Here is a 142,771-nt window from a genome sequence, read left to right as displayed (position 1 = left end):
AATGTTTTGCCACATACTGAACAAAGAAATGTAGACACTGTTAATTCAGCATTTGCAGCTCTGGCTTTGCGGAGTGCTCGCTTTTCCTGTGCCAAAATTGTCCTTCTGTGTTCATATGTCTGGCAACCCTGGTACACCAAGGTGCGCCATGTCAGTCGATCATGGGCCAGAAGTTCCCAAGAGATGGTGTTAATATCCAGGGACTTAAGAGAAGCTTTTAACATGTCTTTGTATCGCTTCTTTTGTCCCCCGTGCGATCGCTTTCCTTGAGACAGCTCACCATAGAAGAGCTGTTTAGGGATGCGATGATCTAGCATCCTTACAACATGGCCTGCCCAGCGCATCTGGGCTTTCATCAACAGAGTGTAAACTGATGGTAGGCCTGCTCTGGAGAGGACATCTGTGTCTGGTATCTTATCCTGCCACCGGATCCTCAGAATTCTATGAAGGCAAGTCATGTGGAAGTAGTTCAGTTGCCTAACATGCCTCCTGTACACTGTCCAGGTCTCACTAGCATACAATAGGGTAGTTAGCACTGCTGCCTGGTAAACTTTAAGCTTGGTAGCAAGACTTATTCCACGGCGGTCCCACACGTTAGTCCGCAATCTGCCAAATGCAGAACTTGCCTTGGCAATTCTACAGTTGACCTCGATGTCAATTGTCACTGCACGGGAGAGGGTACTACCAAGATACGTAAATTGGTCCACTGCTTGCAGCTTTTGTCCTTTTACTGTGATGGTAGGCTCTTGATATTGGGATTTGGGAGCTGGCTGGTACATCACTTCAGTTTTCTTCGTGTTGATGAAGAGGCCAAAGTTGTCACAAGCGGCTGCGAATTTGTCCATGCTGGCTTGCATTTCCTGCTCCAATCCCGCATTAAGGGCTTCTACAACTCTACACAAGGCTTGTTTTGATCCAGGGAAAGCTACTTGGGGCCTGTCCCCAGGCTAAAAATAACCAGTTACCCTGGGACAAGATGGACAGCCAATAAATTTGATAAATAACAATAAATAACTCCTGAAGGTCTGTAGTGACAGCAAGGTTGTCTTCCCTTTTAGAGGAAACCACCAATGCTCAGATGAGATTTGGCCAACGCAGGAGATGGGCAGAAACAGGAAAAGGAAAAGAGAAGTAAAGCATCAGGTAGCTCCTTAAAGACTAACCACTTATTCTGGCATTTCTCAAAAGGGGCTGTTTTAAAAGGAATTGTGAGAGTGTAAATCTTTCTGCTGCTTCCTGGATTTTGGCAGCAGCTCAACAGGTAGTGGCACCTGGCTGTAATTCAACTGGAGTGGAAGGTTGCTGATAGCTCAGCAAGGCAGCCAGTGCCCTCTTGTGGAGTTGTGGCTAATGTCACAAGATTCCAGCTTGTGTGTCCTACAAGACGTGTTTCTCAAACTTGGCCATTTGAAGGTGGGTGGACTTCAACTCCCAGAATCCCTCCAGCCACCATGGGGGCTGGCTGGGAAATTCTGGGAGTTGAAGTCCGTCCATTTTAAAGCATGCTGGCTGGGGAATTCTGGGAGTTGATGTCCACCTCGTTTAAAGCATGCTGACTGGGGGAATTCTGGGAGCTGAAATCCATCCATCTTAAAGCGTGCTGGCTGGGGAATTCTGGGAGTTGAACTCCACCCATCTTCAAGTGGCCCAGCTTGAAAGACAATGGCCTTAAGGTGACTAGGATTCTATGATTCAATGAGATGACAAAGAGTCCCCCAACAGCTGAATTCACACAACCTACTTAGTCAAGTCAGGGAAGACATAGCCACAGCCACCATGCAATAGGCTCAAATAAATAGCTTTCTCTTTAACCTTCTTCATGTATGTTATCTTTTTCTTTTACTTTTTATTCTATGGTAATCCACCCAGAGTCACTGTATCAATGAGATGGATGTCATTAAATTTTAATTAATAAATTAATAAAACAGGTTTGTGGTAAGCTGTTTGGGGGGCTTCTAATGTGGTGCAAACACATTTTTATGGCAGTTTGAGGTCCAGTCAGGAACAAAAGCAAGGTAGATGAACATATGATAGATCAGAAATGTGATTAAGAAATTACAAGTAGTAATCAGTTAATAAATTGGTCATTAATTAACAAAGAAACTATGACAGGTCAGTAATATATCAATGAAGAAACTACAACTGGTCATTAATTAAGACACTGTGAGTGGTCACTAATTAATGAAGAAATTATGAGTTGTCATTAATTAATTGGCCCGGATGTCATATCCAGAAAAAGACGGGGACCTGTCATGTGGCTACCAGTCTGAGGTCTTCATCCCGGCCCAGCCCAAGTTTGGATCCAGCCCTCATGGAGCACGAATTGGAGCACTTCCTGAGCGAGGTACGCAATCAGCAGGGCATCCTGGGTGTTCCAGAACCTGAACTAAGATGCTTTATCATTCAAGTCCAGGCAAAGTCAACTCAACGAAAATGGTTGTAAAACAAATATTTATTCCAGGAATTCTTAGCAGAACTTACGATTCTGAAGATGTGTCCAGATGTGTACATTTGTCAATTTACGTAGGTAAAAACAGTAATTCCTTCATATCTGCTTTAGCGTGGTTGCAGACAATATCGCTGCTTGCTTCCCATTGCTGATTTAGACAAAGACATTCCTTTACAAGCTAGCACATAGCCAGGATATGCTGTGATGAACTTAGCGGCTCCTCCCACTGACTTGATGAATATAGGATTCACTGAACAGCTAAACTACATTACTCATAAGCCATTTCTTAAGAAGACAGCGCTTAACCCTATAAATGCTAAACGTTCCATCATACAGTTCTCTTAATGATACAACATTAACCCTGTAAATGCTAAACACAATAACACAGTTCTCAAGTATATACTCTGGCCAGATGGTTACATAACTGGTCCAGCACACTCCCCGCTTGGAAATATAAATTTCCATCACTAACTAACTAAAATAAGCAAAAAACATAGCATCAAGCATGCAATTTTCATTGCTGACTATTAACTAAAATAGGCAAAACATGGTATCAAACATGCATAACTATAAAGTAAATACAAAACATACACAACTACAACAGAGATAAACAAGGGTTACATCAAACAATGCAATTATGAGATGAACACAAATACATCATTAGAGGATCAATCTTCCAATTCGGTCTACTTCAGCAACAGGACCAGGTCGGTGATTGGTCTGGTGTAAAGCCTTTTCATGAGAGTCTTTGAGTCACAATCTGAGTCATGTGGCTTCACGATCTGGACCTCAACTTGGCGAACTAGTCCATCAGAACTGGGTGGGGCCCGATGCACAAGTCCCATGAGCCAAGAGCAAGACAAGGTTTCTTTCTTGTAGGTTGGGCTCTTTGGTCTTCCACTTGCGTCAATCCTGAGGGTAGACAAGTATTCTTGCTTCCAGTGCTTTTTTTTCCTTCACATTTTGACTTTTCATGCTTAATTGGATTATTGCCAACAAATGCGAGATACACCCTGGCCTAACTCCTGTGGAAGAGTTCGGATCCGGAAAATAAATGGTGTGGTGTGTGTTTGTGGAATTTTATACAGCACACCCAGCTTTTTGACTTTGGGACGATAACCAGGAGATGGCATTTGTGAAATTTTATGCAGCACAAGCTAGGTTCGTGACCGTTTTTTTTGGGAGGGTCCCTGCGTTGCATGAAAAGGGATGAGGTGGCTGATCAACACATGCAAAAGTAATAAAAATAGCTTTTTTTCTTCATTTGGGGTTTAAAAATATCTCAGTAAAATTAGCTTGCCACCAGGGATAGAAGATCACCGACTTGAGCAACACTCATACAAATGTGAATCGTTTTTTTGCACTTTGGACAGAGGCTGCGCTCTCACCCGCGGCCAGCAGAGGGCAGACCGAGACCAGCCTTTCCTCGCGGTCCCCCTTCCTCCGCTGCGTTTTCTCCCCCTCCCCCCGCCGTCTCTCTGCACGGGTTCTGTCCCCGCCTTTCTGACGTGCTCTGCAAGCCGGAGACGCGGGGACGGGATGGATCCCCCGTAGTTGCGTCTTTTGCAGGTGAGGAATTGAAGAGGGGGCTTCGGGGGCGGGCGCTGGAGAGGCGGAAGCCAAGAGGGAAGGGGAGGGCAGGGTTGAAACGGGAGGGGGCTCCCGGGGAGATCACTGGAGGATTCTTTGGGGGGGGGAGGGGTGCAAAAAAGAATGGGGAGGGGGATCTTCCCGATGCAACTGCTCTTTCCGTGCAAAGCAGCAAGACACGCGTCGAGGGAGACGCATCCGGACCCAGATGCGGGTCGCACAGAAGCTCCTGCTTGATGGGGGGGGGGGTAGGAGCGGAGAGCTGGGGAGGGGTCTTCCTCCCCATCCCAGTTTGGATGGCCTTTCTTTGCTTTCTTTCCTGATTTCCATCCAGCTTTCCAAAGGAAAGGAATCTCTGCGCGGGTAGCCGCAAAGAGAGCTCCTCTGTGCATGGGCAGAGTGCATCCCCTCCTTGTTTGATTACTGTTGGAAGCAGAAGGAAGAGCGATCCCACCTGAGCCCCTTAAATTGACGCCCCAAAGCCCACTCAAGCCCCCCCACACACAACACGCACAACTGAGTCACACCAAGTGGGTTGTGTGAATGCAGCCACTGGGGTCTTCCAGCCACCCAGCTGAGTACAGGCAGTTTTCGACTTAGGATCACAATTGAGCCCAAAATGTCTGTTGCTAAGTAGGACAGTTAAGTAAATGTTTGCCCCACTTTATGACTGTTCTTGTTAAGGGAATCACTGCAGTTGTTAAGTAAGTCACATGGTTGTTAAGTGAATCTGGCTTTCCCACTGACTTGGCTTTGTCAGAAGGCCGCAAAAGGGGATTTCGTGACCCCGGGACTTCGCGACCATCATAAATATGAGTCAGTAGCCCAGCATCTGAATTTTGATGGCGTGACCACGATGCTGCTGCAATGGTCATAAGTGTGAAACATGGTCATAAGTCGCTTTTTTCAGTGCCGTTGTAACTTTGACCAGTCACTAAATGAACTGTTTCAAGTCAAGGACCTATCTTTACTTGGTGTGCAACAAATATGCTCCTTTTAAGGATTGGGGGGGGAACCCCATGCCAAAACTACCACTTGTATTCACCTCCAGAATAAACTGGGTTTGTTTCTCTTTGCTTTGGTTTTGCTTGTCTTGGGTAAACCTTGAACACGGGTGCATTCAGCTACTAGGTCTGCCTGTTGCCCCCATGCAGGGGGGGGGGAATTGAACACGGGGGTGTGTGGGGGGGAGCAGCTGGCAGGAGGCCCTACTTTGGTTGTTGAGTTGCACACCAGCAACTGCCCTGCAAAAAAAAAAAAAAATCCAAAGAGGAAAAAAGGATTTTGATTTTATGACTCTGCATCTGTTCCAGTTCTGTAAAATTAGAAGTTAGAAGGTGAATCTGATCCTCTTTCTCTTCCTTCTTGAGGGGGAATTTTGCCTTTAAATACTAATTATTTCCATTTTAGGGCTGGGTGACAGCCGGCATATAAAACATTTTACTCCAAGAGTCCAAAGAAGCATCAAAGAGCCAATCTCAGTTGGGTCTTGAGCAAATCTAGAATTTGGTATATCTAGTTTAATGAAGAGAAGGACGAGGGGAGACATGATAGCAGTATTCCAATATCTCAGGGGCTGCCCCAAAAAAGAGGGAGTCAAGCTATTCTCCAAAGCACCTGAAGGCAGGACAAGAAGCAACGGGTGGAAACTAACCAAGGAGAGAAGCAACCTAGAACTAAGGAGAAACTTCCTGACAGTGAGAACAATTAACCAGTGGAACGACCTGCCTCCAGAAGTGGTGAATGCTCCAACACTGGAAGTTTTTAAGAAGAGACTGGACAGCCATTTGTCCGAAATGATGTAGGGTTTCCTGCCTGAGCAGGGGGTTGGACTAGATGACCTCCAAGGTCCCTTCCAACTTTACTACTATTACTAATTACAGGAGGTCATGACCAATTGAGCCCCAATCTTCCACCGTTAAGTGAGACATTTGTTAAATGAGTTTTGCCCCATTTTACTTTTCTTGCCACAGTTGTTAAGCGAGTCACGGCAGTTGATAAGTTGTTAAGTGAATCTGGCTTCCCCAAAAAGTCATAAAAGGGGGGGAGGGTTTCGCATGACCTTGGGACACAGTGACGGTCATAAGTACGAACCAATTTCCAAGCCTCTGAATTTTGATCACGTGACCATGGGGGGAGATGCTGCAAACGTCGTAACTATGAAAAACTGTCATAAGTCACATTTGTCAGTGCTGTTGTAACTTTGAACGGTCACTAGACGAACAGTTGTAAGTCAAGGACTGCCTGATCTTAATTTTTTTTTTTTTATTATCCATTTTCACAACTTCTTAAAAACAAGGAAGCAAAGTGGCTGAATAGTTGCAGGAAATAACCCTGGCTTCCAGGGCCAGGGTTTGAGGACTGCCTGCCCCTTTAAGCCCGTTCGGAGCCCTTTCAGGTCATTTGAAACAAACACAGTCAGACTGCCAACCTCTCTATTCAGTGGAATTCCGGCTCCTCCTGTTGCCATTGTTCCATTAATCATTTCTCGAGTAATTGCGTTCCTGGCTGGGCCAGGACAGGAAACAGACCATTCAAATACCACGAAGTGAAAAAAAAATCTGGAGTCTGGCAGTGCCTTTTGCAAAATAACACAGGGAGATCCTTTCCTTAAATTATGTTTTAAAAAGTTCATGAGTTCTGCAAATTTTGTCAGAGTGGAAAAATCTGCCTCTGGACTTCTGATTTTTATTTTTATTTTTTTGCTTCATCTTTCCCTTTACAATCTTGAAATGCAATTTTTTTTTGACGTTCCTGAGTTCAGACTTATCAGATAAAATGAAGCTTTGAAAAAATGTTTCTGGGCCTGTTTTGCCGTGATTAAAAACTACTTTAGAGACAAGGTTAGAGCAGAAGGCAGCCATGGGGAGTGAAGCATCTGTTTCCCTTCTTTCCTTCCTTTTTCCCTTCTTCCCATTCCTTTTTCTCTGCATGCTCATCTTGGAGATCCTATACATTTAGTCCTCGACTTACAACATTTCCATTGCTAAGCAAGACAGTTGTTAAGTGAGTTTTGTCCCATTTTACAACTTTTCGTGCCAGAAAAGTTGCACGACTGCAGTTGTTTAGTAACAGGGTCTTTAATCTGGCTTCCCCATTGACTTTGTTTGTCACAAAAGTCACAAAAGTTGATCACATGACCCCGGGACACTGTGACCGTCATAAATATGAACCAGTTGTCCGAATTTGGATCATGTGACCGTGGGGATGCTACAACAGTCATAGGTATGAAAAACGGTCATAAATCGCTGTTGTCACTTCGAAAAGTTAGTAAACAAATTGTTGTAAGTTGAGGACTACCTTTGCCACCACTCTTTCTCAGATGGCTAATGCCCTGTTCCCCCCAAAATGGGACCTAACCCTAGCATGATTTTTCAGGATGCTCGTAATATAAACCCTACCTCAGAAATAAGCCCCAGTTAAGATGGCCAGCCAGCCAGAGGCATTTAGTACTGTATTTCCCCCAAAATAAGACATTACGGAAAAATAAGCCCTAATGCATTTTTGGGAGCAAAAATTCATATAATTCCCTGAGTTATTTGGGGGAAAATATAGGTAGTATTACTTAATTTATGGGCCTTTGTAGTGAAAGCATGGATTTTTTTAAAAAAAAAAACAACAACAATGCTATAAACCAGTGTTTCTCAGCCTTGACCATTTTAAGGCATGTGGACTTCAACTCCCAGAATTCCACAGCCAGCATTGCTGGCTGTGGAATTCTGGGAGTTGAAGTCCACATGCCTTAAAATGGTCAAGGTTGAGAAACACTGCTATAAATAATTAAGCAAACAGATTATAAATGTTTTGATATCTTTGCGCCTTGTTTGGGTTTCCCTGTTTAGACAAGCCTGGTGGAATCCGAACTTGGAGCCATTGCAACCACGAGAGTCCTCCGGCCTGGGATCCGGTGATCTGTCCTTCGGAGCCCTCATGGAATGGATTCCAGCCTCCTCTGGATCTCTCCTTCAGCCAACGGAGGCTGAGGGGTGGGAGGCGGCAGAGCCCCCCTCTGACCCAGCAAGGACCACCGAGGCAACGGCGGGAGGGGCCCAGTTGTGCCGTGGGGCCTTTTCCAGCAATGGCTTGCAAACATGCCAGGGGCCTCCGCCCTGCCTGCTGGGCCAGATGACCTCTGGGGAGCCCCCAGGGCCATCTCCCTCCTGCGTAAGCCAAGCCCCCGGGCTGCCTTTCGACCGGTCCGTCTCAGGCTCGTCCACCTGCTCATCCCTGGCCAGCTCCTCCCAAGAGTCAGATGACGTCTTCAGCGACGCCGAAGGAAAGTCGGTCACGGCAAAGAAACGGGTGCTGAGAAAGGTGAGATGGGGGCCGGAGGGCCAGAACAGGGGTCCCTAACCTTGGCATCTGTAAGGACCCACCCCACTTTGCATCTTAAGAAGACAGAACTCTTGGAATCTTTCTTCCAACAGGCATCCTTTATTAAGAGAAGATGGTTGCAGGCGTTCTAGATAGGACCTGGGGCCCAAGCCCTACGGTTCAAGGTTTTAAGGCAGTGGTTCTCAACCTTTCTAATGCCGCGACCCCATAATACAGTTCCCCATGTTGTGGTGACCCCCAACCACTTATACATCACTGGGTGCCAGGGGCATGGCCAAAGAAAAGGGGGAAAAAATGGCGGACAGCCTTGTTTGGCGACCCCCGTGAAATGGTCGTTCGACCCCAAATGGGGTCCCGACCCACAGGTTGAGAACCACTGTTTTAAGGGGTCCTCAGCAGCCCCACCCCACCCCACCATCTTTCCAGCGACAATCCCAGGCATTACATTTCCAACCCCCTTTTCCTCACGGCCGGCAGAAGGGAGACTTCAGAGAGGAGTAGATGAAAGGCAATGGCCATATTGTTATGGTCAGTCCTCTTGGTGAGATCCACATTCAGTCCCTTTGAAATTTTAACGAAGGAAGTGAGGGCCATAAAGCCCCTTTGCTCACCCCCCTTCCCCTTCATCGTATGACAGAATCCAGAGAGGGCAGAAATGGGGTTTTTCCATAGTCGATAACTAGAGATGAAATATAATTGGTTTCTGACAGCATCTTTAAGACTTGTGGACTTCAACTCCCAGAATTGTTACCAAGTCACAACAAAGTTTTAAATCAAAACTTTCCAGAAAAGTTTTAGTTATTGTAGGAAATTTTTTGGGGAAGCACAACTTGAATGGGTGGTGAAAAGTTTTGCTTAAAATAGGAAGGAAAGTGCAACGCCAGGATTCAAAGCTGTTGTTTGCAAAATAGAGATTTTTGCAAGATTAGCAAAAAATATTTTTTTTTACATTATCAGTTGTGCAAAAGTGAATAATGGAACTGAGCAACGGACTGTCAGTCCAATGGGGGAGTCTGGAAGGCTTAAAATAGGGGATTTGGGACCCCCTCCCCAAGAATGTGAGGAGGGCCCCTCATCCCCAATCATCCAGGATGGGGATTATGGCAGTTAAATTCCATACCCGTCGTAGAAGCTGAGCTAGACTTTTGCTTCTGCACAACAGCAAATCAGAAAATTTGATATTTTGGGTGGGTTTTTAAGGCTCTGGATAACAACCTGGTTATTCTTTAAAACCTTACTTTTTTAGGCAGGCTGATAAATATCCTTCTGCATATATAGGAAGTCCTCAACCTACGACCACAATTGAGCCCCAAATTTCTGTCGTTAAGTGAGACATTTGTTGAGGGAGTTTTGCCCCATTTTACGACCACAGTTGTTATGTGAATCACTGCAGTTGTTAAGTTAGTCACATGGTTCTTAAGTGGATCCGCCTTCCCCCATTGACTTTACTTGTGTGAAGGTTGCAAAAAGGGATCACGTGATTTTGGGACATAGCAACGGTCATAAGTATGAACCAGTTACCAAGCATCCGAATTTTGATCACGTGACCATGGGGGGGGGGATGCTGCAATGGTCGTAACTGTGAAAAATGGTCATAAGTCACTTTTTTCAGTGCCATTGCAACTTTGAACAGTCACTAAATGAACGTAAGTCAAGGACTGTCTGTATCCTTCCGCACATACAGGTAGTTCTCAATATATGACCAAAACTGAGCCCAGAATTTCTGTTGCTGAGCAAGACTGTTGTTCAGTGAGTTTTGCCCCATTTTATGACCTTTCCCACCCCAGATGTTAAGTGAATCACCCAGTTGTTAAGTGAATCTGGCTTCCTCGTTGACTTTGCTTGTTGGAAGTTCGCAAAAGGGGATCACGTGACTCGGGACACTGCGACCGTCATAAATATGAGTCAGTTGCCAAGCGTCTGAATTTTGATCACATGACCAAAAGGGGGATGCTGCAGTGGTTGTAAGAACCGTTCACAAGTCACTTTTTTCAGGGATGTTGTAACTTCGGTCACTAAACAAATAGTTGTAAGTCGGGACTACTTGTATTAATTGGGGGAATCAAACATTTGAGTGTCCAGCTCAAAAGATTAAATCTCTCATTGCATTTTTTAAAAATTTCTGAGCATCTGATTAGACCAGTGGTTCTCAACCTTTTTAATGCTGCGACCCCCAACCGGTCGTAAGTCGAGGACTACTCAACCGGTCATAAGTCGAGGATTACTCAACTGGTGCAGCACCGTTTGCAGAATGGGACTTTTGGCGGGCTCAGCAGGGAAGAGACAACCTGGACAATTCCTATTGGCTTTTGAAAGCCAATAGAATTAGACTCTATTCAAGAGAGTCTATTCTATTGGCTTTCAAAAGCCAATAGAATAAAAGGGAGGAGCACAGCTAAGGAAAAGGGGGGAAAAAATGGCGGACTGCGTTGTTTGGTGACCCCCAGTGAAATGGTCGTTCGACCCCAAATGGGGTCCCGACCCACAGGTGGAGAACCACTGGATTAGAAGTTGAGAAGTCTATTTCCTGATTAAACTTTACTAATTTTAGTAAAGGGCAAAACCTTCTCAAACTCCCTTTTTTTAAAAAAAAGCTTTGTGTTTTGTTTTCATTAAAATAATCTTCTGCCTCTTAATAACATTTCTTGATTAGAAACGGGGCTACCCGACTGCTGGTTTGTTTTGTTTTTTTGTTTGTTTGTTTTTTTGCCAAAGTCAGCTACACAACATTTTGATGCCAAAACTTTTTATTTATTTTGCTAAGCACTGTGTTGTTATGAATCAGATGGAGTTGAACCCTGCAAAACCTCCCAATGGGTGGTTTTAAGAGGACTGTGCAGAAAACTCTGCAATAAATAAAGTGCCTTTCATCGCTGCTGCCTTTGATCTCCGTGGTTTGTGGACTGGAACCCAGACAAGTGTAAATTTTTGACTCTGGACCCATCAGAGTGGCGTACATCCTTTGGAATGCCGCTCGGTTGGTTCTGGGTGCGAGGAACCATTAACCCCCTCCAATGTGCTGCTCCCAGAAGATGCTCAGCAAAGTCTCCAGGCTGTGTTGCAAAGCTGCCGCGTTGCCACAACAGAGAGAAGAGTCAACCCCGTGGCGCCTGGACCACGTGACCCAAAGCCCCACGCCCAGCTGGCGTGCAAAAGGGTGGGTGCAAAAGGACTCTGCATGCTTGCAGGCGAGCCTTTGCACAGACTGCAGGGGGTTTCCTGGCCCGTTGCAGAGCTGGTGTCACTCCCGGGGCCCTCGTGACTTGTGCATTCCAGGTGTGGCTGTGCTAGCTGGCTAGTTTTCGGGTGGTGAACGTGGCGGAGCTGCTCAAGGGCCTCCCAGCTCAGCTGTGTGGGAGGAAGTGGTCTCTGGGCCAAGCCAGGCTGAGATTTCCTGCCCACAGTGATGCACGTTGGTTCCTGCTTCCTCTTCTGTTGGGGAAGCCTGGAGGGCCCCAGCGATTGTGCCTGGCGTTGCGTGGACAAAGATCAGTTGGCTGTTTTGCACATCCTTTGCACATCCTTGCAAGAGGCGGCTGTAATGCAGGGCCCAGCTTGCAGGTTTTTTTTAGGAATTTCCCTCTTTGTAGAAGCAGGTTTCCAAAAAGAGACTGGACTAATCTAGTGAAAATAAGGACAGGGGTGCTATGATAGCAGCCTTCCAGTATTTGAGGGGCTCCCACAAAGAAGAGGGAGGGGGGTCAACCTATTTTCCAAATCATCAGAAGGCAGGACAACAAACCACAGATGGAAACTAATCAAGGAGAGAAGCAACCAGAAATTAAGGAGAAACTTCCTGACAGTTAGAACAATTAACCAGTGGAACAGCTTGCCACCAGAAGTTATGGGTGCTTCATTGTTGGAGGTTTTTAAGAAGAGACTGGACAGCCACTTGTCAGAAATGGTGTACGGTCTCCTTCTTGGTCAAGGGGTGGATTAGATGATCCGCAAGTTCTCTTCGAACTCTGCTATTCTATTCTATTCTATTCTATTCTATTCTATTCTATTCTATTCTATTCTATTCTATTCTATTCTTCATTCCATTATTCTATTCTATTTCTATTCTATTCTTCATTCCATTATTCTATTCTATTCTATATTCCATTATTCTATTCTATTCTATTCTATTCTATTCTATTGTGTTCTGTTCTATTCTGTTCTATTCCATTCTATTCCATTCCATTCCATTCCATATTTTCTATTCTATTCTATTCTATTCTATTCTATTCTATTCTATTCTATTCTATTCTATTCTATTCTATTCTATTCTATTCTATTCTATTCTATTCTATTCTAGTTCCTGGGGTTTTTTGTGTGTTTAGAACAATAGGGTTTTTTTCTGCTTATTTACTTATTTAGGTGTATCCCGCCTTTATTATTTTGACAAATAAGTCAAGGTGAAAAATATGTCCAATAGAATAGAATAGAGCTGGAAGGGACCTTGAAGGTCTTCTAGTCCAGCCCCCTGCTCAAGCAGGAAAACCTATACCATCTCAGACAGGTGACTGTCCAGTCTCTTCTTAAAAACCTCCAGTGATGGAGCACCCACAATTTCTGTTGGCAAGTTGTTCCACTGATTAATTGTCCTCACTGTCAGGAAGTTTCTCCTTAGTTCCAGGTTGCTTCTCTCTTTGTTCAGTTTCCAACCATTGTTTCTTGTCCTGCCCTCTGGTGCTTTGGTGGATAATGTGACCCTCCCCTTCTTTGTGGTAGCCCCTCAAATACTATCATGTCTCCCTTGTTTCTTCTTTTTTCTAGACTGGCCATCCCCAAATCCAACAGTCGTTCTTCGTATGTTTTAGTCTCCAGGCTTTGGATCATCTTAGTTGCTCTTCTCTGAACTTTTTCCGAAGCCTCAACATCCTTTTTGTAGTATGGTGACCAAAATTGGTTGCAGTATTCCAGGTGGGGTCTCATATGCATAGGGATTTATATGCACAATCTTTCTCCCGTAACAACAACCCTGTGAGGCGGGATGGGCCGAGAGAGAGGGACTGGCCCATAGGATCTTAGAATCATAGGGTTGGAAGAGAGCAAACCCCTGCCCAAGATATGCCATTCCAAGGTCACCCATCTGGCTTTCATGCCTAAGGCGGGACTAGAACTCACCGTCTCCTGGTGATTGGCCCAAAGTCACCCAGCCTGCTTTCATGCTTAAGGTAGGACTTGAACTTACAACCTCCTGCTTTTTAGCCTGGTTCCTTAACCGCTTGACGATGAGGAAGGTCCCATGTTGCTGCTATTGGGATTAAGGTGTCTTGTCAGCATCCTAATATTGATAGTCCTCAACTTACAACAGGTCACTTAGCAAATGTTCAAAGTTATGACAGACCTCCCCAGAGCTACTTACATCTCAGTTTGAGGTTCTGACAACCACACAAACACACGTACACACAATCACATGATTGCATTTTGGGCAGCTGGCAGCCAGTCTGCACTGATGACTGTTTGCAGCATCCCATACTTACCAGTCAATTATCAATCAGAGTAGAGCTGGAAGGGACCTTGGAGGTCTTCTAGTCCAGCCCCCTGCTCAAGCAGGAGACCCTATGCTAGGAGTTAAAGTCCACAAGTATTCAAATTGCCAAGTTTGAAGAGCCCTGCCCTATGCCATTCCAGACAAATGGCCATCCAATCTTTTCTTAAAAGCCACTAGGGATGGAGTATCCTCAGTTTCTGGTGGCAAGCTGTTCCACTGGTTAATTGTCTTCCCTGTTAGGAAGTTTCTCCTTAATTCCAGGTTGCTTCTCTCCTTGATTAGTTTCCATCCGTTGTTTCTTGTCCTGCCCTCTGGCGCTCTGGAAAAATAAATTGACCCCCTCCTCTTCTTTGGGGCAGCCCCTCCAATACTAGAATAGTGCAATTATTACATGTAATTAGTTATGTGCAATTTTGCTTAATGACCGCCACAAAAAAAATCATAAAATCGGCTTCAGTCATATGGGTGATCCGGCTGGACTTACAACCAGAATTATGGCCTAGATTATGGTCATAAGTCAAAGACTTCCTGTATTGGGTTAAATGCAGCTTGAAAAAAAAGTGAGCTGTCAAAGAAACAATGTCTTGTGTTCTTTTGATGTGTCAAGCTCAAATATTTGTTGTTGAGCCCGGCCAGTCAGGTTGTGTGAACACCATCCATGGATATATCCTTGCTGCAGGCCACCCCACCAGGGTTTCTGGTTTCACCCTACGCATATACACGGAGTTTCCACGTTTTCAACCACTTATTTTTTGGCTTTCTTCTCTAGACAAAATCCTGGAAGACGTTTTTCACCATGGTCCACTGGTCCTTGCGAAGACGCAGCTCCTGGGTGCAGCTGGCTGGACACGAAGGTATGAGTCCCACAAGGATCTGTGGGGTGCCCAGCAGAAGGTGTGGGGAGGGGGGTCAGGAGCCAAGGCCAAATTGGAGACCAAACAGGCAAGAGGGGTTAGTGTTTCTCGACCATGGCAACTTTAAGGTAGGTGGATTTCAACTCCCAGAATTCCCCAGCTAGCATGCTTTAAGAGGGGTGGACTACAGCTCCCAGAATTCCCCAGCCAGTATGCATTAAGATATGTGGACTTCAACTCCCAGAATCCCCTAGCCAGCATGCTTTGAGGGGGTGGACTTCAACTCCCAGAATTCTCTAGCCAGCATGCTTTAAGAGGGGTGGATTACAGCTCCCAGAATTCCCCAGCCAGCATGCTTTAAGAGGGGTAGACTTCAATTCCCAGAATTCCCCAGCCAGTATGTTTCAAGGTGAATAACAGAGTTGGAAGAGACCATGGAGGTTTTCTAGTCCAATTCTCTAGCCAGCAAGCTTTAAGATGGATGGACTAACTCCCAGAATTCCCCAGCCAGCATCCTTTAAGATGGGTAGACTTCAATTCTCAGAATTCTCTAGCCATTCATGCAGAAAAAGCCATTTTTTAAGGCAGAGCTAAGTTTTGCTCTTGGCTTCCAGGTGTTCCCCTCCCTTCTCCTTTCAGGGAACTTCAAACCCAGCGAAGGGGGCCTGATCCTGAAGAAGTTCAGCGCTGTGGAGGCGGCGTGTCTGTCTGAGCTGATGACGGACGTCCTGCGCCCTTTCGTGCCTGCCTACCACGGGGTGGCTGAGGTGGGCGAACAGCGCTACATCCAGATGGACGACCTTCTGCTCGGACTCCAGAATCCCAGCATCATGGACTGCAAGATGGGCACCAGGTCAGAGCGGCCTTCCTCACAGGGTGGGTGGGAAGAAGGGGATTGGGCCCATCTTTAATTTACAAATTCCTCTTCCAAATCTTCCTGGATCCAAACGCATCTGTGTGGGAATGATCTTGTAATAATGATCCCTAGCGAACGACCGGATAAGAGAGTGGGAGGCCCTCAGCTGCCTAATGCAGGGCTTTTCGACCAGTGGTACGGGTACCACCTGTGGTACATTGGCACCTGGCAGGGGGTACGCGACCATCCTAGAAAAGTGGTAGCAGGGGAGGGGAATGAGCTGAACCGGTGGCAGCACCGCACAAGCCTGAGCGAGAGACGGCTGGAGCTGCAGGGCTGTCGGGGCTCAGCGGAAGCGCCAGGATCAGTACCGCTTTCCAGCTGATCGGCGCTTCTTCGGGGCTGTCAGGGCTCAGTGGAAGCGCCAGGATCAGCACCAGACTTCAGCTGGAGCTCGGTGCTGATCCTGGTACTTCTGCTGAGCCCAGAAGAAGCACCAATCCGCTGGAATGTTGCAGCATCTCCAGGGTCTTCTGATTTACATTCAGATACTTGGCAACTGATTCCTATTTATGACACTCACAGTGTCCCAGGGTCATGTGAAGTGACCAAAACCTGCTGCAACCACCCAGCAGATGGGGGGGAATAAAAACCAAACAACCCCCCCCAGCCCACTTCCGCTGCCAATCCTCAACAGAAATACTCACAATAATGAAAACCTCGGACAGGAGGAAGAGCGCGGCCAGGCGGGCAGGCAGGTGTCTCGCTCAGCTGTGGCTTGGGACGCACTTTTTTCAGTGCCATTGTAACTTCAAGCAGTCACTAAGCAAAATGTTGTAAGTCGAGGACTACCTGTACTTTATCACTTTTTTCCTCTTTTTTGGGGGGGTGTCATCAAGTTTTGAACACCTTGCTAGGCGACTGGAAGTACTCGGATATTGCCATATCCTAAAAGTGGTACAATGGGTGAAAAAGTTGAAAAGCCCTGGCCTAATGGACAGAGAAAGAAAACATAACTTATCTGGCCATAAAAAGAGATGGAGGTTTGTCCTTTCCTACCTGCCTTACGACCTCAATTGAGCCCAATTTTTTTTCTTGCTGAGCAAGACGGTTGTTAAGTAAGTTTTTGCCCCATTTTATTTGCCACCGTTGTTAAGTGACTCACTTCCGTTAAGTGAGTTACTTGGCTAAGTGAATCTGACTTCCCCAGGTCGCAAAAGGGGATCACATGACCCCCCCCGCGGGATACTGCAACCATCATAAATCTGAGTCAGTGGCCAAGTGCCTGAATTTTGATTATGGGGATGCTGCAACGGTCCTAAGTGTGAAAATGGTCATAAATCATAAGTCACTAAACGAATGATTGTAAATCGAGGACAACTGTAATGTAGCATTACAATAAAGTAAAATTAGCCCATTTAGTCTGTTTCCTGCCCGGTTCTCCTGGGAAAACTGACCCCTCCCTGGTTGCTGGACAAGACAACCATGCAAAGTGCCACCACCATTCCCCCCTCCGCTAGTAAATGGGGTATTTTTGAGTTAATTGGAGGGAGAATCAAACTCTCCAAGTAACTGTGCTTCCCTTTCACCGCGGTTGTCCAGAACGTACTTGGAGGACGAAGTGGGCAAGAGTCATCCCCGGTCATCCCCCCGGCGAGACCTCTACCAAAAGATGGTGAAGATTGACCCCTGGGCCCCCACGCCAGAGGAGCACAGCCAAGGGGCTATCACCAAGCCCCGTTACATGCAGTGGAGGGAAAATACCAGTTCCAGCACGTCTCTGGGGTTCCGGATTGAGGGGGTGACGGTGAGCAGCTGAAGTAGAGAGAGAGCGTGTGTATGTGTGTATGTGTTTGCACATGTGTCTGTGTGCCTGTGCTGGAGAAGCAAGTCTTCCATCAACAGGTCAGAATACCCACTTTCCAAACTGTCACTGAGCTGTGGTGATTAGAATGAAGTATTGCAGGCTAAACTCTGCCCACTGCCAGGAGTTTGATCTTGACCAGCTCAAGGTTGACTCCGCCTTCCGTCCTTCCGAGGTCGGTAAAATGAGGACTCAGATTGTTGGGAGGGGGCAAGAGGCTGATTCTGTAAACCTCTTAGAGAGGGCTCGAAGCACAGCGAAGCGGTATATACATCTAGGTCAGTGGTTCTCAACCTGTGGGTCAAGACCCCATTTTGGGGTCGAACGACCATTTCACGGGGGTCGCCAAACAAGGCTGTCCGCCATTTTTTTCCCCTTTTCTTTGGCCACGCCCCTGGCACCCGATGATGTATAAGTGGTTGGGGGTCACCACAATATGGGGAACTGTATTATGGGGTCGCGGCATTAGGAAGGTTGAGAACCACTGGTCTAGGTGCTATTGCTCTCTCTTTTTCCCTCTCTACAGATCGAGGGAGGAGCTGTGCAACGGGATTTCAAGCAGATGCGGAGCCAGGATCAAATTATAGAGATCTTCTTGCAATTTGTGAAGAATCGTGTGGATGTGCTCGTGAGTTCTTGACCGAGGAGGGGGGGGGGAGGCAGAATTGCTTGCTGAAAAGTGGGACCACGCTTTTGATCAGTGGCAGAGCTGAGGTCCATCCTTCCGAGGTCAGTAAAATGAGGACACAGATTGTTGGGGGCAAGAGGCGTAAACCGCTTAGAAAGGGCTATAAAGCACCATGAAGTAGGATATACAGTAAGTCTAAATGCTATTCTATTCTATTCTATTCTATTCTATTCTATTCTATTCTATTCTATTCTATTCTATTCTATTCTATTCTATTCTATATTCCATTATTCTATTCTATTCCATTCTATTCTATTCTATTCTATTCTTCATTCCACTATTCTATTTCTATTCTATTCTATTCTATTCTATTCTATTCTATTCTATTCTATTCCATTCCATTCTATTCTTCATTCCACTATTCTATTTCTATTTCTATTCTATTCTATTCTATTCTTCATTCCATTATTCTATTCTGTTCTGTTCTGTTCTGTTCTATTCTATTCTATTCTATTCTTCATTCCACTATTCTATTTCTATTTCTATTCTATTCTATTCTATTCTTCATTCCACCATTCCTGTCAGAATCCAATTATATTTCATCTTTAAATTATCAAATATAGAAACTCCCAATTCTGCCTTCTCTGGATTCTGCCATAAGAGGGAGAGAAGGGGGAGAGCAAAGGGGCTTTATGGCCCTCACTTCCTTCTTTACACTTCAAAGAGCTGAATGTGTGTTTATTGTAACCTCTAAGCGTTAACATATCAAAGAAGGGTAATTGCCTTTCATGTAGTATCTGAAGTCTCCATCCAGACGGAAGAAAGAAGAAAGGAGGTGGAATTGTGATACTTGAAACTATCACTGGAAGGGGGGTTGATTGGGTGGGACTACTGGGGAACCCCTTAAAACCTTGAATGGGAGAGCTTGGACCCCAAGTCCTGTCTAGCATGCCTGCAACCATTTTCTCTTAATAAAGGATTCCTGTTGGAAGAACTATTCCAAGAGTTCTGTCTTCTTAAGATGCAAAGTGGGGTGGGTCCTTACATTAGACAGGACTTGCAAAATTAATCCACCTGGAAGGTAGACCCTTGCCGGGGGATTTTGCAAAAATTTACCATGTCAGACAACGAAGCAAGAGAGGGAGAAAACTCCCTGGAAAGAGAGCCGCTGACCCAGTTGGAACCTTGCCAGATGTTGGGATCCGAGAGGCCAGATTTCTCAGAAGAAGAAGTGGTGGAGACACAGGACCACAAGCCTCGCTGGTCGATGGGCGTTGGAAAGAAAAGCGAGTGGGGAAAGGAATCAAGAAAAGTGACCCTGAGACGGGGGACCAAGCAACCAGAATGGAAGCAGGAGATGGAGAAATCCCTGCACGCAAGTGAAGAGGGAGGAAGCTGTATGCCGTACTCAGACTGGATCCTAGAGAGAGCTATTGACCTGATGAAGAGAACTCTCAGCTCCCTAGGAGAGGAGATTCCTGAGCCCTACGCCCGCCCCAGTTCCTGGAGCCACAAAGGGAGAGACACCGAGGGGGACGTGGAACCTGCAACCCCAGGGACATTTACTGATCCAGGAGCTCCCACCCCCTACCGGACCACAGATGGAAATCTGGACGGAAGACACTACCACCCACAATGGAGGCACCGATCCATTCCAAGACGTCCACCGTTGGAGGTGAAATTCAAAGGGGAGCCAACACGCTTGGGGTTTTTCCTAACCCAAGTCCTCAGCTACATGGAGGAATATGGGCAGGACATCCCCAGCGACAAAGCCCGCATCCGGATCGTGCAATCTGCCCTGGATGGACCAGCTGCAGATTGGGTGGTGAACCTGCATGACTCCAATGCCCCAGAACTCAGTAACTTCAACCGTTTCATGTCCTCGTTGAGAAGACGATTTGAAGACCCCCTGGCTGATCGCAAAGCCCGTGAAAGAATAACAACGATGAGGCAGGGCAAACGCCCAGTGGCTGAGTATACACAAGAATTCCGAGCCATTGCCAGCAAACTGAATTGGCCAGAAGACATCCTCCTTGGCCGTTTCAAAGACGGACTAAACTATGATCTATATGATGCTTGCCTGCCCCGAGGAGACCCACATCGACTTGAGGAATGGTACGTCTTGGCAGAGGAAGCAGAGATCGACATATTGAAGAGGCATCGCCGAGGAAAACAATGGAGCCGCCCCCCGCCTGAGCTGACACACCAACCGGTGAAATCATCGGATACAGCCAAGAAGCAGATGGGGTGTTTCAAGTGCGGAAGAGAAGGGCATCGAGCTGTAGAATGCCGCTCAAAGGCCCCCCAGCACAACCCAGACAGATCCCCAATCAACAAACCCAGAGGGTATTCAGCTAAGCCAAAAGAAACAGCCATGAAAATGATGGAAATTGCAGAAAACCCCACCTCTGCTCACCAAGGGGAAAGAACTCCAGCCTACACCACAGGGACGGTGGATGCCTCAGATGACAGCTCGGAAGGCGAACCCCTGGTAAGTGGACGCATCACACCCATCTTCAAAACAGTGACTATATTAATCCCCCCCATGCCCGAAGCTGTGAAGGTGAAAGCCTTAATAGACTCTGGCTGCACCCGCTGCCTCATTAGCCCAACACTAGTGGGGAATCTGGGCATCCCATCCAGGAGACTGGAACAACCAATCTCATTTGGCCAGCTAGATGGATCCATAGCAGGGGGGGTGCCAGCTACCCTAGCCACTCTGCCAATACACCTCTCCCTGGGCAACCATGAAGAGGACTTAACGTTTGTGGTGACCCCAGGTATGGAATGCCCAATGATTCTAGGGATGGAATGGTTGAAAAAATGGAACCCCTGGGTAAATTGGAGGACGACAGAAATCAAATTCCCGAAGGGGGACCCTATGGACTTAAAACCCCAAGAGAGGCTACCAGAATCAAGAATAGAAAAAGCATCCATAGGAGAGGAAAAAAGATTAACAGAAATACCAGAGGAATATAGGGACCTTGCTGAAGTCTTCAGTGAGGAGAGGGCGAATGAGCTTCCCCCCCACCGACCCACAGACTGTACCATTGAATTCAAGCCTGGGGCAAAACTCCCGAAGCCCAGATTATACTCCATGAGCCCAAAGGAGAAGGAGGAAATGGAAAGATTTATAAAAAAAAACCTGGAGAGAGGTTTCATTGAGCCAGCCAAGCCTAAAGTGGCTGCCCCGGTCCTTTTTAGAGAGAAGAAGGATGGCTCTTTACGTTTATGCGTGGATTATAGGGCCCTGAATACAATCAGTGAAAGCAACCTATACCCGCTGCCCCTCATGAAAGACATGCTGTCACACCTATCGAAAGGGAAAATTTTTTCTAAACTAGACTTAAGGGAAGCTTACTATCGAGTGAGAATCAAGGAAGGGGACGAATGGAAGACTGCATTTAACTGCCCCATGGGGTGCTATCAATTCAAAGTCTTGCCATTTGGATTACAAGGGGGCCCTGCAGTCTTTATGCAATTAATCAATGACGTTCTAAGGGAGCACCTGTTTAAGGGGGTCCTTGTTTACTTGGACGACATTCTTATCTTTACCGAAACAAAAGAGGAACACGTCAACCTTGTCAGAGCGGTTTTAAAGAAGCTGCGAGCCGCCCACCTATATGCCAAACTCTCAAAATGCGAATTCCACCAGGAAAGGATAGACTACCTAGGTTATCGCATATCCCCCCAGGGCATTGAAATGGACCCAGAGAAGGTCAGAGCAGTATTAGAATGGGCACCACCCCGCACAAGAAAGCAACTACAAAGTTTCCTGGGCTTTGCAAACTTTTACCGCCAATTCATCCCCTCATTTGCACAGATAGCCTTGCCCCTCACTAACTTACTAAAAACGAAGGGAACATCCTCAGTAAAACCTAGCCAGCCACTAACATGGACAATGGAGTGCCAAGCAGCGTTTGAGAGACTAAAGAGACTTTTTTCTGCCGAACCAGTACTAAGGCACCCAGACATGGACAAACCCTTCATAATACAGGCAGATGCAAGTGATGTGGCAGTGGGGGCTGTGCTATTACAAGAAAATGATGATGCAGTATTGCAACCCTGTGCATATACATCCAAGAAACTCACGGAAACAGAACAGCGCTGGCCCGTATGGGAGAAGGAGGCTTATGGGATACGTTGGGCATTACTCACATGGCGACAGTTCCTGGAAGGCAACAAAATCCCCTTCCAGGTGTGGACTGATCACAAAAATTTAGAAGCCCTGAAAACTTCCAGGAAACTCAATCCCAAACAAGCCCGCTGGTCCCAGCATTTTCACCAATTCCAATTTAAGCTCAAACATTTACCAGGAAGAAAGAACTTCCTGGCAGATGCACTATCTCGCATGCCCCAATATAACAGCGCACGAACCACAGACTCTAGACCAATAATGGCAGAGTCACAACTGGCAGCACCAGTAACCACAAGAACCCAAGCCAAATTAAAACCACAACTGGACAGCCAAACTGGAATTGAATTCAGAAAAAGTTTGGAAACAGATGATTGGTTCCAGAAAAACAAAAATGTGTGCACAATGAAAGACGGGTTGCCTTGGATAGGGGAAAAGTTATATATACCAACAACTCAAAGAGTAACTTTCATGCACCTTTGCCATGACACAAAATCAGCAGGGCATTTTGGATTTGTAAAAACTTTACATTTAATTAAACGGCAATTTTGGTGGCCATCCATGAAAAAGGACATTGAAAGTTATATAGCCAGTTGTCCAAAATGTGCCACGGCAAAGAGGTTGCAAGGGAAAGTGCCAGGACTATTGCAAACAGTGGCAAGTCCCTCAGCCCCCTGGAGAGAAATAGCCATGGATTTTATAGTGGAATTGCCAGAAAGCAATGGGAATACTGTGGTCTGGACGGTCACGGACTTGTTTTCCAAACAGGTGCACTTTATCCCTTGCCAAAAGATTCCCACTGCAAAAGCCTTAGCAAAACTTTTCATCCAACACATTTACAGATTGCATGGGGCACCCCAACGCATCATCTCTGACAGGGGGGTGCAATTTACGTCTGCATTTTGGAAGGAATTTTTATCCCTCTTAGGAACCACTCAGGGACTGACATCTAGCCACCACCCTCAAGGAAATGGGGGGGCTGAAAAAATGAACTCAGTACTTAAGCAATATTTAAGATGTTTTCTTAGTTTCCAGCAGACCGAGTGGGCGGACTTACTCCCCTTTGCAGAAGTTGCCTACAATAATGCAGTCCACTCCAGCACAGGTTACACTCCTTTTCAAATAGCCACCGGTCAAAGTTTCAACCCCATGCCAGAATTAACCCCAAACGAACCAACGATCCCCTCGCTGAAAGAATGGATGGAAAAATTACAAAACACCTGGCCAATAGTCAGAAAAGCACTAGATGAAGCTAGGCAGGCTTACAAAACACAAGCCGATAAAAAAAGGGTTGAGCCTACACCATTCATTATAGGAGAGATGGTGTACTTATCTACAAAATACCTAAAGTCCCTACAGCCCTGTAAAAAACTTGGACCAAAATACATAGGACCTTTTCCAATTAAAAGAATCATAAATCCAGTAACAGTAGAATTAGAGTTACCCAAAAATCTCAGGCAAATACACCCAATTTTTCATTGCAGCTTGCTGAAAAGAGAGCATCAGTCACCTCTACGGCCAAAAATCCCCCCCCCCCACCTCCAATCATGGTGGAGGGTGAACAACACTTCGAAATAAAGGAAGTCCTTGACTCTAGGAGATATCATGGAGCAACTCAGTACCTAGTTGCCTGGAAACACCTCCCTCCCTCACAAAATGAGTGGGTCCATAAACGTCATGTCAGAGCCCCGAAGCTATTGAAGAAGTTTCACACAGAGTATCCTAACAAGCCTAACTAAAATTTTTACTTGCGTTTTCTTTCAGGTGGATCTCTCTTATTGTTAAGAGGGGCCGGATGTCAGAATCCAATTATATTTCATCTTTAAATTATCAAATATAGAAACTCCCAATTCTGCCTTCTCTGGATTCTGCCATAAGAGGGAGAGAAGGGGGAGAGCAAAGGGGCTTTATGGCCCTCACTTCCTTCTTTACACTTCAAAGAGCTGAATGTGTGTTTATTGTAACCTCTAAGCGTTAACATATCAAAGAAGGGTAATTGCCTTTCATGTAGTATCTGAAGTCTCCATCCAGACGGAAGAAAGAAGAAAGGAGGTGGAATTGTGATACTTGAAACTATCACTGGAAGGGGGGTTGATTGGGTGGGACTACTGGGGAACCCCTTAAAACCTTGAATGGGAGAGCTTGGACCCCAAGTCCTGTCTAGCATGCCTGCAACCATTTTCTCTTAATAAAGGATTCCTGTTGGAAGAACTATTCCAAGAGTTCTGTCTTCTTAAGATGCAAAGTGGGGTGGGTCCTTACAATTCCATTCTATTCTATTCTATTCTATTCTATTCTATTCTATTCTATTCCATTCCATTCCATTCTATTCTTCATTCCACTATTCTATTTCTATTCTATTCTATTCTATTCTATTCTATTCTTCATTCCATTATTCTATTCTGTTCTGTTCTGTTCTATTCTATATTATTGTATTGTATTGTATTGTATTGTATTCTATTCTATTCTATTCTATTCTGTTCTGTTCTGTTCTGTTCTTCATTCTATTATTCTATTCTATTCCATTCCGTTCCATTCCACCCCACCCCACCCCACCCCTTCATTCCTGACCGGCTCTAGGAAGACTCGGCCTTCCCAGGACCCAGATGGTTGGGGCCAAGATGCTGACTCTGTAAACTACTTAGAGAGAGCTGTAAAGCACTGAGAAGCGGTATATAAGTCTAAGTGCTATTGCTAAATCATCCTCACTGTATTAAAGTCGCTCTTATATTTGATTTTTTTTTTCTTGGCAAAGAATGCTTCTAAGAAGAGACAGGTGTAAGGGTGGGGGGAACACTGGCCCCCAACTCTTCCTGTTTTAATATTAATATAATATTTAATATTAATGTTGCAGAAGACCTACTTGGCACGCCTGGAGAATTTGCGCCAAGCCTTGGACAAGTCCAACTTCTTCAAGAGGCACGAGGTAATTGGCTGGGGAACCCCCCCAACTCCCTCCCCCCAAAAGGTGGAAATGCGAGTGTTTTTGAGCTCTCAAAAGGGCCGTGAGACAAAATTGTCCTGTCTCACCACCCCATCTATGAAAAATAATCTGGGGACGTGCTTCCCCCAACCCTAATTGTAAGAATTGACCCACCCAGGTTGGACTGGAGGGTATTGGGAAACACAAGGAAATTAGCTCTGGGTTTGGATTCCTCCCTGCTTAAATGACTGGGAGCTGAAAGCATCTGGAGCCATTTAAGGGGATGAGTTTTATCCAGATGAGTTTTCAACTCCCATAATTCCAAGCGGTTTGCTGAGGGGATTGTGGGACTTGCAGTTCCGTTAGGAAGAGGGCCTGGGTTGGAGATGGTCAGGGGGGGGGGTGTTTGGTATTTTACTCGCCAGGAAATCTCCTGCAACCCAAGGGCTGCGTTCACACAAAACACTGGGTCTGTTTGAGATCTCGCAGGTGCGTTCGCACAGCCCCCAAGCTTGTTTAATTTGGGTCCTGGGTGGCTTTTAATAGCTTTGTTTCCATGCTTGATGACTCGGTTTACAGTTGAGCACATAATCCAGGCAAAAGGTTATATTCAATATAAAAAGAGCCGAGGTGGCGCAGCAGTTAGAGTGCAGTACTGCAGGCCACTTTAGCTGACTGTGTTGAGCAGGTCAGCGGTTCAAATCTCACCGGCTCAAGGTTGACTCAGCCTTCCATCCTTCCGAGGTAGGTAAAATGAGGACCCAGATTGTTTTGGGGTGCAATGTAAATTATATATATATATATATATATATTATATATTATATATATATTATATATATATATACAACACATATTACATTGCCTTACTGTGTAACACCGCGTTAGAGAGTGCTTGCAACTTAAAGCGGTTTATATAAGTCCATAAATAATAATAATAATATTTAAGATAATTAATATAATAATGTTATGTTTTATTTTAATAATAAGTTATAATTATGTTATGTTGGCAAATAGACAAGCACTTGCAACATAACACCCCGGACTTAACAATTGTCCATAAGAAAGACAAAAAAGTCTGGAGAGTGGACGTGGCAGTGCCTGGAGACAGCAGAATAGACGAGAAAGAACTGGAGAAGATAACAAACTACAAAGACCTACAAATAGAAATAGAAAGACTGTGGCAAAAGCCAGCAAGGGTAGTACCAATAGTCATAGGCGCCTTGGGTGCAATCCCAAAACAACTGGAGCACCACTTGAACACCATTGGCATTGACAAATTTGCTATTAGTCAATTGCAAAAGGCAGCCTTATTAGGAACTGCTTCCATCCTGCGACGATATCTGTAATACCATCAAACATCCACATCTGCCTATCCCAGGTCCTGGGTAAGGACTCGATAGGTAGACAAAATGCCAAATCCAGTCTGAACATCTGGCTGACTGTGCGATGATCGATAATAATAATAATAATAATAATTATTATTATTATTATTATTAATCAGATTAAGCGGGTTGTGGGAATGCAGCCAGTAGAACTTATTTCTTAACTGGGCACATATAAGCTTAATTTGCAAAACAACAGAAGGAGTCCAATTCCTTTGTGGCAGTTCTTCTTAAATTTAGGTTGTCTGGAGTTCAACTCCCAGAATTCCCCAGCTAGCAGTATTTGAAAAATACTGGGTTAGAGCGGGTGGGCAACTATGGGCAACTTTACAACCTGTAGACTTCTATTCCTGGCTCAGGAATTCTGGGAGTTGAAGTCCACAGGTCTTAAAGTTGCCATAGTTGTTGACCCTTGGGTTAGAGGAATGCTGGAAAGCAGCAGATTTTTGCATCCAGCAGTTCTGGCTGATGAAAGAACTTTGTGCATGCTCAGGGCAGCTCCTCCCTGTTTAAAGCACATCCATATAGAAGTGGATTTACAAACAAGTGTTTACAAACAAGAGCATTTAAAACAAAAACAAAAATTGCAGGGCAGACCACCCTTTTCTATTTATATCGTTTGCAGTAGGGTGTGTGTGTGTGTGTCCCTGCTTTATTTGCCGTACTATGTCAAGTATTTACATTTGGCTTCCCCAAAATATTTGCTCAGCTTGTTCCAGGGTGGATGGCATTTCAGGAGCTTGATCCAAGTCCTAGAACAGCGGTTCTCCACCTGTGGGTCGGGACCCCATTTGGGGTCGAACGACCATTTCACGGGGGTCGCCAAACAATGCAGTCCGCCATTTTTTTCCCCCTTTTCCTTAGCTGTGCTCCTCCCTTTTATTCTATTGGCTTTTGAAAGCCAATAGAATAGTCTCTCTTGGATAGAGTCTAATTCTATTGGCTTTCAAAAGCCAATAGGAATTGTCCAGGCTGTCTCTGCCCTGCTGAGCCCGCCAAAAGTCCCATTCTGCAAACGGTGCTGCACCAGTTGAGTAGTCCTCGACTTACGACCGGTTGAGTAGTCCTCGACTTACGACCGGTTGGGGGTCGCGGTATTAAAAAGGTTGAGAACCACTGGCCTAGAACATTATTCTGAGGCCTGCAAAGTTAGCCATACAAATTCTTCTAACTTGGGGAACTGTTTTTGACCTTCTTTCCTTTCCCTTCGTCCTCTCTCTCCTTCTTTCCTTCCCTCTTTCTCTCCTTCCTCCATCCCGCCTTTTTTCCAATCCTTCCATTCCCTTCCATCCTCCCTTTTTTCCAACCTTTCTTTCCTCCCTCCCTCCCATCCATTGACCTCCTTTCCATCTTCCTTCCTTCCTGTTTTGCAACCTGTCTCTCCTTTCCGTCTCCCTTCCACCCATCCATCCATCTTCTTCCCATCCTTCCTCCTTCCTTTTCCCCAACTTTCCCTCCTTCCCTTTTCCCCAACCTTCCTTCCTTCCTTTTCCTTCCTTCCTTCCTTCCTTCCTTCCTTCCCTTTTCCCCAACCTTCCTTCCTTGCTTCCTTCCTTCCTTTTCCTTCCTTCCTTCCTTCCTTCCTTCCTTCCTTCCTTCCTTCCTTCCTTCCCTTTTCCCCAACCTTCCTTCCTTCCTTCCTTCCTTTTCCTTCCTTCCTTCCTTCCTTCCTTCCTTCCTTCCTTCCTTCCTTCCTTCCTTCCTTCCCCTTTTACCCACCCTGCTCGCTCCCAGGTGATTGGAAGCTCTCTGCTCTTCCTCCACGGCCAGAAAGGCCAGGCCAGCATCTGGATGATTGACTTTGGCAAGACTCTCCCCGCCCCAGCCCACATCCACCTTCGCCACAACGTGGCCTGGACTCCCGGAAGCCACGAGGACGGCTACCTGATCGGCCTGCAGCACCTGGCCCACACCATCCAGGTGACCCTGGCCAGAGCTGAGCAGAGTCAGGAGCCCGTCCTGGGGCTCTCCTGAGCCCGCAGCCCCCAGGACACAGCCGAGAGCAGCGGAAAAGGACGACATCCCCGGGCAAGGCAGCCCCGCTCTTTGGGGAGGGGGCAGCTGGGAGCCTCCTGGATGCACCCCTTTGCCAAACCGTGGAGGGAGCCAGGACCTCTTGCAAAATCCCAGGTCTTGCCGAAAAACAAGCAGTGACTCTCCAACTGTTTGGAGGAGAAACACACCAGAAACACAACGCAAGGAGTTTGCAGCCATGGCTAATGAATGTAATGGCGTTTCCTCTCTACCTTTCGAATTCCTTTTCCTGACCCCCCCCCCACCTCCTCATTGCTCTCCAAAGGAGCCTCTCTTTTCCCGTGGCCGTTTTCAGGCCCCTCCGTGGTGGGGCTGCCCCCACCCCGCCTCCCCCTTGCTGCTGCCGCCAGGAGATGAATAGAATCAAAACTAAAACAAGTCTGCAAGAGATTGTGCGGAGTAGCTCAAACGTGACTTTCAGAAGGGGAAATTCAGACTGGGATTGCCTAAGTTTATCTGCGGCGAACCAAACCGTGGTTTACTCTGTCAGCCTGACTTTCCAGTTTTGAGCAACGTGCTGGAGCGTAAGCTGATTGCAAGGGCCGGGCTTTCGCAGGACACGATGGTTTGCGAGTTAGTGTTCAAGCCAATGCAGGCTGCAGAGTCTGCGCAACTGCACGGCCCCGTTCCAGTGGGAAACTTAACGTTTGCAAAGCTGTGTGACCTCCTCTTGGGATGTTGGATTTAGATAAATTAAAACCCAGGCAGGGGTGCCTTTTTCAGTGCTTATTTGGAAGAAATCCCACTATTTTTTTTTTTTTTGGTCTGTCTCTTTCAAAGGACATTAACTTAGGCCCAGGATCTCCAAACCTAGCTACTTTTAAGACTAGTGGACTTCATCTCCCAGAATTCCCTAGCCAGCATGCTGAAGTCCATAAGTCTTGAAGTAGCCCAGTTGGAGACCCCTGACTTAGACAATCGATTCCGTTTTTTTCCTCCCCTCCAAGCTCAGCTCACAATTCTGGCTTCAAATCCCACGGCATAATGCTGGCTTTGTTCTCTGCAACACAACCCCGGCCTGCCCCTCCGAAGACCCACACAAATGGGGCAGCTTTTGCAGAAACTCTCTGGCCACAGGCAAATCCCTGTCCCACCCAAAAACACTCGTGCAGGCCCAGTCTCCAAGTTCAGGCCTTATGGAGGATGTCCTGTTGCCAAAAGCCAAGTTTCTAGTCCTCATGAAAAAAAAATTATCGGGGGGGAGGGAAAGGTTTGGCAATACCATGGCTGCAGTGGGGCACGGAAGGATCCTTATTCTGCCAGGATTCCTGCCTCCCTTTGCAAGGGGGCTGGCAGGGACAGGGTGGGCCCCCCCTCCCCATTGCGCAATCTGGGGCCAGTTGGCTGAAGGAACTGGGTTTTTCTCTCCGTTCTGCAGCTTGGCCAGCCTTGAATGTGCGGGGCCTTTCTCTTAAGGAGAGCCAGGGTGTGGGGAAGGCTGGCAGCCAGGGAGAGAGAGAGAGAGAGAGAGAAAGGGAGGCAGAATAAGCAGTCTTGGGAGAGAGGATTCGTTGGAGGAACCCAGGGCTACATTCACAAGGCCAGGCAATACTGGCCATCTGCAAACCCAGATTGCAAACCGCCCGTTGCAATCTGAGATGGGGGTCTCGGAGGCTTCGTGGGCTGGGCAGCAGAGATGGGCCAGGGAAGCTGCTCAATGCAGACCTGGCCAGGTGGCAGAGGGCTCGGATGGGCTCAAGGTGCAGGGGTGCAAGGTCTGCATGCAAACCTAGACTAGGAGGGCGTGAGCTTTGAAAGCAGCAGGGTCAGAATAACAGTAAAAAGGGAACTTGGAGGTCATCTAGTCCAGTGGTTCTTAACCTGGGTGATATTGCCCCCCAGGGGGCGATTTCATTTTTCAGGGGGGCGACGGAACGAAAAGGGGGCGATGAAGCGAAAAGTTTTGGGGACACTTGAGACTTTTTCGTACAGTGAATCGCTGTATATCTTGTTGTACAAAAACATCAGATGATCGCTATTAGTGGATTGAATTGTGTTTTCAAATGTTCCTCCAGCTAGCTTCAGTACAGAACGCCGTACATATGTGAAGACGCACCGCTGATCTTCGTGCGCGTTGCGCAGCAGCCTCTACCCATACAGGGGCGCGCCATTGGCCAGAATATGGGAGATATGGGGAAAAGACTGGAAATAAACTATTTGCATCGATATGTCCTGATGACAATTTTAAAGAAAACAAAAAAAGCGTTTGCATAAATTGAAGAATTTTTTCCTTATGTTGTGATTGAGAGGTTGTGTTGGGGAAGAGGGGGGGCGATGACAGCTTCCTCATTGGCTCAAGGGGGAGATTCGTTCAAAAAGGTTAAGAACCACTGTTCTAGTCCACCCCACCCCCGTAGAATCATAGAATTGTAGGGATGAAAAGAACCTTGGGGGGACTTCTGGTGGCAAGCTGTTCCACTGGTTAATTGTCCTCGCTGTCAGGAAAGTCTTCCTTAATTCCAGGTTGCGTCTCTCCTTGATCAGTTTCCAACCATTGTTTCTTGTCCTTCTTGGTGCTTGACCCCTCTTCTCTGTGGCAGCCCCTGAAATATTGGAAGAGGCTGTCCTATCACACCTGGTCCTTCTTTTCACCAGACCAGACATAGCCAGTTCCTGCAAGGGTTGCCCAGGCAGGCAAGAAAAGTGCAAAACTACAGCATGGATGGCTTGTGCTGGCTGAGCAGGGAGGGGAGCAGCAAGGAGGAACAGCCTTCTGGGTTTCTACTGTTAACAGGAAAGGGGCTGAGCGACTGCATGGAGGAGGGGTGGGGGGGGTGGGAGGGAATCTCCAAAAACCAGAAGCTTCTTTCTCAGATGCCTTTAGGATGGCGCCAGGCTGCCCTCTGCCGGCCAGTCTCAGCGCTCACGTTGCGTAGAGTAGAACAGCAGCTGGAAGGGACTTGGAGGTCTTCTAGTCCAGCCCCCTGCTCCAGAAGCAGAACCTTTACCATCATACAGGTAGTCCTCCAGTTACGACCACAATGGAGCCCGTTTCTGCTCCTAAGTGAGGCACGCGTTGAGTTTTCTCCCAGTTTACAACCTTTCTTGCCAGAGTCGTTAAGTGAATCGTTAACAGCTGTTACCACTGGGTTGTGAAGTAAAATCTGGCTTCCCCGTTGACTTTTCTAGGCGGGTCGCAAAAGGGGATCCCGTGACTCTGGGACACTGCGACCGTCATAAATACGAGTCAGCGGCCAAACACCTGCATTTTGTTCACGTGACCACGGAGATGCGGCAACGGTCGTGTGACAAATGGTCATTTTTTTTCATTGTCGTCGTTACTTCCGACGCTCACTAAATGAACTATTGTAAGTCAGACCATCTGTAGAAACTTTGAATAAGTTTGCAAAGAGTCCTCAAATTATGTTCACAACTGGGACTGGGACATCCCTCGGTAAGCCATGTTAAGTAAGCCATCCTGTGACCTGACTTCTTTTTTTTTTTTTTGCAGTTGTTAAGAAAACCACTGCAGTCATTAAGTGAATCACATGGTCGCTAAGTGAATCTGGCTTCCCCGACTTTGCTTGTTGGAAGCTGGCTGGGAAGATGGCAAATGGCGACCCCAGGATGCTGCAACCGGTGCAAATACACGCCGGTTGCCAAGAGCCCAAATTCGGATCACGTGACTGGGGATAAAACGGTGGTTATAAGTGTGAGGACTGGTTGCAAGTACTGTAATTTCAAACTGACGTTAAACAAACAGTTGTAAGTTGAGGACTATTTGTACCACCCCCTCCCTTCACTAACCCTTTCCTACATCTGACTCAAGTCCGGTTACGTCTGTGCAACAGCTTAACAAGGTCAGATGCAAGGTCTGGCTACAGGGATAGGCAACCTTGGCTCTTTTATGACTCTGTGGACTTCAACTCTCAGAATTCCTGAGCTGGCTCAGGAATTCTGGGAGTTAAAGTCCACGAGTCATAAAAGAGCCAAGGTTGCCAATCCTGGGCTAGCAGCTGCCTCTGCAAAGCTGGCCAAGTCTGGTTAGCTTGGGTTTAGCTTTGCCTGCTGAATGACCAGGGCCTTCTGTTGGCCTCGGGGTCCATTCAGGAAGTGGGTTTGGGACATTGTGTAAACACCATCGTTGTCAGAATCCAATTATATTTCATCTCTAGTTACCGACTATTTGTTGTTGTTGTTGTTAATTGCGAAGTTGTGTCCGACCCATCGCGACCCCATGGACAACGTTCCTCCAGGTCTTCCTGTCCTCTACCATCTTCTGGAGTCCATTTAAGTTCACACCTACTGCTTCAGTGACTCCAGCCAGCCATCTCATTCTCTGTCATTCCATTCTTCTCTTGCCCTCCACCTTTCCCAGCATTAGGTTCTTCTCCAGTGAGTCCTTTTTTCTCGTTGTTGTTAATTGCGAAGTCGTGTCCCACCCATCGCGACCCCATGGACAACGTTCCTCCAGGTCTTCCTGTCCTCTACCATCTTCTGGAGTCCATTTAAGTTCACACCTCCTGCTTCAGTGACTCCATCCAGCCATCTCATTCTCTGTCATTCCATTCTTCTCTTGCCCTCCACCTTTCCCAGCATTAGGTTCTTCTCCAGTGAGTCCTTTTTTCTCGTTGTTGTTAATTGCGAAGTCGTGTCCCACCCATCGCGACCCCATGGACAATGTTCCTCCAGGTCTTCCTGTCCTCTACCATCTTCTGGAGTCCATTTAAATTCACACCTACTGCTTCAGTGACTCCATCCAGCCATCTCATTCTCTGTCGTCCCCTTCTTCTATTGCCCTCCATCTTTCCCAGCATCAGGCCCTTCTCCAGGGAGTCCTTCCTTCTCATTAGGTGGCCAAAGTCCTTGAGTTTCAACTTCAGGATCTGGCCTTCTAAAGAGCAGTCAGGGCTGATCTCCTCTAGGACTGACCGGTTTGAACGCCTTGCAGTCCAAGGGACTCGCAGGAGTCTTCTCCAGCACCAGAGTTCAAAGGCCTCCATTCTTTGGCGCTCAGCCTTTCTTAGGGTCCAACTTTCACAGCCATACATTGCAACTGGGAAAACCATGGCCTGGACTACACGCACTTTTGTTGGCAGGGTGATGTCTCTGCTTTATCGACTATGGAAAACCCCATTTCTGCCCCCTCTGGATTCTGTCGTACGATGAAGGGGAAGGGGGGTGAACAAAGGGGCTTTGTAGCCCTCACTTCCTTCATTACAACTTCAAAGGGACTGAATGTGGATCTCACCAAGAGGACTGACCATAACAATATGGCCATCAGCTTTCATCTACTACTCTCTGAAGTCTCCCGCCGGCCGTGAGGAAAAAGGGGTGGAAATGTGTAACGCCTGGGATTGTCACTGGAAGGATGGTGGGGTGGGGGCTGCTTGGGAACTCTTAAAACCTTGAACTGTAGGGCTTGGCCCCTCAGGTCCTGTCTAGAACGCCTGCAACCATCTTCTCTTAATAAAGATGCCTGTTGGAAGAAATATTCCAAGAGTTCTGCCTTCTTAAGATGCAAAGTGGGGTGGGTCCTTACAATCGTCAAGCAAACCACATTTTCACCTGACCTAGCCTGTAAATCAGTGGTTCTCAACCTTTTTAATGCCGCGACCTCCAACTGGTCGTAAGTCGAGGACTACTCAACCGGTCGTAAGTCGAGGACTACTCAACTGGTGCAGCACCGTTTGCAGACTGGGACTTTTGGCGGGCTCCGCAGGGCAGAGACAGCCTGGACAATTCCTATTGGCTTTTGAAAGCCAATAGAATTAGACTCTATTCAAGAGAGTCTATTCTATTGGCTTTCAAAGGCCAATAGAATAAAAGGGAGGAGCACAGCTAAGGAAAAGGGGAAAAAAATGGCGGACAGCCTTGTTTGGCGACCCCCGTGAAATGGTCGTTCGACCCCAAATGGGGTCCCGACCCACAGGTTGAGAACCACTGCTGTAAATGATCTAGCGGAGAGAAAGGGAAACCATCCAATTTGCAGACAAGCTGCAACTTTGCTAACACTTTGGAAGTTGGGATGAAGATCCAAGAAAGATCTTGACAGATTTGAGCACCGGGTCCTGTCCAAAAATGTGCAGTTCATTGGTGAGAAAAGTGAGATTCTGCACCTAGGTAGGAAAAACCAAATTCATAGGTACAGAACGGGGGGGGGACGACGACTTTTCTTGCCCCGGTGGTTAAGTGAATCATTGCATTTGTTAAATTAGTAACACGGTCGCCAAGTGAATCTGGCTTTCCCATTGACAAAAGGGGTGACCCCCGGTAAATGCAACCATCATAAATATGAATCAGTTGCTAAGCATCTGGATTTTGATCATCTGACCATGGAGATACTGCAGCGGTTGTGAGTGTGGGAAACGATTGTTAAGTCACATTTTCCAGTGCTGTCATAACTTTGAACGGTCAGTAAATGAACTGTGTTGTAAGTCGAGGACTACCTGTACTGCTTTACACCGCACTAGTGAGACGTGGAATAAAGTGTCCACTTCAGGTCAGCACCATACAAATCGAAAGATCCTCAAAATCCAGGAAATTTGGCTAAGCTAACCATGTCAAAATTAACTCACCATGGATTGGATTTTAAGCAAAGCTAGGGTTAAAGAAACTCAGTTTTAAAAAAAACAACCTTAATTGGATACGTCACACATTTGCCCTCCAACAATAAACCATCTTTTGCCTTGATTTTGTGAGCTGGATCTCAGGATATGCTAAGCGGGTGCGAATACCTGGAAGGTCCCAAAAGTCAGATGGTATTTAGGCAACTGCAGGATTGTCGGCTCAACTCTTTCGAACTCAAGTCCTTTGCGAAAAGAACGGCCACAACACTTGTTACCCAAGAGCAATGGCGCGCAGGGTGCTGGCCTGACCTACCCAGCTGTTCCTCTTCCTTTCACACAGATCCCAAAAGATCAGGGGTGAGTGCAAACGCTGGGCTGGCCCTAATCCAGAGAACCCTTAAACCAGGATCTGGCATCCTGGCCGGCCCATCCAAGCAAGCGAGAGGTGAAAACAAGTCACATTCTTTAATCTCAGTTATTTTTCTCTGCCCTCCTGCTCCTCTCCCCCCAGTGTTTTTGGGGAGAGAGAACGCAGCTGCAGACCATGCAACAAACGGGGGACAGCGGAAGACCCCCAAAAGTACAGAAACAAGGGCGAGGCGGGAGGAGTTGGCTGCAGACCCCTCACGGACGGCGGGATCCGGTGGGTGGGTAGGTGGGCTCATGTCCCCAATCTTTAGGCCCTACTGAAGCCCCCTTTTCTCACAGTTGTGGCCATCTCCTCTGTGGCTGTGCAAATGAAGCGGGCCTGGCTACGCGGTTTGGATCCGGGGCGAGCAAAGCAGCACCCCGCTAATCCTGGCTCTCTTCCAAGCGCCACTTGAGGGATTCTTCTTTCAGCGCATCGGGTTTGATCTGGTTGCGCATCCCGCCCAGGAGGTTGGAGGTGGCCTCGGACGCCACGATCAGCGGCTTGACCACGGTGGGAGGGATCTGCCGCAGGACGCCGCCCACGGCCCCCGTGATGCCCTTCTGCTCGTGCCCACGGGCAGCCACATCGCAGATGGCCTGGGCCGTGTCTATGACGCCCTGGGGGGAGACAGGAAAGAGGAATTGGAGGCAGCGATGGACAGGAGGGTCCCTCCGTTTGACCTCTGGGTTGGGGGTAGAGCAGTGGTGGTGAACCTATGGCACGGGTGCCAGAGGCGGCACGCAGAGCCCGCTCTGTGGGCACGCGCGCCGTCGCCCCAGTCCTAGGCCTTTAGCTGAGTTTTATAAAACTTTTTCGCTTTAGGGCTCCGCCATGTGCCCCCCAAAAAAAAGGTTAAATAAGTGGTTCTCAACCTTTTTAATGCCGCAACCCCCAACCGGTCATAAGTTGAGGACTACTCAACCGGTCATAAGTCGAGGACTACTCAACCGGTGCAGCACCGTTTGCAGAGTGGGACCTTTGGCGGGCTCAGCAGGGCAGAGACAGCCTGGACAATTCCTATTCAAGAGAGTCTATTCTATTGGCTTTCAAAAGCCAATAGAATAAAAGGGAGGAGCACAGCTAAGGAAAAGGGGGGGAAAATGGCAGACTGCGTTGTTTGGCGACCCCCGTGAAATGGTCGTTTGACCCCAAATGGGGTCCCGACCCACAGGTGGAGAACCACTGGGTTAAATCAATCAATTTCAACCCCTCGCGGGAAAAAAAAAAAGATCTTGCAAAGTTGGAATTGATTGAACTTTTTTAGTCCCACCCAGTCTGCCGTTACCACCGCAGCCACGCCCACCCAGTGGACCACACCCACCCAATGGGCCACGCCCACTCAGCACCCGACGATGCATAAGTGGGTTTTGGGTTGCAGTTTGGACCCTCGGTCCCTAAAAGGTTTGCCATCACTGGGATAGAGGGCACAGGTTTTCCCTCGACCACAATCAAGCTGAAAATTTCTGTTGCGAAGGAATCTGTTCAGTGAATTTTGCAATTGTATGACCCTTTCTTGCCCCAGTTGTTAAGTGAATCACTGCAGTCGTTAAGTTAGTAACCCGGTTGTTAAATGAATCTAGCTTCCCCATTGACTTTGCTTATCAGAAGTCCCAAAAGGGGACAGTGTGACCCCGGGACGCTGCGACCGTCATAACTATGAGTCAGTTGCCAAGCGTCCGATTTTTGATCAGGAGACCACGGAGATGCTGCAACGGTCTTAAGTAGGAAAAATGGTCCTAAGGTACGTTTTTCAGTGCTTGTTGTAACTTTGAACGGTCACTAAACAGATGGTTTAAGTTGAAGACAACCTGTATTAGGTCTCCTGCTTGGGCAGGGGGTTGGAGTAAGAGACCCCCAAAGTCCTTTCCAACCAGTTCTATGTTCTATGATTGAGAGCAAAGTATTATCCTAGAGCAGTGGTTCTCAACCTTTTTAATACCGCGACCCCCAACCGGTTGTAAGTTGAGGACTACTCAACCAGTCGTAAGTCGAGGACTACTCAACTGGTGCAGCACCGTTTGCAGAATGGGACTTTTGGCGGGCTCGGCAGAGCAGAGACAGCCTGGACAATTCCTACTGGCTTTTGAAAGCCAACAGAATTAGACTCTATTCAAGAGAGTCTATTCTATTGGCTTTCAAAAGCCAATAGAATAAAAGGGAGGAGCACAGCTAAGGAAAAGGGGGGGGGGGGGAAATGGCGGACTGCGTTGTTTGGCGACCCCCGTGAAATGGTCGTTCGACCCCAGATGGGGTCCCGATCCACAGGCTGAGAACCACTGTCCTAGAGACTAAAACTGGAGAATATGCAGCAGTGGAAAACATGAAACATAATGACAGTCCCCAACTTATGACCAGCCACTTAGAGACTGTTTGAATGACCCCCGGAAGGTTCTTATTTACTTGGTTCCAAAGTTCTGCAGTGACATGACTGCATTTCGGGAGCTTATCAACTGGCCAGTGTGTACACCAGTTGTAGCAGTGGGCAGTCCCGTGACTGCAAATCACAATATTTTTTGCGAAAAACTCTCATCTCCCGCCGATTTTGTTAAGGGAACAACAGGCTCGCTCGACGATGGCAGACTGACTTATTGGTTGTGTGGATTCGCTTAAAATGATGAGAACCAGTCAGATATTGTTGGTAAGGCACCCAACTAAAAACCTGGGAGTTCTAGTCCAGCTGAGCTGGGTGACCTTGGACCGCTCACTGTCTCTGAGACAATGGCAAACCATTTCTGAAAAACCTTGCTCCAAAACCAGCAGGGATTTGTCCAGGGGGTCTCCGAAAACCAAACATAATTGAATACAAGGGGAGGGGGAATGGAAAGAGGATGTCAAACCCCCCATAGCCCAAAATGGAGCTAAGTCTCTCCTCCCCACCCCAAGGAGCATCACCTCGCGCACGGTGTCGTAGGCCTTGGCCACCCCTTCACGTAGATCTGCCGGCTGATGGCTCCGTCGTAGTTTGCGGGCGTACTTCCTATCTGGTAGAGCGCGTGACGGGGGAGCCGTGGGGGACAGGATGTCGTAGACGGTCTCGGCGGTGGCCTGGGGGGGGGGAAAAGAGAGAGAGAGGGGAAGCTCGGCCATCTATAGGGAGGGGAGGGCTAAGTTTCCCACTGAGAAGGGGCAGACTGTGGGTTTAGGTCAAGGGTGGGCAACTATGGCGACTATATAACCTGTGGACTTCAACTCCCAGAATTCCCGAGCTAAGGAGCTATGGCTCCTTTATGATTTGTGGACTTCAACTCCCAGAATTCCCGAGCCAAAAAGCTACGGCTCCTTTATGATTTGTGGACTTCAACTCCCAGAATTCCCGAGCTAAGGAGCTATGGTTCCTTTATGATTTGTGGACTTCAACTCCCAGAATTCCCGAGCTAAGGAGCTATGGCTCCTTTATGATTTGTGGACTTCAACTCCCAGAATTCCCGAGCTAAGGAGCTATGGTTCCTTTATGATTTGTGGACTTCAACTCCCAGAATTCCCGAGCCAAAAAGCTACAGCTCCTTTATGATTTGTGGACTTCAACTCCCAGAATTCCCGAGCCAAAAAGCTATGGCTCCTTTATGATTTGTGGACTTCAACTCCCAGAATTCTCCAGCCAAAAAGCTATGGCTCCTTTATGATTTGTAGATTTCCAACTCCCAGAATTCCCGAGCTAAGGAGCTATGGCTCCTTTATGATTCGTGGACTTCAACTCCCAGAATTCCCGAGCCAAAAAGCTATGGCTCCTTTATGATTTGTAGACTTCAACTTGCAGAATTCTGGGAGTTGAAGTCTACAGGTAGTACAGCTACCGTAGTTGCCCACTCTGGGTCTAGATTCAGCCACCCCCACCATTTTGGGCTGGGCTTTGGCAGACCCCTCCCTCCCCTCGCAGACCCCTCCCCAGAAACCTGAATAGCCTGCACTAGGCGGTTGCTGAGTTCCAGGGCCGCCGAGGCGGTGGAGGTGCCAAAGGAGGCGGCGCCACGTTGCAGACCACGGATGATGCGCCCGTCCTTGCGGTACTGCTCGATGGGCAGCCAGAAGAGGTCCCGCAGGCCGTGGACTTGGGGGGGGAGGAGGAGAGAAAAGAGAGGGGGATGAGAAGAAAGCCGTACCACCCACCCACCCACCCCTCCACTCCCTGCCAAACAGCTGGACAGAGGGGTCACTTACACAACTGCACGAAGGAGTGCATGGGTCCCACCCCGCCCAGGATGCCCGGCAGCTGGTTTTTGCGAATGTCGGTCAGCCACTCGGTCAGGGCGTAGTGGACCACCTTCTCCACCCCCAGCAGCCTGGAAAGAGAGACGTGGGGGAATGTGCAGGTGGTACAGGTGGTTCTTGACTTACGACCCCAATGGGGCCTGGAATTTCTGTTGCTAAGTGAAACAGTTGTGAACTTGAGTTTTGCCTCATTTTACGACTTTTCTTGCCACCGTTGATAAGTGAATCACTGCAGCTCTTCACTTAGTCCAGTGGTTCTCCACCTGTGGGTCGGGACCCCATTTGGGGTCGAACGATCATTTCACGGGGGTCGCCAAACAACGCAGTCCGCCATTTTTTTCCCCCTTTTCCTTAGCTGTGCTACTCCCTTTTATTCTATGGGCTTTTGAAAGCCAATAGAATAGACTCTCTGGAATAGAGTCTAATTCCATTGGCTTTCAAAAGCCAATAGGAATTGTCCAGGCTGTCTCTGCCCTGCTGAGCCCGCCAAAAGTCCCATTCTGCAAACGGTGCTGCACCAGTTGAGTAGTCCTTGACTTACGACCGGTTGAGTAGTCCTCGACTTACGACCGGTTCAGTAGTCCTCGACTTACGACCGGTTGGGGGTCGCGGCATTAAAAAGGTTGAGAACCACTGACTTAGTCACTCGGTTGTTAAGTGAATCTGCTTCCCCATTGACTTTGCTTGTCAGAAAGTCGCCAAAGGGGATCGCGTGAGCCCGGGACAATGCGACCGTCATAAAAGTGAGTCAATTGCCAAGCATCTGAATTTTGATCACATGACCTGGGGAAGGTGCAAGAATCGTAAGTGTGAAAAACAGTTATAAGTCACTTTTTTTAGTGACGTAACTTTGAATGGTCACTAAACGAATTGTTGTAAGTTGAGGACTACCTGTACTCAAGTTACAGCTACTTGTTTAGTGACCGTTCAAAGTTACAACGGCACTAGAGTTTTCACCCTTATGAACGTTACAGCCTCCCCATGGCCACAGCGTCAAAATTTGGGTGCAACTGACCCATATTTATGATGGTTGCCGTATCCCAAGGTCACGTGATCCCCTTTGGCGAACGTTCCCAGCCAGCTTCCAACCAGCAAAGTCAATGGGGGAAGCCAGCTTTGCTTAACGACTGCAGGAGTCACTTAACAACAGCTGCGATTTGCTTAACAATGGTGGCTAAATGTTGTCAAATGGGGCGCAGCTCACTTAACAACCGCCTTACTTAGCAACAGAAAATTTGGGCTCAATTGTGACTGTAAATCAGCGGTCTGATTTTAATCTCGCCTTCCTGGTGGACTCGGATTGGCCTCCCGGATCGGTTAAAATGGGGCATTTGGGGTGGGCTGGCCCCAAACTGGCTAAGGGCCAGCAACATAGCATGGCAAGAAGCCTTGTCTGAACTGCAGCCGAGCCAAGCAACTCTATTCACACAACATGTTTATTGTGATTATAGAACAAAAAATGGTTTTCTGGGCTTAACAAAAAAGCTGAAATTATTTCTATTTCTGCTTTTTGTCATGCCCAGAAAACCATTCTGTTCCACAATGAGAATAATCATATAATTGTATGAGTTTAGTATATGCATAATTCTGTATTATTTATTTTTGTCATATTTATGTAGTATATGTCGGAGGTGGTGATCCTTTGAGAGCTGTATGCAGCAACATTTCATTTTAATGTATGCCAAAGTGACAAAAAGATTATTCTATTCTATTCTGTTCTGTTCTATTCTATTCTTTGTAATTTGTTCTGTTCTATTCTATTCTATTATTCTGTTCTGTTCTGTTCTATTCTATTCTTTGTAATTCTGTTCTGTTCTATTCTATTCTATGTAATCTGTTCTGTTCTATTCTATTCTATTCTATTCTATTCTATTATTCTATTCTATTCTATTCTATTCTTTGTAATTTGTTCTGTTCTATTCTATTCTATTCCATTCCATTCCTAGTTTATTCTACTGTTATTCTATTCTATTCTATTCTATTCTTTGTAATTTGTTCTATTCTCTTCTATTCTCTTCTCTTCTATTCTATTCTATTCTACTGTAAACATGTTGTGAATAGAGCTGCTAAAGTGTGGTTGTATGTTCCTCCAACACTCTGAGGTCTTCAAAGAACTCAATTAATACGCATGACACTGTTTGTGTGTATGTGTGCTTAACCCAGTGGTGGCGAACCTATGGCACGGGTGCCAGAGGCGGCACTCAGAGCCCTCTCTGTGGGCACGTGCGCCATGCCCCAGAGATGGCTACTGTCCCTCTTCAGCCAGCCGCCTGCTAACTCGCCGAGGTCCCACGTGGCCTGATAATCCCAGCACCCATGCGCTCGCTGGCCTCTGTGTGCGGGGGCTGATGGTGCCCCTGCCTCGCCTTGCCCTGTGACAATGGCACCCCTGCCCTGCCTCGCCTCATCCCACAGGACGAGCCTCCTGCCCACCGCCCCACCTGCCAAAGACCCCCTGGATCTCCCCCAACCTTGCCCGGCCCCCACAGGTGTCCCTCCCCACGAGCAACATCAAGGTGATCACACCCACCTTGGCCACACCCACCCAGTCTGCCATGACTACCACAGCCACGCCCACATAGTGGGCCACGTCCACCTGGTCTCCCAGAGATAAATAAGTGGGTTTTGGGTTGCAGTTTGGGCACTCGGTCTCTAAAAGGTTCGCCATCACTGGTTTAACCTATCCTGGTTAAACAAGTTTATTTATTTATTTATTTATGAGACTTATATACTGCTTTAAGGGCAAGCACTCTCTAAGCGGTGTACACCAGTAAGCAATGTATATATATATATATATATTTACGTTGCCCCCAACCATCTGGGTCCTCATTTTACCTACCCCGGAAGGATGGAAGGCTGAGTCAACCTTGAGCCGGTGAGATTTGAACCGCTGACCTGCTGAACACAGTCAGCTAAAGTGGCCTGCAGGACTGCACTCTAACTGCTGCGCCACCTCGCAGTTGTGTGTATGTGTGTGTGTGTGTTTTAGAGAAATAAATCAAGCAAGAAAAAAAAACACCTTAAAAAACAAGAAGGAATAATCTGATAAGAATGTATATACTGGAATGTCACGTCAAATCCAATGTTTGTTTGTTTTTAACTGTATTATAAATAAAATTTGTAAAAAAAAACAAGAGGGTCAGACAGCCTGCTGCCTTTGCAACCCACCCTCTTCCCTGGCCATGTCTTGTGGAAGCCAGCCCCACATATCCCTGACCCCTAAGGAATGGAGGAGGGTCCCTACCCGTGGCGACAGCAGAGTCTCTTCAGTTTCAGCTCGGAGCAGTTGAGTTGAGCCAATCCGATCAGGATGCCGGCAAAGGTGCCCTGGCGGGAACAAGAAGCCACCAGAAGGTAAAATTTGGTTATCAAATTTAAAACGTTTAATTCCCAGCCTTTTTATTTTTATATCCTCTTTTCAGAGTTTGATGTTTTCTTGTCTATCGTCCAGAGTCCCTGTTTTGAGAGAGACTGGAGCAATGTGAAATATAAATGAATAAAATAAATCTGAGATGGTATAGGTTCTCCTGCTTGAGCAGGGGGCTGGACTAGAGGATCTCCAAGGTCCCTTCCAGCTTCTATTCTCTTCTTATTCTAAATAAGTTAAACGTTTGCATGTGATACGTAACTCATATGAATAACCTTTTTAATGCCGCGACTCCCAACCGGTCGTTAAGTCGAGGACTACTCAACCGGTCGTAAGTCGAGGACTACTCAACTGGTGCAGCACCGTTTGCAGAATGGGACTTTTGGCGGGCTCAGCAGGGCAGAGACAGCCTGGACAATTCCTATTGGTTTTTGAAAGCCAATAGAATTAGACTCTATTCAAGAGAGTCTATTCTATTGGCTTTCAAAAGCCAATAGAATAAAAGGGAGTAGCACAGCTAAGGAAAAGGGGGAAAAAATGGCGGACTGCGTTGTTTGGCGACCCCCGTGAAATGGTCGTTCGACCCCAAATGGGGTCCTGACCCACAGGTGGAGACCCACTGGACTAGTTTAATTAAAAGAAGGACTGGGGTGACCTGAGGGGCTGTCAACTTATTTTCTAAAGCCCCTGAAGGCAGAACAAGAAACAACGGATGGAAACTAACCAAGGAGAGAAGCAACCTGAAATTAAGAAGAAACTTCCTAACAGGGAGGACAATTAACCAGTGGAACAGCTTGCCACCGGACGTTGTGGGTGCTCCATCCCTGGAGGTTTTTAAGAAGAGATTGGACAGCCATTTGTCTGGGATGGCATGGGGTCTCCTGCTTGAGCAGAGGGTTGGACTAGATGACCTCCAAGGCCTCTGCCAATTCTCTTATTCTGTCATTTATTTATTTTTTTGTTAATTTGGGGGCAAGGGGCTTGGCGTGCTTAGCTACCCACCACCTGGTCCACGGTGACGTGTTTCCGTGGTAATCCAGCCAAATGGGACCTCGGAGGTGAACCGGAACTCTCTGGGGAAAAAGAGAGAAAAATAGCTGATTTGATAGTGTTTCCCATCTTTGGGAGTCCGGGAAAGAAGGGGACACTTTGTGCATCAAAGTTTTCAACTCCCAACTTCCATGGAAAATCCGCTTTAATTCCGGGAGTTGACGTCCACATTGAGAAGGCGTTAGATCTGAACTCTGGAGGAGTGTCGTTGGTTCCAGCGTGGGGGTCCCATCCACTTTCTCACCCCTACAATCCCCTTCCCATCCACTCCCCCCTCCCCATCCCTGCTGGCATCCATACCGGAAATAAATGGGCTGCTCGGAAGAAGAGGAGGCACTGGAGCTGTTTTCGCTGGTCGTGGTCTCCACCGAAGTCGCCATCATCCTCTCGGCTGAGTCCTTCCCGGGGGATTCAGCAGGACCTGGAGGGGGTGATCTGTTTTTGAAAGCCCGTCTTGTCCCACAAAAGTCCTCCCAACCCTCCTCTGTGCACCCAGGAGTGGAGACAAGCACCCAGACAAAGACAAATGCGGAGAACAGGCTGGGAGGTGGGGAAACCAGCACATGCCAGGGCCAAACTACATTCCCAGTATCCCTTTCTACCAACCGGGTGGCCTAGCTAAGAGGTCCCCAATCTGTGCGTTGCGGCCCATTACCAGGACGTGAGCTGTTGGTCACTGGGCCACGTGAGTGGCTGGACAGTGCCCACCCGTATGCACACTCACACCCCCCCCCCTCTGCTAGCATTGCAGCATCACGCAGGCACTAGCATCGCCATGAGCACACACCCCACTCGCACTAGCGGTGCAGCAAGTGCACTCTCCCCCCCCCACTCTTGCTAGCCTCACACGGCATCGCGCAAGGGCTAGCTGAGCCCTGTGCACGTGCTTGTTACCCTGTTTGCGCATGCGCGCAATCGTAGCCCGTTTGTGTGTGGGCGTAAAGGCACCTCCACCACCAGGAACGGTTGCTAGAATTGGGTATGTCTAGTTTAACAAAGAGAAGGACCAGGGGGGACATGATAGCAGTCTTCCAGTATCCCAGGGGCTGCCCCAAAGAAGAGGGAGTCAAGCTATTCTCCAAAGTATCTGAAGGCAGGACAAGAAGCAATGGGTGGAAACTAATCAAGGAGAGAAGCAACCTAGAACTAAGGAGAAACTTCCTGACAGTGAGAACAATTAACCAGTGGAACCACCTGCCTCTAGAAGCAGTAAATGCTCCAACACTGGAAGTTTTTAAGAAGAGACTGGACAGCCATTTGTCCGAAATGGTGTAGGGTTTCCTGCCTGAGCAGGGGGTTGGACTAGATGACCTCCAAGGTCCCTTCCAACTTTACTACTATTACTATTGCCCCCACCTCCGGGCCGCCAACCCAGAAAGGTTGGGGGCCCCCGGCCTAGCTCACCCAGAAGGCCACGTAATGAAGGCCACGTACCTTCAGATCCAGCCTCAATGGGCACGACAGGATTGATGCTGGCCACTACGCTGGTGAAAAAGTCTTTGAGGAAAAACAAGGCGTCCTGGAAGGAGAAGCAGAGCAGAGAAGAGAGGAAGGAGCTCAGATACCTTCTGAGGTAGACCAGAAAGGAAACGCAACCAAATGAGCTAACTCTACGGGTAGTCCTCAAGTTACAACCGTTCATTTAGTGACCGTTCGAAGTGACAGTGGCACTGAAAAGAAGTGACTTATCACCATTTTTTCACACTTATGACTCTTGCAGCATCCCCATGGGCACGTGATCAAAATTCAGATGGTTGACAACTAGTTCACAGTGTCCGTGTGTGTGTGTGTCACGTGATCCCCTTTTGTGACCTTCTGACAAGCAAAGTCAATGGGGGAAGCCAGATTCGCTTCACAACCGTGTGACTAATTGAACAACTGCAGCGATTCACTTCACAAATGTGGCAAGGAAAGCGATCAAATGGGGGAAAACTCACTGAACGACTTTTTCACTTAGCAAGATAAATTCTGGACTCAATTGTGGTCGTAGGTAGAGGACTCCCTGTACTTACATTAATAGCATCTTTCAAGTCTGAAAGTACAATTCTCCCACCGTCTCTTTTACAGCCTGCGAAACTAGGGAGGGTCCCCTTCTGAGAGCTCTTTTCTCCTCCCTTTATGCAGCTGAGGACTAAGCAGACTCTTATCCAACTCTTCCCTAAAGCTACCTTAATAGAATCTTGTAGGTCTGAAAATACAAATCTCCCCCATCTCTTTTACAGACTGGGAAACTAGGGAGGGTTTCTTCTAAGAGCCTTTTTCTCCTCCCATTATGCAGCTGAGGACTAAGCAGACTCTTATCCAACTCTTCCCTACTGCTACTGTCAACACTGCTAATATTGGATATTCTTGCTTTGACAAAATATGCAGAACTGTCTGGTATTTCTAGAGTTAATGCAGAGAAGAAGGAGGGAGGAGGGAAAAGCCAGGGAAGGGAAAGGAAGGGAACCTTTGCCCTTCACACTAATTGGGGAACGGAAATCATGACAACAAAATAGGGAGTGGAAATGCTAGCAAAAATAACTGCTCGGTGGATGGGGATTTCGGATCCTAGCATTCCTTTTATCATGCCTGGGCCGACATTCTGTCACATAAATAAAAAGACTTTTTTGGGATAAAATGCCTGGAAGTTCTTTGAAGTGTTTCATTAGTCAGAACCATGACAGCTACCTTAATAGAATCTCGTAGGTCTAAAAATACAAATCTCCCCCCATCTCTTTTACAGCCTGAGAAACTAGGGTTTCTTCTGAGAGCCCTTTTCTCCTCCCATTATGCAGCTGAGGACTAAGCAGACTCTTATCCAACTCTTCCCTAAAGCTACCTTAATAGAATCTCGTTAAGCCTGAAAATACAAATCTCCCACCGTCTCTTTTACAGCCTGAGAAACTAGGGTTTCTTCTGAGAGCCCTTTTCTCCTCCCATTATGCAGCTGAGGACTAAGCAGACTCTTATCCAACTCTTCCCTAAAGCTACCTTAATAGAATCTCGTTAAGCCTGAAAATACAAATCTCCCACCGTCTCTTTTACAGCCTGAGAAACTAGGGCGAGTTTCTCCTAAGTCTTTTTCTTCACCCGTTATACAGTTATCGGCTAAGCTGCCCCTTATCTAGTTGTTCCCTAGACAGGCTTTCTCGACCCATTTTCCCAAGACCTTTTCCATATACCCTTATCCTTCCCAAGGAAGGCTGGAAATGTCTCTCAGAGCTGCAAAGTGGAAGGATCCAGACACCTTTCCTTTGCCCACGTTAGTTTTGCCCAGTTCAGGTAAGGAGAGGTAATCCACCGCCTCACAACACACCTGCCTGAGGTTGTGAAGCCATAAAAACATTTACCTGGTCTATGTTGAGTCGGAGAGGCATCAGGGAGACCCTCAAGCAGCACTCGGGACCCCCCCCACCAGCTTCAGGGCAGACGTGAAGCGCTTTGATGGTAAGCTGGAAAAAAAAGAGGGAAGAGAATTGGAATTGCTGACTGGGGAATTCTGGGAGTTGAAGTCCACCTACTTTTAAATGGCTAAGAGTGGGAACACTGGCTGGGAATTTTTGGGAGTTGGCGTTCTCTTGTTTTTTTTTATTGAAAAAGTTTTATTGACAATTAACAACAAAAAAATTTAACCCACAAACCCCCCCTTCCCCCCCCCCACTTCCCAGAGCTGAGTACAGGGTTATTACAAACATATTAAACAAAATCTAATTAAATTTAACAAACTATACAATAACTAAATTCATACTTAACCCTTAACTCCCTTTAAACCTTAATATCATAATATTATAAACAAATCCATTTCAAAACAATTATTATAAAGAACCATAATAACAGTAAATAAACTAAATAATTTCCATTATAAAATGGAATTACTAATAATTACTAATTACTAATAATTATTATTTAAATTATTTAAATAATATTTAAATTATTATTTAAAATTTAATCATAGAATAAATGGAACTTTTTAGTTCCATATTTAATCTGAATATAATCTATCCATCTTCTCCATACCATAATATATCTTTCTTGTGTATGATCCTTTAAATAAGCAGAAATTTTTGCCATTTCTGCTAAATTAGAAACCTTAAGTGTCCATTCTTCTATAGCAGGCAACGAATCTTTCTTCCAATATTGACCTATCAATAGCCTTGCTGCTGTTACTAGATTCAACATTAAAATAGTTTCTTTAACATCAACATCCTTAAAAATCCCTAATAAGAATAGTTGAGGAGTAAACTTTATCTTCCTTTTAAAAATCTTTTGAATGTTCCACCAAATCATAATCCAAAAAGCCTTAATATTTTTACAAGTCCACCAAACATGAAAATAAGTTGCATCAGAACTATCACATCTCCAACATTTAGGCTGTAAATTAGGATACATACAAGACAACTTTTTAGGATCCAAATGCCACCTGTAAAACATTTTGTAAAAATTTTTCCCTTAAATATGGCGTTCTCTTGTTTTAAAGCAGTGGTTCTCAACCTGTGGGTCGGGACCCCATTTGGGGTCGAACGACCATTTCATGGGAGTCGCCAAACTATGCTGTCCACCATTTTGTTCCCTTTTCCCTAGCTGTCCTACTCCCTCTTATTGGTGGCCACACCCACTTGGGGGTCACCACAACATGGGGAACTGTATTATGGGGTCACGGCATTAGAAAGGTTGAGAACCACTGTTTTAAAGGGTGGACTTCAATTCCCAGAATTCCCCAGCCAGTCAGTGTTTCTCATTCTTAGCAACTTGAAGGGTTAGGGTTCTTGGGAGTTGAAGTCCACCCATCTGAAAGTTGCCGAGGTTGAGAAGCCCTGCCCTACAGATTCTCTGGATTTGAATCTTTTGCAGAAGCGCTACCCTCCCAGCCTAGCCCACCTCACAGAGTTGTTGGGGGGGGGGAATTAGGGGCAAGAAGGGGTATTGGGTATCTTCACTGCCTTGAGTTATTTATAAACAATAATAAAGGTGGGATAAAAATCAAATACATAAAAAAGAATAGATATGCCTTGAGGCAAGCCGTTTTGTGATTTATCCACCTGCCCCAGCCAACGTGTTTTGACAGTGGCCAGCAGAGTCTTTCCCCACTGCATCCAGTTTTGGTTGCCATAATATAAAAAAGATGTTGAGACTCCAGAAAAAGTGCAGAGAAGAGCAACAAAGATGATTAAAGGCCTGGGGACTAAAACATACGAAGAACAGTTGGAAGGACCGGGCATGGATAATCTAATGAAGAGAAGAATTAGAGGTGATATGATAGCCTTCTTCCAATATCTGAGGGGCTGCCCCAAAGAAGAGGAGGGGGTCAACCTATCCTCCAAAGCACCTGAAAGCAGGACAAGAAGCAACGGATGGAAACTAATCAAGGAGAGAAGCAACCTGGAATTAAGGAGAAACTTCCTAACAATGAGAACAATTAACCAGTGGAATGGCTTCTCTCCAGAAGTCGTGGATGCTCCATCACTGGAGGTTTTTAAGAGATTGGATAGCCATCCTGTAAGGACCCACCCCACTTTGCATCTTAAGAAGACAGAACTCTTGGAATCTCTCTTCCAACAGGCATCCTTTATTAAGAGAAAATGGTTGCAGGCGTGCTAGACAGGACTTGGGGGCCAAGCCCTACGGTTCAAGGTTTTAAGGGGTCCCCAGCAGCCCCACCCCACCCCACCATCTTTCCAGCGACAATCCCAGGCATTACATTTCCACCGCCTTTTTCCTCACTGCCAGTGGGAGACTTCAGAGAGGAGTAGATGAAAGGCGATGGCCATATTGTTATGATTAGTCCTTTTGGTGGCATCCACATTCAGTCTCTTTTGAAGTTTTAATGAAGGAAGTGAGGGCCATAAAGCCCCTTTGCTCACCCCCCTTCCCCTTCATCGTATCACAGAATCCAGAGAGGGCAGAAATGGGGTTTTCCATAGTCGATAACTAGAGATGAAATATAATTGGATTCTGACACATCCGTTTGAAATGACACATCCGTCTCTTGCTTGAGCATGGAGTTATTCTGCAGTTATTCCGTTCTTCTGCGCCAGGCCCACCAACCCCAACAGGGCTGCTTCGCTCTGACCAAAGGTGCAGGGCAGCAGCTTCACCACTCCTTGGTTACCATGGGCAGATCCCTGATCCAAAGGGAGATCCGGTCCTTACCATGTTAGAATGGGCACGTCGGGGCAGGAGTTCGCTGCTGTACAGGTAGAGGAACTTGTTGATCTGCGAGGAGGCCAGTCGGTCTCGGATCTCCAGCTCCTGGACAATGAACACCTGCCTGGCTAATGGCTGCTCCTCCGATTCCGCGGACAGCTTCTCGGATGAATCCCCCGAGTAGGATTCGTGCTGGAAGCTCACCTGAGATCAAAGAGGAAGAGGGCAGAGTCATTGACCCAATACGAGCTATGTATGCCGGCTTACTTTGCGCATCTTCACGACATCGACTCCTAAATTTACGACCGTTTGTTTATAGACTGTTCCAAGTTACAACAGCACGGAAAAACATATCTTAAGAGGTCCTGTCCTCACGCATATGACCACGGCAGCATCCACACGTGGTCACGTGATAAAATCCAGACTCTTGGCAACTGGCACTGCAGGTAGTCCTCGACTTATGACGACAAAAAGGGACCAGAACATTCATTACTAAGCAGAGCAGTTGTTAAGTGGGGTACCATGTGTCACCCCCAATCAGAAACACACAACCATGGGGATGCTGTGGCAGTTGTAAGTGTGGGGACCATCACAAGTAGCTTTTTCCAATGGTCGCTAAATGAATGGTTGTGAGGACTGCCTATACTTCTTGTTTGCCACCATTGTCTAATATTGCCCCTCTGCATATATCTGTTTCCAGGGATTCTCCCTCCTTTCCTCTCCCCTCCTCTCCCCTCCCCTCCGACTCTATTCTATTCTATTCTATTCTATTCTATTTTAATTCTAATTCTATTCTATTCCTTATTTCTATTCTAATTCCATATATTCTATTCTATTCTTTATTTCTATTCTAATTCCATATAATCTATTTATTCTATTCTATTCTATTCTATATTCTACTCTACTCTATATTCTATTCTATTCTATTCTATTCTATTCTATTCTATATTCTATTCTATATTCTATTCTATTCTATATTCTATTCTATTCCATTCCATTCCATTCTATATTCTATTCTATTCTATATTCTATTCCATTCCATAGTCTATTCTATTCTATTCTATTCTATATTCTACTCTACTCTATATTCTATTATTCTATTCTATTCTATTCTATTCTATTCTATTCTATTCTATATTCTATTCTATTCTATTCTATTCTATTCTATTCTATTCTATATTCTATTCTATATTCTATTCTATTCTATTCTATTCTATTCTCCTCTATTCTATATTCTATTCCATTCCATTCCATTCTATATTCTATTCTATTCTATATTCTATTCCATTCCATTCCATTCCATTCCATATAGTCTATTCTATTCTATTCTATTCTATATTCTACTCTACTCTATATTCTATTCTATTATTTTATTCTATTCTATTCCATTCCATTCTATTCTATATTCTATTCCATTCCATTCTATATTCTATTCTATTCTATATTCTACTCTACTCTATATTCTATTCTATTATTCTATTCTATTCTATTCTATTCTATTCTATTCTATTCCATTCCATATATTCAATTCAATTAAATTCTTTTCCATTCCATTCCATTCTCTCCTCTCGTCTTCTCTTCTTTCTTTTCTTCTCTCATTTTTCTTCTTCTCATCTCTTTTCTGTCCTTCCCTTCCTTTCTCTTCCCTATTCTCTTCTCTTTCTCTTTTTTCTTCTCTTCTCTCTCCCTTTTCTCTTCTTTCTTTTTTCTCTCCTCTCGCTTCTTTTCTCCTCTCTTTTCTCTGTCTTGTCTCTCCTTTTCTCCTCCTCTGTTTCTCTCTTCCCTTTCCCATTTGCTTCCTTTCCCTCTTCCCTGCTGGCACGTGGGTAGGCTCCTGCCTGTCTCTTCTGGCCGCCCCCAAAACTGCTTGGGAACCAGACACCCCGCCCCGCCCCTTCACAGCGGCCCCTACCCATCTCACCTTTGTAAGCTGGATCTCCATCAGCAGGTCATGGATACGGCCAGGGCCTCCTTGCGCCCGCCCGGAGCTCTGCGGTCGGCCGGGCACGGAAGACCGAGAGGGGGAGGAACGGGTGCCGGGAAGGGTTGATTTCGTCCTGAAATTGGGAAGAAGTGGTGATCAGGTATCGGATGTTATTAATATTCTCCCCAAAGAGCTGACCAATCTCTTGCCAGCATTAGGGAATTTCACCTACATCAGCCTTTTCAAAGTTGGCCGCGGTAAGGACGGGTGGACTTCAACTCCCAAAATTCTCCAGCTTTGCTGACTGTGGAATTGAAGCCCACCCATCTTATACAGGCAGTCCTCGATGTATGACCACAACGGACCCCAAAATGTATGTGGCTAAGGGAGACGTTTATTAAGTAAATGTTATCCCATTGTACAATTTTTTCTTGTCACGGTCGCTAAGCGAATCACTGCAGTTCTTAAGCTAGTAACACGGTCGTTAAGTGAATCTGGCTTCCCCATTGACTTAGCTTGTCGGAAGGTTGCCAAACGGGATTGCGGGACTCAGGGACACTGTAACTGTCATAAACAACGAGTCAGTTGCCAAGTGGCTAAATTTTAATTATGTCGCCACGGGGATACTGCAAAAGTCGTAAGTGTGAAAAACAGTCATAAGTCTGTTATGGTTCCGGCTAATGAAACACTTCAAAGAACTTAATAATAGTAGTAGTAAAGTGGGAAGGGACCTTGGAGGTCATCTAGTCCAACCCCCTGCTCAGGCAGGAAACCCTACACCATTTCGGACAAATGGCTGTCCAGTCTCTTCTTAAAAACTTCCATTGTTGGAGCATTTACTGCTTCTGGAGGCAGGCTGTTCCACTGATTAATTGTTCTCACTGTCAGGAAGTTTCTCCTTAGTTCTAGGTTGCTTCTCTCCTTGATTAGTTTCCACCCATTGCTTCTTGTCCAGCCTTCAGGTGCTTTGGAAAATAGCTTGATTCCCTCTTCTTTATAGCAGCCCCTGAGATATTGGAATACTGCTATCATGTCCCCCCTTGTCCTTCTCTTCCAGGCATTGATTTCCCTAAAAGTCTTTTATTGCTTCAAAATGTCGGCACAGGCATAACGAAGTTTTATGCTAAGATCTGAGTTCTCTTCCTCTGAGCAGTTAAATTATCATCATGTTCCCTCCCTAAATTAGCTGTCATAAACCACATTATCCAATTAGTGTGAAGGTCAAAGGTTTCCTTCCTCTTTCTTTCCCGGGCTGTACCCCCATCCCCCTTCTGCTCTGTATTAATCCCAAAAATACCATGTCAAAGCAAGAATATACAATATTGGCAGCGTTGACAAAGTCACTTTTTTTCAGTGCTATTGTAACTTTGAACTGTCGTTAAGTCGAGGAGGACTGCCTGTACCCGAGAAACACTGATCCACATGAAAGAGAGATCTTTGTCTCAAACAATTTATCTTCAAAACAGGAAAGCGAGCCCAGGTTAGAAAGTTGAATGAAAACTGAATGCAGATCACAGAAGGGAAGCGTTACCTGGGTGAATGCATGTGGCCAGAGGCCGAGCGCCCTGGCCCAAAATCTCTGCCCCCATAGAGATGCCAGACCACTGAAATTTCCCGCATCACGACTCGGCTCTCCGGCATCGGGAAGTGCGAGGGGGCCTTCAATAAATCCGTGCTGCCCAGGGGCCGAGAGAAGTGGCCCTCCTGGATGTGAACCGGGCCGTCCAAGAGCTTTGTCACCACCGGTTCCCCATCCCGCGGCTGCAGAGAGAGAGAGAGAGAGAGAGAGAGAGAGAAGGCCGATAGGCAAAATTTGGAAGAGGGTCTAGAGCAGTGGTTCTCCACCTGTGGGTCGGGACCCCATTTGGGGTCGAACGACCATTTCACGGGGGTCGCCAAACAACGCAGTCTGCCATTTTTTTCCCCCTCTTCCTTAGCTGTGCTCCTCCCTTTTATTCTATTGGCTTTTGAAAGCCAATAGAATAGACTCTCTTGAATAGAGTCTAATTCTATTGGCTTTCCAAAGCCAATAGGAATTGTCCAGGCTGTTTCTGCCCTGCTGAGCCCGCCAAAAGTCCCATTCTGCAAACAGTGCTGCACCAGTTGAATAGTCCTCGACTTACGACCGGTTGAGTAGTCCTCGATTTACGACCGGTTGGGGGTTGCAACATTAAAAAGGTTGAGAACCACTGCTCTACTCCTCTCTGAAGTCTCCCTTCCACCGGCAGTGAGGAAAAAGGGGGTGGAAATGTAACGCCTGGGATTGTCGCTGGAAAGATGGTGGGGTGGGGCTGCTGGGGACCCCTTAAAACCTTTAAAAAGGTTGAGAACCACTGGTCTAGAGTACATGAAAATTTATTTATTTATTTATTTTAATGGAGATGGCACTACCTCAACTCCCTGCAGAATCTAGTCCATTTTGCGTGGGGAAAAATCAGTTTTTACATCAGGGATGGCGAACCTTTTTAGAGACCGAGTGCCCAAACTGCAACCCCAAACCCACTTATTTATCGCAAAGTGCCAGGGCTGCATCAGCATTGGGGTGCCCTCGGGGAGGCGGGGGGGGGCATGGCGCACTGGGTGGGCGTGGCTGCAATGGTCATGGCAGACTGGGTGAGCGTGGCCCGAGGCCAGTCTGTCGCCATCTCCGGGGCATCCCCGGGGGGGGGCAAACGCCACTTGCTCGCTCACTTCCTGTCCTGTCGCTTCCAAACGCCACGTGCTTGCTACTCTGGCGAACTCTACTGGGGCAACGGCTCGCGTGCCCACAGAGAGGGCTCTGAGTGCCGCCTCCGGCACGCGTGCCATAGGTTCGCCACCACTGGTTTAGATCAGTGGTTCTTAATCTTTTTGAACGAATCGCCCCCTTGAGCCAATGAGGGAGTTGTCATCGCCCCCCCCTCCCCCAACATCACCTCTCAATCACAACATAGGAAAGAATTCTTCAATTTATGCAAACCCTTTTTTTGTTTTCTTTAAAATTGTCATCAGCACATATCGATGCAAATAATTTATTTCCAGTCTTTTCCCCATATCTCCCATATTCTGGCCAATGGCGCGCCACTGTATGGGTAGAGGCTGCTGCACAATGCGCATGAAGACAAGCGATGCATATTCACATATGTACGGCATTCTGTACTGAAGCTAGCTGGAGGAACATTTGAAAACACAATTCAATCCACTAAGAGCGAGCGATCTGATGTTTTTGTACGACAGATATGCAGCGATTCACTGTACGAAAAAGTCTCAAAAGTGTCCCCAAAACTTCTCGCTTCATCGCCCCCATATCGCCCCCTTTTCATTCCTTTGCCCCCGCTTCGCCCCGTTTTGTTCCATCGCCCCCCTGAAAAATGAAATCGTCCCCTGGGGGGCAATATCGCCCAGGTTAAGAACCACTGAGATGAATGGGACCGCTTAATACCCAAACTGAGAAATCCCAGCATCTCAAAGGAAGGATAGGATAGGATAAGATAGGATAGGATAGGGTAGGGTAGGGTAGGGTAGGGTAGGGTAGGGTAGGGTAGGGTTGGATAGGATAGGATTAGAAATAGTAACAATAGAAATAATAGCAATAGAAATAATGAGATGGGATGGGATGGGATAGATTAAACTAGACTAGACTAGACTAGAATATGGAATGGAACAGAATAGAACAGAACACTTTATTGGCCAGGTGTGATTTGACACACAAGCAATTTTTCTCTGGTGCAGAAGCTCTCTGTGTACATGCAAAGCAACAGAGTAATAATCATCCTAATAATGATACCAATAAAAGGGGGGAATAAAAAAGATGGGAAGGATAATAATATTACTACAGCCCTACTACGTGGGTAAATATCCTTGGACCTAAGATAGTGCTGTGGGAATTAGGTGTTCAGCACAGTGATGGCATGGCGGGGAGAGGGGGAACGTCTTTGTGTCTAGTTGTTTTGCCATGTAATGCCTTATAGCAGCACTCTGAGGGGAGCAGCTGAAACAGTTTGTGTCCAAGCTGTGAGGGGGCTGTAGATATTTTCTCAGGCCTCTTTCTGACCCGTGCAGGCTGGTTGTAATTGTTCTTCCTGCAGTCCTAACTATCCGTTGACGTCTATGTCTGCCTGTTTGGTTGCGGTGCCAAATCAGACCATTATTGAGGTACAAAAGACAGACTCAATAATGCCTCTGTAGAACTGGATCAGCAGTTCCTTGGGGCAATTGAAGCTTTCTGAGTTGACGCAGGGAGAACGTTCTTTGTGAAAAACTTATTAGGTTGTTGTCTAAAAGATGGAACGTCAAATTAATTAAGATACGTATAGACTGAAGATTATTGATGAATATTAGAAAGGTATTTTTTGTTTGATTGACAGATCAAGAACTGTATTGATCTGAATACGATAGTACAGTGGTTCTCAACCTTTTTAATGCCATGACCCTAACCGGACGTAAGTCGAGGACTACTCAACCGGTCGTAAGTCGAGGACTACTCAACTGGTGCAGCACCGTTTGAAGAATGGGACTTTTGGCGGGCTCAGCAGGGCAGAGACAGCCTGGACAATTCCTATTGGCTTTTGAAAGCCAATAGAATTAGACTCTATTCAAGAGAGTCTAATTCTATTGGCTTTCAAAAACCAAGAGAATAAAAGGGAGGAGCACAGCTAAGGAAAAGGGGGAAAAAATGGCGGACTGCATTGTTTGGCGACCCCCGTGAAATGGTCGTTCGACCCCAAATGGGATCCCGACCCACAGGTTGAGAACCACTGTTATGGGGGAAAGAGAGGGAATTTGTTGTTGTAATACTTTTGAGATTTGTACTGATGATATTTAAATGTAACGGAATTACGATGCCCAACCGCCACGCTACTTTTCAAATATGTAAATGCAATACTGGAAAATTAAATAAAAAACTTGGACATTAAAAAAAAAGAACATTCTTTGTGGTGCTTACTCTGTAGTAACTTTTCTCAGAACATTCCCATTGCAACCCTCGAAGGAGACCCAAAGATGGCCAGATCCTTACCGGAATGCCCGTTCCTGGCGCATCCAAAATGCAGAAACCATCCGTGGCTTCGCTCTCGCCTTCACTGTCCTCCGAAGGGGTGAAGTCAAGCCCCTCACCCACCGGGATCACTGGGGGCAGGGGGGCTTTGCCCTGGCCTGCCACTCCTTTCTCACCGGGGAAGAGATACACCGAGACTGGTGAAGGCTGCCGCCTCATCCCGGAGTCCCCTGGGAAAGAGCATTTAAAAGAGGATTGAGTAGCTGCTTTCACACAACGTTTGCAGTGAGCTGCAAGGCTACATCCCTTATGTCAGTTTGTCTGTTAGACCAGGGCTTTTCAACCAGTGGTACGGGTACCACCTGTGGTACATTGGCACCTGGCAGGTGGTATGCGACCATCTTAGAAAAGTGGTAGCAGGGGAGGGGAATGAGCTGAACCGGGGGCAGCACCACACAAGCCTGAGCGAGAGACGGCTGGAGCTGCAGGGCTGTCAGGGCTCAGCGGAAGCACCAGGATCAGTCCCATTTTCCAGCTGATTGGCGCTTCTTCGGGGCTGTCAGGGCTCAGCAGAAGCGCCAGGAGCAGCGCCAGGCTCCAGCTGGAGCTCGGCGCTGATCCTGGTGCTTCTGCTGAGCCCTGAAGAAGCACCAATCAGCTGGAAAGAAGCACTGATCCTGGCACTTCTGCTGAGCCCAGAAGAAGCACCAATCAGCTAGAATGTTGCAGCATCTCCAGCGTCTTGTGATTTACATTCAGATGCTTGGCAACCGATTCGTATTTATGACGGTCACAGTGTCCCAGGGTCATGTGAAGTGACCAAAACCTGCTGCAACCACCCAGCAGACAGGGGGAGTAAAAACCAAACACCCCCCCACCCTACCCCCTCTGCCAATCCTCCACAGAAATGCTCACAACAATGAAAACCTCGGACAGGAGGAAGAGTGCAGCCGGGTGGGCAGGCAGGTGTCTTGCTCGGCTGTGGCTTGGGGGGCACTTTTTTCAGTGCCATTGTAACTTCGAACAGTCACTAAGTGAACTGTTGTAAGTTGAGGACTACCGGGACTTTATCACTTTTTTCCTTTTGGGGGGGGTGTCATCAAGTTTTTGACACCTTGCTAGGCGACTGGTGGTACTCGGATGTTGCCATATCCTAAAAGTGGTACAATGGGTGAAAAGGTTGAAAAGCCCTGTATTAAACAATAATCCCTGTCATCTGAAAATTGACTCTCTCCACGTAGCTGCGCATCTGATGCAAGCAGCCTCTTGGATTTGTTCTATTAGATCCAGAAAAGAAAAGCTAAGCCTGGCTAACTTGTAGCACCATACCTATTCAAAAAACCTCAGTGTCATTTGGACAGAAGACACCCAAAAATCTCAGAGTGGGGAACTAAGGCTGGGAAATTAAAAACTTGCAAATCTTTAAATTTGTCTAGGGCAGTGGTTCTCCACCTGTGGGTCGGGACCCCATTTGGGGTCGAACGACCATTTCACGGGGGTCGCCAAACAACGCAGTCTGCCATTTTTTCCCCCTTTTCCTTAGCTGTGCTCCTCCCTTTTATTCTATTGGCTTTTGAAAGCCAATAGAATAGACTCTCTTGACTAGAGTCTAATTCTATTGGCTTTCAAAAGCCAATAGGAATTGTCCAGGCTGTCTCTGCCCTGCTGAGCCCGCCAAAAGTCCCATTCTGCAAACGGTGCTGCACCAGTTGAGTAGTCCTCGACTTACGACTGGTTGAGTAGTCCTCGACTTACGACCGGTTGGGGATCGCAGCATTAAAAAGGTTGAGAACCACTGGTCTAGGGAGATTCATAGTCATCCAGGTCAGGGTTGTCCCAAAGGTGTTTTTTTTTTTTTTTTCAGAAGGCAACTGGACTTTCCTGTTTTTCTTTGAATATATTTCGCTTCTCATCCAAGAAGCTTCTTCAGCTCTGACTGGATGGTGGGGAATGGAAGGATTTATACTCCTGGCAGACAGCTGGTCCTTTGCCTTCTTTTAGAACAGTGGTTCTCAACCTTTTTAATGGCGCGACCCCCAACCGGTTGTAAGTCGAGGACTACTCAACCGGTCGTAAGTCGAGAACTACTCAACGGGTGCGGCCCCGTTTGCAGACTGGGACTTTTGGTGGGCTCAGCAGGGCAGAGACAGCCTGGACAATTCCTATTGGCTTTGGAAAGCCAATAGAATTAGACTCTATTCAAGAGAGTCTCTTCTATTGGCTTTCAAAAGCCAATAGAATAAAAGGGAGGAGCACAGCTAAGGAAAAGGGGGAAAAGAAAATGGCGGACTGCGTTGTTTGGCGACCCCCGTGAAATGGTCGTTCGACCACAAATGGGGTCCCGACCCACAGGCTGAGAACCACTGTTTTAGAAAGTGGTTGAGGATCCTGAGGACACAGATAAATCTCCAAGTGACCTCAACGACCCTCTAAAAGGAGGCAAAGGACCAGCTGTCTGCCAGGAGTATAAATCCTTCCATTCCCCACCATCCAGTCGGAACTGAAGAAGCTTCTTGGACAAGGAGCGAAACGTCTTCAAAGAGAACAAAGGAAGCCCAGTTGCCCCCTGAAAAAGCACCCTTGGGACCAATTTCTGAATTGTTAAACCCATGGCAGTTGGAAATGCCACTGGTGTTGTGAGGTGTTGTGCGTAGGCAAGCTAGAACTGCCCTGCCCTGCTCCCCACCCATCTCACCGGTCATCTCTAGGTATCCACGTTCGGTATCCATTAGGGCGTCTGTGAGGTCCCGCTGGTTGATGGCCGCCGTCTCAGCCGGGGGACAGGTGGGCAGAGAAGCTGGGCTCTCGGGCAACTAGCAGAGCACAAGAGCCACACACTGAGAGTGCGCAAAGGGATGTGGCACGGAACGAGGAAGATACTTTGGGATGGGTTTCCTTCAACCCAACAGGAATTCCCTTCAGCCCTGGACATACACAGGTAATCCTCAACATATGACCACAAGGGTGCCCAAAATTGCTATTGCTAAGTGAGAGACAGTTGTTAAGTGAGTTTTGCCCCCATTTTGCGATCTTTATTACCATCGTTGTTAAGCGAATCACTGCCGTTAAAGTTAGCAACATGGTTGTTAAGTGAATCTATCTTCCCCACTGGTTTTGCTTGTTAGAAGGTCACAAAACGGGATCGTGTGACCCGTTGTAAGTGTGAGTCAGTTGCCAAGAGTCTGAACTTTGATCGGAGATGCTGCAAGAGACTGTAAGCGTGGAAAATGGTCCTAAATCACTTTTTTTCAGTGCTGTTGTAACTGTTGTTAAGTCGAGGACTACCTGTACAGGTAGTTCTTGACTTACATCGTTTAGTGACCGTTTGAAGTTATAACGGCAGTGAAAAAAGTGACTTGGGAGCCTCACGTTTATGACCACTGCAGCATCCGCATGGTTAGGCGCCTGGCAACTGGCTATGTGATTATGACGGCGGCAGCATCCAAGGTCACGTGATCACCATTTGCAACCGTCCCAGCCAACGTCGGACAAGGAAAATCAATGAAAGAAGCCAGGTTCACTTAATGACTAAACGATTCACTTAACAACTGCCGTGATTTGCTGAACCATCATGGCAAAAAAGATCGTAAGATCGGCCGCAACTTACTTAACAACCGTCGTGGCTTAGCAAGAAAAATTCTGGCCCCAATTGCGGTCGTATGTTGAGGACTACGTCTACCACCAAGAGAGGGAAGGGTCAGGGTCAGAGTCCCCCCTGCCCCCCCCCTTGACTTACCTGCACCTTCTGCCCCGCACTCTCAGTGGGGCTGTCGTGCTGAGGTGGCGGGTGCAGGTCCCCGTTGTTGACCACGTACTGGATGAGGTTGGCAAGGGCTGCACAAGAGTCAGCGCACGTGTGGATGTGGACCACGTTGTTGGAGCAGCGTAACTCAAAGAGGGGCCGGGTCTGCACCATGGGGAGGAGAGAGAGAGAGACACACACACACAGAGCAAGTCAAGAAAACCTCCAACATTTACTGCAGGGACCACCAGATTTCCATCATACACTAAGACAGTGTTGCTCGTCCCTGGAAACTTGAAGATTGGACTTCAATTCCCAGGCACCCTAAAGTATGCTGGTTGGGGAATTCTGGGAGTTGAAGTTCACTCATTTCAAAGCATGCTTGGCTGGGGAATTCTGGGTGTCGAAGTTCACACACTTAAAGCATGCTGGCTGTGGAATTCTGGGAGTTGAAGTCCACTCCTCTTGCTGCTTGAGGAATTCTGGGAGTCAAAGTCCACTCTCTTGAATAGAGTCTAATTCTATTGGCTTTCAAAAGCCAATAGGAATTGTCCAGGCTGTCTCTGCCCTGCTGAGCCTGCCAAAAGCCCCATTCTGCAAACGGTGCTGCACCAGTTGAGTAGTCCTCGACTTACGACCGGTTGAGTAGTCCTCGACTTACGACCGGTTGGGGGTTGCAGCATTAAAAAGGTTGAGAACCACTGCTTTGGAGAATAAATCAATAAAGCTTGACTTAATAATAAGCCTGAAGCCAATGCTTTGCCTGGCTATCTGCAAGTTTCCCGTTTTTTTTTTTAATTAAAGAACTGAAGAAGGAAAAACATCAGGGAGACAGAGTCAAGGGGAGCCCTGGAGCCCAGCCTTGGAAATACAGCCCCGAGGAACCCACCAGTTTGCCAGTTATGTCTCCTTTCCACGTGGTGATGACCAGTTCCAGGAGATCCATTTCCACCACGCAAACATAATCTAGGCCGAGAGAAAAGATGAAAGTGGAACTTATTAAGTAAGAAACATGATGGAAGAAGACCTGTAAGACCTGGAATTTCCAGTTTACAGGCAGTCCTTGGCTTATGACAGTTAAAGTGAGCCCAGCATTACGATCGTTAAGTGGCAGTCGATAAAAGGTCACCATGATTGCGCCCAATTTTATGACCCTTTTTGCCGTGGTTTTTAAGCAAACTTTGTAGATCGGTGGTGGTCTAACCTTCGCAACTTTTAAGACCTGGGGACTTCAACTCCCAGAATTCTACAGCAGGCCATGCCGGCTGGGGAATTCTGGGAGTCGAAGTCCACAAATCTTAAAAGTTGCCAAGGTTGAACATTCCCTGCTGTAGAATTTAAGCAAATTCCTTGTCTGCGATGGGCATTTTTTTGCTGGAAACTGGGAAAATCGTAATTCCAAGACTTTGGGGACTGTAATAAAAACGTTAACAAGAGTAAAAATAATATTCAAAATGCAAAGTCGCCTGGGCTGAGCCATCTCCCCTGTCTTAAGGCTGACTGCAACCAACCTTTTTTCACGAGATGCCCGTTTGCCCAAGAAAATGCCCATCGCAGGCATGGGGCAGGGGGAGATAAGGGGGGGGGTTACCTTTATTCAGGTCACCAGTCTCTGCTTCACATTTGTTGGAGAGGAACAGAGTGGAGTTATCCAAAATGAACCTAGGTGGAGAACAAGCAGGCTGGTTAGAATCCACTCTTCCGACAGACACAAGGATTGCCTTCTCCACACATCGCTCAACGTGGGAAGGAATCTGTTCTGGGGAGGAGAGAGAAGGGGTGGGTCCACTACCTGGCTGGTGTGGAGACAACGGGAAAGGGAGACTCAGAATCACAGAATCAGAGTTGGAAGGGATCTTGGAGGTCCCCCCTTCTAGTCCAATGCCTGCTCAAACAAGAGACCCTGTGCAAAATGGTTGTCCAGTCTCTTCTTGAAAACCTCCAGTAATGGAGCACCCACAACATCTGAAGGCAAGCCATTCCACTGATTAATTGTTCTAACTGTCAGGATATTTCTCCTTAGTTCTAGGTTGCTTCTCTCCTTGATTAGTTTCCATCCGTTGCTTGTTGTCCTGCCTTCAGGGGCTTTGGAGAATAGCTTGACTCCCTCTTCTTTGGGGCAGCCTCTGAGATACTGGAACACTGCTATCCTGTCCCCCCTCTCCCTTCTCTTCATTAAACTAGACATACCCAATTCCAGCAACTGTTCCTTATATGTTTTAGCCTCCAGTCCCCTAATCATGTTTGTTGCTCTTCTCTGCACTCTTTTTTATGGCCTCAGCATCTTGCGTGGAAGCTCCCACTATGCTTGTCCAGCACCCGCCGTGCTGGATGGAGCTGATGGAAATGGCACCAATAAATCAGGGGAGGAGGAAAGCTGGAAACAGATATCCACGGCGTGAATCCATGAATTGGACTGACCGAATCTCTCAGCCTCTATACAGGTTGTCCTCGACTTATAACAGTTCATTTAGTGACCGTTCAAAATTACGACACTGAAAAAAGCGACTTATGACCATTTTGCACACTTGTAACTGTTGCAGCATCCCCAAGATCATATGATCGAAATTTAGGCACTTGGCAACTGACTCATATTTATGACCGTTACAGAGTCCCTGGGTCACGTGATCCCCTTTTATGACTTTCTGACCAGCATGTTACTAAATTAGCAACTGGAGCAATTCGCTTAACAATTGTGGCAAGAGAAGTTTCTAAAACGGGGCAAAGCTCATTGAACAAATGTCTAACCTAACAATATATTGGACTCCATTGTGGTCATAAGTTGAGGACTACCTGTAATGGCATGGGGTGGGGGGGAATGAAGGAAAGAGAAGCTGCCTAGAAAATGAACTGATAAGCAGAAGCCCTGGATGACTTAATGCCAGAGGAAGGATTTAGGTTAAAAGTGACAGTTTGAATTGGTTAGAAACTTTTGTAATCAAAGTTTGAGGTTTGAGAATCGAAAAGTTTTAATACGGGAATTAACTTGGCATAGAAAGAAAGCTAGAGTCGGGTTTAAATGTGAGATAAAACGCTACTTGATGGGTTAAAAAGGCTTTAGAGATTTTGTCTGATTTAATAACGAAGGAAGGATAAGAATTGACTGTTATTATAGTTGATAATTATTAGGGAGTAAACTTGTTTAGCGGTTAAAAAGATTTTATAGACGTAAAGGGATGAAATGATAGAACATGTTTTTAAAAATAGATATGTATTTTTGGGAATTACATTATTTTAAATATGATAATTATTTTGAAATAGAGAGAGAATTTCTGTCTGATTTAATAATGAATGAAGGCTGGGAATTTCTTGACATTATACTTGATAACTATTTGAAGGTGTAAACTTCATAAAAGGGCTTAAAAGATTTTTTATAGATGTAGATTGATGAAATTATAGAATATATTTTTAAAAATAGAACTGTATTTGTTGGATTTATATTGTTATTTTAAATATGAAAAATATGTTGTAAGAGCTACTTGTGATAGGGAAAAAATTAGTCTTAATGAGTGATCTAATATTAAGGATACCTGAAATCCCAATTATATGTCTATTGAAATGTAACTGGAATATGACAATTGTAATTAGTAAAGTTTAAAACAAGATATAGATTATCATAATTGCAAGGTGATTGAGGATTTTTGTTTGATGGAACTTTACCTAAAATTGTATTAATTTTAATAAGTAATATTATTCCTTGTAGAGAGGAAATTGTTTATAATTAATTTGAGCTATATGTATATGATTTTGTTCTTGAATGATTTGACACTCTGACCATCACGTTGTGTCCTAAGCTTTTGTAAAAAATGGAAAAAAACCAATAAAACCTTTTATATAAAAAAAAGTGACAGTGGGAAGTTTATATATTCAGATCTGTAAGATTCTCTTAGTTTACCCTTACAATAAAATAGGTTTACTTTGACTTACAACCACAATTGAGCCCAAAACTTCTGGTTTTTTTTGTTAAGCGAGACAAGTTGTTCAGTGAGTTTTGCCCCATTTTACGACCTTCCTTGCCACAGTTGTTAAGCGAATCACTGCAGTTGTTAAGTTAGCAACACAATTGTAAAGTGAATCTGGCTTTCCTCTTGACTTGCTTGTCAGGTCGTAAAAGGGGATCGCCTGACCCCGGGACACTGTGACCGTCATAAATATGAACCAGCTACCAAGCGTCTGAATTTTGATCACATGACCCTGGGAGTGCTGCAACAGTCATAAGTATGAAAAACAGCCATAAGTCCCTTTTTTCAGTGTCATTGTTAACTTTGAATGCTCAATGCTCTTATACGTTGAGGACTGGCTGTAGGTTATTAAGAATCTGGCTTAGAAAGTGTCATTTCTTTCTCAAGGAGATCAAAACACATTTTTGCTAAAAGGAAATGGTCGCTAAATGAACCGTTGTTAAGCTGAGCACCGCCTGTCTTTTTATTTATCCGTTAAATCTGTTCGACACCCATCTCTTGCAGGGCGAGTGTTGAGAATCCAACAAGGGAAGTTAAGATAAATCTCTCAAGTCTCGGGGGAAAGGAAATAACTGCAGAATCCAACAGGTGCAGCACGCCGACAGGTACAACAGGCGCACCCATTCTGGATCCAATGCACCTTTCCTGGCATGGAAGCAGAGGTTGAACTTCTCCACAAAGGGGGCGGAAAGGTGCAAATGGCTCCCTGGATAAAAATCTCCCTCTCTGCAGGAGTTTTTCCAGGCATGGCTTCCTGGAGGCCCATATGTTCCCCTCTCCCCCAGAGATTTGGAGGGCTCCAGCCCCAGAACCCACCGGAGGAGGAAGACCGAGGTGTCCACAATGATGTTGCTGGAAAGGGTGAAGGTCTCTGCCATGATGAGAACCCGGAGGGGTAAATAGAGAGGCCTGTGAAGGAGAAGATGGAGGTCAACCTTGCTGCAACGTGTCTCAATCTTTGGAATTTGAAGAGGTGTGGACTTCAACTCCCAGAATTCTGAGCTAGGAGTTGAAGTCCACACCTCTTCAAGTTCCAAAGATTGAGAAACTGCGGAGATGGGGAGGTCACGGCCCAGCACCCCCCTCACTATCGGTCACCCCAAAACTCCAGTGGTGGGTGGAAAGAGGCTGGAATGAAACCATAATACAGGTAGTCCCTCAACTTACAGTCAAAAAATGCCCATTTGGGATAGACTGCCCACCATGAGATCCGCTTAACGGCTGGTTGAAAAATCAGATCCATTTAAGTGGCATCTTAACTTACGACCGCAATGACCAGAATTCTGGTCCCTACTGCGGGGAAGTCGAGGGCTATCTATATAAACCAGGACATCTCTCCTTAGCCTGGTTGGGTTCTCCTCATTCTGAGTCAGCTGACAGAATAGAATAGAGCTGGAAGGGACCTTGGAGGTCTTCTAGTCCAGCCCCCAGCTCAAGCAGGGGGACCTCCTAGACCAGTGGTGGCGAACCTATGGCACGGGTGCCAGAGGTGGCACTCAGAGCCATCTCTGTGGGCACGCGCGCCGTCGCCCCAGTCCTAAGCCTTCAGCTGGGCTTTATAAAACCTTTTCGCTTTAGGCCTCTGCCGCCATGTGCAAAAAACAAAAAAGGTTCAATCAGTCAATTTCAACTTCTTGCGGGAAAAAAAAAAGATCTTGCAAAGTTGGAATTGATTGATTGAACTTTTTAGTCCCACCCAGTCTGCCGTTACCACCACAGCCATGCCCACCCAATGGGCCACACCCACCTGGCACTCGACGATGCATAAGTGGGTTTTGGGTTGCAGTTTGGGCACTCGGTCTCTAAAAGGTTCGCCATCACTGTCCTAGACCATCTCAGACAATCCCATATGATCCTATAGCGCAGTGGTTCTCAACCTGTGGGTCGGGACCCCATTTGGGGTCGAATGACCATTTCACGGGGGTCACCAAACCATGCTGTCCGCCATTTTTTTCCCTTTTCCCTAGCTGTCCTACTCCCTCTTATTGGTGGCCACACCCACTTGGGGGTCACCACAACATGGGGAACTGTATTATGGGGTCACGGCATTAGAAAGGTTGAGAATCACTGCTGTAGCGCCACCCGTGCATCTATCCATAATAGCTGGATCCTCACAACACCACCGTCTGAACTGACATCTGAATCACTGGGGACCCATTTTCCACTGGGAAAAGCCCAGTCTTTTTCTCTTGGCACTTGATAGGAGCCAGACCAATACAGGTAGTCCTCGATTTACGACAATTGTGCCCAACATTTCCGTTGTGAAGCAAGACAACTGCTAAGTGAGTTTTGACCCATTTTATGACCTTCCCTGCTAAGTGAATCGTTGCAGTTATTAAGTGAACAACATGGTTGTTAAGTGAATCTAGCTTCCCCCACTGACATTGCTTGTCAAAAAGTCACAAAAGGGGGATCACGTGACCCCAGGAGACACTGCGACCGTCGTAAGTATGAATCAATTGCCAAGTGCCCAAATTTTGATCAGGTGACCCCTGAGGATGCTGCAACGGTCGTAAATGTGGGAAAGGGTCATAGGTCACTTCTTTCAGGGCCGTTGTAACCTCAGTCATTAAATGAATGGTTGTAAGTCAAGGACTAGCTATAGTTAGTTTCTCCAGTGGAGAACAGGATGTTTGATTTATTTTATTTCTGTGGCCGTCCATCTCAGCAAAGGACTCAGGGCGGCTCACAATTCAAAAACAGATATCACAGTGAAAACCCTAAAAACACTTTCAAACAGTAAAAACATTAAAAACAATTGAAAAAAAAACCACTTTAAAATCACCCATTTTGCATCTAATTGGAGGACATGGAAAGCAAGCCATCTGGGCTGTTAACCATACATAGCCAGGAGGGTGGGGCCTTTGGTGTAGGTTCTCTGCTCTTTGTTTAACCGGGGTTTAAAACAGTGGTTCTCAACCTTTTTAATGCCCCGACCCCCAACCAGTCGTTAAGTCGAGGACTACTCAACCGGTCGTAAGTCAAGGACTACTCAACTGGTGCAGCACCGTTTGCAGATTGGGACTTTTGGCGGGCTCAGCAGGGCAGAGACAGCCTGGACAATTCCTATTGGCTTTGGAAAGCCAATAGAACTAGACTCTATTCAAGAGAGTCTATTCTATTGGCTTTCAAAAGCCAATAGAATAAAAGGGAGTAGCACAGCTAAGGAAAAGGGGAAAAAATGGCGGACTGCGTTGTTTGGCGACCCCCGTGAAATGGTCGTTCGACCCCAAACGGGGTCCCGACCCACGGGTTGAAAACCACTGGTTTAAAGTGTTGTGGGAACACAACCAGACAGCTCCAGCCTCTTTCCCCAGGTGGGACTGAATGAAACAGCCGATGGCCAGCTCAAACAAACCCAACTTCCAATATCGGCACCTGTAATCCATGGCACAGTTGAAGAGGTGGGTGTGCAAAACGGTGATGATGGCGGGGGGCACGAAGCCCAGGATGGGGTCGTCCAGGACATCCAGGAAGTCGATCAACTGGCAGAAGGAGACACGGCCGTGAGACGTGAACCCAGAACCCCGGAGCCCTGCTGGCTCTCCAGTGCCCGGGAATTAAGCTCAGGCCAGTCTAAGAGAGGACAGAGAAAGGGGCTGCTCCCAGGGGCTGCTCGGACCCCCCGCTCTTCCCCAGCTGCACCTCTAACCTGAAAGCAGCCAACCTTCTCTGGGGGATCCGGCCTCACCTGCGAGTACCAGCTCTGGTGGGCCAGCGCCATGCGGTGCCGTATGGTGGCGCCCTCAAGGCGCAGCGTCACCAGGAACTCCTGCAATTCGGAAGGAAAATGCAGGTCACCGTCTGAATGCTTTTTCTCACCGGGCGCTGGGCCTTCCCTGGCCCAGGACTCGAGAGAGATCTTGCTCAGGGATCACCTCTTCCCAAGGTAGGATTCAGGAGATCTTGCTGGGTCTACGGAAGCCGGTTTCAGTCTTCTGGGACTGAGAAGTGTTAAAATGGGCCTGGGCCTTGCATAAATAAGAGCCAAGGTGGCGCAGCAGTTCGAGTGCAGTACTGCAGGCCACTTTAGCTGACTATGTTCAGCAGGTCAGCGGTTCAAATCTCACCGGCTCAAGGTTGACTCAGCCTTCCATCCTTCCGGGGTAGGTAAAATGAGGACCCAGATTGTTGGGGGCAATGTAAATATATATATATATATATATATACACATTGCTTACTGGTGTACACCGCTTAGAGAGTGCTTGCACTTAAAGCGGTATATAAGTCTCATAAACAAATAAATAAATAAATAAATAAATGGTTTGTGGGAGAGCCAGTTTGCTCTAAGTGGGGAAGGCACCGAGCTAGAAAAGCAGGAGGTGGTGAGTTCTAGTCCTGCGTTAGGCCCAAAAGCCAACGGTGTGACTTTGAGCCAGTCACAAGGAGGTGGTGAGTTCTAGCCCTGACTTACGTATAAAAGCCAGCCGGGTGACTTTAGGCCAGGGGTGTGAAACTGCTGGGCCACGGGCCAGATGCGTCACGCCAAAACCACGCCCACCCCATTGCCGGCAATGGGAAAAAAGTCCCGATACGTCACGACACGTGACGTTGTGAGTTTGACGCCCGTGCTTTAGGCCAATCACCAGAAGATGGACAGTTCTAGTCCCATCTTAGCCACGAAAGCCAGCTAGGTGACTTTGGGCGAATCACCAGGAGACTGTGAGTTCTAATTCTGATTTACATATGAAAGCCAGTTGGGTGACTCTGGGCGAATCACCAGGAGACAGAGAATTCTAGTCCCACCTTAGCCATGAAAGCTGGCTGGATGACTGTGGGCCAATCACCAGGAGATGCTGAGTTCTAGGTACGAAAGCGGCTGGCTGACTTTGGGCCAATCACTGCCTTTCAGCCCAGCCCACCTCACAGGATTGTTGTTGCGGGGACAATTGGAGGAGGAAGGTGTGTTGGATATGCTCACTGCCTTGAATTATTTGTAAAAATAAGTTGGGATTTAAATAATAAATAAATATTGCTCTAAGGACGATTTTAAGAAATAAGCCCGTGAAAAGAAATAAAAAAATGGAAATGCAGATAGTCTGCAACCTATGATTGTAACTGAGGCTGGCAATTGCAGTTGTAAACCAGGACAGTCATAAAATGAGTCACCCACATAACCATGCCTGATTTTATGACATTTTTGCAACGGTCATTAACCAAACCCATGCTATGGGCAGTTTTTGAAGGAAACTGGAAGTGGAAACTGGTCTCTGACAAAAACATTTTAAATCATAGTCACATGACCATGAGATAGTCCAAACAGCCATAAAGGCAGACCATTGGCCAAGTGCTCAAAATACAGTTGTATCACCATGGAGGGGGGAAGCAGCCTTGCTGGCTGGGGAATTCTGGGCAACTCATCCATCTTCAGGAAGGTTGAGAACCACAGCAGTCAGCAACAACCCCCATTAGCTAAGTCACCTTTATGTTCTTCTCCAAATCCAGGTTGATCTTGATGGCCACAGACAACATCTTGACAACATCCTTCTTGGCCCCCAGAGGCCAGTTGATGGAGCCCTCTTGGGAGGCGTAGATGGTGGGGTGTAGCCCTTCGGGGGGCAGGAAATTGGGAATCTCCAGGTGCTCAGCTGTAAGGTAGTCCTCCACAACAGCTGGGGGGGCAGGGGGGAGAAGAGAGAAAGCATCGTGGATTAACACGCTGAGAGTCCGTAACCGGCTGTGGTCTTCATCCCTTCCCAATCCGATTTTCTGTCCCCACCCCCCACCCCAAAAATCAGCAGAAGAGGAAGCAACAAGGGTACAGTCGGACAAAAATGTCAGATGCGTTTCCCCACACAGGAAATGCACAGTCCTCAATGCACAACAGAAACTGGGATCAGAATTTCCATCCATAAGCAATGTGTTCACAAAGCAGGACTGCATCGCTTAACGATGGCAATCGTGGCAATCATAGTTGCTGTCATTAACCAGTTCCCACGGTAATTAGGCGAGGCAACCTTTTGCTGGTTTTGGCAGCCAAAATCAATGGGGAAGCCAGCAGGAAATCGCATGCTGGCTGGGGATTACTGGGAATTGAAGGCCTGCCCCTCTTAAATAGTTGTTCTACAGGACAGTTCAACCGAACCTGTTGCCTCCACATACACACATGCTGGCACCGCAGCTGGATCCCGACCTTTGTGATAAAGTGCCACCTTCTCGGCTTCGATGCAGAAGTAGCCAATGTCCTCACAGCCTTTGTAGTGAGAAACACTGAAGAGGCTTCCATTCTCCACATCCAGGACGAGTTCCCCGTGAGCGGCTTCCAGCTTGTTGCCTCCTTCGTCCTGCAGAGACGAAGGGAAGAACTGAATCTTGGATTAAGTGAAGGCAGCTGAGAACCAGGAAAGATCTAAGCCAGACATGTCAAACTCACGACGTCACGTGACGTTGCGCAACGTTATCGGGGCGGTTTTGCCATTGCCAGCAATGGGGTGGGTGCGGTAAGCTAGTAAGAATCTGGCTTAGAAAGTGTTATAATTCTCACCTCTTTCTCAAGGGGATCCAGTCACATTTTTGCTAAAAGGGAACAATTTCTACTCTTTTTTAAAAGCTCCTTTCCCAACAGACATGCCAGGCTGAAAGGGCTTAAAATGTGGTCTTCTGGATGCCACGGCCATGCTGCAAAAACTTATTTTTGCAGGCTGTGGAATTCTGGGAGTTGAAGTCCACATGCCTTAAAATTGTCAAGGTTGAGAAACACTGCTTCTAGCATGATTTTTCAGAACTCTCCTCGTAATATCAGCCTTACCCCCCAAATAAGACCCTGTTAATATCATCAGCCACAGACGCATTTAGTATTTTCTTGAAAATAAGGCCCAACCGGAAAAACAAATCCTAACGTGCCTTTTGGAGCAAAAATTCATACAAGACCTAATCTTATTTTCGGGGAAACGCGGACTTAAATTTAAAATATCGACCCTCCTTTCTCTTTGAGTTGGGAGCAACTAGTTCCTGCAAGAAAGCCTGCTAGAGTTTCTTGGTACAAGTTAATACGATTAAAAAAAAAAAAAAAGTGGCTAATTTTAAACAGCTACTCCTCGACTTATTTATGGGTGCCTGCGCATTATATTACCTTTTTTGGAGCAGTCATTAAGTGAACAACTTGGTCACTAAGCGAACCCATTGTTTCCTCTGGGCCAGTTTTGCTGAGAACCAGAAGTAAATATCAGCAATTTACTTACTGGGGAAAAAAACATTGTAAAATGTGATCATGTGACTGCAAACTGGGCCGGTTGCCAAGTGTCTGCCTGTAATAGGGTCACATGGCCATGGGGGGGGGCACAGCCAACAGAACTTCAGAACTTGGTTGTAAGTAACCCTGTGGGGGTCTGTTGTAACTCTGAACGGTCACTAAATTCTAGTCGTAAGTCAAGGACTACCTCCACTTACGACAGTCCATTTAGTGACCGTTCAAAGTTACAACGGCATTGGAAAAAGTGACTTCTGACCCTTATTTATACTTACTACCATTAGAGGCAGTCCTTAATTTACAACAGTTCGTTTAGTGACCGTTCAAAGTTACAAAGGCTCTGAAAAAAGAGACTCGTGACTGTTTTTCTCACGACCGTTGCAGCATCCCCAGGGTCCACATGAGTAAAACTGAGAAACTTGGCAACTGGTTCATATTTATGACGGTTGCAGTGTCCTGGGTCACATGATCCCCTTTTACAATCTTCTGCCAAACAAAGTCAATGGGGAACCAGATTCATCTAACAACCGTGTGACTAGCTTAACAACTGCAGTGATTCACTTCACAACTGTGTCAAGAAAGATCATAAAATGGGGCAAAACTCACTTAACAAATGTCTTGCTTAGCAACAGAATTTGGGGGTTCGATTATGGGAGCGAGGCGAGGACCCCGTTTCATTATGTCATTTCAACAATGCGTACGGCCATCTAACACAGTGGTTCTCAACCTGTGGGTTGGGACCCCATTTGGGGTCGAACGATCATTTCACGGGGGTCGCCAAACAACGCAGTCCACCATTTTTTCCCCCTTTTCCTTAGCTGGGCTCCTCCCTTTTATTCTATTGCCTTTTGAAAGCCAATAGAATAGACTCTCTTGAATAGAGTCTAATTCTATTGGCTTTCCAAAGCCAATAGGAATTGTCCAGGCTGTCTCTGCCCTGCTGAGCCCGCCAAAGGTCCCATTCTGGAAACGGTGCTGCAAGTTGTCTGCAGCGAAGGCAAGCTGTCTGGAAGTTTCCACCCCTCCCTGCTGAGCAACTACTAAAAATGTAAGGAAAAGAGGGCCAGGGGTGGGAGGTGGGAGGCCGGCGGGCGCAGGGAGAGTTGCTGGCGCGCGTGGGGCCTGGCGGGTGCCTTACCTCCCTTGGGCTGGCCAGCTGGTGGCCCAGCCGGTGGTCGGCCTGCGCCATCTCTGCTGCTTGCCAGCTACGCCTCGGCCGGCACAGTGGGCAGCACCACGCATGCGCGGCGTTCCCGGGCAGGGAAAGTCCTCGACTTACAACCGGTTGGGTAGTCCTCGACTTACGACCGGTTGGGTAGACCTCGACTTACGACCAGTTGGGGGTCGCAGCATTAAAAAGGTTGAGAACCACTGATCTAACACACAAACCCAGGGTGCTCATATGAATTGCCTCAGAACAATGTGCCAGACTGGGAGGGCGGAATGACATACAGTGAGGTCTGGTTGCACAAGCACGTGCAAAGAGGGTGCAGAACAGAGACTATTTGGGGGAGAAGTGACTTGACTTCTTTGCAAAGGATCCCCACAACTTTTTACAAAAGTTGAAGAAGCCACTGCGGTGTCTCACTTTGGCATTGCAGAGCGCCGTAATGCGTCCCTGGCCCACCCGGAGCACGACCGAGATGCAGCTGAGCGGGAAGGGGTTCCTCTGCTCCCCTCTTTTCTGCTGCGCACCCATCTGGTCCGCCGAGTAGAAGTGGGAATCGTCGTCCTCGGAGTCCGAATCTGCAAGAACAAGCAACTGAGAATGACCTTCTTCTATCCCAGGGGAGCTATGACCCCTTATTGACCTGTGGACTTCAGCTCCCAGAATTCCTGGGCCAGCATGGTCCACAAGGCATAAAGGGGCCAATAGTTCCTTGGCTCTGGAATTCTGGGAGTTGAAGTCCACAAGTCATAAAGCGGCCATAGCTCCCTGGCTCAGGAATTTTGGGAGCTGAAGTCCCCAAATCATTAAGGGACTACAGCTCTCCACCCCGGTTCTGTCTAGTGACGGCCAACCCTCCATATCCAGCTCCCCTCCAGACCACAGCCAATCAGATAGCAAGGGGGTTGCAAGCAGCCCTCCCTCCTCCTCTAGAACAGGGCTTTTCAACCAGTGGTACGGGTACCACCTGTGGTACATTGGCACCTGGCAGGTGGTACACGAGCATCCTAGAAAAGTGGTAGCGGGAGAGGGGAATGAGCTGAACCGGTGGCAGCACCACACAAGCCTAAGCGAGAGACGGCTGGAGCTGCAGGGCTGTCAGGGCTCAGCGGAAGCACCAGGATCAGCGCCAGGGTCCAGCTGGAGCTTGGCACTGATCCTGGTGCTTCCGCTGAGCCCAGAAGAAGCGCCGATCAGCTGGAATGTTGCAGCATCTCCAGGGTCTTGTGATTTACATTCAGATGCTTAACAACTGATTCATATTTATGACGGTCACAGTGTCCCAGGGTCATGTGAAGTGACCAAAACCTGCTGCAACCAGCCAGCAGACGGGGGGAATAAAAACCAAACACCCCCCACCCCACCCCCACTGCCAATCCTCAACAGAAATACTCACAACAATGAAAACCTCGGACAGGAGGAAGAGCACCGCCAGGCGGGCAGGCAGGTGTCTCGCTCGGCTGTGGCTTGGGGGCACTTTTTTCAGTGCCATTGTAACTTCGAACAGTCACTAAGCCAACTGTTGTAAGTCGAGGACTACCTGTACTTTATCACTTTTTTCCTTTTTTTTTTATCATCAAGTTTTTGACACCTTGCTAGGCAACTGGTGGTCCTCGGATGTTGCCATATCCTAAAACTGGTACAATGGGTGAAAAGGTTGAAAAGCCCTGCTCTAGAAGGCTCCCCTAAGTCATCAGCTCTCCTTCTCCCCCTGCCCCAAATGACGTCTCTCACCCAGCTTAAAGGCTGACTTGCACATCTGGAAGTTCTCCCAGTGGGCGGGTGGGAGCCCATCAGAGGCAAAGGGGGAGGCTGATCCAGCCCCTCCTGGAGGATCCGTGGGGCTCGGGGGCGGGCTGAAGGGCTCCCACATCAGGAGGTCATTATTGATCCTGGGGGGTGAAAGAAAGAGAGAGTGAATGCAAAGGCTCTAAATCAGCGGTTCTCAACCTGTGGGTCGGGACCCCATTTGGGGTCGAACGACCATTTCACGGGGGTCGCCAAACAACGCAGTCCGCCATTTTTTCCCCCCTTTTCCTTAGCTGTGCTACTCCCTTTTATTCTCTTGGCTTTTGAAAGCCAATAGAATAGACTCTCTTGAATAGAGTCTAATTCTATTGGCTTTCAAAAGCCCATAGGAATTGTCCAGGCTGTCTCTGCCCTGCTGAGCCCGCCAAAAGTCCCATTCTGCAAACGGTGCTGCACTAGTTGAGTAGTCCTCGACTTACGACCGGTTGAGTAGTCCTCAACTTACGACCGGTTGGGGGTCGCGGCATTAAAAAGGTTGAGAACCACTGTTATATATGAATGTAAAAAGAATGTATGTTAACATCTGATAAATATCACGGTATATGCATGGGGGAGAGTTTGGAAAAATAAAAAATTATTTTTTTTTTTAAAAAAAAGAAGAGATGTGTCCTCCACACCCATCCCAAGTTCTCCAAGCCTTCTGACCTGTTGTATATGCTTTCGTAGAACTTCTTGCTCGGCAAGTAGATGTGAACAGTAGGGAAGGTCAGCTCTAGAGTGTAGTGGGAGGCGGCCAGCGTCTGGCTCTGGAACTCGGCCATCTCCTCGCGGTCTCCGGGGATGACCATCTGAAGAGAAAAGGGTGATTACCAACAGAATATTTGTAGCTTAGGGCTGAAGCGTGAGGTCTTTGGTGCTCTCTGAGGTTGATTGTTTTCTTGCAGACGTTTCATGACCCAACTAAGCAACATCATCAGTGCCAGAAACGGGTAGGAATTGATCTTTATTTATCTAGAATGGCTTCTCCTGACAGTGTTGGCATGTGTTGTTAAACAGCCCCTTCTTGCACTGATGACGTTGCTTTGTTGGGTAATAAAATGTCTGCAAGAAAACAACCAAGCTCAGAGAGCACCCAGGACACCACAGAAGATAAGAAATAACCACATTTGGTGGACAGGTGGCAAGGCAAAGGCCTATTGGAGAAAGATACATACGCGGTTAGAAAAAATATTGGGTGAACACGTGGATTTTAAACCTGAACTTTTTTTAACTAGATATTATGCCTGAAAAGACTAGTAAGCAGAAATTACATCTAATCTTACACATCGCTACAGCAGCGAGAATAATTTTTGCACAATACTGGAAGAATGAAGGATTGACATCAGAAGAAGAAATAATCAGGAAAATATTGGAATGTGCAGAGATGGACAGATTAACTATGAGGTTGAAAGATAAAGAAGATACAGACTACTATCAAATTGGGAACCTATTTTATTCTTAGTTAGAGGAAAGAATGAAGGATTAGGAATTGAACCTGTATTAGCATAGCAAACTCCAGACAACTTGTTGATTGGAAAAATGAACATATGTTGATGGGAAAAAAACCAATAAAATCTTTATAAAAAAAAAAAAGAAATAAAGAGGAAAGGTACTCGAAGCAGCTTGGGAAAAGGGCTAAATCAAAGGGGCACAACCTTTGGGAGGGGGAGGGGGGTTTGAAGGTGGGACTATTCTCCAAGAAGTAAGTAGGGCCCAAGCAAGAATTCACTTGGATTTCCTTTCCAATAAAATTTAATTAAAACCATTCTTACTAGAGCCCAACCTTTGTTACAGTATTTCTCAACTGTGCTAACTTTGAGATGTATGAACTTCAACGCCCAGAATTCTCCAGCCAGCATCCTAGGAACTGAAGTCGTCACACTTAAAAGGATGCTGGCTGAGGAATTCTGGGAGTTGAAGTCCACCCATCTTAAAGCCACCAATGTTGACAAACCGGTCTGTATTGAATACTTTTTGCCAGAGCTCTCTCTCAAGCTTTCAGATCTGGTAGCCACCAATTTTGGCGCCTCTGGGCCAAAGCCATCTTGTCCAGCATGCTGCTTCCTGCCCCCCAATGTATGGGGCAGCCAGAAAGCTCACCTCCTCCGTCTCATACATCGTCCTCTTGGAGGAGAAGGGTGAAGGCTCAGGCTGCTTCAGCTCACAGGGGCTTTCAACTGTTGACAGCTCCACCTCTTCGGTGGCTGCCAGTGCCAAATCCCAAGGGGCATCCGTAGGCGTTGGGCAGAAGGTCAAGATGAGCCTGTCAAGGAGAGGAGAGGAGAGGAGAGAACTGGATCCCCACCACCATCCCTCCCTGTATTGCAGTTTCCGTTGTGGTGCTACAAAAAGCCCCCTTCTCTTTGTAGCAGGAAAGCGCTCTCTTCTCCGCTCACGAGAAACTTACTTAGGGAGGAGATACTTCTTCCCTATGCCTCTGGCCAGTAAGTCAGGGGCTTTGCCCACCCGAAAACAAGGCACTGACAGCGTCCCACCATCTTCATAAATGCCTGTGTAGAAGAAGAGCAGGAAGAGCCGGGGGGGCGGAATTAAGCAAGTCATCAGCCTAGAATCAATACATTCTCGCAAAGGCTCCAAGTCCCACCCCTCTTGGATTCTGTTGGCTTTTATCTAGCGCAGTGGTTCTCAACCTGTGGGTCGAACGACCATTTCACGGGGGTCGCCAAACAACGCAGTCCGCCATTTCCCCCCCCCCTTTTCCTTAGCTGTGCTCCTCCCTTTTCTTCTATTGGCTTTCGAAAGCCAATAGAATAGACTCTCTTGAATAGAGTCTAATTCTATTGGCTTTCAAAAGTCAACAGGAATTGTCCAGGCTGTCTCTGCCCTGCTGAGCCCGCCCAAAGTCCCATTCTGCAAACGGTGCTGCACCAGTTGAGTAGTCCTCGACTTACGACCGGTTGAGTAGTCCCTGACTTACGACCGGTTGGGGGTCACGGCATTAAAAAGGTTGAGAACCACTGATCTAGTGCCAATTTAGCACCGAAGATTACTTGACTAACAGGCTTGAGCAACATAGGTAGTCCTCAATTTACAACTGAGACTTGAGCCCCAAATTTATGTTGCTAAGGGAGGCAGTTGTTAAGTGAGTTTTGCCCCATTTTACACCTTTTCTCGCCCCCGTTCGTTAAGTGAATCACTGCAGTTGTTAAATTAGTCACACGGTTGTTAAGTGAATCTCGCTTTGCCCGTTGACTTGGCTTGTCAGAACGTCGCCAAAGGGGTTCGCGTGATCCTGCGACACCGCAACCATCAAAAAGACAGGCCAGTTGCCAAGCATCTGAATTTTGATTGCATGACCATGGGGTTGCTGAAACGGTCATAAGTATGAAAAACGGTCACAGGTCACTCTTTTCAATGCTGTTGTAACTTCGAACAGTCACTAAATGAATGATTGTAAGTCGAGGACTACCTGTAGGGGGCTTGTAGTCCCAGATGTCCTGGCAGTTGTACTAACTGTCCTTTGTCAACTTCTTCTAGGGCAGTGGTTCTCAACCTGTGGGTCGGGACCCCATTTGGGCTCGAACGACCATTTCACGGGGGTCGCCAAACAACGCAGTCCGCCATTTTTCCCCCCTTTTCCTTAGCTGTGCTCCTCCCTTTTATTCTATTGGCTTTTGAAAGCCAATAGAATAGACTCTCTTGAATAGAGTCTAATTCTATTGGCTTTCAAAAGCCAATAGGAATTGTCCAGGCTGTCTCTGCCTGCTGAGCCCGCCAAAAGTCCCATTCTGCAAACGGTGCTGCACCAGTTGAGTAGTCCTCAACTTACGACCGGTTGAGTTGTCCTCGACTTACGACCAGTTGGGGGTCGCGGCATTAAAAAGGTTGAGAACCACTGTTCCAGGGGAAGGAGAGCGTTTGGGAAGCCACCAAATCCATCTCTTCACTTACCGTGCAAGTCGGTCAGCGTGACCTCTAACTGAACGGGACCCGTCGGTTCCAGATCCGTGTGCAGCTCAACACCGGCCAGGTCCAGCCGCAAGCGCTCCCTGCGCACCGCCTTCTCGGCCCAGGCGCGCCTCTCCGCCCAGACCCGGAGGTCCGGGACAGGGAACGGGAGAAGGAGGGAACCTTTGGGGGCCACCAGCTGGACGTTGGCCTGCCATTGGGCAGCCGGGGGGAAACCTGGCTGGCACCAGCAAGGGAAAGAGAAGGAGAAGACAACCTCAGTGGGGACGGAGAAGGAGCCACCTGCTGGAGCCGGCCGGCCACCTCCCCTCCGCCTTACCACGGGTTCCTCGGGAGGGTAGCCACCTGGCCGGGGTGGCACCATGGCGGGGTGCAACAGGGAGCAGAGGCGGTCCAGCGTACCCAGGTCCACTTCACAGAGGAAATTAGCCAGCTCCACCATCAGTTCCACCGTGAGCTTGGACGAGGCTCCTCTGGTTAGGCCCCTCTGGAAGGACGGCACAAAAGGTCAGCCCACAGCAGATCTCTCAACCTTGGGAACTTGAAGGTGGATGGACGTCCACTCCCAGAATTCCCCAGCCATAGCAGGTGAAGAACCGCTAGTCTAAACGTCCAACGGATGGGCAACTTAGAGCAGCGGTTCTCCACCTGTGGGTCGGGACCCCATTTGGGCTCGAACGACCATTTCACGGGGGTCGCCAAACAACGCAGTCCGCCATTTTTTTCCCCCTTTTCCTTAGCTGTGCTCCTCCCTTTTATTCTATTGGCTTTTGAAAGCCAATAGAAGAGACTCTCTTGAATAGAGTCTAATTCTATTGGCTTTCAAAAGCCAATAGGAATTGTCCAGGCTGTCTCTGCCCTGCTGAGCCCGCCAAAAGTCCCATTCTGCAAACGGTGCTGCACCAGTTGAGTAGTCCTCGACTTACGACCAGTAGAGTAGTCCTCGACTTATGACCGGTTGGGGGGGGGGGCGCGGCATTAAAAAGGTTGAGAACCACTGACTTAGAGGGTCTGCGTGTTCTGTGAACCAAGCCAGGCCATTCAGCCCGATTATGGCTTTTTCCTTTACACATTGGGCCTTCTCTGCAATTGCAAACGGAATGCAAAATCCTGCATTCAGTTTTGCTCACCACCTTAGAAAAAAGATGTTTGAGCCTTTGGAAAAGTGCAAAGAAGAGCAACTAAGACGATTAAAGGCCTGGAGACAAAAGCATCAGAAGAATGGTTGCAGGAATTGGGGATGACTAGTCTAGACAAAAGAAGGACGAGGGGCGACATGATGGCAGCATGGCAGTATTTGAGGGGCTGCCCCAAAGAAGAGGGGGTCAACCTGTTCTCCAAAGCCCCTGAAGGCAGGACAAGAAACAATGGATGGAAACTAATCAAGGAGAGAAGCAACCTGGAACTAAGGAGAAACTTCCTAACAGGGAGGACAATTAACCAGTGGAACAGAAGTTGCCTCCAGAAATCGTGGGTGCTCCATCGCTGGAGGTTTTTAAGAAAAGACTGGAGAGCCACATGTCTGGAATAGTATAGGTTCTCCTGCTTGAGCAGGGGGCTGGACTAGAAGACCTCCAAGGTCCCTTCCAGCTCTATTCTGACTTTGATTCTGGTCTGCATGATGCAGACCTTCTGAGGAGCTTTACTTCAGACAGGCCCAGCAAGACCCCCACTCCATGATTCCCCCAACCCAACCGGCCTGCAAACCTTGGAGGACGGCAGCTTCTCCAAGTGCTTGGACCGGATCCGTGCGCAGGGCTGAGGCGCCTGGCTGTAAGGAACGGGGCCCAGGCTGGGAAAGACCAGCAGCTGGAATAGAACAAACAGAAAATCAGTTTTTTGTCATGGTTGACTCGCTACACAGCCTGCTGGCAACTGGACAACAATAATGGGAGAGGGGAGGGATGGCGTGGGAATGGCGAGGGTGTGGTCCGGGAGGGAAACGTGGAACACGAGTGCAACGCCTGGAAGCCCGAGACAGATCCAAAACCCAAGGTCATCGACTCTGAGAATGTATTATTTCTCTCGCGTTCCTAAACGGGCTCTTGCTATGATTTCCTTCTTTCTTTTTTTTAAATATGCCATTGATTCGTTGATATTTGAAGGTAATACATCCGGGAGGTTAAAAAGTTTGAGCAAACTATCAAACGGCCAAGCCTTCGCCTATTTCAGCGGTTCTCCACCTGTGGGTCGGGACCCCATTTGGGGTCGAACGACCGTTTCACGGGGGTCGCCAAACAACGCAGTCCGCCATTTTTTCCCCCCTTTTCCTTAGCTGTGCTCCTCCCTTTTATTCTATTGGATTTCGAAAGCCAATAGAATAGGCTCTCTTGAATAGAGTCTAATTCTATTGGCTTTCCAAAGCCAATAGGAATTGTCCAGGCTGTCTCTGCCCTGCTGAGCCCGCCAAAAGTCCCATTCTGCAAAGGGTGCTGCAGCAGTTGAGTAGTCCTTGACTTACGACCGGTTGAGTAATCCTTGACTTACGATCGGTTGAGTAGTCCTCGACTTACGACCGGTTGGGGGTTGCGGCATTAAAAAGGTTGAGAACCACTGGCCTATTTAATGAGGGGTTGAAAAACGCGGACACCCGACCCTCCGGGGTTTTTTCCTCGCCAGCTGCTTGAGCAGAAAAGCAGCTGAATCTCTCTGGTGGGTCTTTCCCTTCTTCCTAGGACCCCTCCCCAATCAGCTCTACCCTCCCCCGGCTCAGAAAAGCTGAAGAAGTGCAGAAAGATCCCCCCCCCCTGGGAAGGACTTTTTTTTTTTTTTAAATGCCCCAGCAACGACTCTTGGCTTGAAGATCCCCCGGCTGCTATTTTTAAAAAGCCGAGAAGAGGGAAAGAAAAGGAAAAAAAAAGAGACTAGGACTTTTTTTTTTTTTTTTGCACTAAAAAAAAAAGGGAGAGGGAAGGGGGGGGGAAGGGAAATTCTCCCCAGCAGCTGGCTGGTCTGGCGGCGGTGCTGGTGATGGAGCAAAGGGGAACCGGGACCCTGCGCAAAGCTCTCCAGCCTTCCCGGGCTTCAGTCTGGGGGTCCTTTTCCTTTGCAAGTTCCTATTCTGTTCTGTTCTATTCTATTCTATTCCATTCCATTCCATTCTCTATTCCAGTGGTTCTCAACCTTTCTAATGCCGCGACCCCATAATACAGTTCCCCATGTTGTGGTGACCCCCAACCACTTATACATCACTGGGTGCCAGGGGCATGGCCAAAGAACAGGGGGGAAAAATGGCGGACAGCCTTGTTTGGCGACCCCCGTGAAATGGTCGTTTGACCCCAAATGGGGTCCCGACCCACAGGTGGAGAACCACTGTCCTAACCTCTCCAGCCTTGGTGAGGCTGCCCTCTCCCCAAAGACACTCCCCCCCCACACACACACACCTGAGTATATTCGGGTTTTCCTGTCCCTCTGCTGGCGGGCCACAGGCACTCCAAAATCTCCAGAAGACCGAAGGAGGCATCCCAGTTGAGCCTACACAGCTGCTTAGAAGCCCTGCGTTCGCAGGTGAGTTGAACCGCAGCCCCGGTCAGCCTGGAAGAGGGAAAGACACCCCAAAGGCACCTCAAAAAAGGAGCAATGGCTAGGTGGGCAAATTTAAGAGCAGGAGAAATCCCTGCCCATTCGCCTTAGGGCAGGGTTTTTCAACCTAGACAAAGATGGGTGGACTTCAACTCCCAGAATTCTGGGAATTTATTTATTTATTTATGAGACTTATATACCGCTTTAAGTGCAAGCACTCTCTAAGCGGTGTACACCAGTAAGCAATGTATATATATATATTTTACATTGCCCCCAACAATCTGGGTCCTCATTTTACCTACCCCGGAAGGATGGAAGGCTGAATTGATTGACGTCCACCCATCTTAAAGTTACTAAGACTGAGACACATGGACTGGCTGGGGAATCCTGGGGATTGAAATTCAGCCTTTAAAACAAGAAAAGTTCAACTCCCAGAATTCCCCAGCCGGCCAGTGTTTCCCACTCTTAGCCATTCTAAAATACGTGGACTTCGACTCCCAGATTTCCCCATCAACCAGTGTTTCTTAAAGTTGCTAAGGATGGGAAATACTGAGTGGGTGGGGATTTCTGGGAATTGGAAGTCTACCCAACTTAAAAGTTGCTTAGGAAACACTGGCTGGCTGGGGAATTCTGGGAGTTGAAGTCCACCTATTTTAAAGTGGCTAAGATTGGGAAACCCTGACTGGCAAAATCTGGGAATTAAGTCCACCTATCGTAAAGTTGCTAAGAGCAGGAAACACTGGTTGAATGGGGAATTCTGGGAGTTGAAGTCCACAGCTTTTAAAGTGGCTAAGAGTGGGAAACGGTGGCTGGCTGGCTGGGGAATTCTGGGCGTTCAACTCCACCCATCTTAAAGTCTCTTAAGAATGGGAAACCCTGGCCTGGACTCACCTGACATGGCTGCGTGGCATGGCCTCCTCAAAGCAGTGGCGCAGGGGATGGAAATCCCGGCCCCCGAAGGCGGTGTCCTTCAGACCCCCCAGCTGGGAGAAGAAACGCTGAGCTAATCCGAGCGAGAGGACATCCGATGGGAAAAGTCCAGGTGGCTGATGGAGCAGGGTCAAGGTCAGCCCCCCGACGGTCACCCGCAGCAGCATCTCGGGACGCTGGCTGTCCAAGGAGAGGGGCGGCAGGGGGCCTGCCTTGCCTGGAAGGAAAGAAGGGAAACGAGAATTGGAATGCTGAGACTTGAAGCCCACACCTGTGGGGACTGAGAAACGCTGAGCTGGGATTCCATGATCCAATGGGGGAGTCTGGGAGCTGAAGTCCACGTCTCTTAAAGATGCTGAGGTTGAAAAACTCTTTAATCCAGGGCTTTTCAACTGGGGGTACGCGTACCACCAGAGGTATTTTGGCACCTGGCAGGTGATATGCGACCATCCTAGAAATGGTAGCGGAAGGGGAGAGGATTGAGCTGAGCATCGCACAAGCCTGAGGGAGACAGCTGGAGCTGCAGGGGTGCCAGGATGAGTGCTGGGCTCCAGTTGATCAGCGCTTCTGAGAGCTGGAGGTGAACTTGGCTGGAAATGCCCCAGTTCGAGGGAGGGCTGTTGCGACTGAGCCAAGCCCTCGCTGCAAGCAGCTACAGCTGATCAGTGCTTCTCCGGGGCTATGGGGATTGAGCAAAGCCCAGGATCTCAGCAAGCAGCTACAGCTGATCAGCGGCAGGGCTAGGGGGGCTGGGCAGAAGCCCAGGATCAGCGCATTTCTGCAGGGGTGAGACAGAAGCTGAGGATCGGCACTTGCCACGAAAAGGAGGGGGGGAGAGGAGAGGCTATAAAAGGAGGTTTTGGCAGGAGAGGGAGAGAAAAAAAAGACCACGGGGAGGAGAAAGAGAAGGAAACTGCAAACAAGAGACTGAGAATCAACTGGAGGTGCATGGAGGAGAAAAGGGGGGAAGAGAGGAGAGACTATAAAAGAAGGGGGGAGAAGAGGATATAAGAAGGGGGAAGAAGAGGATATAAAAGAAGCAGGGGAGAGAAAAGATATAAAAGAACGGGGAAAGAGGATATAAAAGGGAGGAGAGAAGAGGAGATAAAAGAAGGGAAGAGAAGAGAGGATATAAAAGAAGAAGGGGAGAGAAAGGATATAAAAGAGGGAGGAAAGAAGAGAGGAGATAAAAGAAGGGGAGAGAAGAGAGGAGATAAAAGAAGAAGGGGAGAGAAAGGATATAAAAGAGGGAGGAAAGAAGAGGAGAAAAGAAGGGGAGAGAAGAGAGGAGATAAAAGAAGGGGGAAGATATAAGATGGGGGGAGAGAAGAGAGGATATAAAAAAGGGGAGAGAAGAGAGGATATAAAAGAAGGGGGGAGAAAAGAGAGGATATAAAAGAGGGATGAGAAAAGAGATGATATAAAAGGAGGAGTGAATCTTGTTTCTCCGCCGACTTTGTTTGTCAGAAGGGGATCACATGATCCTGGGACACTGTGACCATCATAAATACGGATCAGTTGCCAAGCATCCAAATGTAGATTGACCCTGGGGATGCTGCAACCGTTATAAGTGTGAAAAATGGTCATGTCACTTTTTTCAGTGCCGTTGTAACTTTGAACAGTCACTAAGCAAACTGTTGTAAGTCGAGGACTACTTGTATTTTATCACTTTTTTCCTTTTTTGGGGGGGTCATCAAGTTTTTGACACCTTGCTAGGCTACGGGTGGTACTCGAATATTGCCATATCCTAAAAGTGGTACAATCTGTGGAAAGGTTGAAAAGCCCTGCTTTAATCTATAGTACACGTAGTCCTTGACTTACAACGTTCGTTTAGTGACCGTTTGAAATTAAAATGGCCCTGAAAGAAATGACTTATGGACGTTTTCACACTTACGACCGTTGCGGCATTCCCTACGGTCACGCGATCAAAATTCAGACGCTTGGCAACTGACTCAGACTTATGACGGTCGCAGTATCCCGGGGGTCAAGTGATCATCCCCTTTTGCGACCTTCTGACAAGTAAAGTCAATGGGGAAGCCTGAATCACTTAACAGCTGTGTTACTCGCTTAACAACTGCAACGATTCACTTAACAACTGTGACAAGACAGGCCGTAAAGTGGGGCAAAACTCATTTAATAGCTGTCTTGCTTAGGAATGCAAATTTTAGGCTCAACTCTAGATAGAAATTGAGGACTCCCTATGTCATCTTTTTAAAAAAGGAAAGGATATTTAACTGTATTTCATGCAGCGTTCAGGTGCTCAGACTGGTTGCAAGAAGGAAACAACGAAGAATCATCGCCCGACCCCTCTACGTTCTCCCCATCTTTTCCCAACCTCCCTGTAAAACTGCAGGAAAACCAACTGACCTGGTACCGTATTGAGACCTGGCAAGGTTGAGGCAAAAGGCAGTCGTCTATAACGCCGGGGGCTTCCTAGCATCAGCTGTGAAGGAAGATTCATATGAATGTGTTTTTTAAAATGTTCATTTTCATGCGGTAAGTGTTAAGCTTTTGATCTGAAAGTCTGTTTTAATGTTTTTAATTTTCTAAGGGTCCATATTGTCATTTGTGACACTGTGTAAGAGTCCCAGAGGCACTTGATAAGTGAGATCGGTGGCATATAAATCCAATAAATAAATGGAGGAAAGATCACTTCCAGGACTTCGAGCATAGAGTAGAGTTAGAAGGGACCTTGGAGGTCATCTAGTCCAACCCGCTGCTCAGGCAGGAAACCCTATACCATTTTGGACAAGTGGCTGTCCAGTTTCTTCTTGAAAACTTCCAGTGTTGGAGCATTCACAGCTTCTGGAGGCAGGTTGTTCCACTGGTTAATTGTTCTCACTGTCAGGAAGTTTCTCCTTAGTTCTTGGTTGCTTCTCTCCTTGATTAGTTTTCAACTATTGCTTCTTGCCTTGCCCTCAGGTGCTCTGGAGAATAAGCTGACCCCCCCTCTTCTTTATGGCAGCCCCTCAAATATTGAAACACTGATAACATGTCACTCCTTCTTTTCATTCAACCAGACATACCCAATTCCTGCAACCTTCATATGTTTTAGCCTCCCGTCCCCTATTCATCTTTATGGCTCTTCTCTGCAGCCTTTCCAGGGTTATTTATTCCACTTCTAGGAGTGTTAATTACTATTCTGGTATAGAACTCTTTCATTGTACTATAGTAGTAAACTGGGAAAAAGGGCTTGCTTTGAGTGTCTTCATTCTCGGCCTGCAAATTCTGGTCCCCACAGATGTGCCTAAAGAAAGCATCACTGAGACTCACAAAGCAGTTAGGAACAATGGAGAGAAATTCAGGATGGCCACAGGGAAGAAAAGAGTCAAACAAGGCACTCACCCCTGGGACAAAAGTTGGGGGCTGCAAGGGAGTGGTGCTAATGTCACTGTGGACCGACGAATCCAGATCCGAGAGGTCGCTGACTGAGCGCAGAGACGTTACACTGCTCGTCATGGGTGCCATGGAGAAGAACATCTCTGAGAAGAGAGAGGGAAAATGGGTGGAAAGTTTAACATTTACTAGTGGGGGGGTGGGGGGGAGATGCTTGGTGCTCTAGGACAGTGGTCCTCAACCTGTGGGTCGCGACCCCTTTGGGAGTCGAACAACCGTTTCACAGGGGTCACCTAAGACCAGGGCTTTTTGCAAAAGGCGATCACGTGACCCTGGAACAATGTGACCCTCATAAATATGAATCAGTTGCCAAGCATCGAAATGTAAATCACATTTTAAGGCATGTGGACTTCAACTCCCAGAATTCCACAGTGGAATTCTGGGAGTTGAAGTCCACATGCCTTAAAATGGTCAAGGTTGAGAAACACTGGTCTAGACTAATCTACCATATAATAAAAACCCATAAAAAAAGTCTAGCAGCAGAGGGAGACCCAAGAAATGACAGCTGCATCAAAGAGATCTATTGACTCTGTCGTTCTTCTGGAGAGGAAAGGAGCAATGGGTCTCCTTCAAGGGCTCTCTTGCTAAGAATCACCTCCGTTCTCCACTCCAGCAGCCATTCCCTCCAGATGTGCAGGCGCCGATGCCAACCCTGAATGCAGCTGCTGGCTGAGGTCTTGCTCAATCAGCTTCAGATCTTCCGCATCCAGAGGGCGGTTTTTGCTCATCTGTTCCTGCAGAATGCCGGATTCTTTGTCAGGGGAAGAGGGGAGAAGAAAAGGTTAGGCAAGTTTATTTATTTGTTTAAAGAGCCGAGGTGGCGCAGCAGTTAGAGTGCAGTACTGCAGGCCACTTTAGCTGACTATGTTCAGCAGGTCAGCGGTTCAAATCTCACCGGCTCAGGGTTGACTTAGCCTTCCATCCTTCTGGGGTAGGTAAAATGAGGACCCAGATTGTTGGGGGCAATGTAAATATATATATATATATATATATACACACATTGCTTACTGGTGTACACTGCTTAGAGAGTGCTTGCACTTAAAGCGGTATATAAGTCTCATAAATAAATAAATTTATTTTTAAAATTTATAAGCCGCCCCATTCCCGCAGGACTCTGGGTGGCTAACAATAAAAAGCACCATATAACATGACAAAACCAACAATATACAATGACAGTCATCCAGGGGTCAGATTTTATAAACCCCAGGCCTGCCAGAAAAGCCAGGTCTTAAGCAGCTTACGGAAAACCAAAGAGGGGGAAAAAAAAAAAATCACACAATCAGTAATTTGGTATTTGCAGAGACAGAAAAGAAGCTGGACGAGACCACAAAACTCTACGTTTAATTTTGTTTTTTTTTTATTTATATCCCGCCTTTTTTTTTTTTTTTACAAATAACTCAGGGCAGATCCCTCAGACTTTCCATCAGACAGATGCATCAGACTTTCCTCCTCCTGTTCTCCCCACAGCAACAACCCTGTGAGGTGGGCTGGGCTGACAAAGAGCAACTGGCCCAAAGCCTCCCACCTGTCTTTCAGGCCTAAGGCAGCACTAGAACTCGCAAGTGTCCTGGTGATTGGCCCACAGCCATCTAGCTGGCTTTCATGGCTAAGGCGGCGCTAGAACTCACCGTCTCCTGGTTTCCAGCCTGGCACTTTTGCTACTAGACCAAACTGGCTCTTACCCAGCCTGCAAGGTGTCCCGTTCAGTCCCCAGAAGCACAATTCTCACTTTTTCCAGATTCACACAACCCCTGGAGTCCCAAGTTAACCAAAGATATTGGATTCACCAGCAAACTAAGGGCAAATGTATACACTGCCTCTTTGGGCGATTTCGTGAGTTGTGTGTGTGCAGGATGAACCACCCAAGAGTTACTTTTTTCCATGGAAAAGGGCCTAGGGCAACGGTTCTCAACCTGTTGGTCGGGACCCCATTTGGGGTCGAACGACCATTTCATGGGGGTCGCCAAACAACGCAGTCCGCCATTTTTCCCCCCTTTTCCTTAGCTGTGCTACTCCCTTTTATTCTATTGGCTTTTGAAAGCCAATAGAATAGACTCTCTTGAATAGAGTCTTTGGCTTTCAAAAGCCAATAGGAATTGTCCAGGCTGTCTCTGCCCTGCTGAGCCCGCCAAAAGTCTCATTCTGCAAACGGTGCTGCAAGTTGTCTGCAGCGAAGTCGAGCTGTCTGGAAGCTTCCACCCCTCCCTGCTGAGCAACTACTGGCGCACGTGGGGCCCGGCGGGTGCCTTACCTCCCTTGGGCTGGGCCAGCTGGTGGCCCAGCCGGTGGTCAGCCTGCGCCGTCTCTGCCGCTTGCCAGCTACGCCTCGGCCAGCGCAGGGGGCGGCACCACGCATGTGCGGCGCTCCCGGGCAGGGAAAGTCCTCGACTTACGACCGGTTGGGTAGTCCTCGACTTACAACCGGTTGGGGGGCCGTGGTATTAAAAAGGTTGAGAACCACTGGCCTAGGGCAGTGCTGCTCAACCTTGGCGTGCTGGCTGGGGAATTCTGGGAGTTGAAGTCCACGCATCTTCAAGTTGAGGTGGGCGGGCATATATGCACACCTGCGCGCTCAACTTGCACAAGTCGAGCTGCGTGCACGAATGCGTGTGCCCATCCACCATTTGCACGGTCCGGTTCCCCTCTCCCTAACCCCAGCTGGGTCGCTAAGCTGCAAAGGCTGGGGACCGCTGATCTGGATCATCACTTCTCCAGCCCTCCCGCTGGACCCCCACCCCTCACCAGACAGGTTCAGGGATGAGAGAAGGTCCGCCAGGTGCACGATCTGTTGAGGAGCCAGCAGCAGGTGCAGAGATCCAATCTTCCCATCTAACTCCAGCTGCAGGTGGAAAGAACCACGTCCCACGTCAACGAAGAAGTTCTGCCCATTTCAGGGAAGGGCAAAATCCAGGTGTTTCCCTCTCTCCCTGGACCCTAACCCCTAATTCCCATAAAGAAGACCCATCTAGACCAGGACGCTAAACCGAGCACGCATTCAGGAGAAAAAAATCAACAGATTTGCATGCTTTCGCGATTAAAAAACATAAAACAGAACAATAATAATAATAGTTGCTTAAGCAGGAGATCCTCTACCACTTGAGACAACATTTCAGACAAAAAAAAGCATTCCTATATCTCTTTGTTGACCTGGCTTACCTAGAAAGTTTCCTTCCCTCCTTCTTATACTGAACAGCTTCAATGTGGTGTTAGTTTCCTTAAATTTTTGGACTGGGGGGAATCACTTCCTCTTTCATAGATCTTTCATGTTTTCCCTAAAGACAACTCCAAATTGCTCTGAACCATCCTTGCCCTTAGTGGTGGCTTGTTTGTGTGAGCTACTGTTTAATCAACAACCCAGGTTTAAGCAAATGATGGCTTGTTGCAAGGAACCAGTCTAAAATATACGATATATGATTTCAAGGTGCCTAACCTAATAATAGCCAGTTCCACTTATACAAGGAATCAAGGCCACACTCACACAGGGATCTCTCTCTGTTTCTGTCTGTTAGGAAAGATCAGGGACACACCTTACGTTCCGTTAAACTGATTTATTGCTCATGTCTATGCATAGGAATCTACTGAACTAACTGTCAAGTGATATTTTGGTGCTAAATAAGGGTTAAGAGAATTCAAGAGGGTTGGACGGCTTGTAGCAATTAACAACTCTGGGCTGATTCCTCTCTTGACTCTGCCCCTTGGCTTTGCCTGTCCTTCTCCTACATTACAGGTAGTCCTTAACTTACAACAGTTTGTTTCGTAACCATTTGAACATACAATGGCCCTGAAAAAAGTGACTTAGAACCGTTTTTCACACTTACAACCGTTGCAGCATTCCTATGATCCCATGACCAACATTCAGAAGTTTTGGCAACCGATTCATATTTATGACGGTTCCAGTGTCCCGGCCGGGGTCATGTGATTTGCGATCTTCTGACAAGTAAAGTCAATGGGGAAGCCAGAGGCAAATGAAATACCATGTTGCTAACTTCACAACTGCAGTGATTCACTTAACGATTGTGGCAAAAAAAGAAAAGGGCACTTTTTTCATGTATGGTGGACATGTAGAGAAGCACAGGATGTACTGGTGTATGGTCTGGGAATGGGCAATAGAAATGACTAGGCAAAAGATTCAACACAAACCTGAGACATTACTATTAGGAATACTAGAGAAAAATGTTAATAAAGATGACACATATCTAATTATTCACGTGGTTATGGCTGCAAGGATACTATTTGCTCAAAAGCGGAAAGCAATGGAAGTACCGAGTGGAGAAGCACTAATAAAGAAAATTATGTATTGCGCAGAACTAGACAGGATAACTAAAAGATGAAAAAATCAGGAAGAAACAGAATTTTATCGAATATGGAATAAATTTTATAGATGGAGGGGGGAAAAAATGGAGGTCACAGTAAAGAGATAAGTTAAGATGCAGACCAGAAATGTACAGTTGTATGTAGATATGTTATACGTAATTAACGTACAATATGGACTGAGATGTCAGTCAAAGACGATTCACCACGTTCAATGTTTTTAATTCTTTTTTTTTCTTTGTACCCAATAAAAACTTTATTTTAAAAAAAAAATTGTGGCAAGGAAGGTCATAAAAGGGGACAAAACAAATGTCTCGCTTACTGACAGAAGTTTTGGGCTCAATTACGGTCGTACGTCGAGGACTACCTGTATGCTTAAGCTCATCTCTCTTTCACTAGCTCAGTTTAGCCCGCCTCGCGAGGCTGTTAAAATCAAGGAGGGAGAACTTCGAAATCATTCAAGTACTTCTCGTTCACAAACACGCGCGTTTTTCGCTTCCCCCAAGTTTCCTGCGTGCGTTCAACAAGCCAGCATTGCCCCAAATGACCTTGGCTCCAGGGAAGGCCTCGTTCTGCTTGAGCTTAATCCTCATCTCGGTGTGTCCAGAGCAGCTTCCGATCTGAGTCAGGGGGCTGGGTCTGGCTTCTTCCCCACCGGAATCGCATGGCTCAGTCTCCTGGGGAAAAAAGAAAATCCAAACTTCCCTAAAAACAATGCAGAGGACTTGCAGCACAGCAGCTGCCACCCAACCAAGAGGTCCAGCGGAGCCCAAGGCTACGACTGTCGGCAAGGGGACATCTTGCACAGCCAACTCGCCACAGCCATGGCCAACTTGCAGCGGGACAACTCCTTGAGCAGTGGTTCTCAACCTGTGGGTCGGGACCCCATTTGGGGTCGAACGACCATTTCACGGGGGTCGCCAAACAATGCAGTCCGCCATTTTTTTTCCCTTTTCCTTAGCTGTGCTACTCCTTTTTATTCTATTGGCTTTTGAAAGACAATAGAATAGACTCTCTTGAATAGAGTCTAATTCTATTGGCTTTCAAAAGCCAATAGGAATTGTCCAGGCTGTCTCTGCCCTGCTGAGCCCGCCAAAAGTCCCATTCTGCAAACGGTGCTGCACCAGTCCTCGACTTACGACCCGTTGAGTAGTCCTCAACTTACGACCGGTTGGGGGGTCGTGGCATTAAAAAGGTCGAGAACCACTGTCCTTGAGGAACAATTTTCAACAATTCTATTTAAGTTATTTAAAATAAATAAAACATTATTTTCATGTTTGTCGATCACATTTCATCCTGTCCCTCCTTTTGCATCCCTTTCTATAACGATTCTATTCCACCATTTCTTCGTTATGAGTGTCACGTTTGTCCAGCAACGAGTTGTCCTGCAGCAAGATGGCTGTGGCCAGTTGGCCTTGGCGAATTGTCGTAGACTCCCCCCCCCCACTGTCATGGCTGCCTCTCTCCTATCCAAGCTTCAGGAGGTGACAGCCTGGCATTAGCATGGAGGAGGGAGACAGAACGATTGGAGTGTTGTCATGGTGGCCTCGCTGCGCACACCCTGCTCGCAACCAGACATCAGCAACGGGAAGAGGGAGGGAAGGCATTGGAATGCCAGGGGAGGTATCGGGAAGGGTAAAGGAATGCAAGTGTGCCAGCTTGAAGCCTGGGACAAGATCCAGCACCTCAAGGTCATCAACTGAGAAAGTCCGAGGCAGAGAGAGCATTCCCCAAACAACACGAGTGTAACCGATTGGCTAGACCAGCGGTTCTCCACCTGTGCGTCGGGACCCCATTTGGGGTCGAACGACCATTTCACGAGGGTCGCCAAACAACGCAGTCCGCCATTTTTTCCCCCTTTTCCTTAGCTGTGCTCCTCCCTTTTATTCTATTGGCTTTTGAAAGCCAATGGAATAGACTCTCTTGAATAGAGTCTAATTCTATTGGCTTTCCAAAGCCAATAGGAATTGTCCAGGCTGTCTCTGCCCTGCTGAGCCCGCCAAAAGTCCCAGTCTGCAAACGGTGCTGCACCAGTTGAGTAGTCCTCGACTTACGACCGGTTGAGTAGTCCTCGACTTACGACCGGTTGGGGGTCGCGGCATTAAAAAGGTTGAGAACCACTGCACTACTGTAACCATTTAAGCTTCCGTAAAGTATACTCTTGGCAAAAGCAAACAGCCAGGAAGCTTTCTTTGCTAGATGACTGAGTGGGACAGTTCTCACACACACACACACACACACACACACACACACACACACACACCCCCCAAGACAGGAGGGGAATCTCCCACAAGGCCATACCTTCGGGCCCCGGGCACTGCCCTCACCAAATTCCTCATAGTAAAGCAAGACGTTGCTCAGCTGAAGAATCTTTTGCACAAAGGGTGGAAGCTGATGGATGTCCACAGTGAGCGCCTGCCCGGGGTCCCGCACTACCTCATCGCAGTACTCCAACCTGCAAAGAGAGGAAGGGGACAGTTAGAACGAGATCCCAGCCCTTTCCCACCATGCTAACTCAAGGCATCCGTGGTTTGGGTCAGGTATTGGCTGCCTTCACCCATCTCACCTACCCAAATTCCTGAATTAACTTACATCCTGGGTCCACCTAGGACTATTAAACTGGGCTCACCCAACACGACATGCCAATCAATCAATCAGAATAGAGTTGGAAGGGACCTTGGAGGTCTTCTAGTCCAACCCTCGGCTCACGCAGGAGACCCTATACTATTTGGGACAATTGATTGTCCAGTCTCTTCTTAAAAACTTCCAGTGATAGAGCAGCCACAACTTCTGGAGGCAAGCTGTTCCACTAGTTCACAGGTCAGCAACCTGCGGCTCCGGAGCCACATGCGGCTCTTTGAGCCTCCCCCTGTGGCTCCCAGCCTCCTCTGCCTTTGCAGAGAGAGACAGACACAGAGAGAGGCAATTGCACTTCCCTGCTTCTCTCTCTCTCTCTCTCTCTCTCTCTCTCTCTCTCTCTCTCTCTCTGTGTGTGTGTGTGTGTGTGTGTCTGTATGTGTAAAAGAGAGTGCACTCACAGTGTTCTCCGAGGAGCTGAAAAACTTACTGGGCGGAGCTCCTCCCTTTGCTGCGTCTCTGCAGGAAGCAGGAAGGGCAGGAGAGAGCTAGCTAGCCCAGCTAGGCTGACTCAGGAATTCTGGGAGTTGAAGTCCATGAGTCATAAAAGAGACGAGGTTGCCCACCCCTGAGCTTGTTGGACAAGAGCTTGCAGCTTGCCAGGTGAGCAGCAGATAGGAGAGGGGGGGGAGAAAGAGAGAGAGAGAGAGAAAGAGAGAGAGAGAGAGAGGGAGGGGGAAAGAGAGAGGAAAGAGAGAGAGAAAGAGAGTGGGGGAAGAGGAGTGGCAGACCAAGGGCAGATAGAGAGGGAGGAAGGGAGAGAGACAGAGAGAGACCCTTTTGACATCTAAAATGAAGATAACACTGCATATATCCTTTTTTTACCTGTCTGTGTATGTAATTTTATTCTCTTAAAGCATTCTCTTGGTGATCACTGTTTTAATAGTATGTATATTCCCAAGAGTCATATTTTTACTTTTATTTTTAATGTGTATATGTGTATGTATGTATGTATGTATGTATGTATGTATGTATGTATATATGTATATACACACACACACACACACACACACACACACACACACACCTATAATAAAGGTAAAAAAAGGATATATACAGTGTTATCTTCATTTTAGATATCAAAAGGGTTTTGCAGCTCCCAGTGTTTTGTTTATGGTTGGAAACGGGTCCAAGTGGCTCTCTGAGTGTTTTGGGTTGCCTACCCCTGACCTAACCCTAACCCTAAGTGGAATTTTCCTCCAATGGGATTTTCCCATGTATTTTCCCAGGAAACATAGATAGGGCAGCCTAGAAAAGTCAGTGCCCTCCTAACCATACCCAAGCACACCGAATTTGTTGGCAATGTCCATTTTACTCTATGAATTCATGGTGACCTAACCCTAAGTGGAATTTTCCTCCAATGGGATTTTCCCATGTATTTCCCAGGAAACATAGATAGGGCCCTAGGTCAGTGCCCTCCTAACCATACCCAAGCACTCCGAGTTTGTTGGCGATGTCCATTTTGGGAGTTCATGGTGACTAACCCTAACCCTAAGTGGAATTTTCCTCCAATGGGATTTTCATGTGGAAACATAGATAGGGCAGCCTAGAAAAGTCAGTGCCCTAACCATACCCAAGCACTCCGAATTTGTTGGCAATGTCCATTTTACTCTATGAATTCATGGTGACCTAACCCTAAGTGGAATTTTCCTCCAATGGGATTTTCCCATGTATTTTCCCAGGAAACATAGATAGGGCAGCCTAGAAAAGTCAGTGCCCTCCTAACCATACCCAAGCACCCCGAATTTGTTGGCAATGTCCATTTTGCTCCATGAATTCATGTTGACCTAACCCTAACCCTAAGTGGAATTTTCCTCCAATGGGATTTTCCCATGTATTTTCCCAGGAAACATAGATAGGGCAGCCTAGAAAGTCAGTGCCCTCCTAACCATACCCAAGCACTCCGAATTTGTTGGCAATGTCCATTTTACTCTATGAATTCACGGTGACCTAACCCTAACCCTAAGTGGAATTTTCCTCCAATAGGATTTTCCCATGTATTTTCCCAGGAAACATAGATAGGGTACGCTAGAAAGGTCAGTGCCCTCCTAACCATACCCAAGCACTCCGAATTTGTTGGCAATGTCCATTTTGCTCTATGAATTCACGGTGACCTAACCCTAACTCTAAGTGGAATTTTCCTCCAATGGGATTTTCCCATGTATTTTCCCAGGAAACATAGATAGGGTACGCTAGAAAGGTCAGTGCCCTCCTAACCATACCCAAGCACCCCGAATTTGTTGGCAATGTCCATTTTACTCTATGAATTCATGGTGACCTAACCCTAATCCTAAGTGGAATTTTCCTCCAATGGGATTTTCCCATGTATTTTCCCAGGAAACATAGATAGGGCAGCCTAGAAAAGTCAGTGCCCTCCTAACCATACCCAAGCACTCCGAATTTGTTGGCAATGTCCATTTTACTCTATGAGTTCATGGTGACCTAACCCTAACCCTAAGTGGAATTTTCCTCCAATGGGATTTTCCCATGTATTTTCCCAGGAAACATAGATAGGGTATGCTAGAAAGGTCAGTGCCCTCCTAACCATACCCAAGCACCCCGAATTTGTTGGCAATGTCCATTTTGCTCCATGAATTCATGTTGACCTAACCCTAACCCTAAGTGGAATTTTCCTCCAATGGGATTTTCCCATGCATTTTCCCAGGAAACATAGATAGGGTACGCTAGAAAAGTCAGTGCCCTCCTAACCATACCCAAGCACTCCGAATTTGTTGGCAATGTCCATTTTACTCTATGAATTCATGTTGACCTAACCCTAACCCTAAGTGGAATTTTCCTCCAATGGGATTTTCCCATGTATTTTCCCAGGAAACATAGATAGGGCAGCCTAGAAAGGTCAGTGCCCTCCTAACCATACCCAAGCACTCCGAATTTGTTGGCAATGTCCATTTTACTCTATGAATTCACGGTGACCTAACCCTAACCCTAAGTGGAATTTTCCTCCAATAGGATTTTCCCATGTATTTTCCCAGGAAACATAGATAGGGTACGCTAGAAAGGTCAGTGCCCTCCTAACCATACCCAAGCACTCCGAATTTGTTGGCAATGTCCATTTTGCTCTATGAATTCACGGTGACCTAACCCTAACTCTAAGTGGAATTTTCCTCCAATGGGATTTTCCCATGTATTTTCCCAGGAAACATAGATAGGGTACGCTAGAAAGGTCAGTGCCCTCCTAACCATACCCAAGCACCCCGAATTTGTTGGCAATGTCCATTTTACTCTATGAATTCATGGTGACCTAACCCTAATCCTAAGTGGAATTTTCCTCCAATGGGATTTTCCCATGTATTTTCCCAGGAAACATAGATAGGGCAGCCTAGAAAAGTCAGTGCCCTCCTAACCATACCCAAGCACTCCGAATTTGTTGGCAATGTCCATTTTACTCTATGAGTCCATGCTGACCTAACCCTAACCCTAAGTGGAATTTTCCTCCAATGGGATTTTCCCATGTATTTTCCCAGGAAACATAGATAGGGTATGCTAGAAAAGTCAGTGCCCTCCTAACCATACCCAAGCACTCCGAATTTGTTGGCAATGTCCATTTTACTCTATGAGTCCATGGTGACCTAACCCTAACCCTAAGTGGAATTTTCCTCCAATGGGATTTTCCCATGTATTTTCCCAGGAAACATAGATAGGGTACGCTAGAAAGGTCAGTGCCCGCCTAACCATACTCAAGCATCCCGAATTTGTTGGCAATGTCCATTTTGCTCCATGAATTCATGTTGACCTAACCCTAACCCTAAGTGGAATTTTCCTCCAATGGGATTTTCCCATGTATTTTCCCAGGAAACATAGATAGGGTATGCTAGAAAAGTCAGTGCCCTCCTAACCATACCCAAGCACTCCGAATTTGTTGGCAATGTCCATTTTACTCTATGAGTCCATGGTGACCTAACCCTAACCCTAAGTGGAATTTTCCTCCAATGGGATTTTCCCATGTATTTTCCCAGGAAACATAGATAGGGTACGCTAGAAAGGTCAGTGCCCTCCTAACCATACCCAAGCACCCCGAATTTGTTGGAAATGTCCATTTTGCTCCATGAATTCATGTTGACCTAACCCTAACCCTAAGTGGAATTTTCCTCCAATGGGATTTCCCCATGTATTTTCCCAGGAAACATAGACAGGGCAGCCTAGAAAAGTCAGTGCCCTCCTAATCATACCCAAACACTCCGAATTTGTTGGAGATGTCCATTTTGCTCTATGAGTCCATGCTGACCTAACCCTAACCCTAAGTGGAATTTTCCTCCAATGGGATTTCCCCATGTATTTTCCCAGGAAACATAGACAGGGCAGCCTAGAAAAGTCAGTGCCCTCCTAATCATACCCAAACACTCCGAATTTGTTGGAGATGTCCATTTTGCTCTATGAGTCCATGCTGACCTAACCCTAACCCAAAGTGGAATTTTCCTCCAATGGGATTTCCCCATGTATTTTCCCAGGAAACATAGATAGGGCAGCCTAGAAAAGTCAGTGCCCTCCTAACCATACCCAAGCACTCCGAATTTGTTGGCGATGTCCATTTTACTCTATGAATTCATGGTGATCTAACCCTAACCCTAAGTGGAATTTTTCTCCAATGGGACTTTCCCATGTATTTTCCCAGGAAACATAGATAGGGCAGCCTAGAAAAGTCAGTGCCCTCCTAACCATACCCAAGCACTCCGAATTTGTTGGCAATGTCCATTTTACTCTATGAATTCATGTTGACCTAACCCTAACCCTAAGTGGAATTTTCCTCCAATGGGATTTTCCCATATATTTTCCCAGGAAACATAGATAGGGTATGCTAGAAAAGTCAGTGCCCTCCTAACCATACCCAAACACTCCAAATTTGTTGGAGATGTCCATTTTGCTCTATGAGTCCATGATGACCTAACCCTAACCCTAAGTGGAATTTTCCTCCAATGGGATTTTCCCATGTATTTTCCCAGGAAACATAGATAAGGCAGCCTAGAAAAGTCAGTGCCCTCCTAACCATACCCAAGCACTCCGAATTTGTTGGCAATGTCCATTTTACTCTATGAATTCATGGTGACCTAACCCTAACCTTAAGTGGAATTTTCCTCCAATGGGATTTTCCCATGTATTTTCCCAGGAAACATAGATAGGGCAGCCTAGAAAAGTCAGTGCCCTCCTAACCATACCCAAGCATCCCGAATTTGTTGGCAATATCCATTTTACTCTATGAATTCATGTTGACCTAACCCTAACCCTAAGTGGAATTTTCCTCCAATGGGATTTTCCCATGTATTTTCCCAGGAAACATAGATAGGGCAGCCTAGAAAAGTCAGTGCCCTCCTAACCATACCCAAGCACTCCAAATTTGTTGGCAATGTCCATTTTACTCTATGAATTCATAGTGACCTAACCCTAACCCTAAGTGGAATTTTCCTCCAATGGGATTTTCCCATGTATTTTCCCAGGAAACATAGATAGGGTACGCTAGAAAAGTCAGTGCCCTCCTAACCATACCCAAGCACTCCGAATTTGTTGGCAAAGTCCATTTTGCTCCATGAATTCATGTTGACCTAACCCACAGGTCGGCAACCTGCGGCTCCGGAGCCACATGCGGCTCTTTGAGCCTTCCCCTGTGGCTCCCAGCCTCCTCTGCCTTTGCAGAGAGAGACAGAGACAGAGAGAGGCAATTGCGCTTCCCTGCTTTTCTCTCTCTCTCTCTCTCTCTCTCTCTCTCTCTCTCTCTCTCTCTCTGTGTGTGTGTGTGTGTGTGTGTGTATATATACACAAGAGAGTGCACTCACGGTGTTCTCCGAGGAGCTGAAAAGCTTTCTGGACGGAGCTCCTCCCTTTGCTGCGTCTCTGCAGGAAGCAGGAAGGGCAGGAGAGAGCTAGCTAGCCCAGCTAGGCTGACTCAGGAATTCTGGGAGTTGAAGTACATGAGTCATAAAAGAGACGAGGTTGCCCACCCCTGAGCTTGTTGAACAAGAGCTTGAAGCTTGCCAGGTGAGCAGCAGATAGGAGGGGGGGGGAGAAAGAGAGAGAGAGAGAGAGAGAGAGAGAGAGAGAGAGAGAGAGAGAGAGGGGGGGGGAAAGAGAGAGAGAGGAAAGAGAGAAAGAAAGAGAGTGGGGGAAGAGGAGTGGCAGACCAAGGGCAGACAGAGAGGGAGGGAGGGAGAGAGAGAGAGACAGAGAGAGACCCTTTTGACATCTAAAATGAAGATAACACTGCATATATCCTTTTTTTACCTGTGTGTGTATGTAATTTTATTCTCTTAAAGCATTCTCTTGGTGATCACTGTTTTAATAGTATGGATATTCCCAAGAGTCATATTTTTACTTTTATTTTTAATGTGTGTATGTGTATGTATGTATGTATGTATGTATGTATGTTTGTATGTATATATGTATACACACACACACACACACACACACACACACACCTATAATAAAGGTTAAAAAAGGATATATATGGTGTTATCTTCATTTTAGACATCAAAAGGGTTTTGTGGCTCCCAGTGTTTTGTTTTTGGTGGGAAACGGGTCCAAGTGGCTCTTTGAGTGTTTTGGGTTGCCTACCCCTGCACTAGTTAATAGTTCCCACTGTTAGGAAGTTTCTCCTTACTTCTAGGATGGATTTGTCTTTGACTAGCTTCCACCTATTACTTCTTGTCCTGTCCTCTGGTGCTTTGGAGATTAAATCAATCCCCTCTTCTTTGTGACAGCCTCTTAAGTACTGGAAGACTGCTATCATACCCCCCCAATCCTTCTCTTCCATTGGCTAGATATAGTTAGCTCCCTCCACCGTTTGTCATATGATTATACTGTATATATATACCCCAACCTGCAAAGTATCTATGGGATACTGTATAGCCAATCAACCAGAACAGAGCTGGAAGGGACCTCGGTGGTCTTCTAGTCCAACCCCCTGTTCAAGCAGGAGAACCTACACCATTCCAGAGAAATGGCTGTCCAGTCTCTCCTTAAAAGCCTCCAGCGATGGGGCCCCTACGACTTCTGGAGGCCAGCTGTTCCACGGGTTAATTGTCCTCACTGTTAGGAAGTTTCTCCTTAGTTCCAGGTTGCTTCTCTCCTTGATTAGTTTCCATCCATTCCATTCCATTACTTGGTTACTTGTCATCGGAGTTAGATGCCGCTCAGATTTATTTATTTATGAGACTTATATACCACTTTAAGTGCAAGCACTCTCTAAGCGGTGTACACCAGTAAGCAATGTGTATATAGATAGATAGATAGATAGATAGATAGATAGATAGATAGATAGATAGATAGATAGATAGATAGATAGATATTACATTGCCCCCAACAGTCTGGGTCCTCATTTTACCTACCCCGGAAGGATGGAAGGCTGAGTCAACCTTGAGCCGGTGAGATTTGAACCGCTGACCTGCTGAACACAGTCAGCTAAAGTGGCCTGCAGTACTGCACTCTAACTGCTGCTGACAAGTAACCGAGCTTTACATGGCATGCTAGTGCAACCCCTCAGTTGTGAACTGCCCTGGTTAAACGTGTTGTGTGAACTCAACATGGGAATATAAAAAACAGGGTTTGTGATTTAACCCATTGGCTGAAATTGGCCAGTTGTCATTCATCTCACAGGCCATGGTTTCGGTAAGCAATGGCTTAGGATGACAGATAACCAGATTATTTTCAACCAAGCCAGAAAGGGGGATAAGTAGCAATAGCACTAGCACTTAGATTTATATACTGCTTTACAGCCCTCTCTAAGCGGTTTACAGAGTCAGCCTATTGCCCCCAACAATCTAGATCAGTGTTTTTCAACCTTGACAATTTTAAGGCATGTGGACTTCAACTCCCAGAATTCCACAGCCAGCATTGCTGGCTGTGGAATTCTGGGAGTTGAAGTCCACATGCCTTAAAATGGTCAAGGTTGGGAAACACTGCTCTAGATCCTCACTTTTTTTATGTTTTAAAAGTTTTATTGTTTTTTTTTTTTAACAGAGTTCAATAATAATTATTCAACACTTTAATAACCTTGGAAGGATGGAAAGCTGAGTCAACCTTGAGCCTGGTCAGGATCGAACCACTGGCAGTGGGCAGAATTAGCCTGCCACAATGTATTCTAACCACTGTGCCACTTAGTGTTTGGTAGTGTTTGGTGTCCTTTGATCCCATAGCCTTTTTTTCAGTGAGCCCCCCCCCCCATTGTGGCTCTACAGGTAGCCAAGATGTGACTTTCTCCCCCAATAGTGCCCTCCACATCAGTGGTTCTCAACCTTTCTAATGCCGCGACCCCATAATACAGTTCCCCATGTTGTGGTGACCCCCAACCACTTATACATCACCGGGTGCCAGGGGCGTGGCCAAAGGGGGAAAAAATGGCAGACAGCCTTGTTTGGCGACCTCCGTGAAATGGTCGTTCGACCCCAAATGGGGTCCCGACCCACAGGTGGAGAACCACTGCTCCAGATGATTTGAGGCACCTGTTTCCCAGAATCCCCCCCGCCAACATGGCTCCTAGAAGTGCCCCTCCCTTCTTACTCAATGACTCTCCTGATAGAATTGAAAATAAAGAGCACTCTGAGATGGTCTCCCCCCCCCCAGAAAAGAGCCCCCCAAAGAGTTAACAGAAGACACCAATTCGGAGAAGGAATAAAACTGACCTTTTGATGTGAATTTCCAGGGCCACACTGGGTGCCTCTCCGCTTCTGGGCGTGTGCTCCACACGTATCACCGTGTCCACAAAGGTCACTTCGATCCTTCTCAGAACTGGGAGAAAAAAGAAGACGCCAAGGAGAAATACGGGCTGCAGAAAGTCCATTTCTCTCTGCCCATCGACCCCCCAATTCACTCCGTGGCTCCCGTTTATTTAATGCCTGGCGTTCCTTGCACCATCATTGGGTTTCTACTCTGGGATGTGGCCAACCCCCCCCCCCCGCCCAGGCTGGATTCTTGAAGTGGGCAGGGAATTCTGGGAGTTGAAGTCCACAGGCCTTAAAATGGTCACGGTTGAGAAACACTGGTCTAACGAGCAAAATCGATGGGGAAGCCGGATTCGCTTAACCACCGCGTGGCTAATTGAACGACTGCAGTGCTCCGCTTAACAACGGTGGCCCCAAAGGTCGTCAAATGGGGACAAAGCTCGCTTAACAGCCGTCTGGCTTAGCCAGGGAAAGTTTGGGCTGCGTGGGGATCATACCTGTAGTCAGCAAATTAAGGCAGTGGTTCTCAACCTGTGGGTCGGGACCCCATTTGGGGTCGAACGACCATTTCACGGGGGTCGCCAAACAACGCAGTCCGCCATTTTTTTCCCCTTTTCTTTAGCTGTGCTACTCCCTTTTATTCTATCGGCTTTTGAAAGCCAATAGAATAGACTCTCTTGAATAGAGTCTCATTCTATTGGCTTTCAAAAGCCAATAGGAAATGTCCAGGCTGTCTCTGCCCTGCTGAGCCCGCCAAAAGTCCCATTCTGCAAACGGTGCTGCACCGGTTGAGTAGTCCTCGACTTACGGCCGGTTGAGTAGTCCTCGACTTACGACCAGTTGGGGGTCGCGGCATTAAAAAGGTTGAGAACCACTGAATTAAGGCAAAGCCTCGTTTTGATGGTTGAAATATTCTTCTCGGGTTCTGCCACCTGGGCTGAGCAGAGTCCCTCTCCGACTCTCCTCTCCCTTCTGCCCCTTTCCCAGCCCCTCCCCATCTCTCCCACTTGCCCCCCCCCCCCCAATCTACCTGTTTCAATGGTTTGGGCAAACATCTCCAAGCCCTCCAGGGGCTGGGTGGGGTCCGAAGGCTCCTCCGTCTGCTCCTTCAAGCACTCCTGAGCCAACTGCATGCTGGTGGTCATGCTGGAAGCCCAGCTTTGGCCCTCTGGGCCTGCAGGACCTGGGAAGGAGAAGGGAGCGTGGAAAGGAGAGGTCAGAAATGCAGGTAAGGAAGCAGAGAAGGCAGCCATACGCTCCCTTCCATCAGACACTCCCTTACAGGTGAGCAAACCGTGCGCGGCGGCAGCCAAAAGAGCTAATACAATCCTTGGTTGTATAAATAGAGGCACAGAATCAACATGGAGTATTTGTACCACTATATAAAGCAGCGGTTCTCAAACCTGCGGGTCGGGACCCCATTTGGGGTCGAACAACCATTTCACAGGGGTCGCCAAACAGAAGAAGAAGAAGGGGTCAACCTACTCTCCAAAGGCAAGATAAGGAACAATGGATGAAAAGTAATCAAGGAGAGAAGCAACTTGATTGAGGAGAAACTTCCTAACAGTGAGGACAATTAACCAGTGGAACAGCTTGCCACCAGAAGTTGTGGATGCTCCATCACTGGAGGTTTTAAAGAGGAGATTGGACTGCCACCTGTTTGAAATGGTAGAGGGTCTCCTGCTTGAGCTGGGGGGGGGAGGGTTGGACTAGAAGACATCCAAGGTTGCTTCCACCTCTATTCTGATTGGTTTTGGCTCTAGCCAGCAGGCCCCAATTGTTCCCCCTCTCCCTCTGTGGCTCCCACCTTGGCGATATTTGGGCCGACAGGTGATCTGCAGCCCGCTGACTTCCACAGTGCAGTTCTCGGTGACCAAGGCAGACCAGGGGATGGTGACGGCAATGCTGTCGATGAAGCCATCCAGGACCTCCAACGGGGCGCCCACGGACTGCAGGAACTCATTCACGGACTGTGCAAGGGAAGACAAGGCAGCGTCAAAGAGCAGAAAGCCAGCCCAGAGGTCCAAAGCGCAATTTGTCTAAGCAATATATCCTGGATCGACAATCGCTGCTCACAGTCACCCGCACCCAAGTCACCTCCCGTCTGGACTACTGCAATACACTCTACTTCAGTGGTTCTCCACCTGTGGGTTGGGACCCCATTTGGGGTCGAATGACCATTTCACGGGGGTCGCCAAACAACGCAGTCCGCCATTTTCCTTAGCTGTGCTACTCCCTTTTATTCTATTGGCTTTTGAAAGCCAATAGAATAGACTCTCTTGAATAGAGTCTCATTCTATTGACTTTCAAAGCCAATAGGAATTGTCCAGGCTGTCTCTGCCCTGCTGAGCCCACCAAAAGCCCCATTCTGCAAACGGTGCTGCACCAGTGGAGTAGTCGACTTACGACCGGTTGAGTAGTTCTCGACTTACGACCGGTTGGGGGTTGCAGCATTAAAAAGGTTGAGAACCGCTGCTCTACTTGGAGCTGCCCTTGAAAAGTATCCGGAAAGCTCCAGTCGGTTCAAAATGCAGCAAATCGACATGGGTTTTGTGTAAGCCTAGATTTGCACAGGTGTCACATCTCTCTTGTGGGAGCTGCCCATTTCCTTCCAGGCCCAATTCAAGATACTGGTCATCACCCTCAAAACTTTCCATGGCTTAAGTCCAGGCCACAAAGAAGTGACAGAGTTGTTGGCTTCTTTATTGGGATTTTATTTTTCTAAGTTGCCTGGAGTCACTGCAAATGAGTTGGGCTGCCATACAAATTTTCTTAATTAATTAATTAATTAATTTAATGCACGCTACTGGGATACAGGAGGTTTGGAAACAGGGGAACTCAAAGAAGTCACAGGCAGGGCTGTCTTTTCCTGTCCCCACCACCACCACCAGCACCCTGTCCAGCAGCAAAAAATGAATATAATTCGTGCCCTGCAGATCTTATAAACCAAACGCTGAGCCCAGAGAAAGCACACAAAAAAAGAGACCCTCCAATTATACTAGCAATCGTAATATTTTTTTTTTCACTTCCAAAAGCCATGTGGCGTGTGGCATTCTCATCACTAAGGCTGAATCCCGCTTTTGAGAAGGAAGGGGCAGAAATCAAGGAAAAATGGATTGGCTAGGCCAGGGGAGAGGAACCGTGGCCCTTTTATGAGTTGTGGACTTCAACTCCCAGAATTCCTGAGGGCCGAGGAGAATGTTAACTGTCCTCACCATACACGTAGTTATCAACTTACAACAGTTTGCTTCGTGACCGTTTGAAGTTGCAACGGCACTGAAAAAAGTGACTTATGACCATTTTTCGCACTTAACGACCATTGCAGCATCCCCCCCCCATGGTCACGTGATCAAAATTCAGCTGCTTGGCAAGTGACTCATACTTACGATGGTTGCTCTGCCCCTAGGTCACGTGATCCCCTTTTTACAACCTTCTGACCAGCAAAGTCAATGGGGAACCCAGATTCACTTAACAACCAGGTTACTAACTTATCCACTGCAGTGATTCACTTAACAACTCTGGCAAAAAAGGTCGTAAAATGAGGCGAAACTCACTTAACAAGCGTCTCCCCGGACAACAGACATTTGGAACTCAATTGTGATCGTAAGTGGAGGATTACCTGTACATTTTTAGCAACAACACACCCAAATCACACTATTGGGAAGCAAGGGACAGTGGATTTCAAAACAAACTGGAAAGTGGGGCGTAGCAGCCTAAAATTGTCCGTCCCTGAAGCAGTGAATGGAAGCTACTATAGGAATATGTGCTGGATGCAGAGAAGAGCAACAAAGAAGATTAAGGAACTGCAGGTTAAAACATATAAGGAACATTTGCAGGAACTGGGTATGTCTAGCCCAGAGGTCCCCAATTTTTTGGCCACCAGGGACTAGTTCCGTGGAGAAAGGTTTTTCCACGGACTGTAGATTGTGTGGTTTTGTGTGTGGCCTACATCCTGCAGATGGGGCTTTGCTTGTTTGTGCGGACCGGTTGCTGGCATGCAACCGGTACCAGTCCATGGACTGGGGGTTGGGGGTCCCTGGCCTAGCCTGGTCTAGCCTAACAAGGATCAGGGGTGCCCATGATAGCCATCTTCCAATATTTCAGGGGCTGCCACAAAGAAGAAGGGGTCAATCTATTATCCAAAGCACAAAAAGGCAGGAAAAGAAGCAACAGGTAGAAACTAATCAAAGAGAGAACTCTGGAACTAAGGAGAAATTTCCTGACAGTGAGAACAATTAATCAGTGGGACAACCTGGCTCCAGAAGTTGTGAATGCTCCAACACTGGAAGTGTTTAAGAAGAGAGTGGACAACCATTTGTTTGAAATGGCGTAGGATTTCCTACCTGAGCAGGGGGCTGGACTAGATGACCTCCAAGATCCTGCCCTACAATCCTATGTTCTACATTTGGAAAAGGTGAGGTGGTAGCACCTTCTTTGAAACTTGACACGATACCCATTTTTTTTCCATTAAGCATCTGGCACAGATAGCCAGAAATAAAATAAACATCACCCCAAACAGTCCATCAAACAAGTTTGGGAACATTTCAAATATTCCCCCACAGAAAGCTAGACTTTGCTCCCTTGTGTTTTTCCCTAGGGTCCCAAGAGCAAATAGGTGTCCCAAAAGTCCTTTTTCAAGAGGCAACGGGACTTTCTTTGCTTTTGCCTTGAAGACATCTCACTTCTCGTCCAAGAAGCTTCTTCAGTTCTGGAAGAAGCAAAACATCTTCAAGGAAAAACAAAGAAAGTCCAGCTGTTGAAAATGCCCCTTTGGGATAACCAGGACCTGGATGATGGGAGAAGCTCTACAGACAGAAGCAAATAGGGCACTAAACTCTGTTGAGTACTGAATTGTCTGTATTCCACAGAAGAAAATTGACGGATTATTTTTAAACCTAACCGTTAAATAGGCAGCAGACCATAAATACTTTTACATTTATTGTTCGTTAGGGGAATGTTAAAATACCAGCTTGGTTAATCCAACAAATCAACCCATAAATCCTGGTTTGAACTGTCACAGCTGAGATGTCACAACCCATTAAAGCTAAAACTAGGAAAACACACAATTCAGTTCCATTCCCTGCACCTAGATTGGGCCCAAACACTCAACCGGTTCTGTGGAAGACACAGCAAGCTAATATTTGTGCAACATACAAAGTTCAGCAGTGCGATTGTGGTGTGTGGCTCGGCACATTGTGTAAACTCCACTTATTTGTTTATGAGTCATAAAATAAGCCCGGAAAATAGTTTCACACCTAGCACAGGCAGTCCTCAACTTACGGCCACAACTGAGCCTGAGATTTCTGTTGCTCAGCGAGACAGTTGTTAAGTAGGTTTTGCTCCATTTTACAACTTTTCTTGCCCTGGTTGTTAAGTGAATCACTGCAACTGTTCAGTTGGTCACATGGTCGTTAAGTGAAGCTGGCTTCCCCACTGACTTTGTCAGAAGGTCGCAAAAGGGGATCACACGCGACCATCATGCATCAAGACCACTCATGCCAGCTGCTAAGGTTGAGGAATTCTGGGAGTTAAGTCCATAAGTCTTAAAGTTGCCAAGGTTGAGAACCCCTGTGCTAAGGGGCTGAATTTTGATACCGTGACCATGGGGATGCTGCAGTGGTCATGTGAAACACAGCCATGGGTCACATTTTTAGTGCCGTTGTAATTTTGAATGGTCACTAAAGAAATGGTTGCAGGTTGACGAATCCTTGTGCTGCAACCAAGTTAAGCTTATTGCAACTCAGCAATAAGAGAAGGGCTCTGATTAAAGGATCATACACAAGAAAGATATATTATTGTATGGAGAAGATGGATAGATTATATTCAGAAGAAGTATGGGACTAATAAAGTTTCATTTATTTTATGAGTAAATTTTATAGTAAATGTTGTATAAGAGATTTGTTCATGATGATGTAATTTAAGGGGAGTTAAGGGCTAAGCATGATTTTTTTTTCTTTTTTTCTTTTTGTATTGTATAATTTTGTTATTAATAACCCTGTACTCTGCTCTGGGAAGTGAGGGGGGGGTTGAGGGTGGGTGGGTGGGTGAGTGGGTGGGTAAATAGGTAGAATAGGATAATATAGATATGATAATTTATGGAGAGGTGCTGCTTGTGCATTTCCCCTATGCTGTATTCCTGTATTTGAGAGGGAGGGGAGGAAGGTGAAGGGAGGAAGTAGGATGATAAGAGGAGAAGGGGAAGGGAAGAGAGTAGTGAGGGGAGGAGAGAAAGAGGAGGGAAGTAGGGAAGGTACTGGGGAGGGTGGATGCAGCCTGGGGGGAAGGAGCAAGCGGCACCTATGGTTCTGGTTATGATTATGAATCTATTTTATTTTGATAAGTGAATTTTGTTGTATAATTATGCTGGATAAATGGAAAAAAAAATTATTATTAAAAAAAGAGAAGGGCTCTGGTGCAGAGAAAGCAACAATGACCATCATGCTGGGCAGCTACAAATATAAATCAAAGCCCAGAAGCAAAGACCCACATTTGCAGCTGTGGCTTCCTTTCGGTGGGAGATCTCCCGTTTCTTGCCTGGCCATGGAGAGGCTCGTGTGGGCTGGAGGACAACAAGATCAACATCTCCTGTTTTTGCAATCCGTGCACACCCAGGCAGCCAGACAACAGCCATGACGTGGAGCCAGAGCACATGAGTCAACTCAACCAAAACAAACATCCCCCATTCCTCTCCAGATACTTGACACTTCCTGGAGCCCTTGCTCCACCCGACCTGCTCTTGCGCAAGGCGGCCAGTGGCTCGGTGGGGGCTGAGGTTTTGATCTCGCCCTTCGGACTTTGCAATGAACGTGTCGGAGGATCGTATCCCCTTATTTTCCCCACAATCACCACCCTTCGAGCCGGATTGGGCTGAGAGAGAGGGGCTGGCCCCCAAATCGCTCAGCTGGATTCCATGCCTGAGGTGGAACTAGAACTCACCGTCTCCTGGTGACTGGCCCAAAGTCGCCCATCTGACTTTCATGCCTAAAAGCCAGACTAGAATTCCCCGTCTCCTGATGATTAGCCCAGTTACCCTGCTGGCTTTCGTGTCTGAGGCGGGACTAGAACTCACCGTCACCTGGCGATTGACCAAAAATCACCCAGCTGACTTTCATGCCTAAAGCAAGACTAGAACTCCCTGTCTTCCGGTCACCTTGCTGGCTTTCACGCCCGAGGCAGGACTACAACTCACTGTCACCTGGTGATTGGCCGAAAGTCACCCATTTGACTTTCATGCCTAAGGCAATCTTCCCACAGGGCTTCCGACAAGCGAGTTAACAAGGAAAGCCAGATTTGCTTAACAACCACCGAATTCACTTAACCACCACGGGAAAAAAGCTTGCAAACGGGGCTCACTTAATGACTGCCTTGTTTAGCAGCAAAGCTCCAGTTCCAATTGTGGTCATAAGGCAAAGGCCACAGGTAGTCCTCGATTTACCACCACAAGTGAGCCCAAAATTTATGTGGCTAAGGTGAGAAGTTTGTTCAGTGAGTTTTGTCCCATTTTACAACCTTCCTTGCCACAGCTGTTAAGCGAATCGCTGCAGTTGTTAAGTTAGCAACACAATTGTAAAGTGAATCTGGCTTTCCCCTTGACTTGCTTGTGTGAGGTCGCAAAAGGGGATCACCTGACCCCGGGACACTGTGACCGTCATAAATATGGACACGGTTGTGAATCTAGCTTCCCGATTTGCTTGTCCAAAGGTCAAAAAAAGGGGGTCCACTGACCCCGGGACACTGCAACCATCATAAATATGAACCAGTTGCCAAGCATCCGAATTTTGATCATGCAACCACAGGGGATGCAGCAACGGTCGTGTGAAAACAGTCCTAGGCACTGTTTTTAGTGCCATCGTAACTTTGAACAGTCACTAAACGAACTGTCGAAAGTCGAGGACCCACCTGTGCTCGTATTGCTTTACCCCAAAGCTAAAAATTGAATGAGAAGGACTCGCCAAGATAATGCTACTTGGGGAGGCTTTCCACAGCAAGACAAGGAAACTTTGAGTGTGTCGGCACCTCCCTTTCCACCTCAGACACAGCAAATCACAGCAAATCATCCGGTTCATCATTCCACAGGTGAGTCTCCCACGCCCAAAGCACAAGAACCTTAAAATACAGAAGCAGCTCTAATGGGGCAGGACCTCCTGAAGCGAGGACACCATCGGAAGGCTTGATGTTCCATTCACACTTTCCCAAGTCCCTTCTCATATTTTAGGGTGCGTCGCAAGCACAGGTCGCTCCACTCCTTCGCATGAAGTTCTAACACCTTCCCTGCTTTGAGGTCCGGTCATAGGAAGACCTGGGTCAGGGGTGAGGAACCTTGGCTCTTTTATGACTTGTGGACTTCAACTCCCAGAATTCCCGAGCAGGCATGGTTTCCCCACCCCTGACTTAGAGCAACAGCATTTTGACTTATACACCGCTTCTAAGTGGTTTACAGCAGGGCTTTTCAACCTTTTCACCCACTGTACCACTTTTAGGATATGGCAACATCCGAGTACCACCAGTCGCCTAGCAAGGTGTCAAAAACTTGATGACCCCCCAAAAAAAGGGAAAAAATGATAAAGGACAGGCAGTCCTCGACTTACAACAGTTCGCTTAGTGACTGTTCGAAGTTACAATGGCACTGAAAAAAGTGCCCCCCAAGCCACAGCCAAGCAAGACACCTGCCTGCCTGCCCGGTGGTGCTCTTCCTCCTGTCCGAGGTTTTCATTGTTGTGAGCATTTCTGTTGAGGATTGGCAGCAGGGGTGGCGTGGGGGGGTGTTTGGTTTTTACTCCCCCCATCTGCTGGGTGGTTGCAGCAGGTTTTGGTCACTTCACATGATTGTGGGACACTGTGACCATCATAAATATGAATCAGTTGCCAAGCATCTGATTGTAAATCACAAGACCCTGGAGATGCTGCAACATTCCAGCTGATCGGCGCTTCTTCTGGGCTCGGCAGAAGCTCCAGGATCAGTGCTGAGCTCCAGCTGGAGCCTGGCACTGATCCTGGTGCTTCTGCTGAGCCCTGACAGCCCCGAAGAAGCGCCGATCAGCTGGAAAGCAGCACTGGTCCTGGTGCTTCCGCTGAGCCCTGACAGCCCTGCAGCTCCAGCCGTCTCTCGCTCAGGCTTGTGCGGTGCTGCCTCCGGTTCAGCTCATTCCCCTCCCCTGCTACCCCTTTTCTAGGATGGTCGCATATCACCTGCCAGGTGCCAATATACCACAGGTGGTATCTGTACCACTGGTTGAAAAGCCTTGCCCTAGAGTAACCCCCTCAGCAAGATAAGAGGCAAATAAATTTAACAAATAAATAAATATAGCTAGCGGACCTGCACTTGCAGGAAAAACACTAGGATTATGATGATATGACTATAGCTGCTCTCTCGGTTTAAAACGTATATATAGAAATATATATTTGTGTGTGGATGTGGACACGTATATACACTGGACAGCCACTGGTCTGAAATGGTATAGAGTCTCATGCTCAAATAAGAGGTTGGACTAGAAGACCTCCAAAGTCCCTTCCAACTCTGTTATTCTATGTTGTAAATATGTACAGACAGACATCTATAAATATTTATATAGTGATATTTATAAATATATAAATACATTTAGATATAAATATTTTATACCTTTCCATGTATATATTTTTACTTATATACTTGTAAGCTGCCTTTATTTTATACACACACACACACACACACACATATATATATATATACACACATGTAGGTCTTTGGTTATTCAGGTTTTCTCCCGCGTCAAATTGAAAATGTCTTGGCGACGTTTCGACAAAGTCCCATTTGTCATCTTCAGGCTGGTGTTTTTGGCTTCGTGCTTCTAGGAGCAATGTGTGATCGTAGCTCCTAGAAGCACGAAGCTGAAAACACCAGCCTGAAGATGACGAATGGGACTTCGTCGAAACGTTGCCAAGACACCTCCAATTTTACACGGGAGAAGACCCAAATAACCAAAGACCTACATACAAACACCCGCAAAAACCTCAGAAAACATAATACACATATACATATATACAAACATACACACATACATACACACACACACACACAAAGGCTATAGAATCTTATACTATATTTGTATCCTGCTTTTATTATTTTTACAAATAACTCAAAGTGGCAAACATACCCAATGCACCTATTTTCCTCACAATAACCCTGTGAGGCGAGCTGGAATGAGAGAAAGGGCCTTATCCGAAGTCACCCAGCTGGCTTTCATGGCTAAGGCGGGACTAGAACTCACCGCCTCCCACTTTCTGGTATTTGGTAAACAGTGTGTGTTTATATGTACCACGGTACATATCGACACACACCATTACATGTTAAATATATAGAATAATACATGTATACTAATAGATTTTTGGAATGGTGTGTTTGTACAGATACCCCCCCAAAACCTACAAAATTATGTATTTGTGTGTATCTCTAAAGCAGGGGTTCTCAACCTTGGGAACTTTAAGACTTGTGGACTTCAACTCCCAGAATTCCTCAGCCAGCTTTAAGACTTGTGGACTTCAACTCCCAGAATTCCTCAGCCATCCCCAGCCTCCGAGAGAGAGAGAGAGAGAGAGGGGGGGGGAGGGGCAGGCTGGGGTGATGGGTCGTGTAGTTCCAAGTCAATCCCCAGAAGGGATTGGGATGGGCTTCCCCATACCAGCATGGATCCATAGGGAAGGTTTCTCAATCTTGGCTGCTTTCAGATGGGTGGGCTTCAACTCCCAGAGCTGGCTGGGGGATTCTGGGAGTTGAAGTCCACAAGTCTTAAAGTTGCCAAGGTTGAGAACCCCTGCTCTAAAGTGACATACACCTGTACAAAACATGCACATTGCTACACACACCTCAAGCCCAACAGAGCTCTGGATCTACAGGCATGTGAGAGTATATTCTATGGCAGTTTCTCAGCCTTCACAAATGCCCGAGGGGTGGACTTCAACTCCCAGAATCCCCCAGCCAGCTCTGGGAGTTGAAGCCCACCCATCTGAAAGCAGCCAAGATTGAGAAACCTTCCCTATGGATCCATGCTGGTATGGGGAAGCCCATCCCAATCCCTTCTGGGGATTGACTTGGAACTACACGACCCATCACCCCAGCCTGCCCCTCTCTCTCTCTCTCTCTCTCTCTCTCTCTCTCTCTCTCTCTCTCTCTCGGAGGCTGGGGATGGCTGGGGGATTCTGGGAGTTGAAGTCCACCCCTTGGGCATTTGTGAAGGCTGAGAAACTGCCATAGAATATACTATCACATGCCTGTAGATCCAGAGCTCCGTTGGGCTTGAGGTGTGTGTAGCAATCTGCATGTTTTGTACAGGTGTATGTCACTTTAGAGCAGGGGTTCTCAACCTTGGCAACTTTAAGACTTGTGGACTTCAACTCCCAGAATCCCCCAGCCAGCCAGCTCTGGGAGTTGAAGCCCACCCATCTGAAAGCAGCCAAGATTGAGAAACCTTCCCTATGGATCCATGCTGGTATGGGGAAGCCCATCCCAATCCCTTCTGGGGATTGACTTGGAACTACACGACCCATCACCCCAGCCTGCCTCTCTCTCTCGGAGGCTGGGGATGATGGGGCTTGTGACCCCAAGGACACTCGGGGAGAGGGAGAGGAGGGGAGGGAGAGGGCCCAGCAGGCCGCTAGGAGAGAGGAAGCTGCACCGGTACGTTTCCTGCCTGCCTGCCCAGGAAGCCAGCTAGCCAGCCAGGCCCTTCTCGCCTCCTTTCCCTTCCCTTCGCTCCACCGCGGCGGAGAACCTCACCCAGACGTCGAGGTGGAGACGGGTCAGGCGTCCGGCGCCCGCGTACAGGTCGAGGCTGAGCTGCTCCAGGCCGAGCCGCTCCTCCAGGAAGTGGCCCAGGTAATGCTGCAGCAAGTAGCGGCAGGCTCGCTTCTTGATCGAGCTCGACCACGGGAAGAACCACCGGGACATGATGAGAGAGGCGGCGCGGGCTGTCGTCGTCTTCCGAGGGGATCGCCCTGACCGCCGATGCCGACGCCGCCACCCGGGCGACCTCGCCCGGTCAGCCCGATCACGCGACTCCCCGGCTCCGCGCCCAGCTTCTTTTGCTCTCCAGGCCCGCTTCGCTGGCCGACGGGCTCGCTCATTGGCCGTGCCTCCCCTTTCCCCTCTTTTGATTGGTCGTTGGGCAAGCCTCGCGGGTGACGTTCAAAAGAGGGCGGAGACCTGGAGATGAAAACACGCCACCGGGGGCGGGGCGTGAAGTAAGTTCCCTGATTCTCCTCTAGAGAGAAAAAATAGCAGAATCGCCTAACTCCTGTAAGAAGAGCGTACTTCCGGGCTCGCTAAGAAAGTTGAGTTTTGCCGTCTCTAAAGGGGGGTGCCGGGAGAAACAGGGGTGCAATTTGGAAATTTTGACTTTCATCCTTTCTTGAACACCGGAATCCTTCTCTGGAAACATAAAGGCTTCCGGCCCCGGGCTGCCAAAAGGCAGGATAAATGGGATCCACTCTCAACCCCCCATTTCCCCAAAATGCAATTATTTATCCAAATAGCCAACCCTGACTGGTTTTTTTTTTTAAAAAATGAGTTTAAAAAGAAAATGTTAGGAAGAACAAGGGGTAGCCAGCATATTTACTGACGGTCGATGTTCATTTCAGCTGCTAGGATTCTGAACTGCTCAGTGGCTGAGTTCACAAGAAAGGTTAAACCCAGGTTAGCAGAATACAATGCTAACATTGCAGACCCTCCAGTCTGGAAATAATAAACCAGATTCTGGCTTTACACATACACACAGTGTGCTGATTACCACAAACTTCCCCCCCCACCACCACCACTGTAGTCTTGATCAGGCGCCTCCAAACTTTGCAAACTTTTAAGACTTGTGAAGTTCAACTCCCAAAATTCCCCTGCCAGCATTGTGGGAGTTGAAGTCCATAAGTCTTAAAGTTGCCAAGTTTGGAGAGCCCTTAATGTGGAAAAGTTAACAATCACTAGAATAATGATGTGTCTGCATAATTACTGGAAAAGTGCTGTGTTAGCAGTATGTGACTAACCTAATGCGGATTGCACTTGGATGCAATGTATGTAGCAAACTCTCCATTGTATACCCGTGAGAAATGAACCTAATGTATTACAATGTGTAATCCTTTGTTCCTGAGAAAAAAAGGGAAAAGTATAAAACTGAAGGCTTAATCCGCCCCCGGGGTTTAGAATTGCTTGTTGCTATAGCTTCTGAACCTGCGCAATAAATCTCTCTGCTAAAAGCCCTCTGGAATTCGTAAGAGTCCCTTTCGTATGCCACAAGACCCTGGTCTTGACATAGGTAGGCCTCGACTTACAACAGTTTGTTTAGTGACAATTTGAAGTTACAAGGGCACTGAAAAAAGTAGCCTATGACCGTTTTTCACATTTAGACCATTGCAGCATCCCCATGTGATCATGTGATCAAAATTCAAATGCTTGGTGTTCTGTTCTGTGCATTGGTAAGGCATTGAGACAAGACAGACGAACAACAGATCCTTTTTTATTGAATCTCCAACAGAACCAAAACAAAACGGCGCAGATTCCTTTATATACCCCTTTGCAGGGACAGTGTCAGCCAATCAATACAACGGATTCTCCCGCCTTGCGCCTGCGCAATTGGCTGGAGACAGCCTGTCTGGTCTTGGGCAACCACGTGGTCTGCAGCTTCCTGCACCTGTTGAATCACTCAGTACGTCCAGGACATAACACTTGGCAATTGGTTCACTTTTCTGACCATTCCTGTTTCCCAAGGTCATGTGACTTTCTGACAAGCAAAGTCAGATTCACTTAACAACCATATTACTAACTCAACAACCGCAGTGATTCACTTAACAACTGTGGCAAGAAAGGACATAAAACTCACTAAACAACGGTCTCATTTAGCAACAGAAATGTTGGGCTCAAGTGTGGTCGTAAGTCAAGGACCACCTGTAAATAAAGATTCATGTCAGCCTGTAGTCTGCTTTATTAGAATCCAGCCAGAGAATGGTCTGAGTAAATCATGAAAAATGTAAATCAGCCAGGAAAGCTGGCTTGTTATGCAAAGGTCATCATTCTGCATTTCCACAAGAACTGATTTTTGGACTGACGTTGATGGATGGATGATTGATTAATCTGTCATCCAGTTATTTTTTAGTCCTAGCAACCACATAGACTTTCTCCAAGACTAGCCCAGCATCTCTCGACTTCAGTGACTTGGAGATGGGTGGACTTCAAGTCCCAGAATTCCTCAGCACATGGAATTCTGGGAGTTAAAGTTCACTCATCATCAATTTGCTGAGGTTGAAAAACACTGCTTCAGAGCATTATGATTATAGTTCCCACCACAACCACCACCACCAGATGCTCTAATGGTCAAGGATGAAGGGAACGGCTTCCTGGGGCTCAGGAATTCTGGTAGTTGAAGTCCATGAGTCATAAAAGAGCAGAGGTTGCCTACCCCTGTTCTAGGGCAATTCCATGAAACTTAAAAAGACCCTGCAGGAATCTGCCCCTCCAATATAATACTTGGCCACAGGGGGCAGTATAACACAATTGCTCACTTCATCCCATACTAGTATAGATCACCATTTCTCACCCTCGGCTAGTTTAAGATGGGTGGACTTCAACTCCCAGAATTCCCCAGCCAGATATGCTGGCTGAGGAATTCTGGGAGTTGGTCCTTCCATACCAGCTGGGAGCTGAAATCCATTTATTTTAAAGTGGCCAAGATTGAGAAATACTGCTGCTGTTAAATGGAGTTGCACCCAATTTTATGACCATTTTTGCCGCCATTGTTAACCAGAACACTGCAGTGGTTAAGTGAATCAGGTGGTCATTAAGCGAGTCCATTGGCTTTGCTTGCTGGAAGCCAGCTGGGAAGGCTGCAAATGGTTGTGAAACACCCAAATTTTATCCTGTGGATTGGGGGGGGGGTGTGAAGGATTATTGCGAAGACTCGTCATAAGTCATATTTTTGGTCCTGTTGTAACTTCAAACAGTTACTAAATGAATAGCTGTAAATGGAGGTCCATCATGCTGTAAGAAATATAACTTATATTTACTGCAAAGAAAATCAGAATGTTCTTTTTCTTCATTTTTTTTAATCCCCTTTGGGGGGTTTTCTATTCTATTCTATTCTATTCTATTCTATTCTTTGTAATTCTGTTCTATTCTATTCTATTATTCTATTCTATTCTATTCTATTATTCTATTCTATTCTTTGTAATTCTGTTCTGTTCTATTCTATTCTATTCTATTCTTCCATTCTATTCTATTCTATTCTAATTCTATTCTAATTCTAATTCCATTCCATTCTCTATTCTATTCTATTCTAATTTTCTATTCTATTCTAATTTTCTACTCTATTCTATTCTTAAAAATTGCCAGTGATCAAGTACCCATAACTCAAAGAGGAAGAGTATTCCCTCTCTCTCATATATTGTTTGTATCTACCTATCTTATCTATCACATAGAATCATAAGGTTGGAAGGGACCTTGGAGGTCTTCTAGTCCAACCCCCTATTCAAGCAGGAGACCTTATATCATTTCAGACAAATGGATTTTCCAGTCTCTTCTTGAAAACCGCCAGTGATGGAGCACCCACCACTTCTGAAGGCAAACCCTTCTGCTGATTAATAGTTGTCACTGTCAGGAAATTTCTCCTGGCTTTTGTTAGTTTTATGCTCTTTATGAAATGATTACAGATTACAAAGGAAGGGGAGTCGACGTCTTGACATTCAAACCCTGTGCAAAAGCCACGTTTCCTGTCCTTGCTGAAAAGTGTCAGGGTGATTGAGTGATGGATGTCTCTTTTTCTACCCCTCCTGACTTCCTACTGGTTGATTCCTTTTGTGGGGCCTGCTGAGAATCGTACAATGGGTGGAGACTTTTAGCATATGTTTGCCCCACTCATTCGTGGCTGACCATCGATAAAAGCACACTGGGAGAACTGGCCTAATGAAACCTGCCTGGAAGGTATAAACATCAATGGGAATTGTAGTCCTTTGGAATGAGGGGTATGCATGAGGGATATGTATCCCACTTCGATTTTTCTGGAATTCAAACTGAGCTGCGCAATTCAAGTTGGAATTGCTGCATGAGAGGAGGAACTTCCATTCATTAAGCAAGTAGTCATAAGTTAAGGACTACCTGTATTTATTTTTACAAGATAGGATAGAAAGGAATAATTTGCACTGGTGGTTCTCCGGGTCAGTCATCTGCTCTGGACAACTAACTTTATATAGAATAGAATAGAGCTGGAAGGGACCTTGGAGGTCTTCTAGTCCAGCCCCCTGCTCAAGCAGGAGACCCTATGCCATCTCAGACAAATTGTTGTCCAATCTCTTCTTAAAAATCTCGAGTGATGGAGCGCCCACAACTTTTGGTGGCAAGCTGTTCCACTGGTTAATTGTCCTCACTGTTAGGAAGTTTCTCCTTAATTCCAGGTTGCCTCTCTCCTTGATTAGTTTCCAACTGGACAACTTCTTCTTCCTCAAGTGAATTGACTCCCCCCCACCCGTGTTTTCTGCCCATACACAGAGTGGAGAATTTCTCCACACCATTTGAGACCAGCTTGAATCTCCTTTTGATTCAGTCAGGGTCAAAATGTTTGGTCTGGCGATGAAGGCGCCAAGTTAGAAACCAGGAGATGGTGAGTTCTAGTCCCAGCTTAGACATGAAAGTGAGCTGGATGACTTTAGGCCAGTCACCAGGAGACGGTGAATTCTAGTCAGACATGAAAGCCAGCTGGGTGGCTTTGAGCCTGCAGGGTTGTTGTGGGGAAAATAAGAGGAGGAAGGAGTATTAGGTATCTTCACTACCTTGAATGATTTATAAAAATAATAAATGTGTTATAAAAATTAAAAATAGCCCAGAACTCAGTAATTCCCCTTTTGAAATGGGATACTGCTTTCCCCAAAATTCCAGATATTCATTTAGTAGAAAAAAACACAAGACTCTGTTTATTCATTGACATTTGCCTAGAATGGCATCAATAAATAGCACTGAAAACAAGCTGGGCGGAGGGCTCCCTGTGCATTTGAGAACCCCTCCCTGCAAGATGGGAAGAGACCTTCCGTATCTTCACCCACAACATCTCGTAGCTTGTTAAGAAACCTTCAACCATTCACCCCACATTTCTGTCTTTGCACAATGCTGGTTTTTTTTTTTTTCTGTTCCAGCCTCTCTGCTGTTTCTTGAAAACTACATCTCCCAGTCTTCCCTCTGTCCAGGCATGGTCAGAGGACAGCCCTGGTTGCTAAAATCCCGTTGGAGCAACTGAGAGGGAGCACTAACCAGGACAAAAGTAGAGATGAGGAGTTTGTTGAATGTCTTAGGACCCGCACTTAATCACGCACACTGCAATGTCTGTGTCAGAACACACCTGGCAGCATCAAAATCATAGTTTTGAAGAACCCTAAGGCCAAAAAATGTCTATCTCAGGGTCACTGCCATCCAGAAACAGAAGCCAAGTTGACTTCCTTCAAGAGACTAGGAAAGTCCATTTGCTTCAAGGTGCCAGAAGAATATCTTGGACCATGAATGTTCTCCGTTGCAAATGCCAACCTTGTCCCTGTTGCTTTTCCTTCCAAAAATGTAGCTGTGTAGCAGTCTTGGCAGCCGGCTAGCCTGCTGGAAGGGCCCAATGGCAGATGGTTGGCCTCAGGTTCACGACCCTGCAAACGCCAGTGGGAGATGCCAGAGTTGAAGCTCAAAGGCGGGTCGACTGGATGATGGGAGGCGCCGAGCTCTTTTCTGGTGCCTCGGCCAGGATGGCTTTGGATTTCCATCTAGCTCTGGGGAGACAGATGTTAAAAGGCCATTACAAGCTGCAGATATTATGAGCAGGAAGAATAAAGGGGAGGTGAGATACATTATTGGAAAAAAGAGGCTGCACTTGAGCAGGGAGAAGGCTCCTTGGCAAAAAAGAAAGACGGAAAATCAATGTTTGCAAAGATAGGAACCCATGGGCAACAGGGAATTGCAAAATGAGGAAAGGCATCAAACCAGATGGATAGAGTAGTATGGTATGGTATGGTATGGTATGGTATGGTATGGTATGGTATGGTATGGTATGGTATGGTATGGTATGGTATGGTATGGAATGGTATGGTATAGAATGGAATGGAATGGAATAGAATAGAATCAACAGGAGAGGAGATGGGAGGGGAGAAGAAGAGAAGAGAAGGAAGAGAAGAAAAGAGGAGAGGAGAGAGAAGAGGAAAAGAAGAGAGAGAAGAGAAGGAAGAGGAGAGAAGAAAAAGAAGAGAAGAGAAGGGAAGAGAAGAAGGAGAAGAGAAGAGATGGGAAGAGAAGGGAAGAGAAGAAAAGGAGAAGAGGAGAGAGAAGAGAAGGGAAGAGAAGAGAAGGAGAAGAGGAGAGAGAAGAGAAGGAAGAGAAGAGAAGAGAAGGGAAAGAGAAGAGGAGAGAGAAGAGAAGGGAAGGGAAGAGAAGGAGAAGAGAAGAGAGAAGGGAAGAGAAGAGAAGGAGAAGAGAAGGGAAGAGAAGAGAAGGAGAAGAGAGAAGGGAAGAGAAGAGAAGGAGAAGGAGAAGGAAAGAGAAGAGAAGGAGAAGAGGAGAGAGAAGAGAAGGAAGAGAAGAGAAGAGAGAGAAGGGAAAGAGAAGAGGAGAGAGAAGAGAAGGGAAGAGAAGAGAAGGAGAAGAGAAGGAGAAGAGAAGGAGAAGGGAAGGGAAGAGAAGGAGAAGAGAAGAGAGAAGGGAAGAGAAGAGAAGAAGAGAAGGGAAGAGAAGAGAAGGAGAAGAGAAGAGAGAAGGGAAGAGAAGAGAAGGAGAAGGAGAAGGGAAGAGAAGAGAAGGAGAAGAGGAGAGAGAAGGGAAGAGAAGAGAAGGAGAAGAGAAGGGAAGAGAAGAGAAGAGAAGGAGAAGAGAAGAGAGAAGGGAAGAGAAGAGAAGGAGAAGGAGAAGGGAAGAGAAGAGAAGGAGAAGAGAAGAGAGAAGGGAAGAGAAGAGAAGGAGAAGAGAAGGGAAGAGAAGAGAAGAGAAGGAGAAGAGAAGAGAGAAGGGAAGAGAAGAGAAGGAGAAGGAGAAGGGAAGAGAAGAGAAGGAGAAGAGGAGAGAGAAGAGAAGGAAGAGAAGAGAAGAGAGAGAAGGGAAAGAGAAGAGGAGAGAGAAGAGAAGGGAAGAGAAGAGAAGGAGAAGAGAAGGAGAAGGGAAGGGAAGAGAAGGAGAAGAGAAGAGAGAAGGGAAGAGAAGAGAAGAGAAGGAGAAGAGAAGGGAAGAGAAGAGAAGGAGAAGAGAAGAGAGAAGGGAAGAGAAGAGAAGGAGAAGAGAAGGGAAGAGAAGAGAAGGAGAAGAGAAGAGAGAAGGGAAGAGAAGAGAAGGAGAAGAGAAGAGAGAAGGGAAGAGAAGGAGAAGAGAAGAGAGAAGGGAAGAGAAGAGAAGGAGAAGGAGAAGGGAAGAGAAGAGAAGGAGAAGAGGAGAGAGAAGGGAAGAGAAGAGAGAAGGGAAGAGGAGAGAGAAGGAAGAGAAGAGTAGAGAAGGGAAGAGAAGGAAAGAGAAGAGAAGGGGAGAGAAGAGAGATGGGAAGAGAAGAGAAGGAGAAGAGGAGAGAGAAGGGAAGAGAAGAGAAGAGAAGGAGAAGAGAGAGAAGAGAAGGGAAGAGAAGAGAGAGAAGAGAATGAAAACAACAGAATGAAAACAAGAGGAGAGGAGCATAGAAACAGAAATATAGAAATAGAACAGAATAGAGAGTAGAACAGAGAAAGACATGGGTAGAAAAAGAAGGGGGAGAGGAACCCACCTCTCTTCAACCTCTTCCACTGTGTCCAGCAGAGGGACATCAAACATTTCAGGGAGGAAGACCGCAGAAACACCGGAAACGATGGGCATCACCCCAAATAGCACCAGGGGCAGGAAAGGTTGGTAGTCCCCGGCCATCAACACCAGGGGGGCTATGATGCCCCCCAGCCGAGCCATCACGGTGGTGAAGCTGCTGCCCGTTTGCCTGGGAAGGAAAACCCACAGAGATCTTGAAAGCCCCCGCTGGCCCTACCAGGTCCTCTTTACCTGCGCAACGACCCTGTGAGGTAGGCTAGGTTGAGTCACCCAGCCCGTGGTCCTCCACCAGGTGGGTGAAAGCCTGTTGTAGCGTCACACCAACCGTAGTTCACGCATAGCCAGGTAGGCTATGTTTCCTCCACACCCAGAACCACAAAAACGATTTAACGCAATCTTTCTCCACCTCTGCAACGTTAAGAGGTGTGGACTTCGACTCCCAGAATTCCCCGGCCAGCTTCCAGGAATTCTGGGAGTTGAAGTCCACATCTCTTAAGTTGCTGAGGTAAGGCACACTGGTCTAGTAGGTTGTCTGAATGCAATCACTGCATGCTGAGATTCAAGCCAGGTTTCTTCAGTTCTAGACTGATCTTTTTGGGACACAGCAAGCAAGTATCCTCCAGGGGGATTAACCACAACTGCTATCATCCCCTGCTTGCTTGCTCCTGAATGTAACAGGAGAATCCAGGGCTGATGAATCTGGAAAGGGAGCCAAGATGTCTTGGAAAGGGGAACCTGAACTGGATTTCCAGGAATGACCTCCCCCCAACATGGTTTCCACCTATTTGCTTACCTGATCACCGTTGGGAAGAGCTCCCCTCCATACAGGTAGAGGCACATGGAAGATGCTGCTAAGCACCCTTTACCCAGAACCACAAAGACGAGACGCACCGTCAACATATCTAGAAGAAATGGAGGTGGGTTGAGAGCATAACCTGGTTAGTTTTCTTCCAACATGGTCCTGAGACAATGTTTCTCAACCTTGGCTGGTTTAGGATGTGTGGAATTCAACTCCCAGAATTCCCCAGCCAGCATGCTTCAAGAGGGGTGGACTTCAACTCCCAGCCAGCATGTTGAGAAGCATTGATCTAACTCACTCACTCCATCATCCATCCATCCATCCATCCATCCATCCATCCATCCATCCATCCATCCATCCATCCATACTTGTTTCTCAAACTTGATAACTTTAAGCTGTGTGGACTTCAACTTCCAGAATTCAACTCCCACATTGGCTAGGGAATTCTGGGAGTTGAAGTCCACTCATCTTAAAAGTGGCCAAGGTTGAGAAAGGCTGCATCAAACTCTCAGTAACTGCCCAAAATACGTTCTAGATGAGCTATCAATGCAGAATATTTGATGCAGAACAAGGGACACCTGCAGAGCTGGTCACAAAAGTCAAGATGGCCACCACAACAGGAGGGTCACAACTCCACCTGGTTTTGATGCGCGTGGCATGTGCACCTATTGCATATAAAAACCAGGTGTCATCCTCTTGGCTGCCTATTGCATATAAAAACCTCCTGGTGTCATACTCTTGGCTGCCATCTTGCCTTTTTTGATCACCCCCTGTGCAAAACAAAATGGCATCTGCCCCTCATGCCCGGATCTCGGTGGGTGAGTGCTCTCACCACCAAACAGCCTAGGTAAGTGATGTCTTAGGTAATAATGACAAAATAAGACATAAAAAATGGATGGGGTCCTTGGTGCTCTCTGAGCTTGGTTGTTTTCTTGCAGACGTTTCATGACCCAACGAGGTAACATCATCAGTGCTAGGATTATGGTTGTGATGTTACCTCGTTGGGTCATGAAACGTCTGCAAGAAAACAACCAAGTTCAGAGAGCGCCGAGGACCCCATTTATTTTTTATTTCTTATTTTGTCATTGATTAATTATTATTCAAGAGATTATTTACCTGGGCTGTTTGGTGGTGAAGACGCGTACCCACTGAGATCAGGATATGCAGGGCAGATGCTTCTTCTTCCTCCTCACCCTCCTCCCTCTTCACAAACCCCATTCCCTTCTAGCACTGATGATGTTGCCTAGTTTGATAATAAAATGTCTGCGGGACAACAGAGAACATCATGGACCCCCACAATTCAACCCTATGCGATGAATATTCTCTTGTATAAGAAAGCAGCGGGATACACCAACATTTGTTCTTCTTGGTCTCCATTTCAGATGGAACCAGAGTTGGATCAAAGGTGGTCCTCTTGGGAAAAGCAATCCCAACGCAAATGGCAGCCATCTTGGATAAGAAGAGGGGGACCCTCCCTCCCAGCCAAGCAATACTGGAGAAGGTCTGATGTTTCTAGCACCAAATTCTGGCCTATTCCCAACATTAGACAACACTCAGTAGCCTCTTGGTCAATATTTCTCAACCTTGGCCACGTTAAGTGGTGTGGACTTCAACTCCCAGAATCCTCCAGCTGACATGGCTGGCTGGGGAATTCTGGGAGTTGAAGTCCACACATCTTAAAGTTGCCCAGAAACTGCTCTTGATCCTGTCTTTTCCCACAAACATAGCTAGAAGTGAGTAAATTACACCTGCCAGTAGACCCCTGAAGGTGGATACTTCTTCTTATTTCTTCTTACCAGAAGGGACAGGAAGACTGACCAAAAGGAACATTCCTGCAAGGATGAGGGAAACGGATTGGATGATGCGTCGGCCAACATAGCTGAGCAGCAGAGCACAGACCATCTTGGCCACCAGGTCTATCACTCCGAAGAAGAGCTGCACCAGGAAGACGTTCAGGCCAAACATGGAGAGGTCCATGGAGAGCCCAAAATAGGCCATGTTTATGGAGAAACTGAGAAGGACAAATATTGGGTTAGCAGTTATCTAGGTGGAGACCCACAACTGGTTAGAAATGCTGGTGTTGGGTTGAGGGTTTCCTCGTTGGTTGGAGAAGATGGAAGTTGCCATCTTCTCAATCTGAGAAGAACCTCTGTTTGGAGAAGACAGATCTGCTTTGTCCACCCTCCATCTTTCCTTTGGTGAGGTCTTCGCCTTACCTGATGAGCATGAGACAACAGCTGATGCGTCTCAGTCCAGGGGTGCGGAAGAGGTCCAAGCAAGAGTGCTTGCCCCGTCCTGGAGAATTACTCCCCGATTGGGTCTCCAGCATCTACAGGGGGAGAAGAAAAGATTATGCAAGGATGAACGCAAGAGTTTTTCTGCGTAGAGCAGTGTTTCTCAACTTCGAGTACTTAAAGACAAGTGGACTTCAACTCCCAGAATTTCCAAGCCAGCATGGGGAGTTGAAGGCCACAAGTCTTAAAACTGCCAAGTTTGGAGACTCCTGCTCTAAAGTATAGTTGACCTGGACTGGTCCTCACTGCCAAGCTAGGTTGGACTTGGCAAGCTCTCAGTGAGGAGACCATCATAGGATCATGGAATGTAGTTAGACTGGAGGTTGAAAACTATTTCAGAAAAAGACAATAGTGACTTGCTTCCGTCTTGTTGTTGGGAAAAAAATTGCCCGGATGTGAAGGTCTGTGGTGTTCAGGAGTCAGCTTGGATTCTAGAAGATGTTACATCATAGATCAGTGGTTCTCAACCTTTTTAATGCTGCGACCCCCCAACCGGTCGTGAGTCGAGGACTACTCAACCGGTCATAAGTCGGGGACTATTCAACTGGTGCAGCACCGTTTGCAGAATGGGCCTTTTGGCGGGCTCAGCAGGGCAGAGACAGCCTGGACAGCCTGGACTCTATTCAAGAGAGTCTATTCTATTGGCTTTCGAAAGCCAATAGAATAAAAGGGAGTAGCACAGCTAAGGAAAAGGGAGGGAAAAATGGCAGACTGCGTTGTTTGGCGACCCCCGTGAAATGGTCATTCGACCCCAAATGGGGTCCCGACCCACAGGTTGAGAACCACTGTCATAGATAGTTTTCACTAGATTGGAGTTTCTCAAACTTGCCAACTTCAAGATGTATGGACTTCAACTCCCAGAGTTCCTTAGCCAATGTGGCAATTGAATTCTGGGAGTTGAAGTCCACGGATCTTAAAGTTGTCAAGTTTGAGAAACAAGGATAGATGGATGGATGGATGGATGGATGGATGGATGGATGGATAGAGTTAGATCAGTGCTTCTCAACATGCTGGATGGGGAATTCTGGGATTTGAAGTCCACTCATCTTAGAGTGGCTGAGGCTGATGAACACTAGGGCAGTGGTTCTCCACCTGTGGGTCAGGACCCCATTTGGGGTCGAACGACCATTTCACGGGGGTCGCCAAACAACGCAGTCCGCCCTTTCCCCCCCCCCCTTTTCCTTAGCTGTGCTCTTCCCTTTTATTCTATTGGCTTTTGAAAGCCAATCGAATAGACTCTCTTGAATAGAGTCTAATTCTATTGGCTTTCAAAAGCCAATAGGAATTGTCCAGGCCGTCTCTGCCCTGCTGAGCCCGCCAAAAGTCCCAGTCTGCAAATGGTGCTGCACCCGTTGAGTAGTCCTCGACTTACGACCGGTTGAGTAGTCCTTGACTTACGACCAGTTGGGGTCGTGGCATTAAAAAGGTTGAGAACCACTGCAGTAGGGTAATGTTCTCTGTCGGGAAGGCCCAGTCCAACCCATAGAGAGCGTGCACTGAACATCAGGGAAACCTTGTTGCTCCTCACCTCCAGTACTACGGCTTCACCCGCTGCAGCTTTCCCGTTGATCCTGGCTACGTGCTTCAGGTTGCGTAGGGCGGCCTCACATTCGTTGTTCATGAGGAGCCAACGGGCCGATTCTGGAAGCCACCTGTGGAGAAGGTCAGATTGGGTGACTTGAAGTTGCTTGTGGGGCTGTGGGATGCCTCTGTTCCTATCCTGCTCTCCATGCGGGAAAGCCTAGGGGCCAGGCTGAGCTGCTTTGTTGTTTTAAAAAGCGTAGACAGGTAGTCCTTGACTTATAACGGTCCGTTCAAATTTTGCATGTTCAAAATTTGGGTGCTTGGCAACGGCACGTATGTACAATGGTGGCAACATCCTGGGGTCACAGGATGATCAGCGGGAACCTTTCCAGCTCGCTTCTCTTGTAAGCACAGTCCACAGGGATAGTTGAATTCGTTTAATGACCAAATAATTCACTTAATGACTGCAGGATTCACTTTACACTTGCTGTGGCAAAAAAGGATCCTAAAATGAGGGGCCACTCACTTAACGACCACCTCACTTAGCAACAGAATATCCAATCTCCGCTGTGATCATAAGTCAAGACTAGCTGAACTTTCCTGGGGAAATAGAAGCTGATGTTAAAGAAACATCTGGACACAGCCAGAGGCCTGCAACCGAAGTGATGTTCTGGTGGACTCACCAGGAATAGGCGAAGAAGGCGAAGAAGGGGGCGGAGATGGCCAGCTGCAGCCAGCGCCAGTCACGGATGCCGTAGGCCAAGCCTCCCAGCAACACCTGCCCAGCTGTGCTGCAGTAGCTCTGGATGGAGACTACCACCGCCCGGTACTTGGTGGGCACCCACTCCAGACCTGGGAGAGGAAGAGGAAGGCAAGCTGACATCTCCGACCCCAGCAAGGGGAGGACCAATCTATGATAGAAGGGAATGTTTATAGCTCAGGGTTGAACTCCTGAGTCTCTGAGCTTCGTGGTTTTCTTGTGGACCTTTCGTGACCCAATTAGCTAACATCTTCAGTGTTAGAAGGGAATGGGGTTTATGGGGGGGAGGAATGGGGGAGGAGGAGGAGGAGGAGGAGGAGGAGGAGGAGAAAGGATTGTGAGGTCCTTGGTGCTCTCTGAACATGGTTGTTTTCTTGTAGATCAGTGGTTCTGAACCTGTGGGTCGGGACCCCATTTGGGGTCGAACGACCATTTCACGGGGGTCGCCAAACAACGCAGCCCGCCATTTTCCCCCCCCCCTTTTCCTTAGCTGTGCTCCTCCCTTTTATTCTCTTGGCTTTTGAAAGCCAATAGAATAGACTCTCTTGAATAAAGTCTAATTCTATTGGCTTTCAAAAGCCAATAGGAATTGTCCAGGCTGTCTCGGCCCTGCTGAGCCCGCCCAAAGTCCCATTCTGCAAACGGTGCTGCACCAGTTGAGTAGTCCTTGACTTACGACCGGTTGGGGGTCGCGGCATTAAAAAGGTTGAGAACCACTGTTGTAGATGTTTCATGACCCAGCTAGGCAACATCATCAGTGCTAGAAGGGAGGGGGATCTGTGGAGAGGAAGAGGAGCTGCTGGTGGGTTTCCTTGCCTCTTCTCCCTCCCCCTCAGCATTATCATCACCACTGGTGCTAGCACTGATGAGGCTATCGAGTTTGGTGATGAAATATCTGCCAGAAAACAACCAAACTCAAATAGCACTGAGGATTCACACCGGTCCGTGACTCCGCTTTCCAAAAGTTGGAGGGTCCCCTTGTGGCCAACCAGTCCAGCTCCTTGCAGGTGGCTTTGATGATACCAGTCGCCAAGCCATCATTTAACCCAGGGTTTCTCAAGCTTTACTACCTTAAGTGATGTGGATTTCAGCTCCCAGAATTCCTCAGCCAGCATGCACATAGTTTTCACAATTTAAAGCAGGCTGGCTGGAGAATTATTGGGAGCTGAAATCCACCCAGTTCAAAGTTGCAGAGCTTGAGAACCACTGCCCTTAATGTGGAAAAGTTAACAATCACTAGAATAATGAGGTGTCTGCAAAATTATTGGAATAGTGCTGTGTTAGCAGTATGTGACTAACCTAATGCACATTGCACTTGGATACAGTGTATGTAGCAAACTCTCCATTGTATACCCGTGAGAAACGGACCTAATGTATTACAATGTGTATTTCAATCTGTATTCCTTTGTTCCTGAGAAAAAAAGGAAAGTATAAAACTGAAGTCTGAACCTGCCCTCGGGATTCAGAATTGCTCGTTGCTACAGCTTCTGAACCTGTGCAATAAATCTCTCTGCTAAAAACCCTCCGGAATTCGTAAGAGTCCTTTCCTTTTCCACAAGACCCTAACCCACCTTCACCCCCATCCTCCCTCCTGTCCCCCTTCCCATCCTGTCTACCCAGCACTCACCTAAACAGATATAATTCAGCAGGAATCCAGAGATGCCTATCCCACTCAGGAAGCGGAAGACACAATAGGTCAGGAAGCTGTTGGAGAAGGCTGCCCCCGTGCCCATGGCGGCCACCATCAGCAGCGACCAAATAAGGATCAGCCGGCGTCCGAATCTGTGGCCAAGAGGGTTACAGGTAGGCTTAGGACAGTGGTTCTCCACCTGTGGGTCGGGGCATTAAAAAGGTTGAGAACCACTGGGCTAATAGGAGGAAAGTGTGTGGGACATGTGTTGGACATGTTTGCTGCCTTATTGATAAAAATAATAAAAAGGCAGGATATAAATAAACAATAAGATAAATAAATATGCTAAGCGGCAATGGTCGGGCTGCATAGAATACATTCCTAATTTTTAGAATTCCAGCCTTGCAGAATTCTGCCATTTATATTCCTCTGTGTATTGGGCAACCTGCTTTTTTTCTTTGTGAAATTTCCTCCAGCCACTGGGTCTTCTTACCTGTCCGAGAGGTCTCCCAAGATGAAGGCCCCCACCAGGACCCCCGCCATGAAGAGGGATTGAGCCAAGCTCTTCAGAGGCTGCAGGTTGCAGACTAAGTCCCACTGCGAGGATACAGAAGAAAAGCTGCATTCCCACGACACGCTTCGGGAAAACCCAGGTGGCAGGTCTGTGCAACAGGCTAAGCTCGGCTGCTCGGAACCAGGGAAAAAGTTATGTATTTCTTTAAAGCAGGGCTCTCCAAAACTGGCCACGTTAAGCCTTGTGGCCTTCAAACCTGGCTGGGGAATTCTGGGATTTGAAGTCCACAAGGCTTAAAGTGCTTTAAAGAAATGATGGAACTGCTCAGACCACACCATGCTTTATGCTGGGTAGCATAAAGAAACAATCAAAATAAAGCAGCTTAATAAGAGGTGACCAGGCATTCCTATCTTCTTGACGGGAATTTAAATCATCCTGATCCTCACACCTTGGAGGGTGAAAATAGTCGTTCTTTTAATGCTTTTCTAAAGATCAGCAAGTTGGGACCCCATTTGGGGTCGAACGACCATTTCACAGGGGTCACCAAACAACACAGTCCGCCATTTTTTCCCCCTTTTCCTTAGCTGTGCTACTCCCTTTTATTCTATTGGCTTTCGAAAGCCAATAGAACAGACTCTCTTGAATAGAGTCTAATTCTATTGGCTTTCAAAAGCCAATAGGAATTGTCCAGGCTGTCTCTGCCCTGCTGAGCCGCCAAAAGTCCCATTCTGCAAACGGTGCTGCACCAGTTGAGTAGTCCTCGACTTACGACCGGTTGAGTAGTCCTCGACTTACGACCGGTTGAGTAGTCCTCGACTTACGACCGGTTGGGGGTCGCGGCATTAAAAAGGTTGAGAACCACTGCCTTTGAAGGATAAACAGTAAATACAACATCTTCTGAATCTCAGAAGGGAGTCTGGGCTACGTTGTTCCTTCCAAAGCCTTCAACTTAACAACACTTCATTCAGCCACCGTTCAAAGTTACAATGGCACTGAAAAAAAGTGACTTACAACAGGTCCTCACACTTATGACTTATTGCAGCATCCCCTACAAAAATTGAGCCCCTGGCCCACATTTAGTACGCTTGCAGCATCCCGGGTTCACGTGATCACCGTTTGTGACTTTCCTAGCTGGCTTCTAACAAGCGAAGTCAATGGAGGGAGAGTCAGAGTCGCTTAACAACAAGGTAATTCTCTTAACTAGGGCTTTGCAACCTTTTCACCTTGCTTGGGATTTTTTTGTCCCAGTTGTGGTAAGTCAAGGACTTACCTGTAGACTGTAGAACCGTTAGCAAAAGAGGGTGGAAATGGTACTGATGCAGGGGTCCCCAACCACCGGGCTGCGGCTCAGTACTGGTCTATGGACCATTTGGAACTGGGCCACGGAAGTGTCCCAGGTTCACGTGATCCCCTTTTGCAAGCTTACAAGCCAAGTCCATGGGGAAACCAGATGGACTCAACAACTGTGTTACTAACGTAACAACTGCAGTGATTCACTTAACAACTATGGCAGCGGTTCTCCACCTGTGGGTCGGGACCCCATTTGGGGTCGAACGACCATTTCACGGAGGTCGCCAAACAACCTATGTCCGCCATGAAAGCCAATAGAATAGACTCTCTTGAACCTATGAAAGCCAATAGAATAGACTCTCTTGAATAGAGTCTAATTCTATTGGCTTTCCAAAGCCAACAGGAATGGTCCAGGCTGTCTCTGCCCTGCTGAGCCCGCCAAAAGTCCCATTCTGCAAACGGTGCTGCACCAGTTGAGTAGTCCTCGACTTACGACCGATTGCGTAGTCCTCAACTTAACGACCGGTTGGGGGTCGTGGCATTAAAAAGGTTGAGAACCACTGCCCTAGAATGACTGACTAAATAAGTAAAGAAATGAACAATAAATAAATAAATAGGAAAGGCTGGAGGTGACCTCCGAACATACCTCCGTCACGATGGTGGACGTGAAAGTGCTGTGGTCATACTGCCACCCGTCCAGGCAGGGCTCCAGTCCTACCTCCCTGCCCGCCGTGTCGTTGGAGTTGGGCGCCAACCACCCAGCGAAGCGCTGGCAACTGTCCGGCTTCAGGTCCTGCCCGAGAAGGACCAGATTCTCGTGCTGGGAGAGGTTGCCCGGCTGCACCGGCCTGCACTGGTGTTCTGGAGTGGCCGCGCTGAAGTTCTGCACCAGGTTGTGGCTGGCCAGGAACAGGACGGGGAGTGAGAGGAAGAAGACAGAGAAAATCTGGAAGGTGCCCATGCTGCCAACCTCCTCCAGCAGGTCTCCGAAGGGGATGGTGGCCACTGGAGGCCCTGGGCACAGGGAGAGGCGGCGTTGACCCTTCGCAGGAGCCATGTCTGTCCGCTCTTTCTGTCTTCTTTCTTACTGCCGAGGAAAAGAGCCCTTTTATAAGCAAGGAGAGGAAATGGAGAGGGCAGGTTGGATTAATGAATGGCCATCAGGAAGCTGCGGCTGACCGGGCACCCCCTGGCATGGGAAGCGGGTGGGAAAGCAGCCATGAAGAAGGCAGGGTCTGTGCGTGTTTGGGTGTGTTTATGTCTTTTTTTTTTTTTGGGGCCTGTCCTGTATTTGCCCAGCTTTGCCCTGACCCTTTTCCTCCCGCCCCTCCCAAAAAAAAAAAATATGCACAGGTAGCCATCAAATTACAACCACAATATTTCCATGGCTAAGCGAGACAGCTGTTAAGTGAATTTCACCGTTTTACGACCTTTCTTGCCACAGTTGTTAAGTGAATCATGGCAGTTGTTAAGTTAGTCCAGTGGGTTCTCAACCTGTGGGTCGGGACCCCATTTGGGGTCAAACGACCATTTCACGGGGGTCGCCAAACAACGCAGTCCGCCATTTTTTCCCCCCTTTTCCTTAGCTGTGCTACTCCCTTTTATTCTATTGGCTTTTGAAAGCCAATAGAATAGACTCTCTTGAATAGAGTCTAATCCTATTGGCTTTCAAAAGGCAATAGGAATTGTCCAGGCTGTCTCTGCCCTGCTGAGCCCGCCAAAAGCCCCATTCTGCAAACGGTGCTGCACCAGTTGAGTAGTCCTCGACTTATGACTGGTTGAGCAGTCCTCGACTTATGACCGGTTGGGGGTCGCGGCATTAAAAAGGTTGAGAACCACTAAGTTAGTCACATGGCTGTTAAGTGAATTCGGCTTCCTTCCCCATTGACTTTGCCGGTCAGAAGCTTGCAAAAGGGGATCCCATGACCCCAGGACACGGCAACCATCGTGAATATATTCTGGCTGGGGAAAGTCTTAAAGTTGCCAAGATTGGACACTTCTGCTTTAGACCGTGTGAAGTGGTTTTGCTGTAAACCTTCTATGATTCATACAGTAGCCAAGAGGTGTGATCTTGATAAAAGGGTAGGTTTGGCCTGTAATATGAGATACACATCTTAAGAAATGTGTTTCAGCCTTTTATAAATGCCAAGTAGTCAACACTGAGTTTTTTTCCCCATCTCTTCTATCTTAAAAAAAAGATAATTGGTTTGTTTCAGATATCCTATACCTGGCTAGGGGTCAGATACAGCTAGTCCTTGACGGACAATCACAGTTGGAACCAGAATTTGCTAAACAAGATGGTGGCTAAGAGTCATGCCCCAAATTTTATGACATTTTGCCACGGTTACTAAGCAAACCACTGCAGTTGTTAAGTGAGCCATGCAGTCATTAAGTGAATCTGGCTTCTCCCATTGACTTTGCTTGTCAAAAGTCGGCTGAGAAGGTCGAAGATGGCAATCAACCATTTATGATGTTGCAACTGTCCTAAATACATGCCAAGCACTTGGATTTTGATCACGTGACTGCGATAGTTATAAGCGTGAGATCCAGCCGTAAATTACTTTTTTCAATGCCCGTTGCAACAATGAACGATTGCTGAATCAATGTTGTAAGGAACGTCTGTAAGCAATGACTTTAGATTTCTTTCGCACCCAAACAATATAGTTGTTACTGTATTTGGTGGCGAATGTTCACACCGCACACCCCAATATTTGAACCAGTGGCTGCAAATATAAAGGCAGGGGAGTGCAACGGTTACAGCAGTGAACGGATCAACATTAACTTTCCGAAAGATGCTGGTTTAGCAGTGCAGGAGAAATTGTTCCCCCTTTTAATTTGGGAAGAAATTGAGAAGGAACCTCTACATCGGCGCTGTTCATTTCATGCGCTTGCCAGATACGAAATCATTCTAAGCCACCAATGAATGGCCTGGTGTTTGGTGACGGGAACCTTCCGCCCTCGTCAAGACACTTTGCAGAAGTTGCCAAGCCAGGATATTTTTTAGCCACGCTTTATCGAACAAAACTGCCTTTGAGATTAATAATACAAGAGTCACAACAAGCCGGTGCATCAAAATGCGTCATTTTGTTCCTGCAACCTTTGTTTCGTTTATCATTTATCGAGAGACTTTGGAGCGCCTTCCTTAAAATTTTTGGTTCTTCTAATTGGTGATGAGCGTTCCCTCCCCATGCCGTTCCAGTTAATGAGTTTGCAGCAGCCTTCCCCGGCCCATCCTGTCTTGCACCCAAGGATGGTCAGAACATGGCTAACCATTGATCAATTAACCTTTCCTGCCAGCTCTAAGCAGTTTTGCCCGCCTTCCATGAACTCAAATTCCTGGAAATCAACCTGCACACACAGCCCCGTGTGCTATTTCCTCTAGAGACCTTCTCCTTGCCTTTGACACAATCCTTGCTGGTTTGGGTGCACTCACATAGACAGTATCTGAGAATCATCGGATTGGAAAGGATCTTGAAGGTCATCTAGGCCAACCCCCTGCTCAATTGCAGGGTCCAGTAGAACGATATATTTCTCAACCTCAGCAATGTTTGCAGACCACTTTATTCTAGTTTGATCGACATGTGGAGCAGTTTGGTCTAGTGGTTAAGGCACCTGGTTAGAAAACAAGAGGCTCTGAGTTCAAATCCCACCGAAGGCTAGCTTGGTGACTTAGGGCGTCACTCGCTCTCAGCCCAGCCAACCTTCACAAGGGTTCTTGTTGTGGAGAAACATGGAGGAAGACATGCTGATGCCTTGAATTATTTGTACAAATAATAAAGGTGGGATATAAATAAATGCATGCAAAATGTGTTATCTGTAAATTTCAACTCCCAGCATTCCCCCCCTCTCTGCTGGAGTGAGATGGAGACATGGTTTCCAGCAGTTTTTGTTAGCAGCAGACTTAGGTCCGGTCCTACAGTAATCCTCAACTTACAACAAGTGGGAGCAGAAGTTCCATTTGTAAGCAGGGTGGCATTAACCGAATCAAAGGATGGGAGATCATGAAAGACAGATCCAACCGAGAACTAAGGAGAAATTTCCTGACACTGAGTACAATCAGTGGAATAACTTGCCTGCAGAAGTGGTGGGCGCTCCGTCACTGGAGACTTTAAAGAAGAGACTGGACAGCTATTTGTCTGAAATGCAGGGGGTTGGACTAGAAGACCTCCAAGGTGCCTTCCAATTCTGTTATTCTGTAATCCCATTCCCCCAGCGAGTGGCAAAACCTCATCTCTTTCGCCCCGCTTTTAATTCTGCACTATTTCAGTTATCAACAATAACGATGAATTTGATTGCACAGATGCGACAGTCCTGTTTTTATCTCCTATGTTTGTTTTTCTTCCTGAAAGCTGCTATCAGCAGAAGAACAGAGAAGGAATTGACCACAAAATGCATTTCAGAAAGGTAAAGCTGGGACTTAGCGATGAGAGGGCATCCGAGCCACTCCGCCCACCCGATCTGCTTATCCAGATTAGTGAGCGACTGGCAGCTGCGTTTGCATAGCCTGCTAAGCTTGGTTAGTTTAAACCTGGATTAGTTTCCTCAGAATTTAGCATCTTGGACAAGCCCTGCCTATTAGCTCGATTTATGATTCGTGCATTATTGCGCAGACTCAGAAAATGGATTCATTCACAGGCTGTATAATCCCAGGTTCCATTTTTGTGCTAAATCCCAGGCCACTGCAGATTATTTTGTGAATTGCAATTAAGCAGTTCAGCGGGTCAGAGGATCATAAGAGATTCATCCTCCAGCATTGGAGCATCTCCTGAACGCAAGCTGCATTCCCAGGGTAGAGATATGTTTGGGTCTTCATTGTTATTGTAATTCTGTTTCTTTTTCAGTTCCATCCGTGCAATTTTGTTTTTCTCCTGATTTATAAAGGCCAGAGATGCAAGCCAATCTGTGTTGTCTGGGTCCATTAGTAATTCAATGGTATATATTAACTTCTTCAGATTAGATCCAATATTACACCATTAAATGTTTCCTCTCTACTTCCAGTAGTACCTGATTTCTCACACTAGGCAAATACAATTCTTATTGTTATTAATAAATACACAATTGAATATCAACACCTTTGTTACATGTTTCTCATGATATTAATAATGTCACTTTTCGATAACCTTTTTAACCAAAACATATCTTAATTGCATTTGCACTTAATATTCGTATGTTCAATCAGTATCCTGTTTTTGCTTTTTTTAAAAAAATGTAATTTCCCATCAGTGTTCAAAATGTCTCTATTGTTTATAATTTGGGTAACCAAAAGCTTCCCTTATTCAAACTTCTTAGCATTTTCCTGTTTCCCTTCTCATACCAAAATCTAATATTCTAATTACAAATCTTATCTTTCTAGTTATGGTAATATTTCTATTTCTAGCAGTTATCTATTCTCCACCATTTTGGTCTTTTTTTTCAAACAGACCCTTGATTGGGAAAACAACTTGTTTGCAAAGAGGGTCCTCTGGACTTTTGACTCTGGAGGAGAAGATGTGTGTGAGAGAGAGTCATTTCCTTTTTTTTGTCCTGGATGGCAAAATAAACTTGGTTGGTCTTGGCTAAAAATCAAAGTCTTTCCCGATTCAGCTGGTTTTCTCTCCCTGATGAAACTCTGTCAGGTGTCAGGCAAGGCAGAGGTGAACAAGGACTTCCGAAACAAGAGGGCGAAACTCCCACTCCTGTCCATAGGTCAGTGGTCACATTGGCTGAGGGACCAATCCGCTGCTGCAATTGGATCCAAATGCCACGGCATGAAACCAATGGGGAGATTATGTGGCAATAGCTCGTGGTGTTAGCTTGAACTCAGCATGTTCGCTGAGTTAGAATCAAAATTGGGAATGTCTAGTTTAACGAAGAGAAGGACGAGGGGGGGCATGACAGCAGCGTTCCAATATCTCGGGGGATGCCCCAAAGAAGAGGGAGTCAAGCTATTCTCCAAAGCGCCTGAAGGCAGGACGAGAAGCAACGGATGGAAACTAACCAAGGAGAGAAGCAACCTAGCACTAAGGAGAAACTTCCTGACAGTGAGGACAATTAACCAGTGGAACAACCTGCCTCCAGAAGCGGTGAATGCTCCAACACTGGAAGTTTTTAAGAAGAAACTGGACCGTCCATTTGTCCAAAATGGTATAGGGTTTCCTGCCTGAGCAGGGGGTTGGACTAGATGACCTCCAAGGTCCCTTCCAACTTTATCATCATCATCATTACAGAATCAGAGAGTTGGAAGGGACCTTGGAGGTCTTCTAGTCCAACACTCTGTACACGCAGGAGACTCTATACCATTCCAGACCAATGTGTTCTCCAGTCTCTTCTTAAAGACCTCCAGTGGTGAGGGAGGGAAGGAAGAAAGGAAGGAAAGGAAGGAAGGAAGAATAGCAGAATAGGAGAGTTGGAAGGGACATTGGAGGTCATCTAGTCCAACCCCCTGCACAGGCAGGAGACCTTATATCATTCCAGACAAGAGGCTGTCCAGTCTCTTCTTAAAAGCCACCAGAGCAGCCACAACATCTGAAGGCAAGACGTTCCTCTAGTTAAAACTTAATTTTTATTTAAGTTTTTACTGATTTTTAATACAATTCAACAGTGCTTATTCAACAAGTATTGCCTGAGTTCATCATTCACTAATACAAATTAAATTTCTAATCCCTAATTTTGTTTCTCCAACCATTGGTAAAATAAGTCCCAAGTTTGAAAATATTCTGTTTCCTTTTTTTCTTTCAATCTCAAAGTAAGTCTGTCCATTTCTGCACAGTCTAGTATTTTTTTTAATTATTTCTTCCTCCGTTGGTGTTTCTTCATTTTTCCAATATTGTGCAGATATAAGTCTTGCTGCTGTTGTCACATACAGAATCAAATATATACTTTGTTTATCAAGCTTTTCTGGCATTATACCTAATAAAAAAAAGTTCAGGTTTAAAATCTACATGTTTCCCCAACATCTTTTCTAGCCAAATATGTATTTTTGTTCAATATTTCTTTGCTTTAACACATGTCCACCATAAATGATAAGTACCTGGTTTATGATTACATTTCTGACATTTATCCAACATATTTTTAAACATTTTTGTTAATCTTGCTGGTGGCAAGGGCCATCTATAAAACATTTTGTATAAGTTTTCTTTATAAGAGGTTGACATTGTCAACTTACAATTTCTTTCTCACAAGCTTTGCCATTCCTCTACATTATGTCCAAAATTCTTTACCCATGTTATCGTTTCTTTTACTTGTTCATCTTCCATTTTCAATTTTAATAGAAAATTATACATTTTCTTAATTAGTTTTTCATTAGAGGTTAATAATATCTGATTGAACCAGGTCTGCTCTTTATAAAATCCATACAATTTAACTTCTTTATCATATCTCACTTGCATCTGTAATTGTGGCCACCATGATAAATCAATACCCTGATTTTCCATCTCTTGTCTAGATTTTAGCTTCCCTTCAGAGTTTAGAATATTTTTATATGTTACTATTTTCTCAAGACTAACTAGATTTGGGTGTACAAATGCTTCCATTGCTGAAAGCCATCCTGGAATTTTCAAATATATATTTACATTTTATTTTTTCCCATGTTAGCAATAATGCATTTCTAATATAGTGGTTTTGAAAGTATGAATTTTATTTTTTCCATACCATAAAAAGGCATGCCAACCAAGTTGTAAGTCATGCCCCTCCAAATACAACAATCTTTTGTTTCTGAGCATTATCCATTCTTTTATCCATGTTAACACCAATGCTTGATAATATAATTTCAGCCAGGTAGCTTCTTAAAAACCTCCAGCGATCAATCAATCAGAATAGAGCTGAAAGAGATCTTGGAGATCTTCTATCTAGTCTAACCCCCTGCTCAAGCAGGAGACCCTATACCTGTCCAGTTTTTTCTTAAAAACCGCCACTGATGAAGCACCCACAACATCTGGTGGCCAGCTGTTCCACTGCTTAATTGTTCTCACTGTTAGGAATTTTCTCCTTAGTTCCGGGTTGCTTCTCTCCTTGGTCAGTTTCCACCCATTGTCTCTTGTCTTGCCTTCTGGTGCACTGGAAAATAAGTTGACCCCCTCTTCTTTGTGGTAATTCCCAGGGGTTGTGTTCACCGACCTAAGAATGCAGTAGCTGTGTTTCAACCCCAGGATGAGTCACGGATCACTCCTGTTGGCAAACCTGTATATTTCAGCCTACCTGAGTTACAGCATTTTTAACTGTTATTTTCCACTGCTAGTTTTTATCAGATGGTGGGGGGGGGGGAAGGTAGGTTGATAAAATATGGAAGATCTCTATTCTTAATAAATAGTTTCTTATGTGACCAACCTGAACCATAATGAAATCAAAGTATCCTTCATCCAAGTTCATTTATCATTTTAGAAGAGTCTCAGAATTGCAAAGTTCAATAACCTTATTACTAGGTTTATGGCCCCAAAGCTAAATATTGTCAGCAACAGATATGGAAAGCGTTTTATTTCCATTAGACAACTGTGACTTGTTGGGTTATCATTTCAACTTACAGAAACTGAGAAAAAAAATGACAGGCAAAAAAGCAGGAATGATTTCTAACTTCTGTCTGGCTTCCCCATGGATTTTCCTTATAGGAAGCTGGCAGCGTGCATTGGAAATGGTGATCATAACTGACTGCAGCAGTGAAGCACTGAAGTAGCCACAACGTTGTCAAATTTCAATCCTATAGGGGTCATGGTTGGTCCCAAATTTGGGATGCATTCTTTAAGTTAGCCCGTTTAGGGTATATTAATTCAAAAATTAAAGGTTACAATCAAACAGACATGTGAGTTTCAGTAGCATACAGGTAAGATACATTCAGAAAAAAATGTGAAAACACTCTTCGAATTCATGAAATCACAGGCTGCAGAGCAGGTGAAGGTTATGATCAAGCTCATATTATATTACCATGTTTTTATGAATAAGTAAAAAATGGTAGCATTCACATTACACCAAAACCAACCACAGCATCTGGGGCCGCTCAGTCGTATTTCGGTTTCTCTTGCAATGCAAAGCCAGTCTGTGTGGTTCACTTACAATTACAGTATTATGGAAAACCCCCCAAAACAAGGATTGAGCTAATCACTGTTCAATTATCAATGCACAGGTATTGCAGGTACATTATTCTTCGGGAGTTATCGATTAGATAGCCTTGTCTTCCACAAATTTTGTCACAAAAATCATCCCTGTTTAGTCCACAAGTCATAAAGGGGGCCATCGTTCCCTACCGCTGCTTTAGATGTCTCTTTGATTCTTGTTTACATCGCTCTTTTTCAATTATACTGCAGATTATAATTGGATAATTATACTAGGATCATGACTGTTTTTCCTAATATTTTGGCTGGGACTGCAACTTCCAGAATTCATAGCTGGGACTACAACTCCTAGGATTCCTAGCCTGGAGAGATACTTTAGAGTTGCAGTCCTAAACTGGAGGCTACGAGTGAGAAGACCATACAGGTAGTCCTCGACTTACATTTGTTTACTGACTACTGAAATTTACAACAGCACTGAAAAAAGTGACATATGACCGTTTTTCACTTACGACCATTGCAGCATCCCCCAGGGTCACATAATCAAAATTTGAACGTTTGTCAACTGACTCATATTTATGACGGTCGCAATGTCCCTGGGTCATGTCATCAACTTATGCGACCTTCTGACAAACAAGGTCAGTGGGGAAGTCAGATTTATTTAACAACCGTGTTACTAACTTCACAACTGATTCACTTAACAACTGTGGCAAGAAAGGTCGTAAAATGAGGCAAAATTCTTGGCTCAATTGTGGTCCTAAGCGGAGGGCTACCTATGCTCTAGGAGTCTAGATGGTTTCAGAAATAATCCAAGTTATCGGTTAAGTTATTTCTGATTTCCCAGATAAGTCAACATCAGTTTAGGTTGTGGTTGCGACCTAAATTGATCCAATAGATATAGGCAGTCCTCAGCTTACAACAGTTCATTTAGTGGCCATTCGACATTACAACGGCACTGAAAAAAGTGACTTATGCCCATTTTTCACACTTAACGACCGTTGCAGTATCCCCATGGTAACAGTAAGTAGTCAAAATTTGGACATTTGGCAACTCACTCCCATTTCTGACAATTGCCGTGTCCCAGGGTCATGTCACCCCCTTTTGTGACCTTCTAACCTGCAATGGGAAACCGAGATTCAGTTAACAACTGTGGCCAGGAAAGTTGTAAAATGGGGCAAAACTCACAACAAATGTCTCGCTCGGAAACCAAAATTTTGGGCTCAATTGTGGTCGTTAAGTCGAGGACTACCTGTCTACTATCAGTTGCAGGGCTTCTGATTCTGCAAAACAGGGATCGAGCAGTCTACCTTGCAGGACCCTTGCAGCTAAAATCGCAGTGCGTCAGGCATTGGCACTTCACACGTGCAAAAAGTGTTGGGGGTCACAGAATTGGCCCCCTCCCCCCCCCGCCCCCGTGGCAGGCAGGGCAGGGCAGGGAAGGGCAGAAACCACTCATCCTGCCCCAATTCGAGTGGGATGCCTTGATAACCAGCATCAGTCCGAATCAGTCTGAGATGGGGACTTTTGCAATGGGGGGGGGGTTGGAACGCCTTTGGCTGGGGAGGATGGACAGCCGGAGCAGAGCCCTGTGGGATCGGCTGGGGAGGATGGGTGCTGTGGCTGGGGAGGATGGGTGCTGTGGCTGGGGAGGATGGCTGCTGTAGCCGGACGCCCCGAAAGCCTCCTCGTGGGACCGGCTGGGCTGCAGCCGGACGCCTTGACCAGCACCCCACGGGACCGGCTGGGGACGATGGGACCCTGGGCACAGAGCATCTGCAAAGGCGGCGGGGGGGGGGATGGTGGGAGGGGGGAAGATGGGAGGGGTGGCGCCGAGCGCTCCAGCCCCCCCCCCCCCCAGCCGGGCCGGCGGCGATGACATCACCTCTGCCGGAGCCTGACGCAGCTTCTATTTTTAGGGGCCAATGGGAGGGGGCCCCGCCGGCGTCACGTGAGCGCGGGCAGGTGGCGCGCACGCGCACGGGGGGCGGGAGGGGGGGAAAGGAAAAAAAAAAGGCGAGCGCGGGAGCGAGCCGGCGCCAGAGCGGCGCGCGTGCCCGGCGTCTCTCCGGCGCTGAGGGGTCGCCCGGCCGCTGCGACGCCCGCTGGAGCAGCCTGAGGGGGGGGGGAAAGCCGGCCGACCGAGCGAGCGACCGAGCGGCCGGCCATGCACCTGCCCGCACCTGCCGGCTAGCCAGGGACGGGCCTCGCCGCTCGCCCGCCCGCCTCCCCTCGGCTGCGGCGGGACCCATGGGAAGGGGCCGCGCCCGGGCCCCGCCTGCCTGCTCCTCGCTCGGGGATGGCGCCGCCGCCGCCGCCGCCTTGAAGCCAGCCGGCTCCGAGCAGCTGCAGCCGCCGCCGCACCGCGGACCGCCTTGACCTTGCCCGGGACGCCGCTCCGCAACCTGTTGGCCCCCTCGGCGAGGAGAGGAGGGGGGGCTGTTCCTCCGCCAGGCCGCTGTCCAACCGGAGCAGCCCCTCGCAGGGCCTGAGCTGAGTGGCTGGCGCGGCGGGCGGGGGAGCTGCTTCTCTGCCCCCCCCAAAGGGTTGCAAGGCTTGGGGGGGGGTCCTGAGCTGGAGGTCCGGCCGGCCCGCAGCCCCCTCTCCGACCTGACCCTCTGCGGCTGCTAGTGGGGACTTCCACGCACCCACCTGTCTGCCCCCCCGCCGCTTGGGGGGGGTCCTGAGCTGGAGGTCCGGCTGGCCCGCAGCCCCCCCTCCGACCTGACCTGCTGCTGCTGCTGGGGACTTCCACGCACCCACCTGTCCGCCCCCCCCCGGCCTCTTGGGGGGGGTCCTGAGCTGGAGGTCCGGCTGGCCCGCAGCCCCCCCTCCGACCTGACCT

The 142,771-nt window shown here is 47.0% G+C and overlaps 3 protein-coding genes across 3 annotated transcripts; 1 reads left to right on the top strand and 2 right to left on the bottom strand.

The window, feature by feature from the left end:
- The first annotated feature begins 3,922 nt into the window (after positions 1-3,922).
- LOC120314929 (inositol-trisphosphate 3-kinase A-like) lies at positions 3,923-29,265 on the top strand. The gene is made up of 8 exons (XM_039358515.1): positions 3,923-4,018; positions 7,882-8,353; positions 14,623-14,707; positions 15,347-15,560; positions 17,166-17,370; positions 17,954-18,055; positions 25,045-25,116; positions 28,230-29,265. Exons 2-8 carry the CDS (start codon positions 7,970-7,972, stop codon positions 28,467-28,469), a joined length of 1,302 nt encoding a protein of 433 aa, XP_039214449.1. The 5' UTR covers positions 3,923-4,018; positions 7,882-7,969; the 3' UTR covers positions 28,470-29,265.
- A 5,557-nt stretch (positions 29,266-34,822) lies between these two features.
- ATG2A (autophagy related 2A) lies at positions 34,823-114,939 on the bottom strand. Its single transcript, XM_039358450.1, is given in 44 exon segments — positions 34,823-36,067; positions 38,343-38,495; positions 39,344-39,498; positions 39,609-39,730; positions 42,904-42,986; positions 44,029-44,051; positions 44,054-44,077; positions 44,080-44,099; positions 44,377-44,497; positions 45,511-45,595; positions 47,409-47,510; positions 50,209-50,406; positions 52,124-52,259; positions 53,658-53,887; positions 57,123-57,331; positions 59,797-59,914; positions 60,838-61,008; positions 61,733-61,809; positions 62,435-62,505; positions 65,622-65,714; positions 68,184-68,290; positions 68,497-68,577; positions 70,227-70,417; positions 70,939-71,089; positions 73,583-73,740; positions 74,897-75,054; positions 75,617-75,759; positions 77,051-77,213; positions 77,358-77,460; positions 78,863-79,100; positions 79,200-79,367; positions 80,588-80,689; positions 82,264-82,414; positions 83,294-83,549; positions 85,700-85,775; positions 86,678-86,814; positions 87,324-87,479; positions 89,471-89,567; positions 91,588-91,716; positions 93,341-93,494; positions 102,307-102,412; positions 103,376-103,528; positions 104,153-104,315; positions 114,098-114,939. Coding segments are annotated over 44 exon segments (5,940 nt in total). The 5' UTR covers positions 114,269-114,939; the 3' UTR covers positions 34,823-35,830.
- Positions 114,940-119,237: 4,298 nt separating this feature from the next.
- On the bottom strand, positions 119,238-131,985 carry LOC120314935 (solute carrier family 22 member 6-B-like). Its single transcript, XM_039358520.1, has 10 exons — positions 131,556-131,985; positions 129,599-129,702; positions 129,103-129,257; positions 127,399-127,567; positions 126,720-126,843; positions 125,114-125,226; positions 124,694-124,908; positions 122,892-123,000; positions 122,064-122,267; positions 119,238-120,099 (listed from the first exon to the last, which is right to left on the bottom strand). The coding sequence occupies exons 1-10, from the start codon at positions 131,964-131,966 to the stop codon at positions 120,015-120,017; spliced, it is 1,689 nt and encodes a 562-aa protein (XP_039214454.1). The 5' UTR covers positions 131,967-131,985; the 3' UTR covers positions 119,238-120,014.
- Positions 131,986-142,771: the final 10,786 nt, after the last annotated feature.

This window comes from Crotalus tigris, unplaced genomic scaffold (assembly GCF_016545835.1).
Source record: "Crotalus tigris isolate CLP2741 ecotype Arizona unplaced genomic scaffold, ASM1654583v1 scf7180000019021.11574027:1482141, whole genome shotgun sequence".
Taxonomy (NCBI): Eukaryota; Metazoa; Chordata; class Lepidosauria; order Squamata; family Viperidae; genus Crotalus; species Crotalus tigris.
Note: the sequence above shows the minus strand (reverse complement) of the source record. Positions and strands in the feature narration are given on the sequence as shown.

What these genes read in the sequence shown, in the direction of transcription:
- LOC120314935 (XM_039358520.1), bottom strand. Translation starts at nt 131,966, where the DNA reads ATGGCTCCTGCGAAGGGTCAACGCCGCCTCTCCCTGTGCCCAGGGCCT. An exon ending in GTGAAGCCGTAGTACTGGAG is followed by an intron (nt 125,227 to 126,719) that starts GTGAGGAGCAAC and finishes CTCCCCCTGTAG; the next exon opens with ATGCTGGAGACCCAATCGGG. An exon ending in TGTTGTCTCATGCTCATCAG is followed by an intron (nt 124,909 to 125,113) that starts GTAAGGCGAAGA and finishes TGTCCTTCTCAG; the next exon opens with TTTCTCCATAAACATGGCCT.
- LOC120314929 (XM_039358515.1), top strand. Translation starts at nt 7,970, where the DNA reads ATGGAATGGATTCCAGCCTCCTCTGGATCTCTCCTTCAGCCAACGGAG. An exon ending in TCCGGATTGAGGGGGTGACG is followed by an intron (nt 17,371 to 17,953) that starts GTGAGCAGCTGA and finishes CCCTCTCTACAG; the next exon opens with ATCGAGGGAGGAGCTGTGCA. An exon ending in ACTTCTTCAAGAGGCACGAG is followed by an intron (nt 25,117 to 28,229) that starts GTAATTGGCTGG and finishes GCTCGCTCCCAG; the next exon opens with GTGATTGGAAGCTCTCTGCT.